The sequence below is a fragment of the Cervus elaphus genome, chromosome 20 (genome assembly GCF_910594005.1).
Source record: "Cervus elaphus chromosome 20, mCerEla1.1, whole genome shotgun sequence".
Classification (NCBI taxonomy): Eukaryota; Metazoa; Chordata; class Mammalia; order Artiodactyla; family Cervidae; genus Cervus; species Cervus elaphus.
In genome coordinates this window covers 111,340,599-111,484,777 of record NC_057834.1, presented here as the reverse complement: position 1 = coordinate 111,484,777, position 144,179 = coordinate 111,340,599, and the positions used below count along the sequence as shown (strand labels likewise).

The following is a 144,179-nucleotide window of genomic DNA, read 5'->3' as shown; positions in this document are numbered from 1 at the left end:
ATACCAATAAAAATATTTTTGTGCAAAATTGTGTCATTTAAAATTTTGAGGAGACAGTTTCACATCAGTTAAAACAAAAATAGATTATGAGTGATGTATAGCTATGGTCGTACGACTGTGCAATTTAAAGATAATAGGTGGCACTAGTGGTAAAGAATCTACTTGCCAATGCAAGAGATGTGGGTTTGATCACTGGATTGAGAAGATTCCCTGGCGAAGGAAATGGCAACCCACTCCAGCATTCTTGCCTGGAAAATCCCATGGGCAGAGGAGCTTGGCAGGCTCCAGTGCATAGGGTTGCAAAGAATAGGAATCATGATTGAGCACATGTTAAGAACAATTAAGAATAAGCATATTTATGAATATTATTTTATGATAAACAACAGGTGATATGGACTGGTAATGTGACACAAGTTTGAGAAATATGGCATGCAACTTTTGCAGTGCTGTCATTGTATTTTTATGGTTGTATCTCAGGCTCAGGGAAAAAGGCTCTCCAGATGTGAATTAATGATCTTATTGTGGCTTTCTAACTGTGTGATGACCTCTCTGGCCTTGTTTTTTGGCCTTGTTTTTCATCAGCGAAATAGACGGCTGAATGTGGGACATCCATATCCATCCCTTTATTTTTCACCAGAGCTATTTTCCCTCATTTGCTGGCTGGGCTAGTGACTCTTTACATTTTCATCTGCAAATATGATGGGTTAGATAGGATGATCTGCAGTGTTCTGCTACGTCAAAGAGCCCATTAGCTCTTTTACAGGAAATGTGTAACTGAATTGAAAAAATGCTAGTCTTATGCTGCTGCTGCTACTACTACTATTACACCTCCATCACCATCACCACAGCCACCACCACAGTAATGCACGCCCAAGTGAAATGAAGCTCTTCAACCCATGAGAGCAGCCTAACCTCTTTGAGGGTGGCACACCTACCCATAAGTTGCCCTCTATGGGCTCGTTTACAACCTCCAAACCAAACTCATAACCTCATGCCAGCTATAATGAAACCATTAGGAAATAGTTTCTCTGGCACTGGCTGCAGAAAGGGTGGAATTTCCTCTCCTGAGAATCATAGGGAGCTGAAAGGTTTTGCTGAAGAGGTACCCACAAAGACTTTGAAAATAAGAGAGGGAGGGTTGTCTTCTGTGAGTTTGACTATAAATCAAAACATTTTAGATGCCAATAGGCCAAAGCTACCTTTGTAAAGTAGGCTGACATGAGGACCAGAAGACCATCAACATAGTTAAAAAAGAATGAACCAGCTGTAAGAAAGTCTGCATGTCAAAGAACTTCAATATGAACAAGTCTCTGAGGCAGTGTGAACTCCAACTCAGTTCAGGAGAGTATCCTAGATCTACCAAGCCAAGTGCCCATGCGCTGACTGATGCTGGGAGGCATCAACTCCTGTTTGTTAAGCATCTATTTTTCTGCCAGCAATGGTGTCATAGGGTATCTCATTTAATATCCAAAACAGCCTGGAGGAAGGTAGCGCTACTATCTTTTTTAAAGATAAAGAAACTGAACTGAGGATCAGAAGGATAGGGTTGCCAAATGAGTAATACTGGAACCCAGATCAGATGCAGGCTGTGGGACTCTCAAGGCTTTGCTCCTAAATGCAGGAAACACTGCTGGAATGGTCAAGGGGCTACTTATGCTCTCCCTTGGGCCAGTTCCAAAGGATATAGAACCAGATGGCTTCTTGATGTGTGTATATAAATACACAATGGAATATTACCCAGCCATAAGAGGGACAAAATTCTACCATTTGCAACAACATGGATGGCCAGAGAAAATATTATTCTTTGTGAAATAAATCAGAAAGAAAAAGACAAGTATTATATTCTGTCACTTATATGTAGAATCTAAAAATAAATGAGTGAACATAGTGAAACAGAAACAGGCTCATAAATGTAGAGAGCAGGCTGCTGGTTATCAGTGGGGAGAGGAAGGCAGAGGAGAGATGGGATAAGGGTAGGGGACTGAGTGTTACAAACTACTATGTATAAATTGGTTGGGAAACAGGGATGTATTGTACAGCACAGGGAAACATAGTCATTATTTTGTAGTGACTTTAAATGGAGTATATATAAAAATGTTGAATTGCTATGTTGTACACCTGAAACTAATATGATGTTATAAATCAACTATGCTTAAGTTAAAAAATTCAACAGTACAAAACACCACCACATAGATCTTGGTGAATAGTAGGTCTTCTGGACTGTGTCCTAATGGAAGCAGAAGATTTTAAGAAAAGGTGGAAAGAACACACAGAAGAACTATAGAAAAAAGATCTAATGACACAGACAACCACAATAGTGTGATCATTCACTTAGAACCAGACATTCTGAAGTCTGAAGTCAAGTGGGCCTTAGGAAACATCACTATGAACAAAGCTAGTGGAGGTGATGGAATTCCAGCTGAGCTATTTCAAGTCCTAAAAGATGATGCTGTTAAAGTGCCACACTCAATATGCCAGCAAATTTGAAAAACTCAGCATTGGCCAAAGGACTGTAAAAGGTCAATTTTCTTCCAATCCCAAAGAAAGGCAATGCCAAAGAATGTTCAAACTACTATACAATTGCTCTCGTCTCACACGTTAGCAAAGTAATGGTCAAAATTCTCCAAGCCAGTCGTCAACAGTACATGAACTATGAAATTCCAGATGTTCAAGCTGGATTTACAGAAGGCAGAGGAACCAGAGATCAAATTGCCAACATCCGTTGGATCATCGAAAAAGCAAGAGAGTTCCAGAAAAGCATCTACTTCTGCTTTATTGACTATGCCAAAGCCTTTGACTGTGTGGATCACAATAAACTGTGGAAAATTCTTCAAGAAATGGGAATACCAGACCACCTTACCTGTCTCCTGGGAAATCTGTATGCAGGTCAAGAAGCAACAGTTAGAATTGGACATGGAACAACAGACTGGCTCCAAACCAGGAAAGGAGTACGTCAAGGCTATATATTGTCACCCTGCTTTATTTAGCTTGTATGCAGAATACATCATAGGAAATGCCAAGCTGGGTGAAGTACAAGCTGGAATCAAGATTGATGGGAGAAATATCAATAACCTCAGATATGCAGATGACACCATCTTTATGGCAGAAAGAGAAGAGGAACTGAAGAGCCTCTTGATGAAAATGAAAGAGGAGAGTGAAAAAGTTGGCTTAAAACTCAACATTCAGAAAACTAAGATCATGGCATCTGGTCCCATCACTTCATGGCAAATAGATGGGGTAACAATGGAAACAGTGACAGACTTTATTATTTTGGGCTCCAAAATCACTGCAGATGGTGACTGCAGCCATGAAAGATGCTTGCTCCTTGGAAGAAAAGCTATGACAAACCTAGAAAGTATTAAAAAGCAGAGACATTACTTTGCCAACAAAGGTCCAACTAATCAAAACTATGGTTTTTCCAGTAGTCATGTATGGATGTGAGAGTTGGACCATAAAGAAGGCTGAACACCAAAGAACTGATGCTTTTGAACTGTGGTGTTGGAGAAGACCCTTGAGAGTCCCTTGGACTGCAAAGAGATCCAACCAGTCAATCCTAAAGGAAATCAGTCCTGAATGTTCGTTGGAAGGACTAATACTGAAGCTGAAGTTTCAATACTTTGGCCATCTGATGCAGAGAACTGACTCATTTGAAAAGACCCTGATGCTGGGAAAGATTGAAGGCAGAGAGGCGAAGGGGATGACAGAGGATGAGATGGTTGGATGGCATCACCAATTCGATGGAGTTGAGTGTGAACAAGCTCCAGGAGTTGGTGATGGACAGGGAAATCTAGCATGCTACAGTTGCAAAGAGTCGGACACGACTGAGCAATTGAACTGAACTGACCCCCAAATTCATATGTTGAAGCCCGAAGCCCCAGTGTGATAGTATTTAGAGGTGGGATCTTTGGGAGAAGTAATTAGGTTTAGATGAGGTCATGAGGGTGGGGCCTTGATAGTAGGATTCATGTCTTTTTGAGAAGAGACACCAGATATCTTTCTCTCTCTCTCTTTGTCAGGTGAGGGCACAGTGAGAAGGTGGCCTTCTGAAATTCAGCAAGAGAGCTTTCATTGGCAGTCAAATCAGTCAGTACTTTGATCTTGGACTTCGCAGCTCCCAGAACTGTGAGAAATAGATCCTTGTTGTTTAAGCCACCCAGTTTATGGTACTTTGTTATGGCAAATTAAGCTGACTAAGACCATAGGAATCAAATTGCTCAAGGACATGGTCAGTCTGATCTTTGAGGAGAGTATATCTTTAGGGGGAAGGCTGATGACAGGGAACATTTGAATGATTACAATGTTGTTCTCTGTGGTCCTGACCTTCTATTCACTGAACATCCTTCTGGAGGCAGGTCAGAGGAGAAAAAATATTCTAGCTCCTTAGCAGTTCCACGCCTTGTCAGTAAGGTCAAGGGTATTAGGTTTTATGGGCTCCCCTCATGACTGAGACAGTTAAGAATCTGCCTGCAATAGAGAAGACTCTGGTTCTATCCCTGGGTTGGGATGATCCCCTGAAGAAGGGAATGACTACCCACTCCAGTATTCTTGCCTGGAGTACTCCATGGACAGAGGAGCCCAGCAGGCTTCAGCCTATGGGGTCACAAAGAGTCAGACACAACTGAGCAACTTTACACTTTTACTTTCTTCATTGCAGTTTATATATCAGTCCTAACGAGGTCCTCCTCACCCCCTGACTACTGGTATATTTACTAAAGGAATAGAAGCCACTGTGTCAGCCTTCTGGACTGGTCAGTCTTACTTCCCTATTAGTGTCCTGACTGCTTTAAAAAAGTAAGGAAACCACCACGCTATGCTCACTCCTTTGGTTGCCATGCCAGCACCCAAAACTTTATTCTAGCTCTACCCAAATGCAGACTACACTCTAGCCAGTGATAATGAGGCTGGCAATGATGATGAAAAGAGGTTTTGTTGAGTCTTTTGTACTTGATGATTCAATTTACTTTAAACAAACAAAACCAAGACTGCCAACCCTGGAAGCTCCGGGGAAAGCTTTCTGCAAGGATAATGTATAGTCACATAAAATGTGAAGAATGAATGGGAAAAACAGAGGAAAATACCAGGTAGAGGGAATAGCAGAAGTAAAGATTTGGAAGTTGGACACTTGGAAAAGTGCATTCTGGGAACTCAGTTTGGAATGGCTGAGGCAAAATGGAACACCAGCTTGGGCAAGAGAAAGGAGCAGGCAGTTGCTTTTGCTGGGGAAGTGATGGACAAGGTGCTCAAAGAGGGGGCCAGCAAGGTTCTGGGAGAGGTGGAAGCATCATCTTCCATATCCATCAGTCTTGCCAGATTCTCTCTGGGCACTGACCTTCCACTGACCTGGGTTGAGTTAAATATAGATGGACGGATGTGCGTGGGAGCTCAGTCATGTCTGACTCTTTGTGACCTCATGGACTGCAGCCCACCAGGCTCCTCTGTCCATGGAATTTTCAAGGCAAGAGTTTTGAAGTGGGTTGCCATTCCCTACGCCAGAAGATCTTCCCAACCCAGGGACTGAACCCAGGTATCCTGCATTGCAGGCAGACTCTTTATCACTGTGCTACCTGGCATTCAGTGAATTCAATAGAATTGCCCTTTTGATTAGAGTAAGAAAATCCCACTATGGACACTGTGTTTGATTGGACCCTGTGCTGTTCACATTGCAGGAAAAGAGATGGCGATATAGTGAGGTAAAAAGAAGAAAGATGAGAGGAATAAGAATTTTTTTTTGAGTGCCAGTAGTGGCTAAACTTTACCATGGCAGACCTATTATCCACATTCTGTCATTTGATTTTGGAACCTCAACATTTGAAGCCCTATTTATGGTTAAGGAGATTCAGAGAACTTCAGGGGCTTCTTGCCCAAGGGAGAAAGTAGTGGAAACTGGATTTGAACCAGGTTTTGTCTTGCTTAGCTTTCTCGGATGTTTGAACCTTTAAGAGGTCTTAGTTGACATTCTTATTTGATAAACAATGTGTTGTGTGACTGCAGTGAGTCACTCACTCTCTCTGAGCCTCCGTTTCTGGATCTATACATCTGTCTCCTTGTAGGTTATGCCCATTCACTCCTATTCTTCCCTTTGGATTCTACAGAAATCTAATTTTCCTGAGTCATGGTAATCCTTTAAAAACACAGTGTACTTTCCCCAAGTACTCTCATTTTCAGGCTAAAAATTCTTTCAATTGCTTTTTTCTCCCCGCTTTTTGATTCTTCACAGTGAATCATGTGGTTGCTCCAAAAGCTAAAGATTTGTTAGGTTGTACTGAAAGAAATATAGCACCTGAATTAAAGGAGGGGAAATTTTAACTTCTGGTCATACCACCTCTGGCATAAAAAGATTCAGTGCTGAGACTATGAGGTGTGAAGAAACCAGAGAAATAAGTGAACATTAGAAAAGGACCTCTCAGAGAACTGGTCTTCCTGATAGAGGAATGTAGAAGTAAAATGGACCTCTCTTTATGCTTTTAAATAGCTTTCTCCAGAGTCCCATTCAAAACTGTAATCTTAGAGGGCACACAAAATCTCACACTGAAATCCTAGGAAACTTCAAGCCTGTGAAGGCATACAGCTAAGGGACTGGGGAATGTGCAGTAGGGAGGGTCTAAATGCTGACCAAAGGTGCAGAGATTTTCATGAGCTTTTATTCAACTTTTGGCAGCTGGTCTTTAAACTGTAAAATGGGTTGATATCAAGTAATATCCAGCACCCACTGGGCATGAACTAGGCTCTGTTATTAGCTGGGCTTGAGAAATGCTTCTCCTTCTCTGGATTTCTGTTTCTTCATTTGCCAAATGAAAGCATTAGATTAGACTCTGGGAAGGCCATTTGATTGTATCACATAAACATGGCAACTCTGTGAGGCATCATGTTGAGAAAAAGTATGAGACTATGTCTGGGCTCAACAATAAAGAGCTTTGTAAGTGGTGAGTGATATTACTCAGGACAGCAAGTGACAGAAATCCACATGGAACTGCTATAAATAAAAAGAGAATGTATTGGCTCACTAACAGGGTTTCTCGCAGGGAGAACTGCCTGAGACCCAAGGAAGGGCACACAAGTTGTTGAAGCTCTTCCCTCTCCGTCTCTTGGCTCTGCCTGATTTTGGTTGGTTGCTTTTCCCACAAAGGCTCTTTTTATTGGGTGGGCAATGTGGTTGCTGGCAGTCCCAGACATGTGGATGCTTCTAACTTAGCAACCTTGAGGGAAAGAGGCATCTTTCTATTTAACCTTGGTAGAAAAGTCCTGAGTGGCTTCTGATTGGATAGGTTTGGTAATTTGTCCATATCCAAACCAAAAGATCTGGCCGGGAGAGAGAGTACTTTAGTCCTGGGTCGTGTGTTTTCAGTCTTGTGCCAGGGGGCGGAGCACTGTGATTAACAGCCCCAACTAGACTTTATCGCATGAGGAGGTACATTCTGTCTTGTCTGTAAAGCTTTTGATTTCTCCATCAAATCAGAATGAGAGCCTTGCTGGGTAGAGTATTCTTGAAGTGAAGTGAAGTGAAGTCGCTCAGTCGTGTCTGACTCTTTGAGACCTCATGGACTGTAGGCTCCTCCGTCCATGGGATTTTCCATGGCAAGAATACTGGAGTGGGTTGCCATTTTCTTCTCCAGGAGATCTTCCCAACCCAGGGATTGAACTTGGGTCTCCCGCATTGTAGGCAGACGCTTTACAGTCTGAGCCACCAGGCAAGTCATTCTTAGATGTTGGTTTTTCCCTTTTATCACTTTAAATACATTGTGCTACTCCCTTCTGGCCTGCAGAGTTTCTGCTGAAAAATCAGCTGATAGACTTATGGGAGTTCCCATGTATGTTATTTGTTGCTTTCCTCTTGGTGCTTTCCCCCTGATAGCTCAGTTGGTAAAGAATCCGCCTGCAATGCAGGAGATGCTGGTTCAATTCCTGGATTGGGAAGATCCCCTGGAGAAGGGATAGGTTACCCACTCCAGTATTCTTGGGCTCCCCTTGTGGTTCAGCTGGTAAAGAATCCGCCTGCGATGAGGGAGACCAAACCCTGGGTTGGGAAGATCCCCTGGAGAAGGGAATGGCTGCCCACTCCAGTATTCTTGCCTGGAGATTTCCATGTATAGTCCATGGGGTCACAAAGAGTTGGTCATGACTGAGCAACTTTCACTTTCACATCATCCTAAATTGTTTTGATTACACTACATCTTAAATTGTCATTTTGATTACACTGTGTCCTGGCGTGCTCCTCCTTGGGTTAATCTTGTATGGGGCTCTCTTTGTTTGCCGCCCGGACTTGGGTGACTATTTCCTTTCTCAGGTTAGGGAAATTTTCAGCTCTTATCTTTTCAAGTATTTCCCCTTTCTCCTCCTTCTGAAGCTCCTACAATGCAAATATTAGTGCACTTGACATTTTGTCCTAGAGTTTTCTTAAACTGTCTTCAGTTCTTATCATTCTTTTTCTTTTCTCTTTTCAGTGGTAGTGATTTCCACTACTCTGTCTTCTAGCTCACTGATCCATTCTTCTGTATCATTTAGCTTAATACTGATTCCATTTGGTGTGTTTTTTAAAGCTAATTTTTATTGGAGTATGATTGCTTTACAATGTTGTACTAGTTTCTACTGTACCCTTCTGGTGTATTTTTAATTTCAGTTATTGTGTACAAGTTTTTAACACAGAGTTAGAAAATATAGAGAGTAATTCTGTTTGACTGTTCTTTATACAGAGAGCAATTCTGCTTGAATTCTGTTTGACTGTTCTTTATATTTTCTAACTTTTTGTTAAAAACTTTAATCTTCGTTCTTTGTACATCTTTCTCTTGCCAAGCTCTTTGATCATCTTTTCAATCATTACACTGAGTTCTTTCTCAGATAGCTTGCTTACCTCTGTCCCACTTAGTTCTTCCTCTGGGGTTTTACCTCATTCCTCTGCCACCTCATGTCATCTAAGTTGCCATTTATGTTTTTATGTATGTGGCATCTTAGTTACATTTCTCAACCTTGGATGAGTGGCCTTCTGTAGGAGACATCCTATGCATCCCAGCAGTGTATTCCCCTCTTGTCACCCAAGCTGTATGCTCTAGGGGTTCCCCCTATAAGCGCTGCATGGGTTCTTCTGTTGTGGTGGGTTGACTATATGTGCGGTCTGGTAGGCTTGGTTGGCTCCTAGCCTGGTTGGTTGCTAGGTCTTGCCTGGTGCAGATGCTGTTGCCTGATGTTTAGCAGAGCTGATCATGAGGTGGCTGATTATGGAGTCCTAGCGGGTCCTGGGCTAGTGCTGGCTCACTTTGGGGCATAGTCAGGGTCCTGAAGACTCTGAGGCTGTTGCCCACACACTGGCAGCTGGTGAAGCCAGGTCCTGTAGATAGTGCCAGTTAGTTAGAACCAACAGGCAGTTGGTTCCTGGAGTCTGGCTGCAGGGCCCAGGATCCCAGAGCTCATTTCAGATTGTTCATAGAGTGGGGGTGGGGGGACAGTTTCTGCCACAGTGGGGTATGGGGTTTGCGGTGTCCCAAAGGTTGTGTTGGCATGTCAGTGGGCAAGGCCATGGTCCAGCTGGTCCCAGGGTAGAGTCTGGCCTTTGTTATGGGGTCATAGCTTTCTTGCTTCTCATGCCTGTCCCTTGGTGGGTGAGGCTGGTCTAGAGTCTTGTGCTGGCTTCCTTGTGTGAGGTGCTGGTGCTTTCCCACTGGTGGAGCTGGGTCTTGACCCTCAGGTGGGCAAGGCCAGGTCTAGGGGCATGTCTAGAGGTAGCTATGGGCTCTTCAGTCTTCAGGCAGCCTGTCTGCTGATGGGTGGGGCTGTGTCCCTGCCTAGTTAGTTGGTTAGTTTGAAGCATTCCAGCACTGGCACTTGTCGGCTGTCGTGTGGGGCCAGGTCTTGGTGTTAGAGCCAGTATGTCATTAACCAGGAGTGTTTACATGGTTGAATGTTCCAAAATATGTCTGCTACCAGTGTCTTAGTCCCCAGGGTAAGCTGTAGCTGTGCACCCCTCCCCACACCTTTCCAAGAGACTCTCTAAGACCGGGTATGTCTGGCCCAGGCGCCTATTGAATTACTTCTTTTGCCCTGGGTCCCAGTATGTGTGAGGTTTTGTGTACACCCTTTAAAAGTGAGGTCTATTTCCCCCAGTCCTGTGTTCAGTTCAGTTCAGTCACTCAGTCATGTCCAACTCTGTGATCCCATGGACTGTAGCACACCAGGCTTCCCTGTCCATCACCAACTCCTGGAGCCTACTCAAACTCATATCCATTGCATTGGTGATGCCATCCAACCATCTCATCCTCTGTCGTCCGCTTCTCCTCCCGCCTTCAATCTTTCCCAGCATCAGGATCTTTTCCAATAAGTCAGTTCTTCACATCAGGTGGCCAAAGTATTGGAGTTTCAGCTTCAGCATCAGTCCTTCCAATGAATACTCAGGACTTATTTTCTTTAGGATTGATTGGTTGGATTTCCTTGCAGTCCAAGGGAGTGCAGTCCAAGAGAGACAACCTATAAACAAATCCTATCACCATAAAACTGGAGACTTCGAGCCACATGGAGAGCAGTCCTGGTTTCCCTTACCCTCCTGCTCTCTGCCCGGGTACCAGTTCCTAATGACGTCTCTTGCTTTGTCAGCACATGCTCAGTTACTTCAGTCATGTCTGACTTTGCGACCCTATGGACTGTAGCCCACCAGGCTCCTCTGTCCATGGGGATTCTCCAGGCAAGAATACTGGAGTGGATTGCCATGCCCTCCTCTAGGGGATCTTCCTGACCCAGGGATCAAACCCACATCTCTTAAGTCTCCTGCATTGGCAGATGTGTTCTTTACCACTAGGGCCACCTGAGAAGCCCATGATGATAGGATTAGTATCCAGGATGTTTCTGGTCAATCATTCTGACTCAGGGTCTATCCTGGTGGTGCTTGCATTGTTCAGCCAAAATGGATTCCAGTGAGGATTCTGGGAAATGGTAGACATGTGGTATTTCCTTTTGACCTTTCCCAAATTCTTCCAGTTGGTGATGGCCTGTTAGTTCTTGCTTTGGTAAGAACTGGTGCTTTGGCAGCACATATCTCCTCAAACAATTCATTTCTGAGTGTTAGATAAGAACCCACTCTTGGGTGGAAGGAGTCCTCCTTCCTGCAACAGTTCTATCTTTATATCTTTAGTGTAGAAGAGCTTTTCTTCTAGGTTCCGGTCTTTGTTTTAAAAGAAAGCCAAGGAGGGAGTCCCAGCAGAAGGGGTTTGGAAAAGCCACGGAAGCAGAAGAAAGCCTGTGAGTGGGAGGCAGTTGGTATCACACAGGCCACATGTTCTCCATCATAGGATTAGATAAGTCCTTACAACTCTTCAATTCTATTCTTATGTGTCAATAGCTCAAGTAAATGGCATAGTAAATTGTCACTCAAGAGGCCTGCATGTACTTTCAGCATGACTTGTTGGTATTGTTTAGTTGCTAAGTTGTGTTTGCCACCTAATGAACTGTAGCCCTCTCCAAGCCAGGCTTCAGCAATACGTGAACTGTGAACTTCCAGATATTTAAGCTGGTTTTAGAAAAGGCAGAGGAACCAGAGATCAAATTGCAAACATCCGCTGGATCATCAAAAAAGCAAGAGAGTTCCAGAAAAACATCTATTTCTGCTTTATTGACTATGCCAAAGCCTTTGACTGTGTGGATCACAACAAACTGTGGAAAATTCTGAAAGAGATGGGAATACCAGACCACCTGACCTGCCTCTTGAGAAACCTGTATATAGGTCAGGAAGCAACAGTTAGAACTGGACATGGAACAACAGACTGGTTCCAAATAGGAAAAGGAGTATGTAAAGGCTGTATATTGTCACCCTGCTTATTTAACTTATATGTGGAGTACATCATGAGAAATGCTGGGCTGGAGGAAGCACAAGCTGGAATCAAGATTGCTGGGAGAAATATCAATAACCTCAGATATGCAGATGACACCACACTTATGGCAGAAAGTGAAGAAGAACTAAAGAGCCTCTTGATGAAAGTGAAAGAGGAGAGTGAAAAAGTTGGCTTAAAACTCAACATTCAGAAAACTAAGATCATGGCATCTGGTCCTATCACTTCATGGTAAATAGATGAGGAGACAGTGGAAACAGTGTCAGACTTTATTTTTGGGGGCTCCAAAATCACTGCAGATGGTGATTACAGCCATGAAATTAAAAGACACTGACTCCTTGGAAGGAAAGTTATGACCAACCTAGATAGCATATTAAAAAGCAGAGACATTACTTTGCCAACAAAGGTCTGTCTAGTCAAGGCTATGGTTTTTCCAGTGGTCATGTATGGATGTGAGAGTTGGACTATAAAGAAAGCTGAGCGCTGAAGAATTGATGCTTTTGAAGTGTGGTGTTGGAGAAGACCCTTGAGAGTCCCTTGGGCTGCAAGGAGATCCAACCAGTCCATCCTAAAGGAGATCAGTCCTGGGTGTTCATTGGAAGGACTGATGTTGAAGCTGAAAATCCAATACTTTGGCCACCTGATGTGAAGAACTGACTCATTTGAAAAGACCCTGATGCTGCAAAAGATTGAAGGGCAGGAGGAGAAGCGGACGACAGAGGATGAGATGGTTGGATGGCATCACCAATTCGATGGACATGGGTTTGGGTGAAATCTGGGAGTTGGTGATGGACAGGGAGGCCTGGTGTGTTGCGATTCATGGGGTCGCAAACAGTCGGACCTGACTGAGCGACTGAACTGAACTGAACTGAACTGAACTGTAGAGCGCCAGGCTCTTCTGTCCATGGGTTTTCCCAGGCAAGAACACTGGCGTGGTTTCCCATTTCCTTCTCTGGGATCTTCCCATCCCAGGGATCAAACCCTGCACTGACAGGCAGATACTTAACCACTGCCGTACTGGGAAGCCCCTCCAGCGTGACTGATAGCCATCAAATGGATGGCGAGATCAGCCAATGACTTTCTTCACTCTTGGCCTCAACTTATTCTTTTTTGGTCATTGTTTTGTTTTGCTGTTTATGTTTTTGAAGTGAAGAGGTTGCTTTTGTCTCAGACATACTCTCAAAATGCCTTTCTTCTCTAATGTCACCATCCCTTCTGAGCCAAGCCTGTGCAGGACCAGCTGGGCTCTGCACCCTCTGTCTAGCAGGAGGGGCGTCTCTGAGTCTGAGTGGCTTGCTGGTATCTGGGGTGAGCTCTATGAGCCCCAGCCCACTCCCACCCTTGCTATGTTGGCTCTGTTAGCTGGATGCCCACCTTGTACTTCTCTGCCTTCACTGAGAAGACAATTTGTCCCACAACTCTGAACCGGTGGCTTACTTTTAGTGACCACCTGGATCTGGAGTTGAGCCAGCCCTGGCCCCCTCCTCATGAAACATTAAAGTAAATCACTCTGAATGTGCACATTTGCAAATGGCACAGAGAGAAGGAATCTTCTGGGTTCCTGCCCTATCCAGGCTGATTTCTTTGCTTCAAGCCCTGCTCTCTCCTCCAGCTCATTATCTGATCAGTTTTTCACCCCACCTTGCAACCATTCCCCAGGTGCTGCTGGGCAATTTACTGAGTGACACCTGTGTCCTGGCTCCTTGTTCCTCTGAAGAATGAGGTTTTGGTGAACAAACAACAATTGTAACTTGTTTCCTTCAGTCCTGTGGGACTCGAGGTTATTTGAGTTTAGAGGTGCACAAAGACTTTATAAACGCCCTGGATTTATAGCCATGATTGGCTGCGCTTGCTCTGTTGCCTCATAGCACATGAGGTGTAATGGCCTGATTCTGGATTGGGCAGAGGAGCCTGGGCTGCCTTGCTCCGGACACCTGTATGAGAAAAGTTCAGCTGGAGAGAGCGGCAGTTACTCATCCCCCTGGCTCAGCATCCAGTGACTTCACCACCTGGAAACAGGCTCCAAAGCTCCGGCCAAAGCATGGGGTAGGAGAGTGATAGATACTTCAGGCACTGCCGAAACTGCCAGCAAAAACATAGAGGGAAGCAAGGGAAGCAAATGTTTTCTATATGCCTACCTTTGAATTGAGTTTCAGTGTCACAATGTCCTAGTAAAGCCACGTGCATCCTGGTTTTATTGAGGAGAAGGAAACTGAGGCCAGGGGAATGAAGACACACAGCTGGGATATGTTCACCTGGCTCAGAGATCACCTCTCAGAGGGTAGGTCTTGAAGCATTGACTGACGTGAGACCACACAGCCTGCCCAGCCAGCCAGTCTGGACTCTGAAGGCCATCAATCTGATTCTTGGATTCTGGTTGCAAGTCTGTGTGTGCTAAGTCACTTCAGTCATGTCCAACTCTTTGCAACCCTATGGACTGTAGCTTTCCAGGCTCCTCTGTCCATAGGATTCTCCAGGCAGGAATACTGGAGTGGGTTGCCATGCCCTCCTCTAGGGATTCTTCCTGATCCAGGAATCCAACCTGTGTCTCTTCTGTCTCCTGCATTGGCAGGAGGGTTCTTTACTATTAGTGCCACCTGTGTAAATTGGAGCAATTAGGCATCCCGAGAATCTGGCCAAGTGGAAAGTTGGGGAGATGAAAGGTCACAGGAGCTGGTTGGGGAGTCTTACCAGGTTGCTTAGCACTAGTGACCCCCCCGCAGGAATGCAGGGCTGGCTTCTTTAGCAAACCCAGAGAGCCTTGCTCTTTCCTCTTCACACCAACAAGGGGCAGTAGAAAGCAGTAACTTCTAGTTTTCTTGCCCTAGAAAAGCCTCTTTTTGTTCTACTTGGTTTTGTGAGGTGAGCATGTTCATTCACTTCTCTGAGCCTTAGTTTCCCCATCTAATTGGGGATGACAAGCCCCACCCCACAAAAATTCCTCCCATAGTTTTTCAGAAGGTATTGAGGTTGTGGATTTAAATCACTTTGTCAATCAAGTATGGACCCACCCATTTGAGTTTTAATATCTTCACAACTTTGTCTTTGTTCTGCCTGTAGTCCGAGTCCCCGGTCGGGAAAGAAGACTCCTCGAAACAATGCAACTTGCAATAGGGGAATTTATTACTGACTCGAGCCAGGGCCTCCCGCCCTCACCAGGTATGTGAGGACAAAAGGCCCCCGAGCCCCAGTTCTCTTGGGTATTTATTAGGTCAAAATAAGCAGCAGGTAGTTGGCACAATCGGATTGGTTACACAGTGGGTAGTTGGCGTAAGCGGATTGGTTACACAGTTGCAAGGTAATTTTTGTTGGCCCTACGTGGGGCTTTCAGCTTTCCCCTGATAGGTTCCCTTTCTTCTGGCTAGGCATATGTTGATTGGCTGGCTCCAGGAGGCCTGATAATTATGTTACCCCGGGAAACCAGGCCTACTCCTAATCTAGGCTGCCTGCTATGGCGTTAGCCGTGACAGCCTCATAGTCTTTTACGCAAATTTCCTTTAAATCCTTTCTAGAAGTAGGTGGGTTATTATGAAAAGACAAATACAAATAAAAGACATGATTGCTATAAAATTTTACCTGGCTGTTGTTCTGAGAAAATACATTTTTTAAAATCTTGAAATTATCAATAATTTTTGGACACATAGATTATGAGCGATACTCATTCACTTGAGAAACACCTAACAGTATCTTCTATGTGCAAGGATATAATCCCTGCCCTCGTGGAGCTTACATTCAAGTGGGAGATATTGGCCTTGACCTCCTGAGTTTAAACACATGGGCTTGAGTGCACCATTAAACTATTCAATTTTAATCATGATAAATGCTAAAAAGAAGGACCGGCTATCCCAAGAATGTAGCGTAGGGAGACCCAGCCCACATTTGGAGGGTTAGGAAGAGTGAAGTTTGAAATGAAATCTGAAAAGTATATTGGGATTGGTAGGTGAAGTGGAAAAGGAAAAATAATTCCAGGCTCTGGCAATAGCAGTTGCAAAGGCCCTGAGGTGTGAGAGTAAAAAGGAAGGTGAGTGTACCCGTACCACCAGGAGCACTTCTGTCTTAACAGAGACTGCAATATTCAGGACTTTTCTATGAGGAAAAATAACCACTGAGATTATTGGGTAGATTGTAGGTATAGAATTTTACTTTTTAGCATTGTTGTAGATCAAAATCAACATGGTCAGTTTTAGGATTATAAAAATGTATTTAGTATAATTTTCTACACTTAAATGATGATAGTATTTGACATAAGAATAATGACACAGAGGAAAAATTTTATTTGGGGGAGAATGTTTTAAGGACTACCACCTCAAAGCTGAGTTTTCCTCTTTAATTTCCCATTCTGCCCCTCCTGACCTTGATATCATCAATGGCTCCACATTGCTTCATGACTGGTTTATTTTTCAAGACTTGTTTCTATCACTCTCTCTCTTTCATTGCTCTCTGTTCTCCAGAGTCAGACTCCTCCCTGTTCTTGCCAAACCCTGTCCCTCACTGTTTCCACACCTCAGCTTTGACCAACTCATTTCCTCGCTTACTTTGTCTTTTTCCTCCCTCCTGAATAAAATCACAGCTATCATCCAGGCCCAGGTGAAGTGCTACCTCCTCCTTGAATCCAAGGCAGAACAGATGCCGGGCCATGATGTTCTGAAGCACACTCCTCGCAGCCATCCTCTACCAGGAGCATGCGCTCTGCCTCCCATCAGGTCATTTCTGTCTCAGGCCTGTCTCTCAGGAGACTGTGAGCTCATTCAGGGTGCAGACTGCCTTCACTTAATCTCTACATCCTCCTTCAGGATAGTTCAGTGTAGAGCATACTGTGGTGCAGGACACGTTAACCAATGCTTCATCCCAGTTGAATTTAATAGTTGACCAAGAGAATTTCCTCTGAAGCTTGAAGGTTGATAAGGAATTTTTGCCAAGGAGTTTTTCACTTAAAAGTAAGGTTTCTCAATTTTATTTTTAATATTGGGTTGGCCGCATCTTTGTGTCCATAATAGGGTTTGTTAACAGAAATTAAGCTAAATGCATATAATAGAATACTATGCCACCATTAAACATGGTGTAGAAGCATGTTGCTAAGTCGCTTCAGTTGTGTCCAACTCTGTGTGACCCCATGGACTGTAGCCCATCAGGCTCCGTGGTCCAGGCAAGAATACTGGAGTGGGTTGCCATGCCTTCCTCCAGGGGATCTTCCTGACCCAGGGATTGAACCTGCATCTCTTATGTCTCCTGCATGGCCAGGCAGGTTCTTTACCACTAGTGCCACCTGGGAAGCCCCATGTAGAAGCATACGTACTGAAATACGTAATATATTAACAAGTGAAAAAAAAGGTTCTAAGAGCATATGTGTGTTGTGTCCCTCTTACTGCTGAAATTCAGCTGGGGGAGCAACTCAGGGCACTGGCCTGTGAGGAGCAGCAACAAGGTGACGTGGGTGCGGGCAGTGGCAGGCACTGACAAAGGTGTGAACTGGCTTGGGAGGCTGTGTGGGACACTCTTGAAGATGTCCAGGGATACTGAGCGGGGAGGAACCTCGGAAAGAAGTCCAGGGGCCTGGTGACAGGCAGGTATAAGCTATCAAGTCAGCAGGGTGACTATTCATCTACCTGAGTTGACCCCCCCACACCTGGTAAGACCTGGAGGATATTTGGGTTACATTTACTTGATAAATTATATATGCACAAAGAAAAGCCTAGAAAAATTGACTTCAAGGTATGTTAACAATGGCTGTATCTGAGTAGATGGATAAGTGTTTTTCTTTTCTTCATTTTGGTATCTGTATATTTCCTGATTTTTTTGAAAGGAACATGTGTTGCCTTTATTAAAAAGGAAAAAAACCCAATAAAAGTTGTTTTGAAGAAAAATCAAATTACAAAACACACGTTGCCTGGGGACATGCTTAGGAGCAGAGCCATTTTAAACTAAGCGGTGGCCAAAGTACAAACTGTTACAGCGATGGACACTGATGATCGCCTCTCTCATTCCCCTTGGTCAGAGAACTTAGCGCGAGTTCAGTCCCCTGCAGTGCTTGCATGATGCCAGGACCACATGTGTGCCAGCCATCAACCGAACACACTCACTTTCTGCACAGTCCTACCAGCATCCACTTCACGGGCTCCTTCCAGAAGAAACCACTGTTGCCATTCTCTCTCTAGTTGACTCCTCCTGTTTCCTGAACCTTGCTGACCAGAAGAGGGAGTAGTGAGGGTGGGAGGGGCCAGTGTAAGTCATGTGGCCAAGGTTCCAGCATTTGATGTGCAGTGGTGAGGCCTGGGTAGCCAAAGGCTTGAGAAGTCACTGTTTTCAGCACCATCCTCGGCAGATCATCACTCATCCTTGGCTCTTGATTTTTAATCCCTTTATTTTCTGTTGGAGTTCAAGGCCCTCTTGGGTGGCAGCTTGTTTGGCAAGGGTCCTGGTAGCCTGCCAAGCTTCTGCAGCCTGGTTCAGCCTGGATCATCTCCCTGGTACCCTCTGACCACTGGGTGATCACATCCCCTGGAAGCTGTGTCCGACTCATGGTCCCTGGGTTCTTATTACTGTGCTTGGGCCACTAGATTGGACCCTGAGCATCCTGACGCCTGCTGGATTTGCATTTGACTTTGCCATGCCAGAAGCAAGGTTGAGTGGAGAGGACACTCTCAGTCTTGAGCCAGAAAGCCTGGCAGGACCTGTTCCCTGCTTCTCTCCATGAGCTTACCTGATACCCCTTCTCCTCTCATTTCCTGTGCCTGAACAACGTTGGCCCTCTGTTTGTTTCTTGAAACTGATAAGCTTATTTCTACCCCAGGGCTTCTGCATTCACTTGCTGTTCTCTCTCCCTGGATCTCTTCATCTGGTGATTCTTTTCCATCACTAGGTCTCAGTTCAAAGTCACTATCACTGGGAGGCCTTCCCTGCTCACTGCCAAGGTAGCCCCTCCAGGCTTTCTCTCTTCCAGGGGTTGGCGATTTTGCATAGGACTATATAGTGAATGTTTTAGGCTTTATGGGGCATGCGCCATCTCTGTTTCCTGTTCTCCTTTGCTTTCTTTATAACCCTTAAAAATCTCAAAACCATTCTTAGCTAGCAGTTTGATGTAAACACAGACCATAGATGAGACTAGGGCCCTGGGCTATATTTTGATAATCCCTGCTACAATTTATCACCAAATGGAATTATCTTGCTCATTTATGAAGTTGGTATTGTTGGTCTCTCCTGAAAAAGGGCAGGGAATATGTCTGACTTGTATCTCTGGTGTCTGGTACAGGACCTGGCATATTGTAGGCCCTCTATACACTTTTGTTGGGAGAATGAATGAATGAATGAATGAATATTTTTCAGAGGATGATGAACTTGGGCCTGAATCTGTGTCTGCCTTTTTGCTGTTGTTCAGTCGTTAAGTTGTGTCTGACTTTTTGAAATGCCATGGACTGCAACATGCCAGACTTTCCTGTCCTTCACTATCTCCTGGAGTTTGCTCAGATTCATGTCCTTTGAGTCAGTGATGCTATCTAATTATCTCATTCTCTGCCACCCTCTTCTTCTTTTGCCTTGAATCTTTCCCAGGATCAGGGACTTTTCCAATGAATCAGCTGTTCGCATCAGATAACCAAAATACTGCAGTTTCAACTTCAGCATCAGTCCTTCCAATGAATATTCAGGATTGATTTCCTTTAGAATTGACTGGTTTGATATCCTTGCTGTCCAAGGGACTCTCAAGCATCTTCTCCAGCACCACAATTCAAAAGCATCAATTCTTCAGCGCTCAGCCTTCTTTATGGTCCAACTCTCACATCTGTCCGTGAGTACTTTAAAAACCATAGCTTTGACTACACAGACCTTTGTCTGACTTTTAGTAGCTGTGTAGATTTTGGGCAAATAATTTGATGTTCTAATTTTAATCTTGTTAAAAGGACAGTAGCGAAAGCTGCCTTGCTGTGTTGTTGGGGTGATGAATTGTGTGTGTACGTGCTCAGTTGTATCTGAGTCTTTTCAACCCCATGGACTGTAACCTGCCACGCTCCTCTGTCCATGGGATTTTACAGGCAAGAATACTGGAGTGGGTTGCTGTTTCCTTCTTTGGGGATCTTTGTGACCCAGGAATTGAAACCACATCTTCTGTGTCTCCTGCATTGGCAGGCAGATTCTTTACCACGGTGCTACCTGGGAAGCCCCAGAGGACACCAGCAGAGCACCCAGCCAGGATCAGCTCTCAGTCAGCAGCAGTTCCCTTCTGCTTAGCCCCTTGGGCAGGCTTCCAGCAGAGAGAGCATCTCCCACCCAGTCTGCAGCCTGCCTTGTCCCCACTCCCTCATCCTCCCCTCGGACCTCCCTTACCCAGGCCCCAGTGGCCCTTGTTGCACGGCTCTCCAAGCATGACAAATCTCTTGGAGCAGCAGAGTGTTTACAGCAGAAAGAGCTGCACGAAGCTGGGATGAAGGCCACTGGGATGATTGATGGAACCTGGGGGTACAGAGCTATCCCTGTGGGTGTGCTGATCCCTTTGGATTTAGAGGATGGCCCTAACCCCTCCGATTCCCTGGCCAGGCCTGACTCTGGTTCTGTCATTCCCTGGATTCTTAGAAGAGAGATGGGAGGAGACCTCATAGCCAATGCAGAGCTTCTGACCACCTCCCTGTGGAGCTTTTTGCCTTTTCAGCTCCAAGCAACTGGCAGGAGATCCCTGAAGTGTATGTACTGCCCAGCTGCAGCCACGTAGAGGTCTTGGAGGAATCCCACAATCCTGGAATGTCAAGCTGGAAGGGAGCTGCAAGAACCTTTGAGAAGCCTTCAAGTGGCCGCATCTATTGTCGTACCATCCAACCTTGTTCATTCTCCTGTGGGCCTGGCCCCTCTGTAGCTGTGATGGTTCCTCTATCCATCTTCTTCTGACTGCCGGAGTCCCCTCGAAGTCTAACCAGGCCAGACCCCGCTTTTAAGCCCCACCTCTTGATGGATCCCCACTGCCACTGGACAAAGTCTAAATCCTTAGCCTGTTCTCAGATGCTGTCCAGAGTCTGGGGCCCATCTACCTTTCCCTCCCACCTGTCACTCACCTCCCCCCACTGTCTGTTCCCCTTGCCTGGGCTCCTCCTGTTATAGCCTTTCTGCTTGGTAATATCAAATGCCACCTCTTCTGGGTTATCCTTTCCTCCCCAGGATCTCCCAGCATCTCACCAGACACCCGCTGCTGCTGCTGCTGCTGCTGCTGCGTCGCTTCAGTCATGTCCAACTCTATGCGACCCCATAGACGGCAGTCCACTAGGCTTCTCTGTCCCTGGGATTCTCCAGGCAAGAATACTGGAGTGGGTTGCCATTTCCTTCTCCAATGCATGAAAGTGAAAAATGAAAGTGAAGTCGCTCAGTCATGTCCGACTCTTCGTGACCCCATGGACTATAGCCTACCAGGCTCCTCCGTCCATGGGATTCTCCAGGCGAGAGTACTGGAGTGGGGTGCCATTGCCTTCTCCCCACCAGGCATCTAGGGTCACTCTATTGTAGCCCTAATTCACAGTATGAATGACTAACAGGCATCAGCTGTTTACATGTGCTGGTCTTCCCACCACCCTCAGTGCTTTAAGGACTAACTTGGCTGCTCACAACCACCCTGCAAGGCGGGCGTTTATCTTACTTCTATATAGGTAAGACAAGTGAGGGACTAGGCCATGAAGTAGTTGCCACAAGTCACACGCTCATGAATGGTAGGGCTTGCACTGGGGCCCAGAGTTTACCTGATGCATGGAGGTCATGAAGCTGGTGGGCAGGACCCCTGCCTAAGAAGGCCCTCTCCCTGAAGGCAGTATCTGGAGAGAGAAGTAACTGTATAGTATACGGTTGGCACTCGGCTGCCACGAAGCAGGGGCTCGAACCCCCAGTAACTCGCCTAAGAGCTACTGAGCACTACAGCTTCCGTCCAGACCACCCAGACCACCCCGGAGTGAAGCAGGTCCCAGAAGGGAGCATGTGGCTCCAGGTCGCTCTGGGTGCTCATGCTAGGTCCCATGTGCCCATTTCCCTTTGTCTTGGAGAAAGGTGTTCATGGCTAGAAGTGGACCTTGCTTCTGAGATGGGCTTGACATTGGCAGTTGCCCCAGTTCGTGCCTGCTTAGTCCTTAGGCTCCATCAGTGGACTCATGGGCTAGATGGTGCCTCTTCACAGACCAGCAAAGGTGACTGACAGTGTCCGCTGATCAGGATGGTCTCTAGGACCTCTCTGTAAACTAGCACCCTTGAGGTATATGTGTATCTTTCATAACGGATTGTATCTACAAGCCTGATAAACTCTCCCTCTTTCCCCAGAACCTTCAGTATCTCCCCAGTGCCTCCTGAATTAAGCTCAATCTCTGCATCCTGGCTTTCAAGAATTTTCCCAATCTGGGTGCTGCTTATCTTTCTGCTACACCCATAAATGTCCTTGACATTATAGTCAACTGGGACTACTTGCTGGAGGAAGTGGTTGGGGGTAAGGTTTAAGGGAGCTTGCAACCCCACACCTGCATCCCATGTCAGTTTTCCTGGCTTCCTCGGGTGGCCTTCGCTTCTTCGTTCCAAAACCTAAGCCGTTTCCAGGATAACATGCTGTCTCTCTGGTCTCCTGTAGACTACTCGCCACCCTACCCCCCCACCTCCCCCCCACCCCACCCCACCGCCCCAGTCCTGCAAATTGGTAGAAAGACATGAAGAGTGTCATGGTCTCTAGAGGGGAGGAGGGGAAGAGAGAGAGAAGTTTGTACAATGCTGGGACATACTAGGGCCTTTGAAAATTTGGTCCTCTTTACTCTTCTTTCTATTGTGTTTCCTTTCACTCTGCTAGAGGAATTCTATTTAGGTGACTTAATGTGTCAACTGAGTGAGATCCAGAGGCAGTTCTGCTGCTGTTGTTTTTAGTCGCTAAGTCATGTCTGACTCTTTTCGACTCTGTGGACTGTAGCCTGCTAGACTCCTCTGTTCATGGGATTTTCCAGGCAAGAATACTGGAGTGGGTAACCATTTCCTTCTCCAAGAGGCAGTTCAGGTGGAGTCAATGTTCTCTTCATGAGAGTCCCGAGTTCCATGTCAGTGGTCCTCAGGGATGCCCCTGTCCAAGGACACCTTCTTTCCTTTCACTCAGCTCAAGAGCCTTTAGGGGTCCATGGTCAATTCCATCAGAGCACAAGCTGTAGCCTCTGCTGACAGGGAGGCTTGGGGGAGGGTTGCGGGTCTCCTGACAGGTATGCCGTGGTCTCCTAGCAAATATAATTTTCACAGGACAGATGTTTTCTGCTGGTGGAAAAAGAAATAATAAGTATGCTGAGACCCCCCACTTCCATGGCTGGAGTGTCGCCAGCACTAAATCAACAGCTCTCTTTCAAGTGTGTACACACATTCTTCCTGCCTGGTCAATGGCTGAAGGCCACCCTGGGTCTATGCAGAAGTGTGTGTGTGTGTGTGTGTGTGTGTGTGTGTGTGTGTGTAGGGGACATATGGCCAAACCCCAACTGGCCTCAGCCTTAATTCAAAAAATGCCTCCTCCTCCAGGAAGCACTCCTATGGTGCCTCAGTTAGAAGTGATGAACCCTTTTGGTACTTACAGCTTCCCACCCAGTTTTCTGGGAGGCCTTGCAAAAAGGGTGAAGCAAGCATACTGGAGATACACAGAGTTGACTTTGGGTTCCAGTGTCCTGTCTTGTTTAAGAACCAGTGCTCTTGGGAAATGCACTTCCTTGTTCTGAGCCCCCGTTACCTCACTCTAGGATAGGAATAACCATGCCTACCTGTTGGGGTTGTCCTGGGGATTTAATGAACTAACGTGGGCACCTGGCAGAGAGAAGGCCCTCAGTGCAGGGGAATCTCCCACCCCCTTCACAGCTGCCAGCTTTGCCAGGGCACCACCCACATCCTCCTCGCCTTCTGGCTGTGTTGGCTTTGGCACCTCCTCAAGGACAGAAATGAGAACATATAAACCTTGGGGAGAGCGGTGTACACTTGACCTGTAGCTGGAATGGAGAAGGATTTGGCATCACAATGAAAACCCAGTGACAAACTTGATTGTTGTCAAGACATGGTTGCTGTCTTCATTCATTGTTCAATTTTTTAAATTAATTTTTATTGGATATAGTTGCTTTATGATGTTGTATTAGTTTCTACTGTATGGCCAAGTGAATCAACTATATGTATACATTATTGTTCATTTATATAGTAAATACGTTTCTAGTTCAAGTGACTTGACTGTGAGCTTTCTGCCTTGGGAGTGATGCCTTTTGGTCCCCTCCTGCACCCTGCCCACAGTGCCCGTGACTGATGTATGGGTGGAAGGTGCTGTGTTTACTCTCTTCCCTCAATTTCCCCTGTGTCGGAAGAATAAAGAATTCTTTGGTGCCTGGCTGCCCATACCCACCCGTCTCCCCCAGCAACATGAAAGAGGGCAGGCAGCTGCTTTCATTCCTAATTTGTCTCCAGTAGAATTATCCAGAAGGTGGATTTTAGGGGTTTCCTGGAGACAGAAAGGCTACCTGCCCTGTGGCCTGGCCTGAAGGGGAACTTTTCATGAAATACGGCCCAGGTACTTGATGTCGCCTGGACAGAATAATGAAACACTTCTTGCAGGCAATTTAGGAGTCTGAGAAACTGGGCAGCTGACTTTCAAAGGCAGACGCCAAAGTGTCAGCAGACTTCTCTTAAAGGTCAAGGCTGAGAGGAAAACCTGCCTGAGGCTAAATGAGGGGAGGTTTGGATTTGGGCTGTGAGTGATGGATTTCATTTCGAGCTGTTGGCACTTTGGCCACACCTCTCTCCTGAATTATTAGGAAAGGACTGGGCTTCAAATCACAGGCCTGGGTATGAATCCTGATTCTACTACTTACTTGCTGTGTGATCTTGGGAAGTTGACCTCTCTGAGCATCAGTGTTCTCAGAACTGAAATGAAAATAACACCTTCACCTCTGATAACTAATAGAAAGATTAAATGTGAAAGTGCCAAGTGCATAACAGGAAGTCAAAGCTTTTTTTCCCCTTAATTATATGCTACAAGTTGGGGCTTTCCCAGGTGGCGCTAGTGGTAAAGAATCCGCCTATCAATGCAGGAGACATAAGGGACGTGGGTTTGATCCCTGGGTCATGAAGATCCCCTGGAGGGCATGGCAATCCACTCCAGTATTCTTGCCAGGAGAATCGCATGAACAGAGGAGTCTGGCAGGCTACAGTCCATAGCGTCACAAAGAGTCGGACACAGCTGAAGTGACTTCGCGTGAATATATGCGTATGCTACAAGTCAGGGGACCTGGAGCTTTGCACTGGCCTCATCAAAAACTTTCCATGGCCCTTGGTCAAGGCTTTTGTTTTTTCTAGGCTTCATTTCCTAGATCCAGTAATAAAAATTATCCTTCACTAGAGGTTTGGTGCTGGTTTAGTTGCTAACTTGTGTCTGACTCTTGTGATCTCATGGATTGTAGTCCATCAGGATCCTCTGTCCATGGGATTTTCTAGGCAAGAATACTGGAGTGGGTTGCCATTTCCTTCTCTGGGGATTTTCCCCAACCCAGGGATTGAAGCCGGGTCTCCTGCACGCAGGCAGATTCTTTACCAACTGAGCTACCAGGGAAGCCTAGAGGCTTCCTATGTGCTTGGCGCTGAGAAAAATACTTCATGTGTCCCTTCCTTCCTGCCTTCTTCCCAACAAATAGTGGCCCTCCACACCCGTGGGTTCTGCATCTGTGGATACCACCAACATTGTGTTGTCTTAGGTACTAGTAATAAGTATAATAATCAGTAATAAGTATAAGTAATCTAGAGATGATTTATTGATTACTATAAGTAATCTAGACAGTGTTCATAGCTTATGCACAAATATGACTCCACTTTATTAATATAAGGGACTTGAGCATCCTCAGATTTTGGTCCTGGAATCAATTCCCCAGACACTGAGGGAGAACTGTATATATTGAGCACCTACTATGTTCTATGCACATATCAGTCACCAGGATATAGCAGTGAACATAATGGACAAAATCTGATGTTCTTACATTTATATTCTTGCAGAGCAGTCAGGAAATAAATAAAATATGTAAGTAATGTTTATATTATGTTGAATGGTGAGTGCTGTAGGGAAAAATAAAGAATGGAAGGGCATAGGGTCTGCACGTGGGATTTTAAATAGAGAAGGGGGGTCAGGTAAGGCCTGATGAGAGGGTGACTTTTCACACAGATATGAAGGAGGTGAAGGAGCAAGCATCTGCTTGGGGGTCGGGGGCGGCTTGGCAGCAGGGAGAAGAGCAAGTGCAAATGCCCTGATGATGCGGGGATGTGCCTGCTGCACTCCAGGACCAACCAGGAGCCATGTGTCTACAGGGGGCGAGCAGAGGGGGTGGGGCTGCCAGAGGAGCACAGGCTCAGTGACTCCATGGTGCCTGGTTGGCCAATTCAAGAGCTTGTGCTTTTTCTCTGAGATGGGAAGCCAGTGATGTGCATTTCTTTCTTTTTCTTTTCTTCCCTCCCTCCCTCACTTCATTCCTTTCTTTTTTAATTTAACCAGATTTTTATTACACAAAATTTTCTTATCTTTACCTTTCTTAAGAAGCTTTCTGTGCCTCTCCCAGGGAGCTCCCAACAATGAAACCTTTTCCTAGATTCACCCCAAACCCCAGCACTCCCTCTTCTCCTCTCATCTCTCCATGTTCATCTTCCCATCTGAGGGTTTTGTGCTGAAAGGCAATGAGATTGTTGCTTACATTTTAAAAGAATCCTCTATTATGTCAGTTAACCTTTCCAACTACTAGAGTGGTTGTGTGTGTGCTATAATCCCTGATTAAGTATTTTTTTTGATAATGTATACTATTAAAATTTATTATATCAAAGAGGCATTATGGGCTGGAACTTGTCTCAAAAGATAAAAACAGTTTATGCATTTAACGTTTACTGAGCATGCTAGCTGCTGGAAATATGACAGAGAGGAAAACACAGGAAGGGGAGTTTCTGCCCTCAGGCTGCTTATATTCCAGAGGTTTGATGTGTGATACAGTGGCTTACACGGAGAAGAGATATGAGGGGAAAGGACTCTCGGGTGGAACAGGTATGAGGAGATCCTGATGAAGACCTCACAGCAGGACAAGCTAAGGCCCTGGGGTGGGAGCACCTGGAATCCACTTAGCTCACTGGAATCGGGGAGTGGAGGAGGCCACCAAAGGATTTTTAGAGCCATGGGAGGTTTAATTTACTGGAGGTTTAATTTAATTTAATGGAATTTAGAGCCATGGTTTAATATACTCAAGTAGACTCAGGAAAATTTTACTAGCGGGGGAGAGGTAGAAGTGAGATGACGGTAAGGAGGGGGAGGCAGGAAACAGGCATCAGATGCCCATCAGGAAGAACAGGTAAGAGCAGGCAAGAATCAGAGAGACCCCAGGGGCCTGGTGCTGAAGGTGTGTGGTTCTCACAGGCCGATCTCCAGATTTCACCCTGTTTGCAACTGTGCTCGATTCCTGGCTTAGGAAATGGTCCTTCTTAAGAGGACAGGGAAGAATCTGAAGTGGAACTTGACTGAAGCTGGGAGTACCATGTTTAAGTCCGGGAGTAGCTCAATCTCTTTCTTCAGCTGCTGCCACCTCTCTTCAGATTCATGAATTTGATTCTCTATTGCTGCTTGAAAACTTGCAAGTGTGTCTTCAAACAATCTCCAGTCAAAAAGTGAAGTCCCGATTTCGTCACAGTTGATTCTGAAGTAGTATCATCCATGAATCTTTCCTGAATCAAATGAAGTTTGTCTAATATTTCTTCAAGTAAATCACCAAGAAGTCCTGCTTCTTTACATTTCTTAATAAAAGCAGCTCTCACAATTGCACCTGTGTGTCTGCCGTCCATTTCCTTCTTCAGTGCCGTTCTTTCAGGTGGCTGTACATGATTGCCTGTTGGGAGAGGTTTTCTCCTTCCTCTTTTTGTTTTCACTCCTGAAAAGTAGGCTTGTCTCAGTTTGGTCCGCTCACTGTAGTGAGAATGGAAGACACCAGACAAAGGCTTTACTAATGGTAGATCATTTTGAGGGTCAGCGTGCTGTTGGCAAAACACTTTATAAACTCCTTTAAGTTCATCAGCTTGTAGAACTGTGTGGTCATTCTTGACACAGAAAAAGTGGTAATTATTGAAACAGGATTTTAAGTCACATCCCACCATGGCTCCTGTTTTCTCACAAAGCATGTATTTCAACTTCCTTCCTCTCTTGATTTCTTTCTTTACTAATTCCACGTCAAAATTTCTATCATTATTATATGGGTCATGGTCCTCACATTCCACAAGTGCCAAGGAATACAGCAAACAGTTTTCAAGAGCAGCTATATTCTCTGATTGTGCAAAGTATAGGACACTACACTTGAGGTCTTTGGGGCAGAGCACACATATCCTTTTTTGCAACCTGGAAGCAACCTTTCTGCAACCTGGAAGCCTGTGTCCTGCATGGCCCGCGCTGCATCTGTACCGCCCCTTGATTAAGTATTGATAGTTCCTTTCCACATAAGAAAAGGATAAAAAAGGTAAAAACAGAGATACCCGTCCTATTGGATTAGGACCTTATTTAGCCTTAATAGCCCCCCCCGCCCCCCCCAAAGTTGCTATCTCCAAAGATAGTCACATTGGGCATTAGGGCTTAAACATGTAAATTTGTGGTGTGTGTGTATGTGTGTTAGTCACTCAGTCGTGTCCGACTCTTTGTGACCCCATGGACAGGTTCCTTTGTTCATGGAATTCTCCAGGCAAGAATATTAGAGTGGGTAGCCATTTCCTTCTCCAAGGGCCTTCCTGACCTAGGGATAGAACTTAGGTCTCCTTCATTGCAGGCATATTCTTTACCATCTGAGCTACCAGGGAAACATATTTGTGGAGGAGGATACAATTCAGCCCATAACTCATAATATGTCTTTTTCATCTATATACTTTCAACATATTTGTGCTTTGAAATTTAAAGTGCATCACTTATAGAGAGAATATTCTTGAATCTTGCTTTTTAATCTAGTCTGTCATTCTGTTTTTTTTTTTTAATTGGGGAGTTTTACATTTAGTAAGATTATAAATATGTTTAGGTTTAAGATTATCATTTTGCTATTTGTTTTCATTTGTTTGTTTTTTGGGGATTGTTTCTCTAATGATCCCTTCCTAGTTATACATATTTTTAGAATTCCATTTTATTTCCTCTATTTGGCTTCTCATCAATACTTCTTATTGCTTCTTAGTGGTTGCTCTAATGCTAACAATATGCCTCTTTAGCTTATCAAAATAAATCTATTTAGACTGGCTCATCACCTTGACTGTAGGTTTTGATATGGAGAATCTGTGGAAAGCCCATCTTTCTCGAGCTACTCTAACTTGATGGGGCCAACCTTCAAATCTTTGTCTATTGTGGATATTGTGAGGTCTTGGATTTAGGGCATTTTATTTTGGTGGGACCAAAGCTGTTTTGTAAAATACAACAGCCACATGTAGCTGTTTAAGTTTATATTAAGTGAAATGAAATAAATTACAAACTCATTTCCTTAGTTGTACTAGTCATATTTTGAGTGCTTGATAACTGCCTGCAGCTCATGGTTATCATTTTGGACCAGTCAAGTAACATTAACATCATTGCAGAAGTTCTAATGGCCAGTGATTATCAAGAGTATGCCGGACTCTGGGGTGTGGTCCTGACTCTTACTGTCATCGTCTTCATGTCTCAGCTGGAGACCTGGGTGTGAACAAGATTTCTCCCCTATGGCTGAACTGTTCTCTAGTACTGCTTAACTTTCAGTATCTGTTTTGTTCTCCGCTCTGTTGTAGCTACTCTGTCTCTGAGTATAGCCTAGCTTTAAGCTCAGGACTTTATAGGCCTCCCTCCACAGCTTCTGGAGACCCCCATCTGTGCCGTTCATTCCTCTCTGTGCCTTTCCTCACAGTCCCCGCCGTTCCAGCTGTTCTGAGCTCTGATTTCTACCTCCTCAGCTCATTAGAATGATCATGTTGTGTGCACACGCAGGCTCTCTGTTCTGCAGTGGGGGAATCCACCCCAGACAGAAAACTGAGGCAGTTTCGGGGCTCACCTTGTGAACTCCCCTCCTTCTGGCATCCGGGCCTTGTGCTGCCTTTTGTCCAGTGCCAGAAAACTGCAGCCTTCTGTGCTTTGTCCGTTTTGTTTGTTTTATTTCACTGATGGCAGGCATACTCATACTAGTACCCTCATTAATTAGCAAGCAACTTAAAACCACAAATTACACGCTCCTGTTTTTAAAACACTCCATTGCTACTGGGTTTTTCTATTGAAAATGTACTTTGTAATATTCCATTGTGTATATGTACCATAGCTTCCTTATCCATTCATCTGCTGATGGGCATCTAGGTTGCTTCCATGTCCTGGCAATTATAAACAGTGCTGCGATGAACATTGGGGTGCATGTGTCTCTTTCAGATCTGGTTTCCTCGGTGTGTATGCCCAGAAATGGGATTGCTGGGTCATACGGCAGTTCTAATTCCAGTTTTTTAAGGAATCTCCACACCGTTCTCCATAGTGGCTGTACTAGTTTGCATTCCCACCAACAGTGTAAGAAGGTTCCCTTTTCTCCACACCCTCTCCAGTGTTTATTGCTTGTAGACTTTTGGATAGCAGCCATCCTGACAGGCGTGTAATGGTACCTCGTTGTGGTTTTGATTTGCATTTCTCTGATAATGAGTGATGCTGAGCATCTTTTCATGTGTTTGTTAGCCATCTGTATGTCTTCTTTGGAGAAATGTCTGTTTAGTTCTTTGGCCCATTTTTTGATTGGGTCATTTGTTTTTCTGGAATTGAGCTGCAGGAGCTGCTTGTATATTTTTGAGATTAATCCTTTGTCTGTTTCTTCATTTGCTATTATTTTCTCCCATTCTGAGGGCTGTCTTTTCACCTTGCTTATAGTTTCCTTTGTTGTGCAAAAGCTTTTAAGTTTAATTAGGTCCCATTTGTTTATTTTTGCTTTTATTTCCAATATTCTGGTAGGCGGGTCATAGAGGATCCTGCTGTGATTTATGTCGGAGAGTGTTTTGTCTATGTTCTCCTCAAGGAGTTTTATAGTTTCTGGTCTTATATTTAGATCTTTAATCCATTTTGAGTTTATTTTTGTGTATGGTGTTAGAAGGTGTTCTAGTTTCATTTTATTCTATACCACCTCCAACACACACACACACACACACACACACACACACATACACACACACACACACACACACACAGAGGTATGGCTTCTGCAAAACTGGAATCTTTGGGGTCTCAAACCATGCCAACCTGCTTCTTTCCTGTATTCCTTTTCTCATATTGTTTCCTCTAACTGAAATACCCTTCCCCTGTCTCCAACTTTCCTATCTTTCTCTGTACCCTAACTCATTCTTTATAGCCGGGTTTAGAAGTATTTTCCTTCTGACAGAATTCTCTCTGACCTTCCACAGCCGGGCCAAGTACCTCCTCAGAAGACCCAAGGAGCTCCCTCTGTCGTCCTCCCCACACAGACTAGGAACGGTGGCCTCTGTCTGTCCCTTTGGTCTCACTACTGCTTCGTGCAGCTGTCTTTCAGACAGTATGTTTTGTTTTGTATCACTTTTCTACCCAATAGATGTTTATTGAGGACATAGTATGAGAAGGGTGCTGCTCCAAAATCTCTGCCCTTTGACAGTTTGTATTCTGATGAGAAGGGCAGAAAACAAACAAATCGATAAACACTATCGTTCAGGAAGTGATGAGTCTACGGAGGAAAGGAAAACAGAGTAAGGACAAAGCAGGCACCTGAATGCTCGTGTGAATTGAGCGTCTCTCTGATGAGATGACATTTGAGCAGCAGCCTGAGTGAAGTGATGGAAGATGCGGATACCTAGGGGACCTCCGATCTCTGGGAAGAATGAAGAATTGGAAGTGGGAGCTTCTAAGAGAGCTCAGTGAATAGCAAGCAGACATTCCCGTGGGGCAGAGGCAGAGTGAATGAGGTGGGCAGTGAGACGTGAGGGGCCTAGATCCTAGGACGTTCTAGGTCAGTCTAAGTACTTAAGCTGTTTTCCCCCTGAATTTAAGGAAGCCATTAAGAGGTTGTGAACAGCAGAGTGACATGATCTTACGGGTGTTTTAAGGGCTCATGCTGGCTGCTCTGTGGAGAACAGACTGTAAAGGAGCAAGGGAGGAAACTCGAGGCTGATTGGGTAACTGCAGGGGTCAAGGAGAGTGAACCTGTGACTTGGACCAGGGTGTTAGCATTGGAAATGGGTTAACATTGGCTTAGTGTGTATTTGTGGAATAATGATTAAATTTCTTTAGCTCCCCTGTGAGCCTTTTGTAAACTTTTGGAAGGCAAGATCTGTATCTGATTTATCTTTCTATTCGAAGTACTTAGAACAAGGCCTGCCAAATCATAGGAGTACAATATTATTTTTAAATGTTTTTCTTTCTTTTTTAAAATTGGTTAAGTTTCTGAGCATGACATAAGTGGAGGGAAGGATGATATATGATATCTTATTGTTACTCCATTTTCTAGATGGGGAAACTGAAGTTCAGAGAGGTTAAATCTCAACTAAGTCCTCACAAGCCACAAGGTGATGAAGCCAGTCTTTAGTCTCAAATCTGTCTGAGCTCATAGCCCTTACCTTTTCCATTCTATCAGCTAGGCTGGTATAGAGAAGGTGCTGGTAAGGCATGAGAGGAAAGACTGGATGTGGGGGCCCAGGCTATGAGCGGCAAATCCCACTCCTGATGACAGACGGCGCCTCCTTCAAGAGCAAAGCTGTGATCTCTGTCCTAGGCAGAAAGACCTGCTTTTGGAAAAGCCTCCTTTTCCAGGCAGAGTCAACATGCACCTGTGTGACTGGTCCTTCTGATTCACACATGGGGGTTGCATTTTATTTTTTTATTTTTTGAAAATAAAAAGAAAACGGAAAAAAAAAGAGTGAAATCCCAGTTGCCAAGTCTGTTAACGACACACATAATGGTGTGTTAACACGGGTGATTATCGAGCTGGACAGCACCCAGCTTTCTGCCAAAACAAACCTTTCTGCTCAGCAGACCTGGGAATGCTTGAGCCAGAATGGGACAGAGCGAGGAGGGTGGACTGCAGTCTTCCATAGTCTGGAAACAATTAAATGCCATGGCTGTTGGCATTGCTGACTTCCCCGTGGGCTCTGGTGGGAAGGATTGGACCCCAGATCTTCCATGAACCTTCCACAGGACCCCAGGCAAATGACCACCACCTGTTTCTGGATCTTGGCCTCTCCTCCAGTGGGTTGGATTAATGATATATAAGTTCCATCGATTCTAAACTTCTGTGTTTCTGGGAGAACTTCAAGGATCCAGAGGTTCTCAGGCTGTGGGCGCCTCGTGCACTCAAGGAGGTTCTAGTCTGTACAGCAGAGCTGGGTTGGCACCACCAGCTCCAGAGCCTGTGCAACACCTTCAGATTGTTCTACCAGCCATGAAATGTTGGGCGTCAGCTCAGTCTCTGCTTTCTCATCTGTAAAATGGTAAATGAACTTTCCTTAGAAGGCTGTTATGAGGATTAAATAGGATACAAGATGTAAGGTACTTAGCCTAGTGCCTGGAACACAGGAAGTCATAAATACCCGTTAGTTTCCTCCCTTCCCCTATTCTACTCTGCCTTCATCATTTCTTCTCTCTTTTTCTTCCTACCTCTCCCTTCCTTCATTCTTCTTTTCTTTTTTTCCTGTCCTCTCCACTTCCTCCCCTTCCCTTCCAGAAGAAAAATCTGTCTTCTATTGTGGTGCTGTGAGCCAGTTTGCTTCATTCAGTTGCAAATTACTAGACTGCAGGGACCACATGGGGGTCATCTTTTTATCCTCTCTCTGTGTGCACAGAGTAGGTGCTCAATACATGTCTGGGGAATCAGTGATTGACTTGAAGGAGTCAGAGGCAAGCCTGCCATCGCTGGTTTCTTGGCTCTCTCATCCCTCTTTCTTCTGATGAAACATAAAAAGCATATACTCACACTCTCACTGGCTTGCTTGCAACTCCCTCCCTTCCCAAGGCTATAAAAAACATTATATTCTAAAATGAAACAAAGGTAATGGAAACCAGAAAGCCATGTTTTGCGTGCGATCGAAAACACATGTTAAGAACGAGGATTTGAAATGATGAATCTGCACGAAGCCATTGGCAATGATCCCCTGTCTGCCTCTCTGCTCTGGTTGGGAGCAGGAGCGTGCAGATTTGCAGTAGCCCCCACGCTGAGGCAGCCTCGGTTGTCAAGGCAGCAGACCGGGCATGGCCACGGGCATCTTTTTCCTTTCAAGCTCTCCTGGAGAGTGCCAGGTTATATGGGGGTGAGGATCACAGCATTCTTCTGACCTTTGGAAACATTGGGAAAGGATCCTTTTGGGTTCTGAAAAAGAGGCCCTAGTTCCCCTTTGCCGTTGTGATGAGAAGAGTCACTGTCAGTTGGTGATCCCCTCCTGTTTAAATATAAACCGAGGCATGTTAAAACTATTTAGTTTATTTGAGCAAAAATCATTTTGAACCAGACAGCATCCAATCTGGCAGATGGAAATGAGCTCTAAGAGTTGTATGAAACGAAGACTTACAGGCAGAAGGGAGCAGGAACAAGGAAGTTATACCTGGCAGGGGTATATCAGGCAGATTACCTACTTAGGGCTGGTCAGGTAATTTCTGATTGACTGAGGTTCTACTTCTGGGAGAACCAAAACTGTAAGTTAAGTCTTGGTTTGGTGCACCAAATCAAGACATGGGGCTTAGCACAAGTGACCCCATTTTGGACATGTTTAACTCCATTTTATGAGATAAACATTTTGTCTACATCAAGTCAATAGCTAGTTTGCAGGGTCATTCTGAATACTCACTCTTCTCATTTTACAGATGTTGCAACAAAGTCGTATAGGTAGTAAGTGGTGGGCTGAGGTTATAGTATCATTAGTAATATCCATCATCACTCATTCTCATTTACTTGTTTACCTATGCATTCATTCAGTAGATGTTTACTGAGTACCTGCTGTGTGCCGGACCCTGTGAGTTAGTTGGAGATACAGCACTGAACAAGAGAGATCGATGTCCTTGATCTTAGAGTTGGCTGGCAAAGCTGTCGTGACCTGCTTGATGCTCAAGGTCATTGAGTCTGGTGTAAAAGAAATTCCAGCTACTATGAGCCTTTGTGATATAAGGTACTTGGGTCTGAGGTGTCAGGGAAAGCTGTCTTGAGGAGTGACCTCAAGAGGGTCCTAGAAGACAGGAGGGGCTAAACAACTAAACTGAGGTAGAACCTTCCCGCCGAGAGAAACAGGCAGAAAAGAGGGCAGAAAAGAGCATGATATGATCAAGGGAGCAAAGAGGCATGGAAGACGAGGTTTCCATCCTGTATCCCCTTTCAGCCCCTCAACAACCATAAGGGAGATATTATTAATTATTACCTTTCTTTAACAGAGCATGAAACTGAGCTAGTTCAGCGGTTTGCCCAAGGTCACACACCCAGCAATGAATTAAACCCAGTGAAAACACATAGCACATCTTACAAGGCCTCTGTCAGATAAAAGGTAAGACCTTTTACAGAGACTCAAATTGAGAACTGTGACCAAGAATTAGAGCGCTTTGAATTCTGAGGCTCTGTGCTGTGGGGCCTGAGGGATGCCAGTGGCAGGGACAGATAAGCCCATGCCACTGTTGAGGAGTTTTATGCCATGGGTCTCCCCTACCTGTAGAAATGGCAGGCTCCAGGGTCTGTAGATGACAGCATCATATTTCCATTCCTAACACTGCCTTGGGGATTCTCTAGACACCCCAAGAGTCTGGATCTAAAATTATTTAAGATCCTGTGTTTGCACGTGGTTAAAATTGCATCTTAGGTGTTGCCTCTGCCAAGAAGCCTTCCTTGAACACTTCAAGTCTGATGCCCTTCCTTTCCTTTGTATCTCCCACATACATCTTCCCATCCCTGCTCCCTGACCTGGTGGTTCTTCTTTTTCACTGTGAACCACACTGTGTTATGTATATTTGTTTACTAGGCTGTCAACCCCTCCTGAAGGAGGGCTCCCCAAGGCTAGAGCTTGAGTCCCATTCATCTCTGTGTCCAGTCCAGCCCAGTGCCCCCTGATGTTGGCTGATGATAAGTGAACACTCCATTTTCCATCTCTATTGGAGGGGTAACAGCCTCAGATATTTGGGAGTTAAATGGCTGTCATGAGCCTAGAGGCAGTTCACGCTGGAAATGAGATCAACAGTGGGAAACATGCAGAAGAGCTCAGAGAACATGCTTCTAGGAGAGAGGCCACAGCATCTGCTTTAAAGTGGGCACTGTCCTTGTTGGGTGTTTCAAGCTCAGGTGAGACCCCGGGGAGGTGGACCCCAGGCTGGAGAGGGTTGGGCTGGAGAGGAAGAGCTGCATTCCCTAAATGGTTTCCATCTGCTCTGCCGGTGTCCATACTCTTGGAGTGAAATCACATTTAACTCCCTCCCGCCTGTTCCTCCATTCCATAAACTTGTACCGAGCACCAACTATGTGCCAGTCACTCTGCTCTCTTCTGGGAAAATAGAAATGGAGGAATGAGTCTATCTGGGGGAGAAAAGAATGGAAACAGATGTGACGCAAGTGCTTTACATAAGAAGGAAGACTTAGAAACCCAGAACCTGGGTGAGTCACTTTGGGAAAGCTAGGCGAGATTTGCAGAGAGATAACATTTCAGCTGGGTCTTAAAGGACCAGTACGAGCTTGAAGGTGAAGCAAGGTGCTCCTGGCAGAAGAAATCACAAAAGCAAAGGCCCGGAGGAATGCTTGGGTGTGTCCTGTCTAGAAAACAAAGCCAAGTTGGCTCATCGCGGCAAGAACATAGGGCACTCTTGGGGGGTGGGGTAGAAGGAAAGGAAGACAGAGACACAGCACCTTCAGGTGACTTTCACGTCACATTCAGGTGACTCGGCACCTGCATTTACCTACTGCAGAGTCACAAGCACATTGTCTGCTGTGAAACAGACAGGAGATACTAACCCCTGATGGGAGCAGGCGATTTTTGCTTCTTCGCATGATTGGTTCTGTCAGCCAAGCACAAAAGGAGCCCAGTAGTCAGTGGAAGAAGCTGGATTGTTTAGATATGGAAGATGTGGCCAGTGCAGTGCAGGAGCCCACAGGGCTCCCACCATAGGAGGGAGTCCCGCCATAGGAGGACCGACCAGGCATGGGCTTCAATTAGAATGAGAACCAAGAGCTTTGGAAGCAATGCCTCTCCTTGGTGCTGCCCCTGCTTCCTCTAAGTGAGAGCTGATAAAAAGCTCTCCAAGAAGCCTAGATAAAGGAAAGAGGGAGGAGGGCAGTGAGGGCAGGGCGAAGGGCACCCACGAGGATGTCAGGCTCTGTGCACTGAGGTCCGTTGTCCTGGCTCTGAGCAAAGATGGTCACCATGAGCAGAGTCAACAGCAGCCTTGGCTTTGTGAGAAAACACTGTCAGAAACACTCAGGCTGAAGGAACTTCATTATCACTTGCATCTGGGCACCTGTCCCAGCCCAGAGCTCCACACTTACCTTGCAAGCCTCTCCCCTTAGCTGTGTACTGGACCGGAGGGGCTCACACTGGACTTTGAGCTCAGGCTGTATGTTTCTTCATTACCTCACATGTTTCTGGCCCTGCTTTTGGAAGCCCGAGGTCGCTGGTTCCCCCTAGATGCTCTGTCTTGTTTGAAAGAGTAACTCCCAGGGACTTTGTCGTCTCCCTGATAAACAACTAGCCACCATACAAGAGTCAACGTAAGAGAGTAACACACTGACTAAGGATAGGGCTTTGGGGTCTGTTGGACCTGTGTTCAAACCATGCTTTTTGTCTTACTGGTTATGTGTTTTGTTTTTTTTTTTTTAACTGGAATGCATTATTGTTTTATTAGTAAGCTGTCACCCTCAAAATACAGATTAAACCTCTGATCTTCATACACAGTGTGTCTCATATACTCTCCCTGCAGTAGGTCAGCTGTGTATGCTGGGGCATGACATATGGTTGGTCGATTGAACAAATTTTTGTTTCACTTAGCATGTTTACTGAATGCCCAGTTCTTTACCTTTGAATGTCTGTTTCCTCATCTATAAAACAGAGCTAATGATAGTACCTGTCTCACAGGTCTGTTGTAAGAATTAAATCATATAATGTATGTAAGGGGCTGCAATGTGGTATAGTATAACTGTGTCTTCCAAAAGCCCTTCAAGCCTTAACCTCCCTGTACTGTGAATTTCAAAATATTTGGAAATAAGACTTTTGAGGTGAAATCATATCGAATTGAGGGTACTTTCTAGATCTGAAGACTGACGTCTTACAGGAACAAGATTCACACAGAACAGAGCAGATAGCTGTGTGATGAAGGAGGCAGTGTTTGGAGTGAAACAGTTAGAAGCTAAGAACACCCAGGTTGCTTGGAGCCACCTAAAGCTAGAAGAAAGGTGTGAAACAGATTCTCCTTAGCCCCTTCAGGAGGAGCCAGCTCAGCTGACACCTTGATATCCGGAATCTTGAACTTGCAAGAATACATTTCTGTTGTTTTAAGCTACCCAGTAGGTGGCAGTCTGTGAAGGCAACCCTGGGAAACTAATATACATGACAAGTACTCAATACAGGGTGAGCATTAGTGTTACTGGGGCTTCCCTGGTGGCTCAGTGGTAAAGAACTGCCTGCAAGAGACGTGGGTTCGATTTCTGGGTCGGGAAGATCCCCTGGAGAAAGAAATGGTTAGCCACTCCAGTAGTCTTGCCTGTAAAATCCCGTGGACGGAGAAGCCTGGTGGGCTACAGAGGAGCCTGGTGGGGTTGCAAAGAGTCGGACATGACATGGCTTAGTGACTAAACAATTTAGCCTTATAGTACTCTCTGAAGCCTTTCTTTAAACTCTGGGAAGAACAGACTGCCTCTTCCTTGAAGTCCCGCTATACCCTGTGCATCTCTGACACTCTTTAAGGGAATTAGCTCCTTATATATTCATCTCTGACATCGAACTTTGAATCCTTGGAAAGCAGGAAATGTGCATGGCTCACCTTGTATCTGCAGTATCCAGCACAGGGCCTGGCATGAGAGGAGGCACTTAGAAAAGACTGGACAAGAACCCAGGTTTTCTGGTTCCCTGTTGGCCCCCGGGGTCCCTGTCAGCCCCCTGCCTTGACGGAATACTCCATGACTGAACCCAGGGCATCTGGCGCCCCTCCCCCACCATTCTCCCACATCTGGCTGAATTAGGTGTGAATGAATGAAAACCATAAGGATCCCATTTGCTCCCTCCCTGCTTCTTTTTAAGCTGCATGCATTTAGAATTAATCAGCCAAGCATGACTGAAAGTTTTGACAAACTCAAAATACTAGAGAAAGAGTTCAAGATGTTTTGATGATCCTCAGTGCAAAAATGGTTAAGCTGTTGGCCCAGGCATTTGCTGTATCTGAAGTCAGTGAAGTTTTGGACCACAGCAGCCTGCCCAGTCTCCTAGGTGAAGTGGGAGATGCATAGAGGGACACTGATGGTTTGTCTCTTCCTTGACCCCAGGATTCACACTGCCTGGGCAGTAGTCAGTACCAGATGGACCAGAAAGTCAGAATGCTGAGCATCTTCCCAGGGCTAGAGCTTCTGCCCTTGGCTCAGGACTGGAATCCCAAATGCTGCAGTTTGGGACAAATCTGACACCGCTCACTGCTCCCAGGGTTTAGATTTCAGTTCTGGAAGTTCACGATGACAGGTGTACGGCCAGGCCCAGCTGGAGGAGAGAGTTAAGAGGTCAAATGATTTAAAAATTGATGCAGAGCCTTCTCTTTAAGAAAACAAATGAATCTCTTTTTGTCTTATAACAAAAAGAGTAACTGCTTTTTTTTTGGGTTTGTGAAAAATAATCATAGAACAATTTATTTGGGAGAGAAACCCACTTATAATTCCACCTACTGAGATACCCACCATTAACACTTTATTACATAGCTTTCTAGACATTTTCTATGCATGTGTACGTATGAAGTGAAGTCAAAGTGTTAGTTGCTCAATTGTGTTTGTCTTTGCAACCCCATGGACTGTAGCCCTCCAGGCTCCTCTGTCCATGAAACTCTCCATGTAAGAATACTGGAGTGGGTAGCCATTCCCTTCTCCAGGGGATCTTCCCAACCCAGGGATCTAATCTGGGTCTCTCACATTGCAGGCAGATTCTTTACCATCTGAGCCCCACTGAAGCCCATGTGTATCTATGTGTTGCATATAAACATTCACATTGTACCTGGTCAGTTTTCAGAATAGAAATGATGTTCCCCCAACTGAGTAGTGGGATACTCCAATCATACATTTAAACATCTAACTTTTAAAGTAAAAGAAAATTGGGACAAAAATTGGGAGTATAATGTCATGCTTTTTGTACTCTGATTCTTTAGCTATTTATCCTTCAGATTTTGGCTCACATGTTATTTCCTTGGCAGCTTTCTTGACTGGAGCAGGGTGCATGCTCTGACAGTACTCCGTGTTCATATCATGCTGTATCACAATGCAATTCGACATTAAACATTTCCATGTATAATTTTTGGCTCTCCTGCTGGACTGTCACTTAGGCAGGTGAACACTTCCCAATGCAGCCCACCCTTCTCTCCAACTCTGCACCTGACCCAGTAGATAGTCCCTGAGTTCCAGGGCTGAACAGGAGGCCTGGAACCTTTGAACCATTGACAATGGACCCTGGCTCCATAGATACCTAATATCCCTGTGAACATCTTCTCAGTCTTTCCCAAAGGAAGCTGCTGCCATTTAAGCCCAGTAACTGTATCCCAAGGAAAAAGATGTAGCCAACCTTCTGGAATTTTATTTGATACTGACTCCAAGCTAAAGCTAGGGGTTCAGAACTGTCCCATGGTTTACCATTTAAACTGGGGGGTGGAGGAGGACTTTTGCAGGCCAAGAGATAAATTGAGATCTCACTTGAGTTCTCTTCATAGGAGGAAAGCTGAGCACTAAATCTCCTTGTTATGATTACCCACGTCTGAATACATAGCTGGAATGGATATCTTCAGCAACTGACAGCAATTACACACTGCTTCCTGAACCATGAGAAGGCCTACTATGGAGCAAGGATCACAGAGAAGACATTAATATTCACCAGTTACACAAAAAGGAGAGATATCAAATTCAGTCATACTGCATCTTTGAGCAGAGCTGAAGACACTACCAGAGCTATCAGAGGCTTGAAAGATACAGTCATGTTGCCTCCTAGCTCATCCCCACTTAATTTTTCCATTTGCCAGGGTTAAAGGATCCTTGAGTTGATAATGGTTTATCACACATGTGATTAGGTGGAGAACCCAATTGAATTGCTGTTTCAGATGTGGTCTCCTCCTGGAACTAAGGAATACAACCCCTGACATTGGATGTGCAGCCAATGAACAGGCAGATACATTTTTCCCCATTCTGAGTCACAGTGAACATCAGAGGCAATTTGCGTGCATCTAGTAGGGAGAGCACTCATTTGTTTACTATCCTAATTCAGGAATGTGTAAATTCTCCCGATCCATGCTACGATTTATTCTACTGGATCTTGATGGCTTCATTATCTTATAGGACATCATGTTTGTCCAGTAGCTTGGTGACAGTATGGCACCTTGGCACATTGAATATCTTAAGCTGAAGGAGTTTGAGAAAATGGAAGAAGCAGAAAGGCCATTCTGACCTCTTCCCCCACCCCTCCCCTTACTTCTCCCTGAAACAGGTCATAAAACTCCTCTGTGAATTGTACCCTCCCTATACCAGAAGGTAGGAAGACATTCATAAGAGATGAGGGATTTGAGGTTAAGAAATTTGTACAGAACTGTGCAGTCAAATGTTGTTAAACTCACTCTTCTCTGCCCAGTTACCTCTTCACTATTTATTATCCAAGCCCCAGCACCACCTCCCCTTTTTTAGATTTAAATGTTAAAACTTTTAAAATTAATTTTTATTGGAATGCAGTTGCTTTACAATATTGTGTTAGTTTCAGCTATACAGCAAAATAAATAATACACACACATATAGCCCCTCACTTTTGGACTTCCTTTGTCTTTTCAATTCTTCACAAATTTATTGTTCCTCTGTTTAAAAGATATAAAAGCTTCCTTCCATGGTTAGTTCTTTGGACCTTGATTTTCTTGTGAAGGCTCCCTTGCACGTGTAAAAAGTTCAATAAAACTTGTATGCTTTTCTCCTGTTATCTGTCTTTGCCAGCTTAATTTTCAGACCCGGTCAGGGACCAAAAAAGGGTCAAGGAAAACTTTTTCCTCTCCTACAGTGGGTAAGACCGAGAACTAGCAGATTGCTTAGATGTTTGGCAAGATACATTTGTGCAGAGGGTGAGTTGTACATTCTGTGAAACCGAGTGCCTGTACAGTTCCAGTGGTCTGTACAAGGTCAGATAGGAAATAATTTTAGCTTTGGGCACACCATGTCTCTTGCAACCACTTATTTCTGCTATTGTAGTGATAAAGCAGCCATAAACAACATGCAAACAATAAGCATGACTGTGTTCCCACAAACTTTATTTACAAAAACAGGCTGTGGGCTTGATTTGGCTTGCGGATCTTAGTTTGCAGATCCCTCCCTGATTTAGCACATGTCAGATAGCTCCTCCAAGGAGAAAATGGTCCTGGTCTCCCTTCCACTATGAAGGAGGCATGAAGGTAACTGGGTCTCTGAAAAATTTGGAATTCAGTTAATGTCACATTTAGGTATATTGTTCTTATCCATTTGCCAAGTGACCTGAAAAACCTAGAAAGCTTAAGAGAAGCCCAGATTGAAAAAATGATATCTGAGCTCTTCCAAAATGCAATCTGGGTGGCTCTCTAATCAACTCTTCTGACCTGGGGATACAACAGGCTTCATGCATATCCTGTGAGTAAAGGTGCTAAATGGTCTCATATGAGAACACCATTCTGATATTCTTGACTTCCTGAGCCTCCAGCCCTTTCAGTATTCTGCAGGGGCAGTTTGGGTACCTCCTTCTCATGTAGTGATACTATAGGCCAAATCTGTGTCCAAGCTTCAAAGAGCCATCCCAGCTGCCTTCGAGGCCTCCTGACTGTTTATAGCAAGTCTTGGATAGATGGTTGGCTCACTGAGCTGTCATTTTCTTTTTGACAGGGCTTCTAAATCTGTTGACCACAAGTAGCCATATCTACAGTCCTTAACAGTTACCACCACTGTCATGTCATTCAATGTTCCCATGCTTTCTTTAACTCCTTCCAACCTACCTCTGTCTTGGTACTTTGTACTTCTGGGGATTATCACCACCCCACCCACCACCAGCAGTGGGTTCTTACCATCTGGCCAGTGAGTATTACGGTTCCAGAATCCCACCTGGAAGTCCTGCTTTCCAGGGCCACACCTTTTCTTTTTTTTGAAGACTTTTTTGGTTGTTGTTGTAGACCATTTAAAAGTATTTATTGAATTTGTTACAATATTTCTTCTGTTTTTATGTTTTCTTTTTTGGACCATGAGACATGTGGAATCTTAGCTCCTTGACCAGGGATCAAACCTGCACCCTCTGCACTGGAAGGTGAAGTCTTAACCACTGGACCACTAGGGAAGGCCCTCAAGACCACTTCTTAATATCAACTTTCATAGATTAAGTTATCCCTGAAAGTAGATCTAGAGACAAAATGTTTATGGGCAGGTTTTTGATATTGGGATGTGACTCCAGAGAAAATAGGTGGTGGTCTGGGAAGAGGAAAACGGGGATGAAAGGAAGGTCAATATCAGGTTGTGCTATTGAGCTGATCATCACGGTGGGTGACTGGGGCTTTTCCACTGGGGCTCTCTGAGAACTTCAGAATTCTCCACCCAAGTGATGAAAAAAAGGAAGCGTTTGTCTATTGCTTCCATGGAGTGCTGCTACCCTCTTATTTCTAGATTTGCCTATGCCTGCCAACTGAAAGGGCCTCTGTAGGCATCTTACACCACAGTGTCAGAGAATGCCAGGGCAAAAGCCTGAGGTGAGTGGCAGGGTTGAGGCCATTATCTGTCAGGCTAAGTCTGCAGGCTTGTTGCTGCAGTAATAGGTGGAAATGAAGATAAATTGAGAGGATGTGAGGCAAGCAAAAGAGGTGATGGATACACTGTGCAAGGGTTCATGGCTTCTCCACTCCATGTCTCTTGCCACTGCTAATACCTAGGTTTTCAGCCCCACAGACCAAATTTAAGTCCCTGATACGTATGGTGAAAGAAATAAGGCAGTAGACTGATTATTATGATAATCACTGGTTTTATCAAAATCTCCTTTTCTGGATGAACTTAAAGTACAGTGAATATCATATTGAAGATTTGGTTATGACAACAGGTGGGAGGTAACCAACTACAAGTTTAGGATGCTTTTTTTTCAGAATGTAATACATATTCTGAATGGGTGACTGTAGATTTAGGAACTGAGAGGTGGAGGTGGGGTGGTACCTTTTATAACTGAAAGGAATGATTCATGCTCATAATGTTGCTTCTTAATTTGGGGTTTTGTGGTTTGCTAAACCTTAGAAAGTACCCAAGGAAGGAATAATCTCATTGGGAAAACAGTCATTCTTCTACCAAATTAGAAGTTATGGGGGGTTCCCTGGCCACCTTGGCTCTAGGAGCCATGCAGAAAACAAAGGAATAGAGTTTGGTTTATGTGGTTGACCTTGATCAATGAAAAGAAACTGTATTTGAATACAAAGTAGAGGGCAGAGAGGAACATGGAGGGACCTGTAATGATTCCTCTGTTCTTGTTGTATTACCATGCCCCCTTGTTAGACTGTTAGACCTTTACAGGAACAGGACCACCAAGGACCGAGATGTTTTGAGAATGAAGAGTTGGGTCACTTTGTTAGAGAAGATCCCTCATAAGTTGTATTGGCAGAAGAGGGGAAATGTGCACTGCATAGTGGATTTGTGTTCACTTACAGAAGAGAAACCTGGAGGGAGCATGGCAATCCACTCTAGTATTCTTTCCTGGAGAATCCCCATGGACAGAGGAGCCTGAGGGGCTACAGTCCATAGGGTCACACAGAGTTGGACATGACTGAAGAGACTTGCATGCACGCACAGAGAGAACTGTATCTTTTACTGCTATTTTCTTGCTTGTTGGAGGAGGGGGCTCTGGGATCAAGCAAGGTAGAGCTAGGGATGAAGGCTTCATTTTCTTCCTTCATCTTCTTTTGATTAAATCTTTGACTGGGGCTCCACCTTCAACAAGCTCTGCTTCCCAGATTAGGGTTTACATATGCCTAGGGCTACATGGCCATGTGGTGGAAGACATGAAACCATCTGCTGGGTATTCATTCTACTTGAAGAATTAGGAAAACATTTAAAAACAATTACAGCCAAAATTATGAAGCAGATTGCAAAATGCACATGCTTTTTTTTTGAAAGGAGAAATGATAATTCCAAATGAATTCTATGTTTATAAAGAGCTGCTTTGGACTTCAGCCCCTCCTTGTTTCCTTCAGTCTGTCTTCTGGAGTATGTATCAGTACTTTCACGGGTAAGGTCGCACGGCATTGATGTACTGATACACACCCTGGCTTCCAGGAAGCTGTTCTTGCTTCCTTCTACAGGCGTGTCTCCCACCACTTTCCACAACATTTCCCAGCTGTGATCACACCCAACACCCAACTGCTCCTGTTCCCCAAGTGTGCGCTGACTTTCACACTACTATGCTTCTTGCCCTCTCGCTTGTAAATTGTTTTCTTTCTGAATTGCCTTCAGAATCCAGGTTTGTGCCCTGTTTTCCAAAGCTTTGTCACCCCTTCCCCAAGTCTAGGTACTAGTTAAGGGAATCATTTTTTCAGATACTTTTTTTGTAGTACTTCACACCCAATCTGTCCTGGTTTCTGGGTGATTGCCTGTGACTGTTGGTCTGCATATTATTGTTTACGTGACTGTTTCCCCTGTGAGGGTATTAGAGATGAAGATGAATCTAAGCCCTTGACTATTTCCCTAATACCAAGCATCCTGCCTGGCAAAAACAAAAAACAAAAAACCTCAAGCATATTTTAAAATATTTTTGCTGAATAACTGAACAAATCAATAAAGGAATGACCCTGGGGACCCTAGACTGCTCTCTCTGCTGACTGGTGCTGGTGGTGGGGTTTCTGGTCACACAAACTGCCGCCCCATTTAAATTATTTGCTCTTTCCTTTTTTTCCTAAGCCCCAAAGACCTCGAGGCACAATAACCTGTTCGCCTGCATGAGTTTTGCAAGTCATCAATTTCTGACCATGGCCCATTTCCTTTGTCAAGGGGAGAAAGTGATTCCCTACAGTCTTCTGAATTTACAGAGCAAAGCTGTCCAGATGTGTCTGGCCTACCTCTCTGCTCCCTCTCCCTCACAGCCCCCCTCATTTTCCTTCCAAATGAAATTCATTCCTGGCTGAGGAGAGAGAGGAAGGATTAAGGGGTCCACATGCAGCTTCTTTCAAGCTTTGGGGGAGGGCAGATGGTTCCTGTCAGTGTTTTCTTTCCACGCAGATTTTGTTCCATAAGGCAAAACTCAGGCTGTGCAACCCAGGCTGGTTTTGCCTCAGTCCCTGGGGGGTGGAGGGGCCCCACCCCAAGCTGGGTCAGTGCAGGGCAGGAAGAGACCTGCCTGTTGCTGGCTTCAGAGTTAAGAAGTGCTCTGGGATCTAGGATGGAAGCATTGTGCTCCCCTCACAGCTGGGCTGTGTTCATGTTTCTTACTGTGAATCATGTTCATAATTCTTAGAACTCAGCGAATTCGAGAAGAGCCAGGTAGGGAATTCTAGAAGAGTTAGGACTTGAAAAATTGGGGTGATTTGTTCAGAAGGAGAGGATAAAGGTGGACATTCTAAGCAAACACCATAGTGGGAATGTGAAATTTATCAACAACTTGGTAAATTTCAATCCAACAAGTATTTGTTGAGTACCTAGTGTTAAATGGGGCTTCCCTGGTACCTCAGCTGGTGAAGAATCTGCCTCTAATATGGGAAACGCAGGTTCAATCCCTGGGTTAGGAAGATCCCCTGGAGAAGGGAATGGCTACTCACTCCAGTACTCTTGGGCTTCTCTGATAGCTCAGACGGTAAAGAATCTGCCAACAGCTACCCACTCCAGTATTCTTGCCTGGAGAATTCCATGGACAGAGGAGCCTGAGGGACTACAGTCCATGGGGTCACCAAGAGTTGGACCTGACTGACTGACTTTTACTTCACTCAATAGTGTTAAAAGTGATTCAGGAAGACAATATAGGTGATAAACAAATTTTATGAAGCAGGACAGTCTCCAACCATAGTACTGCAAAGTAGGGGCAGTAGGCAGGAAGCTTACAGGGTAAAGAATAAAGAACAAGGAAGAGAAAAATAGAAAATATCTCATTGACTGGGGTCACCTGTCAACTTTGTTTGTGGTGAGAAGGAACAAGGAAGTAAGTAGACAGCCTAGAGCTGGCTTGGCATCTGGGGACAGGCTGAACAGGTATACTGTGTTTCTTGGCAAGTGAAGCATTTGTAGGAACATGAAAACTATACATATTTTGGTTGGCACCCTGGGCAGGAGGGGCTCCATCTTGGACCGAGAAAGTTATTTCCGCATCAGTATGTGCCGGAGATGTGAGTTTATGGATCTGTCCTGCCTCAGGCAGAAGGTTACTAGCAGACAAGGACTGTTTGCTTTGCAGTCAGATAAGAAGGATTCAAAGGGTTTGGGGGTTTAATGATGGATCATGTCCTCTGGACCACACCCCAAACTGGATGGCAGGGATCAGAACTAAATATGGTTTCTGAAGTCAGGCTCGCAGCCTGGCAGCTACAATGATGTAGATGTATGCCTACAAAGTTCAGAAAAGCAAAGAGAAGAGAGTAGTCAATTCTGTCTGGTGGGGTCAAGGAGAATATGAGTCTGAACTGAATTTGGAAGGAAGAATAGGACTTCTTTGGCTGGATGGAGAAGGGGGTTTTGGGTTGAGGAACAGCAAAGACACAGATGTATGAAAGAGTCTGTACATTTGAGGGAACAGTGAATAGTTTGTATTTTTCAGAGTGTTCATTCAATGATTATTGTTTTTTTAAAAAAATATTTTCTTTTTTATGATGTGGGCCATTTTTAAAGTCTTCATTGAATCTATTACAATATTGCTTCTGTTTTATGGTTTGGTTTTTTGGCCTCAAGGCATGTGGGATCTTAGTTCCCTGACGAGGGATCGAGCACTAACCACCTGCATTGGAAGGTGAAGTCAGCCACTAGACTACAGGGAAGTCCCCACTGATTATTTCTTAAGCACCTACTATGTGGCAGAAACTGTTCCAGGTGCTCAGGATACAGGAGTAACCAAGACAGGTTTCTTTTTCTTGCTGTACTAGTTTGTGAGGGCTGCCACAATAAGGTGCAGTAGACTGGTGGTTTGAAAAACAAGAATTATTTTCTTGACATCTGGAGGCTAGAAGTCTGAGATGGAAGTGTTGGCAGCATTGGTTTCTTTTCCTGGCTGTGCCGCGTCTTCGTTGCTGTGTGGGCTTTTTTTAGCTGTGGTGAGTGGGGCTACTCTCTAGTTGCGGTGTGCTGGTTCCTCTTGTTGCTGAGCACAGGCTCTAGGGTGTGTGGACTTCAATAGTTGTGGCACATGGGCTCAGCCATTGTGGTTCCCAGAATCTAGAGCACAGGCTCAATGTTCGTGATGCAGGGGCTTAGTTGCTCCTTTGCACGTGGGATCGTCTTAGATCAGGGATTGAACCTGTGTCTCCTGAACTGGCAGATGGATTCTTTACCACTGAGCCATCAGGGAAGTCCCAGGATTGGCTTCTTCTCCAGCCTCTCTCCTTGGCTAGTAGATGGCCATTTTCTCTCTGGGTCCTCCTAGGGTCTTCCCTCTGTATTTATCTCTACCCTAGTTACTCCTCTTAAAAAGACGCCATCATGCTGCATTAGGGCCCACTGAAATGACCTCATTTTAACTTAATTACTTCTTTTAGAATCCTGTCTCCAAATACAGTCACATTCAGAATTACTGGGGGTAGAACTTCAACATATGAATTTTGGGGGCTACACGATTTGGCTCATAGCACTTGCTGGGGATTTACATTTTAGTGTGTGTTAGGTTTGGTGGTGGGTGGTTTAGTTGTGTCCAACTCTTGCAACCCCAACAGGCTCCTCTGTCCATGGGATTTCCCAGGCAAGAATACTGGAGTGGGTTGCCATTTTCTTCTCCAAGTGATCTTCCTGGCCCAGGGATTGCACCTGGGGATTGAACCCAAATCTCCTGCATTACAAGCAATACAGATTCTTTACAGACTGTGTCAGGTTTGAGGGGCAACAAATGACTATACCAATATACAAATAAACAAACTAGGTAATGTTATTTAAAATATTTAAAAGTATTAATTTATTTATTATTTATTTTTGGCTGCATTGGATCTTAGTTGCAGTGTGCAGGATCTTTCATTGTGGTGCAGAGGCTCAGTAGTTGCAGCCCACGGGCTTCCTAGAGGCATGTGGGGTCTTAGTTCCCTAACCAGGGATCAAACCCACATACCCTGCATTGAAAGGCAGCTTCTTAACTACTGGACTGCCAGGAAAGTTCCCAAACTTGGTAATTTTAGATAATGATAAGTATTGTAAAGAAAATAAAAACAAGATAATGGCATAGAAATTAACCATTCAGTATTATGTATTATCTGTATATTATAGCAAATATTTAAATATTTTTTTTTCCAGGAAATATTGCTGGAACACCTTTCTGAACCAAGATTTAGGTATTTTGCTGGGACTCATTTAGATTTGTTGCAAGGTCCCTCAGGCATGATCTTTGCCCTTAAGAAATTCATAATGTGGTAGAGGGAACCTATGTACACACAAGAAAATATATGAGGAGACCCCACCATGGGAGCTAAGTGGCTCATCAGGAACACTGGCGCTGTTTCAACTGGGCAAGACGGGGTGGGCAGTGGTGGGACACTCACTGCATCATGTGGGGATATCAGGGTCTTTGGGTTCTACCCAATGGGGAAAATCCATTTCCATCTTGGGTCCCAGAGATGAAATTCTTTTGCCAGCACAGGCAGTAGAATAAAACATTCTTTGATGATGGCAACTGAAGCTCAAAGTATGCTGATCCTTTTCTGCACCTGAGGCCAGGAAGACACAGAGGCCCAGGGCAGGAAGGACTGGCCAAGCAGCAGCTGGGTTAATTCATCATACGATGTAGGCATTTACTCTGGACACCATGATGGATAAAGGCTTGTGCTTACAGCCAACCTTGAACAAGCTTTGAAGCAGAGATTGAAAACACAGATCCCCTAGGCAGTGGCAGTATCAGCCTGGATCATTGGTCAAGAGCAGTAAGGGGTTTTCACTAAGAGGAACTTCAGAAATCAGGTGGTACAAGTGGAGGAGTCCATGGGAGTCAAACTGAGCCTGGAGAGGAAGTTCTCTGGTCCCAAGAGAAGGAGGAAAAAAGCCTCCGTTAGTTAGTTGTTCAGGCTGGTGAAGCTCCAGGTTTAACGGGCCTCAGTATCTCTTGGAGAATTCGGGGCTGCACCTGGCAGCATTCAACAGGGGGCGTCTGCGTAGGACCTTGGACCATCTTTTGAACAAGCCAGCCAGCCCCATGTTTAGGATGTAGGTAATGGACTGCTGATCACACTGTAGGGAATTCTGCATTATTATATACACAAGGGACTTAAATTAACAGTATGATAAGTTGTATATAGTGTTATAGCCTAGTTTAGTCATTCTCAACTGTATAAAAAGTCCCTAGTTAAAGCAGTTGTGCAACTACAGTGGTATATAAATATGTGCCCAGGCAGGTTAGATCCTGCCTGACAATCTCCATTACCATGCTGCTGTCTAGAGCAGGCAAAACCAGAGCCAAGCTCTCCTTCAGACTATTGACTTGTGGGGTGCCCAAGGAACAGACCAGTGGTGACAAGACTGCATTGCTTGAGTTCCCAAAGCAGCTGGAAGGGAGAAGAAGACAGTGTATGCTGTTTTAATATGATTTCTCATTATATTTATTGAGCACATGCTATGTGCCAGACACTTGGGTTCCACTAGAAGCAGACACCCCTGAGAGGAAGACTGAAAGGCAAACAGTTTAACTGGGTTATGATCCTAGGAAACACACACAGGACAATCAATAGGGAAGGAAAGGAAACCAGTAGGGAGTTACCACGGACAGCTGGAGCCAAGTTACACCGGGATCCACTGGGAGAAGGTGAACAATTGACCCACTTTACCTGGGGTTAAGGGGTTTGCCGAAATGAGGAACTTTCAGTGCAAAATCCAGGGAAAGTATGAAAAAAGTGTTAGTCACTCAGGTGTGTTATGTCCAGCTCTTTGACTCTTTGTGACCCGTGGACTGTGCTACCAGTCCATGGCTGGTGGAGGAGTCCATAGGCTCCTCTATCCATGGAATTCTTCAGGCAAGAATACTGGAGTGTGTTGCCATTCCCTTCTGGAGGGGCTATTCTCAACCCAGAGATCGAACCTGGGTCTCCTGTAATGCAGGCAGGTTCTTTACTGGCTGAGCCACCAGAATCCAGGGAAATCCCAGGCCAATTCAGACACATCGGTCACTCAGTCTGGGAGTCAGTGTAGCACATATGCCTAAGCTATCCCAACTGAGGTTGGGGAAACCGAACTGTTCGTAATCCACCAATTTCCCTCTGACTGGTCAGGGATGATGCAGTTTCTAGATGTCCAACCTAGGGAGGCATTTTCTCCTTACAGCTCCTGAGATGTCCCGAGTGCTGAGTAAACTAGTCTTCTGACTGGTGCAGGCACAAGAGGGCTTCTCACGGCATCACCTTGCACGACTGACCACCTTTAGTCTCATTTACCTTTTTCTTCACTTTCACTGCCTGGACTGTGTCTGCCAGGTAAAGCATCAACCCTGTATGTAGTCCTTGCATTTGGCAGGCTCTGCTTTCTAGAGAAGCTGGTCTAATTTGGCTGAATTATGGGAGACCTGAGTTCAAATCTCAGTTGTTTGGCTGACTTGCTGTGTCACTTTGGATAATTTTTCTCTTCTAGACCTCAATTTTTCTATTTCCAAAATAGGAGTTGGAGTTATATGACGTCTGAAGTCTTTTCCTGTCCCCATATCCTCCAATCTTAAAAGATTCTCCTAAAAGAGGCTTGTGAGTTCCCTGCTAAACCCGAAGCCTCAGACTCCTTTCAATTCAGTCTTTTTTTTTCCCCATCATTCTTAACGAATCTTGGTTTCCTGGGAAATTTTTATTTAAAAGAAAAAAGGAAAGCAGGAGAAAGCAAGTTTGGAAACACATAGCCCTTACACCCCGAGGAGATTTTCCTAAAACAATCTCTCTCTCTTTTTTTTTTTTGGTGAGGGCAGGGGGAGACTTACTTCGCAAGGAAATTTAGTCATTCTAAAATGGCCTTTGAAACTAAAGACTATGGAAAAGTTGAAGGAAAAGCACAAAGTGATTGGGGATAAATAGTTCCATATGAGTTACTGGATATAATATTCCTTCTTGTACTACTCAGTGCTGGGTGAAAGCAGACACTGCATGCTTGGTGTGTGCTAACAGATGTGTGTTTAGGTTTAATGGGATTTTAGAAGGGTCAAGAATTCCCCCAAAATGTACTTGCACCACTCTGTTCTCCGAGGGTCATGAGAAGCCACTCAAAATCTCACCTTTTTGTTGCCAACCCTTAAAATTTTTATTCACTTCTTTCTATGGTAAGCAATGTGGAAAAATCAGAGGGTGGATAATGGTGGTAATAATAAGTAATAATATGAATAGTAATAAATTAATATTAAAAATAAGTAATAATATTAATAAGTAATATTATTCCCATAAGATGTATGGAAAACCTGAATGAACTTCTTGGCCAATACAATAATTGTACAATCATTACCATTTATCAATGTGTTGTGTGTTAACTCATTTGAGTTTCACAAAGTGAGAAGTTCAGTAACTTGTCCAAAGTCACACGGTGGTGGAGGGGAAAATGAACTTGGATTGGATCTGTGCTGATGGAAATGAACAAAGTCTGTGCTGTGGTCATGGGTGAAATGGGAAGGAAGGCTGTGAATTAGGCAGTAGATTGGAGAAGAACCTTTTAGGTAGCTTCCAATTTGATGTTTGCTTCTTTGGGTGGTAGAGAATTAAACAGCTATTATGAACCAAGCCTTGTGGAAGTCACTCAGTCGTGTCTGACTCTTTGCAACCCCATGGACTATACAGTCCATGGAATTCTCCAGGCCAGAATACTGGAGTGGGTAGCCTTTCCCTTCTTCAGGGGATCTTCCCAACCCAGGGATCAAACCCAGGTTTCCCGCATTGCAGGAGGATTCTTTACCAGCTGAGCCACAAGGGAAGTCCAAGAATACCGGAGTGGGTGGCCTATCCCTTCTCCAGGGAATCTTCCCGACCCAGGAATTGAACTGGGGTCTTCTGCATTGTAGGAGGATTCTTTACCAACTGAGCTATCAGGGAAGCCTGTGGTTGCAAAGAGGAATCAAATACAGCTATGTAATTTTGGGAGGTGACATTTGGGAAGATAAGGTTTTTTACAGAAGTCACTGACCCTAACCCTAATCCTAACCCTAATACATGGAAAACTTCACAAATTTGGGGTCATTTTAGACACAGATAATTACCATCCAGCAGACATGAGTGAGTAAAAGGCCAGGGACAGTTACAAGGACTATGCAGAGGCAGCATGCTGCATTGGCAAGAGTCTCAACTCTGGGGTGAAAGCATGGTTCAAAATCTGGTTCTACTATTTCCTAGCTGTGTGACCTCTGGCAAGTTACTTAGTCTCTCTGAGCCTCAGGCTCAAGAAAGATATATCACTGGAACAAGACTTTGAAGTTTACACAAGATTTGGGCAACTAGAAATATTAAGGAAAGAAATACATTAAAATTATTAGAGTTATAAGATTATGAGTAATTTCTTTAAACATTTTTTCAATGTAGGGGGACAAACACACATGAAAAAAATAGCAAGTATTTCTGAGTTCTAGAGTTGGCAGCAGAATTGATTTTTTCCTTTTTTTGGGGGGAGGGAGATTTCTTTATTGTTTAGGAAAAACACTGAACTTGGCTTTTGGTTCTGGAGCAGTGTGGCCAGGAGCCAGTCTGTAAGGAGATCTTGAAGTAGAGTGTGTGCTTAGTCGCTCAGTCGTGTCCAGCTCTTTGAGACCCCATGGACTGTAACCCACCACGTTCCTCTGTCCATGGGGATTCTCCAGGCAAGAATACTGGAGTGGGTTGCCATGCCTCCCTCTAGAGGATCTTCCCAACCCAGGGATTGAACCTAGGTCTCCCACATTGCAGATGGATTCTTTAATGTCTGAGCCACTGGGGAAGCCCTGAAGCAAAGGGAATAGGTGGTCAATTGCTCTGCATCATCATCTAGAAGGTGCTGTTGGCTTCCTGGGAACAGGACGTATGATAATAGTGCCTGTGGCAGAGAGTGACTATTGTTTGAGAAATCTGCTTCCTTCTCCTATTGGGCACAAGTTGTTTTATGTTTCCCAGCCTTTTTTGCAATAAGGCATGGCCATGTGTTCTAGTTAGTGGAATATGGGTGGAAATTTCACATGCCACTTGCAACACTGGCCACATAAATCGTTTACACATGATTCCTTCTCTTGCTCTGTCTTCAGACTGGGTGTTGATGCCCAGAGCAAGCTGTGTAGAAGACAGCAGATCCTCTGAGCCTGGGTCCCTGTACGATTCTATGGAGCACAGCTCCGTGAGCCCCTGCCTCTCATTGGCTGGACTTTGTAAGGGTAGACAGAATTCTTCTTTTAAACCCATGGGATGTCAGAGTTTTACTGTTAAAGTAGCTAGTTTAATCTTAGCTAATATAGTAACACATTTTGGGCTTCTTCAGCAGTATCCAGAGGGAGAGAACTGGGGCCATGGAACCCAGAGGAGAGGAGGTAAGAGGGAATTCTCTATCATGAGGTTAGCCTAGATGGAACAAAATGGCACCCTGCTTTGGTTGAGGATGGTGGTCCCTTATATAGACTAAGGACATTGGTCTTTGGGTTCAGTGCCATCTGGGATTCATTTTTCCATTTTACTTTTCAGTGTTGTAGTGCCCTTGTTATCCCTTCAGGACTTGAATAGACTTGGTCAAACACTCAGGTATAGTGTCACTTGTACTTTGGGAAATTAAGGGAAGATCAATGTTTAGGTGTGGGAAGGCTGGGGAAGATCCAGTGGCAGCTTGGGGAAGCTTGGATGGGCAGAATTGAATGGTAGAGAAGCTTGGAGCAGAGGTCTGAGAGAGAGGGGACTACCAAAAGAATGTAAGTTATCCTGGGATCTTCAGAAATAGCAGGTGGTAATGTGGGTGGAGTGTGCTTTTGCTCCTACAATTATGCAAGTTAATATTTTCACTGTGTTACAGCCCCTGAGATTCTGAAGGGGCTCTTTAGATGTCTCTTTACTGGGGAACTCCAGGATACTTGAGTTGCTTGTATTTTTAAAGTTTCTTCAATGTTTATTAATTTTTATAAAGGGAAAATACATTCTGAAAGAGCATAAAAGAAAGCAATGAAAATGGAAGGATCTGGAACACAGCTTTGGATCTAGTTGCCTCTTCTGTCCTAATGTTCATCATCAATTTATTTTATTATTTAAAAAAATTTTATTTTATTGATTTAGAATGTTGTGTTAGTTTCTGGTATACAGCAAAGCGATTCAGTTATACATCTTTTCCATATTCTTTTCCATTATGGCCTATTGTAGGATATTGAATATAATTCCCTGTGATATATAGTAGGATCTTGTGGTTTATCCTTTCTACACAAAATAGTTTGCACCTGCTAATCCCAGACTCCCAATCCGTTCCTCCCTCACCCCCACCCTCTTGGCAACCATAAGTTTATTCTCTAAAAAAATATGGAATATTTTACAGATTTGTTCACCATCCTTGTGTAATCTTGTGTCAACTTGTCTGTATCATTCCAATTTTAGTATGTGTGCTGCCCAAGAGAGCACCATCATCAATTTAATCATAAATTCTTGGAAGGAGGAACTTGGCACTATTTTAATGATTATTGTTGTCCATTGATTATCAGATGCATTGTGATTTTAGAACATTTACATGGGAAAAAAATGTCCTCGGAGACTTAAGAAAGCACCCCAGGATGGTGATCTGCTTCCTGGTATTATATTCACTAAATCTCCTGGGATGGAGAAGGCTTCCCTGATGGTTGCTCTTAAACAGTTAATGTAACAAAAATCCAACTATTAAGATCAAATCACTGTTTTTGCTCTTGTGTTTAGAGTAAACATCAGTTTATTTATCACTAGTTCTTGAGTCATGATTTATCAGCAGATCTTGTGTGGGTTCCTGGAAGTGGTATGACCCTAGTCCTATTCACATGCTCCGGATCCTTACTTCTCCTCAAGAGGCAGGATCTGGGCTGACATGGCAGATTGTGATGTTCTCTGGAAAACAAAGCCCCCAGAGAATGTCCAGTTCTGATGTCACATGATGGGAATCAGACATCAGCAATCTGGCTTGAATTCAGTTGAAATGGTGGAGGGAGGAGGAACTCAAAGCCAGAAGCAGCAGCATCTCACGAGGACCTACTGTGTGCCATGTGTGAGGTGCTTACACTTGTGATCTTATTTAATCTTCACAACAACTCTATGGGATGGTATTGTGAGTATCCCATGTCATACAGATAGGAAAGCCAACATTCAGAGAGGTTAAGTCACTTGTGCACAAGATGACACGGTTAGGGACAAACCCTGGTTATTCTAAATCTAGAGCCAGTGCCCTTGACCACTGTACCATGAAAGACATTGAAAATAGCTGGTGATGTGCTGCTTGGAGATAAGAAAATTCTCAGAGGGAATGCAGTTGTTGTCTTCAAAGCCCTAGGAGGCACTAAAAAGATTACAGGGCCAGAGAGACTCGAAGTATCCCCAGGGGCACACAGCTGATAAATGGCAGAGCCAGGATAGTAACCAGGGGCTGTTGTAAGATTTATTTCTGCTTCTATAAAAAGAAAAAGAACAACTACTTCAGAGAGTTGTTGGAGGATTAAATGAAGCCACATTTGGAAACCATGTAGTCCTGATACTTAGTAAACGCTCAATAAATGCTTAATTCCCACCTCAACCATTTCCTTTTGCCCAAAAGAGCTGATATGTGGAAGAATTTTGTTAAGTGGACCCTACTGTCTAAAAATTAGAGATTTCAGAGAGTCAGGGTGAATTTTCTCTTTTTTAAAAAAAATTTTTATTAAAAAAATTAAAAACAAATTTTAATTCACTTTTGTCTGTGCTGGGTCTTTCTTGTTGCGTGGGCTTTCTCTAGTTGCAGTGAGTGAGGGCTACTCTCTAATTGTGGTACACAGGCTTCTCATTGCAGTGGCTCCTCTCATTGCAGAGCACAGACTCTGAGAACATGGGCTTCAGTAGTTGTGACTCACGGCCTCAGGGGCTGTGGCGCATAGACTTAGTTGCTCTGCCCCATGTGGAATCTTCCCGGACCAGGGATCGAACCCATGTCCTGTGCATTGGCAGGTGGATTCTTAACCACTGGACCACCAGGGAATTCCCAGGATGAATTTTTAATTCAATTCCACAAATGTTTTCTAGATACCTACTAAATGTCAGACCTAGAACTGGTCACTGAGCATGCAGAGACAAGACGTGGGCCATGCCTTTAAGGAGTTTCCCTGGTGGTCCAGTGGTTAAGACTTCATTCTTCCACTGTAGGGGGCATGGGTTCCATCCCTGGTTGGGGAACTAAGATTCCACATGCCACTTAGTATGGCCAAAAAAAAAAAAAAAATCAAATTGTCACTTTCCACAGGTTAGGGACTGTTGACTGGCCGCTGGGACAAGCTGCTCTGCCTTGTCCCCTACTTCCCAGACAGAGAACCCAGAGAGGTTCTATTCACTCAGAACCAGATGCAGAAATGTAAACCAAGAGACTTAGCATGCTGAAGTGGTTATTGCAGAACTGGGGGTGGGGTGGGGTGTGGGGTGTGTGCAAGTCCTCAGCTGACATTTGACATGGAGGCTGTGGTCAGGGCCATGGGACCACACACAGGCTTCCTGAGTATTGCCTGATATTGGGTGAGTGGGGACAGGGGGAAAGAGCAATGACCCAGAGGACAGGAAAACAGAGGATTACAGTATGGTCTGACCAGGGTTCCAGATGATATGAGCAGCATGGAGCAGGGAATGCCTGTGGGTCATAGTCATTGGCACTGTGGCCGGCTCTGCCTGGCTGAGGAAGTGGGGCCGCTTGTCCTTCCTGAAGGGAGCCTTCAGCCTCAGTCTCAAGGCTGGGCTTCTTGTCTATCTCCTTTGAGTCTGTGAGCTCTCTGGGGAGAGGCGCTGTGTTTTCTCTCTCTGGTCCCTGCAGTATCTTCCATAGGACTGTGCAGGCCTGGGATAAGTCTCTGTTTCCCTAGGTGCATCCCTCACTGCTCTCCATCCTGTGCCTCAAATGTCAACTAACCAGACCACTGTGATCCTGGGCAGCAGTCCACCCACACGTGTCCTCGTCTGGTGCTGCCTCGTGGGACTTGGGCTTTGGAGTCAGAGAGACCTGTTCCTGTGCCTGTCGAGGCCTCACCTGTACACGTGGGAGGCTCTCTTGCAGGGTTATTGTAAACAGTAGTCACGCTGCATCTAGATCAGTTGAACATAGTCTTCCAAATGTCTTAGTAATTATTACTGGTTTAAGTAAAACATCAATTTCTATTTAAAATTAAAGTAAATCCTTCAGTAAAATAAGCATGGCATTCAAATTCAAAAAACACATGGCAATCATGACATGAAAACCAAGGTCTTTTACAAGTCTGAATGTTTAGCATTCCACAAGTAGTGCATCTGGGCACAGCATCTTGTGTCGAGCACAGCCCAAAGACTGTCTCTGGGGCAGGCACACAAGGACTGGCCACAGGGTACTGATGCTGCAGTCTGTCCTCCTTCTGAGTTCCTGTTAAAGGCCTTGGCTGTTGTGCAGGGGCTGTGTCCCAGGCTCCCATTCCCCAGGCCTCAAAGATGAAGCTGTGACCCAGCTCAGCTATTTCATCTCAGTTCCCATGGAAGCAAGTGGTGAAGTGACGAACTTGAAGCATCTTTATTCTGTTGCCACCCTGCACCACAAAGATTTTCCACGGGGAGGCTATTTTTAGCACTGTTTTCTTTAATGTGTCTCCCTGTTCTTGGATGGGACATTAGGGATTCTTGTCTTTCTATTTCATCTTGCCTGCTCCATTCATCCCACTGTTGTTGTTGTTCAGTCACTCATTCGTGTCCGACTCTTTGTGACCCCACGGACTGCAGCACACCAGGCTTCCCTGTCCTTCACCATCTCCCAGAGCTTGCTCAAACTCATGTCCATTGAGTCAGTGATGCCATCCAACCATCTCATCCTCTGTCGTCCCCTTCTCCTCCTGCCTTCAATCTTTCCCAGCTTCAGGGTCTATTCTAATGAGTTGGCTCTTCGCATCAGGTGGCCAAAATATTGCAGCTTCAGTTTCAGCATCAATCCTTCTAATGAATATTTAGGATTGATTTCCTTTAGGATGGACTGGTTTGATCTCTTTGCAGTCCAAGGGACTCTCAAGAGTCTTCTCCAATACCACAGTTCAAAAGCATCAGTTCTTCGGTGCTCAGCCTTCTTTATAGTCCAACTCTCACATCCACACATGACCACTGGAAAAACCATAGCTTTGGCTAGTTGGACCTTTGTTGGCAAAGTAACGTCTCTGCTTTTTAATATGTTATCTATGTTTGTCATAGCTTTTCTTCCAAGGAGCAAGCCTCATGGCTGCAGTCAACATCTGCAGTGATTATGGCACCAGAGAAAATAAAATCTATCATGGTTTCCATTGTTTCCTCATCTGTTTGCATGAAGTGATGGGACCAGATGCCATTATCTTCATTTTTTGAATGTTGAGTTTTAAGCCAACTTTTTCACTCTCTTCTTTCACCTTCATCAAGATGCTCTTTAGTGTCTCTTCACTTTCTGCCAGAAGGGTGGTGTCATCTGCATATCTGAGGTTATTGACATTTCTCCTGGCAGTCTTCATGCCAGCTTATGTTTCATCCAGCCTGGAATTTCTAAAGCTGTACACTGCATATAAGTTAAATAAGCAGAGTGACAATATACAGCCTTGACATACTCCTTTCCCAATTTGGAACCAGTCTGTTGTTCCATGTTTGTTTCTAGCTGTTGCTTCTTGACCTGCATACAGGTTCCTCAGGAGGCAGGTAAGTGAAAAAGTGAAAGTGAAAGTTTGCTCAGTCATGTCTGACTCTTTGCGATCCCATGGACTATACAGTCCATGAAATTCTCCAGGCCAGAATACTGGAGTGGGTAGCTGTTCCCTTCTCTGGGGAATCTTCCCAACCCAGGGATCAAACCCAGGTCTCCCACATTACAGGTGCATTCTTTACCATCTGAGCCACCAGGGAAATCCAGTAATACTGAAGTGGGTAGCCTATCCCTTCTCCAGCAGATCTTCCCAACCCAGGAATTGAACTGGGGCCTTCTGCATTGCAGGCAGATTCTTTACCAGCTGAGCTACCAGATAAGATGGTATTCCCATCTCTTTAAAAATTTTCCACAGTTTGTTGTGATCCACACAGTCAAAGGCTCTAGTGTAGTCAATGAAAGAGAAGTAGATGTTTTTCTGGAATTCTCTTGCTTTTTCTATGATCCAATGTATGCTGGCTATTTGATCTCTAGTTTCTCTACCTTTTCTAAATCCACCTTTAACATCTCGAAGTTCTAGGTTTATGAACTGTTGAAGCCTAGCTTGGAAAATTTTGAGCATTACTTTGCTAGTGTGTGAGATGAGTGTAGTTGTTCGGTAGTTTAGACATTCTTTGGCATTGCCTTTCTTTGGGATTGGAATGAAAACAGACCTTTTCCAATCCTGTGGCAAAACGTGGCCCACTGGAGAAGGGTATGGCAAACCACTTCAGCACTCCTGCCTTGAGAACCCCATGAAAGTATGAAAAGACAGAAGATTTATCCCATAATCAGAGTAAAATTGATTAGCTGAAAGACTGTTCCTTCTGACTACTCCTTGCCCACTTGGGGTCCTCGGGGCTGAGAAACCCTGGGATCCATGGACACCAGCTGCCTGCTGGGCTGCAGGGGCAGTACAGACCCTGCAGTGGCATGGGGAACTGGGTGTGGGCAGTTATGCTGGGTCACCCCCTTCTCTGTGTTGTGCTTAAGCAGCAGCCATTCTAAATCTACAGCTGGGAGGGCTGCTAACAGCCATGGGAGACCAGGACACCCTCTGTGCTTCTCTGAGCCCTACCAACGACCATAAGTCCCGAGGTTTAGTATTTGACAAACATGTATTGATCTCCTACATAAAGGTCAATTCCTGTGCCAGGCACATCCTGTCATAAGTTCTTTTTCAGTGCCTTTTCCCACATAATCCCTTGGTCTTGGACTAGCCATCTGCTTTCTCTGTACCTGCTGAAGTCCTACCAACCCGTCAAGATGCAGATGTCGCCTCCTTTTGGTAGACAGGTCGTCTTTTCTCATGCTCTCTTTGTACCTGGGTACTTGTTCAGTGTGGGGCATCCGTAGGTTATGTGTTTCTTTGAAACAAGGGTCTAGTTCTGTGCCTAGTTTGCATAACTCCCTCCTGCCTGGGGTGCGCTCCTTCCTTCCACCCCAACCCCATTCACCTGATTCACGCCTCCTCAGTGTTTAGATCTCAGCTGTACCATCACTTGGTCCAGGAGACCCTTCTTGACTCCACAGACTGGATGAGACCACCCTCCCCTGTGCCCCCAGAGCTCTCTGTACCCCTCTCCCCACCACCATCATAGCACCCCTCATTCACCACAGTGACATGTTACATTCTCTCTCCTCATGTCTAGAAAGTCAGTTCTGGGGAGACGGAAATCCTGCTGGCTTGGTTTACTGCTGGATTCTTAGCGTTCCCTAATAGCCCTCCAGGCACACTGGAAGCACACAGTTAATATTGGACAAATGAAGGAGAAAGTCTGGGTTTAGGTTCTAGGGCTATCCCTCAGTGGTGTGACCTTGGATGTGTCAGCCTGCTTTGAACCACAGTTCCTCCTTTGCTAAAGGGACAGATAATCTCCCAAACCCCTTTCAGCTTGTACACCCTGCTCTCTCATGCCCTGTTTCACCTGCTGTCTACAGCTCACGTTCTGGCCCATCTAGTGTGAGTCATGCCCAGAGAAGTTCAGGCTCTTACTCGCTTGAAGAATTTCACATTCTTTGGAGAACATTTCACTCTTCAAATATTATCTTTCTGATGTGGTCCTTGGCAGCATCTCAGATTCTGCCAGCTCACACGGGTCAGTCCCTCCACAGGCGCAGATGCCTCACCTACTCCCTCAGTTCCTGGCAGGCTGGGCCTCGAGCATCCCCATCAGAGGCCCCAGAAAAGGGTGGGAGCTGCCAGGCCTGGGATGGAGTGTGCTGGGATTCTCAGGCAGCCAAGAGGAGGGGAAGCTGTGACTCAGTATTTGTGAAATGTTAACTTGTGGGGTGATTAAGACCAGATTGAGGCTGTGTGTCTTGGGAAGTGGTGAGTCTAATTAATTGGAATTGGAGCCAGGAGGCCAAGGTCAGTTCCTGCCATTGCTGCTCCCACTTCCTGTGTTCTCATTAATCTATCCTTTCTGAGCCCCAGCTTTTTAATCTATAAAATGGCTACATGAACACCCAGCCTCCTCATCCCTAGCATGGTTTAGAAGCACGGGGTGACACATTTTCATTTTTATGGAATACCTGCTATGTGACACACCTTACATCTGTTACTTAATATAATCCTCAGAACAATTCCATGCCATTGACAGGTGCAAAACCAACTCTGGATTTCTTTATAGCAGCGTGTCCTCAACTATTTGTTGGAACATTCCTTTCTACCTGGAATATATTTCCACCTGAGGTTAACAGGTAAGGATTTGCTGGTCAAACACATTTGTTTAATTCCAGGTTCCCCCAATAAGTTACCCAGAGCATTTTCTAGAGGCATGTGCACCCTTGAGAACCCAGTAGCATACATTAATTAGATTTAAGGGACCAGCTCCAGCCACCCTGAAACCCTAAATTATATGCATAGCAGTCTGGAATCGAGTTCCCTGATGTTTGAGTTGTTAGAGCTTCTGTCTCCCCAGACAGGACCTGCCAGAGCAGCCATGCCTAATGACCCCTGATTATGGAATTGTACTTTCCACCCCTGAGACTCTGGGTTCTGTGTGTGCAGAGGTCTCTGTGCCAAGGGAGGTGTTGTTTCATCAGGGTTCTCAGCAATGGGTCCTGGGGCTGGAAGCTGAATCGTTACCTGGATATTTTCTGGCTCCTTCTTACTCTCAGTGAACAGGTGGAAAAGGAGGTTACTGTGCTTTTATGGTGGTTAGTCTTGACCAAAAGAAAATAAGGTTGCTGCTAAGGAAATTGGGCATGGAAGGGTATATCTGGAATTAAGTTCCTCTGTGGGGTCTTCTACATTTTTTTCTTTCTTTCTTTCTTTTTTTTAAATTCAGGAGTTTGAAACAAACAACAAACAACAACAACAACAAAGAACTTCTAAGTCTCCATATTGCTAAGACCACCAATGGCTCAGATCCTTCAGGAATGAAGATTTGGTTTGGGTCACCCCACAGAGTCAAGAGTTCTGACCAGCTGAGATGCTAGCTGAGAGTATTTAATTTTCTCTTTCTCCCTCACTCTTCCTAATGATAATTGCATGACGAGTTATTGAAGATATCTCTAGGAATTTTTTTTTTTGCCATGCTGTATTATAACAAATTTCCCCTTTTTCTCTTTGTTCTCTTATGGTTTGACTGGTGCATAGTGGAGGTGGTGAATTTTACAGATTTGTCTACAGGCTCTAGCACATTCAGATAGAATTGTGATGGAACTAGAGGAGGAGAAACATTACCCAGAGATTCCAGACGCATTGCCCATAATGAAAATTGATGAGTGTTTGGTTGACCTCCTGTATGCAGAGGGCGAGGACATTCCTAATGATGGAGAACCTTGTTGTGTTAGATTTTTGTTGTTGGGTAATAACAACTGTTGTCATTGTCAAGCTCCAGAATGGAAGGAAGATCTCTGTGAGATATGGGCAGTTAGCAAGGAGACTGTATAGGACATCATTAAGTTTTCTGCCCGGTTGTCAGCATTTTTTGAACTCCTGGTTGCAAAGGTTTAAGCTTTATGGGTCTGACTCCTCAAGGATTCACTAGTCAGACTTACCCAAAGGAACAGCTAGAGGAAGCAGGGCTCGCTCAGAAACATTTGTGGGCCAATGTCGGGGTAGGTGTCCAGGACTGGGGCAGGACTGGTTCTGTGAGGCTAACTGTCGCCAGGGTAGTTTGCACTTGTGCTCGGCAGGCCTGCAGCAGTCACAGCAAGTTTCTTCTGAGGCCAAGTCTCTAAGCATCTTTCTTAAACTTTCCTTGAACTTGTCCTCTGCAATTCCCAATATCTTTGAAATAAACTTTAGTTTCTGATTCTTGCAGCAAAGGAAGTCTGAGACATAAACATTGAAATAATGGTAGTAGTAATATAATAATAAAATCATAATAATCATAATAATGGGCTTCTCTGGTGGCTGAGATGGTAAAGAGTCTATAATAATAATAATAATAAACCTTTACTGAACACCTCCTGGATCCGGGCACTATATCCTGTACTTTGTTGCTGTTCAGTTGCTAAGTTTTGTCTGACTCTTTGTGACCCCCATGAACTGTAGCCCACCAGGCTTCTCTGTCCATGGGATTTTCCCAGATAGGCAACCTGGAGTGGGAAGCCATTTTTTTCTCCAGAGGATCTTCTTGACCCAGCGATTGAACCCACATCTCCAGCATTGCTAGGTGGATTCTTTACCACTGGTAAAGCCCAATATTATATACTAGGAATGCATTATTTCATTTCCTCCTTTCAACATTTTGGTGTATTTTTACTTATTTGTTTGATTTTGTTTTTTAGTAGCAGAGGTAACCAAAGCTTAGAGAGATTTCAAAATTTGTCTGAAGTGACAAATTGGAAATTTATGTCCATGAAACTTGAAAGACAGCAGAAAATAAGTCAAGACTATGAAAATGATGTTTTATGGTTTGTTATGAGAAGATTTGTTATGAGAAACCTGTATGCAGGTCAAGAAGCAACAGTTATAACCAGGCATGGAATAATGGACTGGTTCCAAATTGGGAAAGGAGCGCAACAAGTCTGTATATTGTCACCCTGCTTATTTAACTTATATGCAGAGTACATCACGTGAAATGCCAGGTTGGATGAAGCACAAGCTGGAATCAAGATTGCTGGGAGAAATATCAATAACCTCATATGACATCACCCTTCTGGCTGAAAGCAAAGAGGAACTAAAGAGACTCTTGATTGAAGGTGAAAGAGAAGAGTGAAAAAGCTGGCTTAACACTCAACATTTAAAAAATGAAGATTGTGGCATCTGGTCCCATCACTTTATGGCAATCAGGTAGGGAAACAATGGAAACAGTGACAGATTTTATTTTTCTTGGCTCCAAAATCACTGCAGATGGTGACTGCAACCATGAAATTAAAAGATGCTTGCTCCTTGGAACAAAAGTTATGACAAACCTAGACAGCATATTAAAAAACAGAGACATCACTTTTCCAACAAAGGTCTGTATAGTCAAAGCTATGGTTTTTCCAGTAGTCATGTATGGATGTGAGAGCTGGACCATAAAGAAGGATGAGTGCTGAAGAACTGATGCTTTTGAACTATGGTGTTGAAGAAGACTCTTGAGACTCCCTTGGACTGCAAGGAGATCCAACCAGTCAATTCTAAAGGAAATCAATCCTGAATATTCATTGGAAGGACTAATGCTGAAGCTGAAGCTGCAATACTTTGGTCAGCTGATGCAAAGAACTGACTCACTGGAAAAGACCCTGATACTGGGAAAGGTTGAGGGCAGGAGGAGAAGGGGACAACAGAGGATGAGATGGTTGGATGTCATCACCGACTCAATGGACATGAGTTTGAGAAAGCTCTGGGAGATAGTGAAGGACAGGGAAGCCTGGCATGCTGCAGTCCATGGGGTCACAAAGAGTTGGACACAACTAGGTGACTGAACAGCAATGAGAAAATTTACAGGTGGCTCAGTGGTGAAGAATCCACCTGCCAATGCAGGAGACTCAGGAGACACAGGTTCAGTCCCTGGGTTGGGAAGTTCCTCTGGAAGAGGAAATGGCAACCCATTCCAATATTCTTGCTTGAACAATCACACAGACAGAGGAGCCTGGCAGCTACAGTCCATGGGGTTGTAAAGAGTTGGATACTACAGAATGACTAAACATGCATGCATGAGAAAATTTAAAACAGTCACAGAAAGAGAGAACAGTGCAATAAATCTCTGTGCACACATCACCCCAGAAAATCAGCAAGAATATAGTATGCTATATATCATTTATGTCTATAATATAAACCATATATCACATATGTTTTATAATTATTATATATTATGTAATATAATATGCTTTATATTATTATAGTATAAAAGATCTAACTATATTGAGTTTTTTGCTCATTGTGAGGTTTAAGGGTTTGTAGTTGACTATATTTATAGGAACAAAATTAAATTTTATAGTAAATTTTCAAACTATATAAAATTAAAAATATATGTCAGAACATCATTAAGAAACAAAAGGCAAAAAATAGACTGTGCAATTTATTTGCCACATATGTGATATTTAAAAAAATCTTTATTATATGAAGAGATCATGCCTAGTGGTAAGAAAAATTATGAAATATAGTAGAAAAGTGGGTCAAAGATGTAAACATACATTTCTTTTTCTTTCATTTTTTTAAGGAAATAATTGAAAGACATGGACAGACAGAGGGTGAGGGAGAGAGATGTGAGCAAAAGTACTGAGCAGAGACAATCCCAGCCAACACCATAAAAACTTTCTAGATACATTTCTTAGAAAAAGAACCAACAACAGCTATCATGTTTACTACTAATCAAAACAATGAAAATAAAGAAAAGGTGTTTTCACTTTTTTTCATGAAATGAAACATTTTAAAATGGATATTCACATTCTGTTGAAAGGGTGGTTTAGCATAATCCTGTTGGAAATTAATTTGACAAAATGTGTTATGGTCTTAAAAAAGTTTATATCCTTTGATCCAAAAATTCCAAGAGAGTCTTCTCCTAAGGAATTATGAGAGGTATAAAAAGATTTCTATGCAAACAATTTCATTGCAGCATGAACTATAAGAATCAAAATTTTGTGGTGGAGGGGGGACCTCAAAAGCCTAACAGTAAGAGAATGAGAGAAAGTGAAAGTGTAAGTCGCTCAATAGTGTCTGACTCTTTGTGACCCCGTGGACTGTAGCCCACAAGGCTCCTCTGTCCATGGGATTCTCCAGGCAAGAATACTGGAGTGCATTGCCATTCCCTTCTCCAGGGGATCTTCCTGACTCAGGGATAGAACCTGGGTCTCCCACATTGTAGGCAGATTCTTCACCATCTGAGCTTGGTTGTGTAAGTTATAGTGCACAGAAGTAATATCACAGAACCATTTTCTGTAGGAAGTAGTCATGTACATAAAGTATGGTTTTATTTATGTCAAACTCCTCTCTTTCTATCACACACACACAAAGAAAAGAAAATTGGAGAGAGATATACCAACATGTTAAGAGTGGTTATCACTAGATTGTGGGATTGTAGATAAAAATAAAACTTTCTTTTTAATCTTTCTGTATTTTCTATTTTTTCTTGAGGAATGTGTATTCCCCTTTAGAATAAAAAAAGAAAGTAAAAATTGACTTAAAAATGTTATCTAGAAAAAACTTTCACAACTTTACCACTGTTAACCATGTGAACTTTGTAAATGGTTGTTTTTAATACCTAATAATTAATAAAACTAATAATTATGGAGTACTCTATGCAGTAATACTGATAATGGCAATTGTTCAGTACTATGTGAAAAGCATTTAAACATTTCTATTTATGGTATCAACTGCTACCTGTAAAACAGACTTATAGAAAGGATTATAACCCTTCCCATTATATAGATGAGAAAACTGAGACTCCTAATGGGTAACTGGCTTGCTCAGAGTCACAGAGCTTTCAGTGATGGAGCCAGTGCTTGAAATCAGTTTGTTTGACACCAGAAACCCTGTTCTTCTTCACTAGAAGTCTGCTGGTGCAGGCACTTCCCCCTTGGACAGTATGAAATGCTCACAAGACAGCCCTTCCAAAGTGAGCCTGCATCACAAGACCACAAAAGTCACAGTCTTGGGTTGGCTCAATGCTGAGTCCAAACTCATTTGATTGTTAGAATCAATTAGCAGTCAGAAGACTGATTTGAGGAGAAAATCCAATTTTCCTTGAAGTTGAGGAAAACAGGCTTTTCCCTATTTTATTCAATGAAAATAGGGAGAAAAACCACAACAGAGCTGAGGCAGTACTTCCTGACATTTTCCTAAACAGAAGCTTCTGTGTATTCATTTTCTAGGCCTCTATGCCTGACCCATACCCTGCAGATGGACAGTATTTTCCTTTAGAAATACCGGTATCTTTAATTAGGTTAAAGCCAAGGCCTCCAGATCTGGAAGCATTTTCTGCCTCCTTCTGTGACTGTCCACATCTCTGTGATGTTCTGTAAAGGGTTAATATTTAACTTACATGTGGTGGCTTTCTTGTCTTTAGTTTTCCACTTCCTTAAGTGTTGGGTTGGGTCCTTTTGGTTTCCCAGACCTTCCCACACCTTGCAGGCTTGTGTGAGGATTAGTGATGGTGGTAGAAAGCTGATTATTCTATAGACTCCACGAAGACAGGGCAATGCTAGCCTCGTCCCCGTATGGACCTGCCTTTTTTGGCCTGGTGCCCTGCACGTAGCAGGTATAGCAGATCTTTGATGTGTAACAATACGAATGAATGAACATGGCACATAGCACAATGTGCCTAAGAGCCGGGGCCCCATCACCCCTAGCCATGTTACGCTGTTAGCCTACCCCTCTCGGGCCCTTAGTCTGCACATCTGTATGACAAAGGGCTTGCATTGTCGGTCTCAAGAGTCCCCCCAGCTCTGACATCTGTTCCTGTGTCTAAATACTCCCGCAGTGAGCTGGGGCTCAGAGAGGAAAGATGATCTTCCCAGTCTGTGCCCAGAATTATTTGATGTGTTCTCCATGTGAGATGAGGGGCCTGTGGACCCTCCTGGGGCTTGCTCAGCCCCCTATGTACCCCATCTGGGCCTCTCTCACATGGCAGTCTGCAACATCTGTCAGAAGCACTTGGTGCCAAGATGACTCTTGCCTCAAATATGTCCTTGGAAAGCCCTGGCGATAGGAAGCCTGCCGGGAGTTTATGTAACTGGATGAGTGGCCAGGAGAACATGAGCAAAGGGCTGTGAGCCCTCATAGTGACTCAACAACAGGCTTCATGCAGCGTGAAAACTCCAGAGGACAGAGCACCTTGGGGACTAGGGCAGGAAATTCTGCTGGTTTGCCATTTCCTTCTCCAGGGGATCTCCCTGACCCAGAGATCAAAGAACCCAGGTCTCCCCCATTGCACAGACTTTTTACCGTCAGAGCCATCAGGGAAGCCTGTCCCAACTTTACATATATATATATATATATATATATATATATATGTGTATGATGGTTATTCCTCTTTTGACTCTAAAAAAGAAAGGGTTTGAAGTAGCTGACCTAAATATAGAGTCTGAGTAATGAAAGAATGAAAAATAAATGAGGAACTCAGGATGAAGGAAAAATAGATTTAATAGTTTTCTGGGGAGGGTGTTGACCCTCCAGATCCACTCTCCACCCTTCTCCATGTTGCTGTCTGCTCTGGGAACTGGCTGGTGTGACCTGTATCTAGATTCTCTGTGGGTTTGGCCATGGGAATGACCAGCAGAAGGTCAAAAGGAGAACAGGGTGAGGTTGCGAGGTCTCTTTGGGCAGGCTGCATCCTTCCATGCGGGACACAAGTCCTCCCAAGGTAACCTTCCCAACAAGACTTTCTGCTTCTAGACAGGTAACTGCTCTGTCCCTCAGGAGGAGGGCTGAGAAACCCCACTGTTACTGGCCCCTGGTCACTGTATTTCCCTTCCCTCCAGCCCACACCTCTGTAAGTAGTCCCACTGTAAATAAAGCCTGCTTGAATTACACTAATTTCAGTGGACCATCTGTTTCCTGTTAGGACTCTGGCTGATATATAAGGATAGGTAGAAAATGAGAGGCAGTCAGGAATAATGGTCATAAATTAAGTACAAATCATGGTGCCCTGTACATGCGCTCCCCTCAAAAGGTGCGTATGTGCACATGTGGCTCATTTGATTCTGACCTTCCCAGTGACCAAAGCCTCTAGTCTTATTTCTCCTTCATGCTGGAGCCTGAAGGCTCTTCCTTCATAACACAGTCACCATCATACCCATTACCTTGTGTTGTGGATTGAATTTTGTCCCCACAAAAGGTAAGTTCAAGTCCTAGCCCCTCATACCTATGAATGGGACCTCACTTGGAAGAGGGTCTTTGCAGAGGTAACCGCATTAAAAGGCGGGCTCATCCTCACCCCGTGACTGATGACCTTATATGAAGAGGGAACTTCTGACACAGAAACTCACACAGGGGCATGTCATGTGAGGATGGGGGCAGAGGTGGGAGTGATGTGCGACCACCAGAAATTAGGATAGGTAGAAACTGGGACAGATTCTCCCTCAGAGGCTCCAGAAAGAACAACCCTGTTGACAGGGCTGATGCCTTGATTTCAGCCCTCTAGTCTAGAACCGTGAGAGAATAAGCGACTGGTTTTAGCCACCATGTTTGTGGTTCATTCATTATGGCAGTCCTAAGAAAACTCCTGCCTCTTGATATGGCACCAAGGCGCTTCATGATCTGGCTGCACCTACCTTTCTGAATTCATCTCCCATCACTCACCAGTTCACACTTTAAGCTCTGGTTCTCACATCTGCCACAGTCTTTCATATTTCCAAGCCTTTGGCTATGTTCTTGTTGTTTTGAATAACTTTCCTGCTTTACTGGACTTGACTAAAGTTTTGTCACTCTGAGACATTCACCTCGGGGATTACTTTCTCCAGGAGACCTCCCCTGTCTCTCCCAGCTGTGTTGGGCCCACCTGCTTTGGACTCCTACATTATCATAACAGATAGCTGAAGCATTTGTTTCCCTCTCTAGATAATAACATTCTTAAGGGAAAGGTTCTACCTCTGCATCTCTAGGGTCTTGAACAATGCCTGGTACATGGTAGATGTCCTATCGATGTTTCTAGAACTGTACAGTTCCTCGGTATGACGTGATCTGGTACTTACTATAAGCTAGGTCCTTTTCTAGCTTTGTATGTTTTTCATTCGTGGATGAAGAAGGTGAGTCTTGGAGAGCGTGATGGTTAATTTTATGTGTCCATTTGGCTAGGCTTTGTGCCTGTTTGCTTGGTCAAAAATCAGTCTGTGTAATAACGGTGCTTTTAAAGATGTGATTAACACAAATCAGTTGACTTTGAGTAAAGCTGCTTAACTCCATAATGTGGGTGGACCTCATTCAATCAGTTGAGGGCCTTAAAAAGAAAAAAGATGGAAGTCCCCTGAGGAAGAGGAATTCTGCCTCCAGATGGCTTTTGGACTCAAATGCAGCAACAACTTCTAACCCTAATTCTTTGCAACTCTACGGACTGTAACCCACCAGGCTTCTCTGTCCATGGGATATTCCATGCAAGAATACTAGAGTGGGTTGTCATTTCCTTCTCCAAGGGTTCTTCCTGACCCAGAGATTGAACCTGTGTCTCCTGTATTTCCTGCATTGCAGGTGGATTCTTAAACCTTTGAGCCATTGGGGAAACCCCTTTAACTGAATTGACACCTATTACTTGCTCTGCAGATTTTGGACTTGCCAGCCTCCATAGTCATGTGGACCAGTTCCTTAGACTAAATCTTTCTCTCTCTTCAAGTGTATCCTATTGGCTCTGTTTCTCTGGAGAACCCTGACTAACAGAGAGAGGATATTTTCTGAGGTTACATGTGTACACGTAGTTGAAATGGGATTGAAATCAGGTCTGACTCTATAGCCTAGGCTCTTCTATTTCAATCTGCTGCCTCTTTACACTGGACAGTTAGAGATGAGGGATGAGCTGTATGCTGTGCTGTTGTCCCCAGCAAATCTATCTTGAGCAATCAGCTCGGAGCCTTGCATGGAGTATGTTGATGAAATGAGTTGTGTATTTACTAAATCTCATTTCACTTTTGCTCAGCAAACAGAAATGTTTATTCCTTTAAAAAACACAACTGCTAAGTGAGGCAATATAACTAGGGACCCAGTTCTTTAAAGTGGCTGAGATGTTCATTGGCAGAACATTAAAAATGAGAGATGTTGATTTTAGCTCTGAACAGTGATACCATTTTTCATTTCTGTGTCATATAGTATTTACACAGCTCAGAAATGATGGCAGCACCCAAATATTCATTCCTGTCTCTATGACAGCCTGCCTTCCAGAGAATGGGCATTCTAGGAGTGGACCTGTGTGAGGACAAGGCAAAGGGCAGCCTGGGGAAATTACCCTTCATTGAGAAGTTAATATTTGTTTCTTTTTTAAAAAAAAATTTATTTGGCTGCCTTGGGTCTTAGCTGTGTCATATGGGATCTTTGGTGTGGCATTCTAACTCTCTAATTGCAGTTCTGGGCTCTGGAGCACATTGGCTTAGTGGTTGAAGTGCATGGGCCCAGTTCCTCTGTGGTGTGTGGTATCTTAGTTCCTTCACCAGGGTTTGAACCTGCATCCCTTGCATTGCAAGGCAGATTCTTAATCACTGGACCACCAGGGAAGTTCCGAGAAGTTAACATTTGTCTTTTACCTTAAACCTTACTACCCTTTAAGTTAGTTCTGACACCATTTTGCAAATGGTGAAGCTGGGTCTCAGATGGGAGCAGTAGCTTGGTATGTTTGAGAAACATATTCAAGAGATATTTTTGAGCAGCTACTATGTGCCAGGCACTGGACTGAGTGCTGAGAATTCAGAGGTAGATAAGCATGATAGATGTTGGTCCTCGCGAAGTTAATACCCTGCTGAGGCAGAAAGGGACGAAACAGATGAAAATAAAACACGTCCAAGTAGTGTGACTCTGTGCTGCTAATGGCAGGGTTGGGATTCAAACGAGAGTGTGGAAACCTTCAAATCCCAGACTTGTTTTGGGTTTCTTTTCCTGCTTTGGCGGTGTCCTTGTTTTATAATGCTCCTTATTCTGGTGACTTCCTAGGGACTGCTACTAAAAAATCCCCCTAAGTTTCATTTTTCTTAACTGTAATAATTGGAAGTTGATGTGAGGCTCAGCTGAGAGCATAAATGAAGAAGGGCTTTATAAATATTAAGAAGCTCTCCAAAGGCTGGTTTTTCATTAACAAACAAACATGTTCTGTGTGCTTAGTCATGTCTGACTTTTTGCAACCCCATGGGTTCTCTATCCATGGGATTCTTCAGGCAAGAATACTGGAGTGGGTTACCATTTCCTATTCCAGGGGATCTTCCTGACGTAGGGATTGATGCATCCTGCATTGGCAGGTGGATTCTTTACCACTGTGCCACCTGGAAAGCCCCAACAATCACCTGTCTAAACCTTTTCAATGGATAGCTGAGCATTATTCAAAATAGTATGAGGGTGATAGCCAGAGTGAGATTTTTCTTTGCATGATATATGCAACAGAGGCTTCTAGCAAATTAATAGCCAAATAAGATTGGAAAAATTAAATATAAGGATTTACAATCTGTATAAAATTTAAGTTAGTTTTCTAGTTTTTCAACCTTCTATTAGTTACAGTGAGCATTTCCTTACAACATATTTATCACAGAAGTATTTTATTTACCAAATAAAAGAAAAAGAAAAAAGCAAGCATTAGGTATTTTATCCACTAGACTGAAAGCAGGGAACTCTGTATTTTAAATTCTCCAAACCAAACTTCTCTCTCCTTTTCTTTTAGGTGAGACTGTTTTTGCTTATAAATTTTGATCCCTGACCACAGCCTGATTCCAAAGAATCTATCCTATGCACTTTGTGACAAGTATAAATATCTAGGACATGGCCAGCCTTCGTTTTTTAGAGGTGTTGCTTTTTATTTAATTTACTTCCTGACCTGTTTCATGGTCATTATCTGATAGCCTACAATGTAATCTCTACCTTCAAAAATTTTAGCAAAACCATGACATTTTTCTCTGTTGCCCTGAGCTCTACAGTTAATAATACCTGGGACAGAGTAACTGTTCAATAAATGATAGTTATTGTTAAAATAATAATAATAATTACTATTGTTATTATTATTGCATATGTATTTTTATTATTGCATATGTATTTTTTCATTGCATGTGTATTTTCAGAATGGATAGGTAGAAACTGGAATGTAGTAGGCCCCCCCCCAAAAAAGAAACCAAATAAAATCTGTGAGTAGAAAGCAACTTAAAAAAATTGTGTATCCTTTTAGACCCTCATTCCTAGCCTGTTTTTTCCTATGTTACACAGGGTTCCAACATGTTAAATGTTTAGGTTATACACAGAGGATTAGAAATAACAGAATCTTCCTATAAGGAAAGAAAGAAGTTTGTGTATTTCTATCTGCCAGATACTGAAAGGTTATCAGTGTTCTCTTCCTGCTCATAATAGAATCAGAGCTGACTTTGACCCTGGCTCTTCCCATCATTGGCAGAGTGTTATTTGGGATTGCATGTCACCAACCTCTTTTATTTTAAAGAATAAAGTGAAATAAAATGTAGTCGCTCAGTCATGTCTGACTCTTTGCGACCCCATTGACTGTAGCCCACCTGACTCCTCTGTCCATGGAATTCTCTAGGCAAGAATACTGGATTGGTTTGCCATTCCCTTCTCCAGGGGATCTTCCCAACCCAGGGATTGAACCTGGGTCTTTCACATTTGCAGGCAGATTCTTTACCATCTGAGCCACCAGGGAAGCCCTTAAAATGAAATAATTGTTATGAAAAAATAATAACACCAATTTTATGGTGATAATAATATCCATGCCATAGAGTTATTAACAAGGAGAACACACATTTGCCCCGCTCTTTATACTGCACGTGACCTTCATCTACATGCTTACTGTAAATCCCCTAAGAGCCCTGAGCAGTCAAGGTGTGAATCCCCACTTGACCAGTGAGCAAAACCAGGCCTGGGAGTGAGTAATGCCTCTCCGGCTACATTGCTAGTTAATAGCCCTGCTGGGACTAGAGCCCCAGCTCTCCTTCCTTCCGTCCACTTTGTTGCTCTTAAATGTAATTATTACAACCATCAAGTACAGTAGAATATGGCTTAAGCAAGGGGATTTCCATCCTCTATTTCCCAAGACTCTTCAATTTGTTTGATGCATTTGAGTTAACAAGCACCTCTTCAGTGCCTAATACATCAGATCCCATGAGAACTTGGGGTGATGAGTGTGGAAGAGAGAGAAACATGCTAGACGCATGCCGGTCTACAAAGGATCCCAGGTTTAGTGGTGCATGAGGACATTAACAGATGAAAGAAAATTAAAAAAAATTCAAATGGCTTTTATAATGTAAAATTACAACAAAGTGAGCATGGATAAGACTCATATATTTCCCTAAATCTGATTATACAAAATTAAGTTATTTTGTTATTTCGTTTTTGAGAAGCAAGGCCATATTCTGGTGAGCAGGGTAGGGTTTTCTTTTGAAGAGAATAATTGATTCCATTGTCAGTCATTCTGGGAATTGTTATTCCTTGGAGAGAAGATGGGTAAAATTTTGAACTCGGTCAAGATTTTGGCTCAGACATTGAACTGGCGATGGAGGATTGAGACAATTGTGATAGTGGTATGAACAAGAATTGGGGTGGGGCATCATATTAAGATGAATAATGGCCCCCAAAGATATCAATTCCTAATCCCTCTGACCTGTAGATCTTATCTTACTTGGAAAAAGAGTCTCTACAGCTGTAATTAAGCTAAATCTCTTGAGATGGGGAGATTATCTGGGATTATCAGGGTGGTTCTGAAATTCAACAACATGTATTCTTTTAAGAGCAGGCAGAGGGAGATTTGAGGACAAACAGAAAAGGAGGAGACAGTGTGATCTGGAAGACTGAGACTGGAGTGATGCAGCCACACATCAAGGAAGAGGCCTTCTTCAAGGAGCCACACACCAACGAGAACACCTTCTCCCCCAAAACCTCTGGTGGGAACATGGCTCTGCCTCCACCTTCATTTTGGTCCTATGACACTGATTTTGGACTTTTGGCTTCCAGAACTGTGAGAAAATACAATTCTGTGGGTCTAAAGCTACAGAGTTTGTTATACCAGCCTTAGGAAACTAATACGGGGCTTAGAGGATAGTCAGCTGCCCTTGGCCAGGCAGAGGACACACATTTGCAGTGTCCCAAAGCTCCAGCTTCACTGGTGCCAATGATGGCAGTTGCAGCACTGGTCCAAGTGGTCCAGAGATGCAAGGGGATTCGGGAGCAGCCAATATCCACGGCAGCCTCAAGGGGGTGGATATGAATTCCAGGGCCATTATCAGGGATGAAAGGAACATAGGACTCCTCTTGGACTGTGAGGAGAGTCAGGCCTTTGCAGGGATGGATAGGGGGCATCAGTGTTCACCGCCGATAGAGAGCAGGGACTTTGGGGGGTGATTCAGCCTGGAGGCAGAAGAATGTGTAAGGGCAAGGACAGGCCCATCCCTCACACTGGCAGGGCCTGTAGCAGGAGTTCACATGGAACCCGTACACCATATGTCTAAATATTTAAAAGTTATAAATCAACTCAATAAACTATTAAGCAATATATTTTGAAAATATATTTTGAAATTAAAGCAACATGTTATGTTTTTGAATGTAGTCTTGAAACTACATTTAAAATGTAGTTTTTAAATGAGTAAAAGTTGGCAAAGTATAAAATATGACTGAATTTCATTGCTATTGAATATATCTGAGTGTTCTGTTGATGAGCCAAAAATGTTTGGATGCGTGACAGACATACACAATTCATAAATTTTGATGTTATTATTCCATAAAATTAATTTTCTTGCCTCCACTTCTGCAAAATTAGCAATTATGCTTTTTAATCTTCATTATGTAATGCCCTTTTTTATCTTTGATAATATTCCTTGCTTGCAAGTCTGCTCTGTTTGAAATTAATATAGCTACTCTTGCTTTCTTTTGATAGCATGGCTTAAAAATGCACAAAATAAATGAAAAAAAGAGAAAGAAAACAAATAAAATGAGGCCAATGATAATTTTGCTTTCTGCCCAGAGGAACTTTTGGTGCTATGATATAAGGGTGAGAATTTTAGTCAGACTATGATAGTCTCATGGAATTCAGGAGTCAGAGATCAGAGTTCAGGGAGGTGGACTTTGCTGGAATTTGCAGAGGAGAAGACCAAAGGGGAAGGAACTACACAGAGAAAAAGCTCCAGAAATCTGCACGGGTTTCTTTTGAGTCTGTTGTTAAATATTAAGCTGCACACACACAGAGGGAAGCTATGCAGCCATGAAAAGAATGACTGGCGAGCTGTAAGCAGAACAATTCCTAAAGCTCTCATAGTATTGAGAGAGATTTGCAACCAGAGCAGAGAGATCCCATTGAACACCTAAGACATTCAGTAAATACCAGAAGGATCATCTCCTATGAGAAGTCCTAGACAAGCCACAAATCAAAGGCTTCTCTATCAAGCTTAAGTATAATCTTAAAAGGATCAGGGTGATCCATAATTTATTTAGCTGCCTGTCAGAACAAAGCTGACACTCTTTATAGGAGGACAACAAAATCCAGCACACAACAATGTACAGGATTCAATTAGAAATTATTAGACATGTTAAGAAGTAAGAAAATGAGATAATAATAAAGGAAAAATCAGCCAATAGAGACAGGTCCAAAAATGACAGATAATAGAATTAGCAGATAAGATCTTTGTAATAGCTATAATTTTAAGTATTTAAAGGAAAACATGGACACAATAAATACTGAAATGGAAGACTTTAAAAGAACAGTGAAATAGAACATATAGGTGAAAAATACAATCTTTTTTTTTACAATGAATTTTAAACAAAAAATCCACATCTAGTGGGATAACACAGATCGGATGTTATGGAAGACACATCTCTGAAACAATAAATTATCTGCCTTAGTTTACTTGGGCTGCCATAATGAAATGTCACTGACCAAGTGGCTTAAACAACAGAAATTCATTTTCTCATAGTCCTGGAGGCTAGAAGCCCAAGATCAAGGTGCCTTCAGTGTTGGTTTAAGGTGGAACTGCTCTTCCTAGCTTGCAGATAGCTGCTTTATTACTGTAACCTTGCATGCCCTCTTCTGCCTGTGTACATACAGAAGAAGAAGAAGAAAGAGAGAGAGAGAAAGAGAGGGAGAGAAAATGTCCTGTGATGTCTCTTCCTTTCTTATAAGAACACGAGTCCTTTGGATTAGTACCAATCCTTATGACCTTATTTAACCTTAATTCCCTCCTCTGAAGGCCTTATCTCCAAATAAGTCACATTGGGGATTAGGGCTTCTACACATACATTTTCAGGGGGCACAATTCTTTCTACAACAGTATCCAAACTAAGGCACAGAGAGGGAAAAAATGCTTGAATGGAAAAGACAGAACCCCTATTAACCTTAGGAGATGCTGGGTAAAGGATATACAGGAACTCACTGTACTATTTTTTGCAATTATTCAGTAAGTCTAAAATTATCTCAAAATAAAAAGTTAAAAATAAATTTCCCCACAGAACAACAACAACAAAAACATCTTAATGCCCAGATGGCTTCACTGATAAGTTCTACCAAATATTTAAGAAAGAAATAGTAGCAATCTTACATAAATTCTTTCTAGAGGAAGAGGGAATACTCTCCAACCCACTTTATGAACCTAACATTACCTACCCTGACACTAAAACCAGCCATAGATATTACAAGAAAGGAAAATTCAATATTAACTTCCCTTATGAATACAGATGCAAAATATTAGCAAAAAATTAGCAAATCATGTCCAGCAATATCCTGTATTTATTCCAGGAATACAAATTTTATATAACATCTGAATTTAGTTAATGTAATACATGATGTTAATAAAATAAAGGAGAAAAGAATATGAACATTTCAATAGACACAGAAAAAGCATTTGACAATATTCAACACCTATTCATGATAAAATTTCTCAGCAAACTAGGAACAGAAAGAAACTTTTCTAACCTGATAAAGGTCATTTACAATAAAACCTCCAACTAAGACCTCATACTTGAGGTTAAGAATGAACACCTTCCCCTACGCTCAAGGATGTCCATTTTCACCAGTTGTATTCATTATTTTACCAGAGACCCCAGAGAGTCAATAATGTAAGGTGAAAAAAGGCACTTAGATTGGAAAGTGAAAGTCACTCAGGGGTGTCTGACTCTTTGTGACCCCATGGACTGTAGCCTGCCAGTCTCTGTCCATGAAATTCTCCAGGTAAGAATACTGGAGTGGGTAGCCATTCCTTTTTCCAGGGGATCTTCCCAACCCAGGGATCGAACCTGGGTCTCCCACATTGCAGGTGGATTCTTCACTGTCTGAGCCACCATGAAAGTGGCTCAGATTGGAAAGAAAGAAGTAAAACTGATTTTATTTGTGGATGACATGATTATTCATGTAGAAAATCCCACGAAAACTACAAAATCTCCTAGAACTAAATGAATTTGGCAAGGTCATTGGATACAAGTACAATATGCCCAAAATCAATTATATTTCTATATAGAGCAAGAGACAATTGAAAATGAAACAAAAAACCACTGTAATTTAAAGTAGCATCAAAAAAAGGAAGTAAAATAGGTTTATTTAGATATGTGAAAACTGTAAAACATTGGTGAGAGAAATTAAGACCTAAACCAGTAGCGTAATATACTATGCTCAAGAATCAGAAACTCATTAGTTTAAAGTCATTAATTCTCTTTCAAATTAATCTACAGATGTAATGAAACCCCAATAAACATTTCAGAAGAATTTTTGTAGAAATGGACAAGATTATTCTAAAATTTACATGGAAATGCGGAAACCTAAAGTAGCCGAGACACTTGAAAAAGAACAAAGTTGGAGAAGTTGCCATAACCTGATACCAAGATTTATTATGAAACCATGGTAATCATGACAGAGTGGTATTGTTGCAAAGATAGACATGTGGGTTAATGAAACATAGTGCAGTCTAGAAGGAGACCCACAAATAGAGATATAGCCAGAGAAGAGTGACCCAAGCAGTGATAGTCATTCAATTGCAGGCAGATACTTTACCGTCTGAACTACCAGGGAGGCAGCCAGTTATTGAATACTACTATTCAAAATATCATTCAAATATCCAATATCACTTTTTTTAATGGATGCTATATAAATGTGGACATTTTTCTAAGCCAGAGTTTTAAAAAATTTCTATTATTTTCATGTGAACACCAAAGTGATTTAATTATACATATATATATATATATGTCCACTCTTTTTCAGATTTTTTTCCCATATAGGTTATTACAGACTATTGAGTAGAATTCTTTGTGCTGTACAGTAGGTTCTTATTATTTTATATACAGTATTGTGTATATGTTAATCCCAAACTCCTAATTTTTCCCCCTGCCCAAACATTTCCTCTTTGGCAGCCATAAGTTTGTTTTCTAGGTCTATGAGTCTGATTCTGTTTTATGAATAAGTTAATTTGTATCATTTTTTGAGAGTCCACATATGAGTGATATCATATATTTATCTTTGTCTGACCTACTTTAGTTAGTATGATAATCTCTAGGTCCATCCTTATTGCTGCAAATGGCATTATTTCATTCTTTTCATGACTGGATAATATTCCATTGTATATACCTACTGAATCTTTATCCATTTCTCTGTTGATGGACACTTAGGTTGCTTCCGTGTCTTGGCTATCGGAAGTAGTGCTACAGTGAACATTGGGGCATGTGTGTCTTTCCAATTATGGTTTTCTCTGGGTATATGCCCAGGAGAAGGATTCTGGATCATATGGTAGCTCTGTTTTTAATTTTTTAAGGAACCTCCATACTGTTCTCCAACGTGGCTGCACTAATTTATATTTGTACCAACAGTGTAGGAGCATTTAGTTTTGTGGACTTTTTAAATGATGGCCATTCTGACTGGTGTTAGGTGATAACCCCGTTGTAGTTTTGATTTGTGCTTTTCTAATAATTAACAATGTTGAGGATCTTTTCATGTGCTTTTTGGGCCATCTGTATGTCTTCTTTGAAGAAATGTCTGTTTAGATCTTCTGCCCATTTTTTGATTAGGTTGTTTGTTTTTCTGATATTGAGTTTAAGTCTTATTTTTAGATCTAGGAATTTCAGTTTTTTCCCACTATTTTCAATAAAAAAACTGAAAGACTTTCTCTTTGATTTTTCTTTTCCTTTGTTCTTTTTAGCTTTTGTATTTTCTGAATTTCACTTTTTGAAATTTCTATCATGATCACAACTTTTATTCATTCTCAATGATATATTCTAAAGGATTGAAAATAAAATTTAATTGTATTTAATGTATATATAATTTGAATATTCTCATTAAAATGTAAAAATAAAAACAATATTCTATGTTTTTCAGAAATTTTATTTTTCTGATATAGTCAAACTGAAAGGCAAACTACAAATTGTATTCAGTGAATATCAAACTATAAAATATTTAAAGGTAAAACTTTTTGAAGTTTTAAATAGGGATATTTACATATTTTAATGAAAGCAAAACTATCAAAAAATAGAACAGTCTATGGCCATTTAGTTACCCATTTATAGGGCTATTGTCATTTCACTAATGTTTCTTCTAGACTTGTATATAAGAAGCATTTTTATTAGCAACTGAATTAACATTACAGAGTTTTCCTTAGCTACTGTGACTATTGGGTTCATTTGTAAATACTTTTGAAATTATGAATTCAAATGTTATAAAAGAAGAGCATTATTAGAAACCAATAGTTTACAATATAGGAATTGATGGCAGTCAGGCTCTCTGAATGACAGTTAATCTGTCTTTTGTCCTCTCTAGGCAATTTGACCCTTCAGTTTTCTCCTTTCTCAGAAGGAGGGTGGTTTCCGATATTGGCAGCACAAATTCTCACAGTTCTTGGACCCAGCTGCTCTTTGATTCAGGGACAGAAGGAAAGAGAGGATGCCTTTTCCTGGACCTAGTAAAGTGTTAGTCCAGGGATTGGCTGTGTTACCGGTGGTGCTGTGCCAGTGCTAAGCCCCAACCTTCTGTGTGTGTGTGTGTGTGTGTGTGTGTGTGAGACACTCTAACCCACAGGCCCATGACTAGGGTCCCTCTTACCCTGGACTAAGGGTGGCTCTGGGCAAGCCAGCCCATTGAGGCCTCTCGAGCAGTACACACAGGCTCTGTAGAGCAGAAGTGTATAGAAACAGAGAACGGTATAGCCCCTTAAAAAAAAACACTCAAGATGATTCCTAAATTCCTTGCTCCCTCTGTGCTTAGCAGAGCTGTCTGTGTGCTATTGAGCTCTCATCTAACTTGAACCAGAGAAATTTCATTTTTAATCAGTTTTCTATATTGGACTTTAGCCCATGATTTTATTGGGAAACAAGTTTCTTTTACTAAAAAAAAAAAAATGCAAAACATGGAAAAAGTGATCTGGTCCAATTACCACTCCACATTCCCTTTCTAATTAGGAAGACTGAGGCCAGAGAAGGACGGTGACTGTCCAAGCTGATTGTCCAACAAGCTGCAAGACCCAGACCAGAAGCCAGGTGCCCAGACTGCCTGCGTGTTCCGCTTCCTCATGCCCCATGGAATAAATCAGGGATGGGATAAACAGTGTATTACTGTGTTGATCTCAATGAAGAATTTCTGTGATCTGTTCAGTCTCTTCCCAGAGCTGGCCTGGCCCTTAGTGGGCTAGAAGACACTGTGTCCTTTCCTTAAGGTTTTGGAGGCTATTGCTGAAATCGGAGATCTCATGCTCATATGTGCTCTTGGCTGACTTGTCATTTTTCTATTGCTTATAGATTATATGGTGGGAAAACAGCAGGCACCAAGTTTGAGCTTGATCCTATTCCCTTCCTGTCCATATCTGGGTCTTTTCCTCTCCATTCCGTCCTATATTCATCTGAAATATTTATTAGTATCTTCTATGGGCCATTTATCACAGTGTAGCATCTTGGAGACATGGTTGGCTTTCATCTTTCTTTAATCTACTTCCTTGTCTTCCTTGTCCATTGCATCTCTCATCTGCATATGTGTTTGTGTCTCTCTGGGTTTTTTGGTCAAAGTGTCTTTCTCTTTTTCTTTCCCTTTTTTCCTTCTCCCTTCCCTTTTCTTCCTCCTTCTCTTGTATTGCTACACCTTTCTTTGTTTTTATTCCCTTATTTTTTGCGGTTTTTGCTCTCTCCTTTTCTGACCATTTTTAAAGTCTTTATTGAATTTGTTATGATACTGCTTCTGTTTTATGTTCCATTTTTGCTTTTTTTGGCCACGAAGCATGTGGGATCTTAGGTCCCTGACCGGGGACTGAACTTTCATGCCCCTGCATTGGAAGGTGAAGTCTTAACCACTGGACCACCAGGGAAGTCCCATCTCTTTCTTTTTCTATTTAGTTTCTCTCACTTTTCCTCTGTCTTTTGCTTCCCACTCTGTTTCACCTTTGTTTCTTCCTGCATCTCTGAGCTGGCGTGTCTGTCTCCTTTGTCTGCTGTCAGATTCTTTCTACAGACTCTGTGTGTGTGTGCTTGTGCACAAAGTGGGAGGCTGCAAAGGTCTCTTGAATTTCTGCTTTTCACGCAAGTCCATGAGAGGACACTGAAGCCACCCCATTTGTTCAGCCAATTTCACAAGATTTTCCTTTTCTGATTATTTGATTATGTAAACACATTTTAATCCCACTGAAAAGGAGCTCTGGATCTCACTGGGCTTGTGCATTGGACTAGCAGGGAAGAGATTTTTTTTTTTTCAGGTTGTAAGGAGACCTGCCTTAGCTTTAAATACTACATGTTATGAAAATAAGTTACTAGGCCAAGAATAATCTATGAGGGTTTCATAGACAAGGTAATATTTGATTTGGGTCTTGAAGCATGAATAGGAGTTTTCCAGGAAGAAAAGGGAGGAGGGTATTATTTATAGAGGAAATGGCACAGAAGGATAAGGTCTGGGAGACTGAGAACATGGTGTATAAGAGAATGAGGCTGGAAAATTATGTTGGGGCCCAAACCTGGGGACTTTGAATGCTAGGATGAGGAACTTGGTCTTTTTCCTGATGGCCATGTGGAATCATAAGAGAGTTTTAGGCAGGCATGTGGCAGAGTTAGTATGGTCAATGACAGGGAGGTACTGAGACTAGAGGCCTAGAGAACAGGGGGAAATTGAGGCAGTCTTCCAGGTAAGAGAGGATGAGCCACAGTGATAATATTCCTTCTGAGTATACCATGATTTTTCTTAAATATGTCTCCATCTACTTGCCTGAGGGTTTGTATTCATTAAAATTTTTAATGAGCCTGTCCTATGTACTCAGGTGTGAGGCATTAGGGGTGTGGAGATAACAAAGACATGATTAAGCTCAAGTCTCAGGGAGATCACAGTTGAGAGGGAATATAGACACATCAACAGGTTTCTTCATAACCCTTCTTTATGAAAGGACAGAGTAAGTAACAAGGGGATGTGGGAGTCCAAGGGGGGAACCTAACAGTAAGGGAGAAGGCTAGTCAGGGTGGGTTTCCTAGGAGAAGTGAAGCTTTAGTTGAGCTAGATTGGCCCGCATAGTTTTCCAAGTGTAGTCCCTAGTCTAGAAGCACCAGCATTCCCTAGGAAATCATGAGAAATGCAAATCTTGAGGCCCATCCCAGGCAGAAAGAATCAGAAACTGGTTATGGGAGCCTGACTATCTGTGTTTTAACCAGTCTTTGAGGTCTGCTGAAGTTTGAGAACCACTGCTCTAGGTAAGAGAGGAGGAAGTTGCCCCAGGCTAAAGAAACAGGTTTGCAAAGGCAGGGAGATGGTGGATGGCGGGCTGGAGGGTAGGGCCACTGTGTGACTGTGCAGCAGAGGAGCCTGCAAGGCTGGCTGGTACAGACAATGGAGCTGTGTGGATTGTAGGGATGGGAAGCCACAGAAGACCTTTGGAGAGGCATAGTCAGGTTTCTCTTTAGAGTCAGTGTGAGCTAGGCATATGTAAAGCAGGCACTCCATCAGCATCCTTCATCTAATGCCTGGGCTCCAGATCAGGGAGGTCAAACAAAGGCTCTTTTCTCTTGCCAGCTCTGGTCCGTCAGTAGCATCTGCCTGAGTACTGTGTTGAGGAACATCCTGAAGTCAAATCTGGGATGTAGAGAAATGAAGTGTGTGACTAGGTAATCCCAAGGTAGGCATGGCCGTGAAGCTGTAGAGGGGAGGATGGGTTGGCTCATGTGGCCTCTATTAAATTTGAGTTGTTTTTTCCAGATAATTAACACAATGAAAATGAAAACACATGTTTTTCAGAACTCATCTGTACTCAGGAAACCCAGCGTTGCTCCAAGTCAATAGCTGCTAGAATCAATTCTAAATTATGAGAAGTAGAGTCCCTGAGGGACACAGGACTCTCTCCTTTTCATAACCCTCCACAATGTAAACTCCTCCTGTTTCTTGACACAACGACTGAATTTCTACCATCATGGTTTTCTTTAGGGCCAGGCAGCTCAGTTCTCTACAGAACAGAAGATGCTACAGAAGAGGAATCAGTTCATCAAGAACACATCATTCAGCCAGCCACATCAGTTAGCCACCTGCCACATGCAGGGCCCACATCTTAGGAGGGGAAGGACATGCACTGTTCAGTAAGAAAATGCAATATATATATGTGTGTGTGTATCTATATCTATATCTATATTTAAGTACCCATGTTTTAACAGTTTGAACTGTTTTAACTGGAATGTTTCCTCAAATGCCTGATGTCATTGTCTTTTGAAACTAGTATACAGAATATAATAAATGATTAGCTGCCCCTCCTTTTTGTTCTTGGATGGCCCACTATTAGAAATATTATTTCTTACTGTGTCCTTCCTTCAGATGCATGGAGGGCTCATGGTCACAGCCCCAGTGCTCCCAGGCCTCAGTACGTCTTTGAATGTCTGTATTTTTAAAGGCTTCTTTCTCCCACCTTCTTCTTCGCTTTCTACCTGGCCTTCATTTGTTGCCAGTGTTTCTGCCTTCAGGAAAGGGTAACATTAAAGAAAGCTTTTCCATCCAAGTAGCCCTCATGTCACAGAAGCCTGAATGGGTGCCAGCTGAGAGGCCTGGAGCACAGCCCCAAGTGCCCTTCTCTGGTGCAGAATGGATCTGAAGACTTGCATTTCATGCTTAAAATTTATGCAGTCTTAAAATTCCAATCCATAATATGCAACATCTGGGTTTGTATTAATGAGCGAGTGAGAGTTGCTCAGTCACGTCTGACTCTTTGTGACCCCATGGACTATATAGTCCATGGGATTCTCTAGGCCAGAATACTGGAGTGGGTAGCCTTTCCTTTCTCCAGGGGATCTTCCCAACCCAGGGATCGAACCCAGGTCTGCCGCATTGCGGGAAGATTCTTTACCAACTGAGCCACAAGGGAAGCCCAAGAATAATGGAGTGGGTAGCCTACCCTTCTCCAGTGGATCTTCCTGACCCAGGAATCGAACCAGGGTTTCCTGAATTGCAGGCGGATTCTTTACCAACTGAACTATCAGGGAAACCCTTGTATTAATGAAGATATTCTTAAATCAAATAGCATTTAAATTACTTACCAGTAAGTGAGAAGGATGCCTCAGGTATAGGTCCAGTATTTATTCTGTAACTTTGCACAGTCCTCTGCCCCCCACTGAAACTCCAGTACTTTGGCCACCTCATGCAAAAAGTTGACTCACTGGAAAAGACCCTGATGCTGGGAGGGATTGGGGGCAGGAGGAGAAGGGGACGACAGAGGATGAGATGGCTGGATGGCATCACCAACTCGATGGGCATGAGTTTGAGTAAACTCTGGGAGTTGGTGATGGACAGGGAGGCCTGGCATGCTGCGGTTCATGGGGTCACAAAGAGTCAAACACGACTGAGTGACTGAACTGAACTGAACTGAACTGCCCCCCACGGTACACCTCTGTGCCCTGGAGTATATCTGTGCTACAGGTGGGAGACATGGCTCTGGGAATGAGCAAGGGAACCCTGTGTGACATTAGCTAAATAACCTCACCACTCTGAGTTTGGTTTCCTCATCTGTATATAGAAGCAGAGAAGACAAGAAGAAATAAATCATGTGGCACAGACCCTGGCACACATTAGGCCCTCAACGGTTGTTGTTCAGTCACTCAGTCATGTCTGACTCTTTGCGACCCCATGGACTGCAGCACACCAGTCTTCCCTATCCTTCAGCATCTCCTGGAGTTTGCTCACTCACATCCACTGAGTCGGTGGTGCCATCCAACGATATCATTCTCTGTCATCCTTGTCTCCTCCCGCCTTCAATCTTTCCCAGCATCAGGGTCTTTTCCAATGCGTTAGCTCTTCACATCAGGCCCTCAATAAATTTTAGTTAAGTCACACATCAAGGAACCTGAGTCATGTTCACCACAATATAAATTAATTAGTCTTAACACACACTTCAGCACGGGAAGGAAGGGACTGTTGAAGGGTTGCCTTGGATTTTTGGATAACCGCCGTGATTTACCCTTACTGTAAGTTGCTGGGATCTTGCTGTGAGGACATAAAGGAAGGAGGGGTTCATTCCTACTGGGGGACCCTGGATGGTTTCAAGGAGATGACACTAGAGCTGGATCTTGCAGGGTGGGTAGATATTCAACAGGCTCATGGTACCGTCAGCCACCTAGGATGACTCTTCTCTTGCTCCCATACATTCCCTGGCTCACCTTCACTGAGTGACCAGCCCCAGCCCCAGCTGGGCATTGTTTTAGTTCTGATCAGAATATCAGAACATCTCATTAGAATATCTCTACCATGAGAGCTTATCAAAGGGACCGTGAAGGCCATTCCGCTCTGCCAGTTCTCCTGGTAACAAATCGGCCCACCTGATGTCATTTCCCCTGTAACTGGCAACCTCCCCCTCTCCCCCTGAAGTGGACATTGCCACCATCTGCCACACATGGTGGGGTGTCGCTCTAGGACCTTGCTTCAGACAGCTCAGCTTCCCCATCCATTAACCCACAGGTGTCTCTATCACCGACTTCAGACTCTTTCTTCTGTTTCTAGGCTCTCTCTTCTGTCCTGAATGTAGGCCTGTGGGGTGCAGCCCAATACTCATGACTGGTGAACAATGAAATTTAGGACTGGGTAAATGGGTTCGGGTATGAGCCTGGAGGGTCCTGCCTGCGTTAAGAAGTTTAATTTTTATTCAGTTGGCCATAGGGAGCCATTGAGGACTTTTGAGATAGAGGTGAGTTAAGAACTACACATGAGAATGATCATTAGAATACAAGCCTCCTAAGGACGGATCTTGCCACCCGCTATGTGATTCTGATAATGCCTGCAGCAGTATCCAGTACAGTTTAGTGTCCAGTAACTGACATTTGAGTGAATGAGTGATAGAACCACTATGGCAGCAGGCATTTTTAGAGGACATGCCAGGAGGCAGGAGAACCTGTTCAGAGGCCACAAGTGCTGGTCCTCAGGGGCTGGCAATGGGATGGGTACAGGCACAGCTGCGGGAAATGCTGGAAACTTCTCCCTCCTGTCCTTACACTTCCTGTGGGGCACTGACCACTCTCTGAATTCAGAGAAAGTTTAAGACAGCAGAATCCCTGCTGACAGTCCCAGCCTCATGTTCTTCCAGAACCTCTGTTCCCCTCTGCTCCCCATTCAGATTGGAACACGGTCCAGGCACGCTCTAGAGAGGAAATGGTTATTTGCATCTGAACATGAAACAGCATTTTCTGAAGCTGCAAGCAGGGCCCAGCTGGTGTGAGCTGAGTTTGCTCACAACTGCAACCAGCTTGTTTTAATTTGGGGCAGGGGGAGGGGGTGAGACTTCATGAGCCAGCTTCCCAGTGGGAAGACACTCATACACACACAAACACACACGCAAATGCAGCAGGCCTGTGGTCCTGGCCAGTTTGGCTGAGGAGAGGACTTCCTAGGGAGAGGCAAGGAAGGACGGGAAAGGGTTGTCCAAATGCATTCTTCTCAAGCCCCAGGGGAACAGCTGCTTTTGGACACTGGATAAAACCACTGGGGCTGGTTGGAAGTGCCCCGCTGGTCCTGGAGCCACCTTACAATGCCAGACACCAGCTGAGCACTAAGTATTTTGTCAGATGCTTTACTTGATGGTTTTCTGCAGAAGGCAGGTGGAGGGAATGCTGGAGAAAGAAGTAGGCTGGTTGCCAAGGCCTTAAATTGATTTGAAAAATGATAAATGAAAGTTGAAAAAGTCACTGAGGTGAGACTTCAAGGACCCTCATTAGAAATTTGTTGTCCCAAGTGAGACTCAGCCTTATCCTGCTATCTAGTATCTGAACATAAAGGCTGGACACAAGCATAGAAACAAACACGCAATCAGAGCAGATTGTTTCCTGTTATCACCCTTTTTCTTCCCCTCTTGCTTTCCTCATGTCTTTAATCCCCTCTTGATGCTAACAGTCCAGATATGGTCTGCAGAGGGTTGTTTGTCCCTGAGTCCTCTGATCACAGTCCCCGTGGTGGGTATTTGTTCACGAGCAGAGGCAGGAGACTCTGGGGCCAATGGTGAAACTTCTCAGGCTGCCAGTGAAGGCAGTGATGAGAAAGCCCTCTCATGGGGAAGTGGGCAGCGTGATATTCTGGAAATATCTCAAGCTTTAAAATTTCACAACTATGAATTTAGTCCTAGTTCTACCATGTAGGCAGACAGCTTAACTTTCCAGGCTAATTTCACCACAAACTTGTGAATTGGGTATAATGACCCCTCATCCAGACTTAGATAATGAATTTACCTGACATATAACTATAATAGCTAATATTTAGCTCACAGTACTAGGTATGCTAATCACTTCAATGAATTAGCTCACTTGACTTTTGCAATAACCTTAAGAAGGACAACAATTATCCTCATTTCATAAGCCCAGGGAGGTTATGGGCTTTGTCCTAGTAAGTGGCAAAGGTGGGATTTGAACCCAGGCAGTCTGACTCCAAAGCCAGTGTTCATCACCATTACTCTATGCTACCTTCTGGCACTATGGTGTGCACAATAAGAGGGGCTCAGTGTTGCTTAGGTTTCCCTCCCCTAACTTCTCTCTTCAAGGAGCCAGGAGTCTTGCAGAAAGTTCTTTGGCAATAGTGGAGCAGTTCTCTCTGTTAATTAGGTGTTTCATTTTACTGCCAGCCTTTTGTTTTCCCCCTGGAGATCTGGAAGTATTTCCAATAAATTGTGTTTCAAGGAAAGAAATAGAAAAAGACAGTGAGTAGCCCCCAGGTTCGAGACTACATGGTTTCTTTGGGCAGGAGAGAACAACTGGGCCATTGTCTGTAGTAATAGGACTTCCTGGGGAGGCAGCTGTGGGCCTTGCTCCCTGATTGTTTTTTTTTTTTTTTTAGCAAAGACCAAATTGACTCCCTTTTCGTCCCTTCCCCTTCGGTCAGTAGTGTATTTTATTTTCATGTGGATGACTCCTTATTCCCACAAAAGAAATTAAAATTTTGATTCTGGACTTAGCATAGGGATGTGGCAAGGGCTTGCTTGCATCTAGAGAGGGACTGAATATTTTGGAAAACCTGCTTTTGTATAACTGAGAGTTTCCTTCCAGTGAGCATGCTGGGATCTTCCCATTCCTGCATCTTGGAGAAAAGCCTTAGCATTCCAACTCTAGATTAATCAGCATGGCTTATTTAGTTTGATGATGATCTTGGCCCAGAATATTCAATCCCTTGCCCTCTGGTTGTGTGTTTAACATCTCATGAGCCAGGAGCAAAGGGGAGAGTTGGGGGGTGGGTACTGGTGGTGGTAGAATTGGGCCTGGCCTCTGAGTGACTGAATTTGAGTTACTGTCCCACTGTATACCAGAATATGTGATGTTGGCCAAGTTGCTTAACTTCTTCACTGTATCTTCCATGCCTACTGTACATCCCAAATCCATGGAATGATTCGATTGGCATGCTTAAGACAGCCTTAATTGTATATGGTTCTCTGTGGAATGCCATTTCCCTTCTGGCCATTCTAACCTAATTGTCAAATCTCAGTTCAAACATTATCTGATTCATGGTAGGTGTTTGATGTGTTTCCTTATAGGAGATATTTATTATTTTTCTTGGTTCTAATCTTCTTCCTTCTCTGTCTTATCAATCTCTAGATGGCAGAGTTGGCTTCCACCAGAGGAGCTGAAAAGATAAGACAAATCACTTTCCCAGTGTTCTTTGCATCTAGTTTTCACCAGCCAGACAAAATCACCCAGACTTTCTTTAGAAGCTAGGGAGGAACTGGGGATACTGAGGATGACTGGTTGCATAGTTACAACTTTCTTCATTTCTGCAATGTATTGCAAGGGCATAGTCATAGTAAGAGCTTGCTTTCAGTTCAGTTCAGTTGCCCAGTTGTGTCCAACTCTTTGCGACCCCATGAACCACAGAACACCAGGCCTACCTGTCCATCACCAACTCCCGGATTCTACCCAAACCCATGTGCATTGAGTCAGTGATGCCATCCAACCATCTCATCCTCTGTTGTCCCCTTCTCCTCCTGCCCTCAATCTTTCCCAGAACCAGTCTTTTCAAATGAGTCAGTTCTTTGCATCAGGTGGCCAAAGTATTGGAGCTTTAGCTTCAGCATCAGTCCTTCCAATGAATATTTAAGGTTTATTTCCTTTAGTATTGACTGGTGTTATCTTGCAGTTAAATGCACTCTCAAGGGTCTTCTCCAGCACCACAATTCAAAGAACCAATTCTTTGGGGCTCAGCATTCTTCATGGTCCAACTCTCACACCCATATATGACTATTGGAAAAACCATAGCTTTGACTATATGGGCCTTTGTCAGCAAAGTGATGTCTCTGCTTTTGAATACACTGTCTATGTTTGTCACAGCTTTCCTTCAAAGGAGAAAGTGTCTTCTAACTTCATGGCTGCAGTCACCATCCACAGTGATTTTGGAGCCCAAGAAAATAAAATGTCACTTTCCACTTTTTCCCCTTCTATTTGCCATGAAGTAATAGGACTGGATGTCAGCACCATAACTCAGTCTTTAATAGGCCATTCCACCATTCTATCTGTTAGACTCTCTGCTTCTGAGTGATTGAGTTCATAATAAAACTCATGGTTCTGAGCTCATTGTCCCCCTTCTCTCTGTAAAATGAGTTCTTTGATAAGAAGCAATGTTGTGATGGATTCCATGATGGAGAAGAAGACATTCTTATGCTTATAGATGGAGATGTTGACAGGCAGGGAAGTCAAATTCATATACATGTTGTTATCTGCTAAAGTGAGGATAAAGTACCTTCATGTGATCAGACCATGTGACCGAATGGTCTCCCCTGAAACAATGTTATATCTGAGGCTCAGCAGTCGTCTCTGCTGGTGCTGTGTTGAACACATGCACAGGTTCAATTACATAGACTTCTGTGACCAGTGTTGATTTGGCCACAGGACTACTCACCTCCATGTCTGCGACTGTGACTGTCTGATTACTGAGTGTTCCTTTGTAGTAGATAACATAGTTTTTTTGTTTTTTTTTTGGGGGGGGGAACATCTTTTTGTATCTTTTTTGTGAACATTTTTTCATGAATATTTTTTGTGAACATTTTTGTAAAGGCAAATTCTTTACCAGTTGAGCTACCAGGGAAGCTGTGAACATCTACACAGACACAGATAGTCTCCTGTTGTGTGCCCATTCTGAGAGGTCCATCCACAGGACTCCTTGATACCATCCTTTAATCTTGTTATTTTCAATACCCCACCTACCTGGGCATCTTGATCACCTTGGGCCTCCTCAGTAAGCTCCAGGTTTTTACCTAGTGTAAACTCTGCAACTTGGTGGGAGGGGTGTCTACTTTGCCTGTTCAGATGCCACTTAGTTTAGAATCTAATTAATGGAGAACCTGGAGGTAAAGAACAGATTCTCATTTTTCCCAGTTGAGTTTCCCATCCTAGCAGCCGGGTTTTCAGAAAGGGAAGAAGGCCAAGCACAAGGAAAGTTCCAGGCAGCCCAGCAGGAGGAGAGGTGAGTCATTTACTTCTTGAGGAATTCGGTTCGGTCATGTCCCATTAATCTGGCTTCATCAGGAAATGAGCTGTGTCACTTAAGTCAATTTTCCAATAACCCTTTCATATGTCAAATTTTTATGTAATCATTTTGGGTAGAAGTCTTTCTAAACCAGTTGCATGCTTCTCTGCCTATTTCAGTGGAGGACCCTGCCCATTTTCTAACCTTTTCTTGAGGATACCGGGACCATTACTTTATCAGTTTATGGTTTAGGAAGAATAAGGGGCTATTTGCCCCAGTGATGATTTACCCCACCCTTGTTGTGGGTTCTGAGTTATTCTGCCTACTGTGGTCATTTTGTTTTCATTCTCACTTCCTTGTGCTCTTTGAGGGCTGTATGACAAGGTAGACAAGAAAGGGCTCTGGAATCATATCTGAGCTTGAATTCTAGCTTTGCCATTTATGTGTCTGGGCTCCAGGATCCTCAAATGCACTACAAGTTTAAGTACCTTGGCTCTGATCATGTATCTAGAAATCTATATCCCTTAGTATCATTGTGAGGGTGGGTTCAGTTCAGTTCAGTTCAGTCACTCAGTTGTATCTGACTCTCTGCGACCCCATGAATTGCAGCATGCCAGGCCTCCCTGTCCATCACCAACTCCCGGAGTTTACTCAAACTCATGCCCATCAAGTCGGTGATGCCATCCAGCCATCTCATCCTCTGTTGTCCCCTTCTCCTCCTGCCCCCAATCCCTCCCAGAATCAGGGTCTTTTCCAATGAGTCAACTCTTTGCATGAGGTGGCCAAAGTACTGGAGTTTCAGCTTCAGCATCAGTCCTTCCAATGAACACCCAGGACTGATCTCCTTTAGGATGGACTGGTTGGATCTCCTTGGGGTCCCAAGGACTCTCAAGAGTTTTCTCCAACACCACAGTTCAAAAGCACCAATTTTTCAACACTCAGCTTTCTTCACAGTCCAACTCTCACATCCATACATGACCAATGGATAAACCACAGCCTTGACCAGATGGACCTTTGTTGGCAAAGTAATGTCTCTGCTTTTTAATATGCTATGTAGGTTGGTCATAACTTTCCTTCCAAGGAGTAAGCATCTTTTAATTTCATGGCTACAATCACCATCTGCAGTGATTTTGGAGCCCCAAAAAATAAAGGGTCAAGTACACAGCAAAAGGGAAGGTTTGATGCTGTCAAAACACCTAACACATTGTGGCTCCTTAATAATGTTTCTTGTTCTGCAATTTTCTTACCATCTCAACTTTCTATGTCTAGACTGCAGAGGGTCACCTATGAGCTTCAAGGATTATGTTGCTATTGTCTTTTCCACTCCATCTCCAGCTGCCTAGGGCCTAGCACTAAAGCTGGACACAGTGTAGGGGTTGGAATGTCTTTCTCTTCATCACATAGAAGCATGCCAGCTCCTCAGGGGAAGTGAAGCTCCTCCTCATGTAAGTTCTACAACCAGTTTCGCATGTGAAGGTCTTGGGACATGTAGCAATTCTGTAGTCTTTGGCTCTCTAAGTATCTGGAATGCAACAGTCAAGTTCTACCTCCAATGCTGTCCCCAAGTTTTTCTGTTTAAAAAGTGAAATGCATCACTGCTCAATACTGAAAGAAAAAGGAGAAATAATTTTCTTATTAAGCTATTGACAAGCTCCCAGAACTATAAATAAAAACCATAGAAATGTTCTGTTCTACATTCTCCCCCATCACACACACACACACACATGCGTCCTTCCCCTCAGAACCACTCTTGCCCTTCATGCAATTGGTAAGTCATGAACAGCAAGTGGGAAATTAGGAGTGAGGGTTATGCCATATAAATTTCTTTTTAAATTTTAAGTTCCTGGAGCCAAGACCAAAGCCACATATTGACAAGGGTAGGGCATGCCTCTGACAGCAACCTCCTGCTAGGCTTCTAGAATGCTGATTCATCTTCTTGTGCAATGAAGACCTCTCCAGAGAGAAAGGAAGGGGAGGGAAAGAAGCAAAGGAGAACTCTCACTTATAAACACTTAGTATGTGTCAGGCTGTATATATGCTGTTTCATTTAATGCTGACAGTTATTTTGTGTGGTAGATATTATCTTCCACTTCTTTCAGACCAGGTGAACAGTTTTAGAAGCTGAGTAACTTTTCCAAGTTATGACAGCTGATATAGGAAGAGTTCTATTTGGTGGATGCTAGAATGTTAGGTCACTCCAGTACTCTTGCCTGGAAAATCCCATGGATGGAGGAGCCTGGTAGGCTGCAGTCCATGGGGTTGCGAAGAGTCGGACATGACTGAGCGACTTCACTTTCACTTTTCACTTTCCTTCATTGGAGAAGGAAATGGCAACCCACTCCAGTGTTCTTGCCTGGAGAATCCCAGGGACGGCGGAGCCTGGTGGGCTGCCGTCTATGGGGTTGCACAGAATTGGACATGACTGAAGCGACTTAGCAGCAGCAGCAGTAGCAGCAGAATGTTAGGTGGGGCATCTGCCTTGAGATACTCTCTCCCAATACCCCACCCCACCCCAGGGCCCAGAAGGTTAGAAAAAGAAAATAAATAGGAAAACTCTGATGTAGGCTACTAAAATTTTTTTTTTTTGATAGAATCTTAAGCATGGCATACCAGAATACAGGAATGATGGTTGTAATTTTTTTCAAATACAGAGCATTTTGAAATTTACAAATGTTTTGCAATCCCTCCTCTCTTTCCTTCTCTAGTCCTTCCTTGGACAGCAGCTCCATGCTATTTCTGTCACATGAGTTCTGTGGCTTCAGTTTTACCATTAAAACGGGCATAATGACTTGTGCATTAGCTCTGGTCCCTCTGCTATATGCTGTTTTGGTACCTGCAGCTTAGTAAAGTTATAACCAAGTAACTATTAATATTTGTGTAACTGTGTGTTTATTATCTGTTTCTTCTGTGGAGATCTCTTAGATCTTGCTTACCATTCTCTCTCTAGCTTTTGTGTTATAGCGACCTAAGCCACAGAACTAGGGCTCAGATCTAAGTATCAGGATTTCTGCCAGGAGGTAGTAGAAAATGGAAATGACACATTTAAAACTATTAGACAAAATTAAAAGCATCCATTGTTTGAATTCAACTGTGTGATGCTAGTGAAGGTCTGTGAACCCAGCTCACACAGCTGATGCAGGGGCAGGCTGCCCATGCCTGCTCTAGTGGGTGAGGTTGGGAGGATTTGGTGCTGACTCAACAGTCCTTAATTTGGTTGGAGTGCAAGGGAGGGTAAAGAGAGTGGTGGCTGGAGTCTGGAAATCACATGAACAAGTTTTGTTTCATTGGCAGGTTTCACTGGAATGCTTTTTTTTTTCCCCTTCTTCTCCATGTGACTGGTAACACTGAGAAATCCTGTTTTGAAGGAAATCACTGGTGGTCAGAGGGCTCTTGACTTTTCCCATCCGAAAAATGGCTTCGTTAAGGCTAATAGAGATGGTGATGTTGCAGCTCTCTATGGAAAAGCAGAGAAAATGTCCACTGGGTGATTCTGGGGAGGCTAGGTTGATGGGCTAGTTAGATTTTGCCAAGGAATCAGCCAAATTCTCTTACGATGTCTTTGTACAACATCTGTGGAATGCTCTTGACTGGTAATTTTGCACCTCAACTCCAGTAGGAAATGAGGATAGTTTGGGGTGATTCCCTGTCGATTGATTATCTTTCTCTTTGTGCCACAGATACTGATATTAGAATCTCACCTTTAAGTATTTGGGGGTTGTTTTCAGGTAACTTAGTCACTAACACGTGCTAAGCATCAATTAGAGCCAGGCACTAGGTTGCTCCCATTGTCTAATGCTCCCAGTGACACTCTCTGGTGGGCACTGGTTTGCTTCCATTTTGAAGATGAGAAAATAGAGAGAGGCTTAGAAAGTTTTTGGGAGATGTCAAGGTCACAGGTGAACCTTCTAGCATTTGACATTTAGGTGGACGACCCAAAGCTGAACGCTGGTGTCCCGGAAGAGTAAGGAAAAGGAAACTAGTGTTTCTTAGCAACCATGTGCTGCGTACCTGCTCAGTGTTCGGCAAACTTCATCATGTTGAAAGTTCACAGCTTACCTAGGAGGGGGCACTGCTCATATCTCCATTTTAGAGAGGGAAATCTGAAGCCGAGCAGTGTAGGAACTTGCCCAAGAAGGAGATAGTGAAGGGGTTAAGTTTGGAGCCCGGACACGTGCCAGAAAGCTCGTCCTTCTAGTCACTATGTATAGCTACTGCACAGCAAGTGTGCAGGAGAAGCTTGGGTATCTGACTGGGGACCAGGGATGCTGGTGAACTTGGGAGGCTGCAGGAGGCAGGAGGGTGTGGCAGCCCCGGAACCCTGGGTGTCATGACCAGGCAGTGTCTGCAAGCTTCCTCCTATTGTCCCCCTGCTGCTTTGGAGCTTTCAGTGTTGTGTTCCTTCTCAGCTAAAAATAAGGTTTTGTTTGCACATAGGGCAAAGGGCCTGGGACCCTCCTGAGAAAATCCGCAGAGGAAACAGGACACAGAGTGGACTGCAAAGGCAGGAACGACACTCCTCAGCTCTCAGGGGCTGGAGGCACGGAGCGGGAAGTGGCACTTCCCCCGTGTTTTTATGTTTAGCTGGGGTTTAATTAATAACCGGCAAACAAGTCTATAATTAACTTGATTTCCCTTTTGGCCAGCCAAGGGAATCATAATAAAGCTCCTTTTTAAGTCCATGGTATTGCTGGAAGGATGGGAGGGAACGCAGGCTTTCTAGCTCTGCTTGCCCAATACTGAGGGCCCTGACTTGCATTCCTGGCTCCCTTCTCCTGCAAATTGTATTATCTGTACCAGATGTTGCATTAAAAGAAGAATTACTATACTTCAGGGCTCAAATTATATGTGTATGATTTACTGCCCTGCCTCAGTTTCAAATGCTGCCTTGCAGAACACTGATAAATGATAGCTGATTATTTTGTGGAGTGCCGAGGCTGATGAAGATACCAAGAGTGGGAAGGGGTTAACTCCTTCCAGGCTGGGACCACTTGGCTGACCATTTGCATTCTCCTTCTGAACGGTTCAAATCTCCCCATACCCACCGCACTGAACATGTACCATTTTGGTTGTTTTTATTTTTCATCTTCAAAATGACACGCTCAAGACTCTTGGCTCCTGAGATACTGAGGCACATTGTACGTCCAAGATAAAGTACCATCATTTAAGTGTGGCTTTTAAGATCTACCTTCAGCTTCCCTTCCCAGTCTCCCATTATTCCTCTGCCCATGTGCTCTACCCCAAAGTCCTGAATAATCTGGTGCCCCTTGGCCTCATCAGCCTCATTTCTTGCCTCCCTGCTCAAGAGGAACTTTGCAATTTCTTCTCCCCTCCATCCTTCATTTGGGCAGTCTGTCTATCTTGTCTCAGCACAAATGTCACTGTATGACCCCAATATTTATTAGATATTCAATTTCAATTCAGTCTCATGGTAACATGTACACTTCCCTTCAACCTCAGATATGCAGACGATACCACTCTAATGGCAGAAAACAAAGAGGAACCAAAGAGTCTCTTGATGAGGGCAAGAGAGGAGAGAGAAAAAGCTGGCTTAAAACTTAATATTAAAAAAAAAACAAGATCATGGAATCTGGCCTCATCACTTCATGGCAAGTAGAGGAGGAAAAGATGGGAGCAGTGACAGATTTTCTCTTCTTGGGCTCTAAAATCACTGTGGATGGTGACTGCAGCCATGAAATTAGTAGATGATTGCTTCTTGGAAGGAAAGCTATGACACCTAGGAAGGAAACCTAGACAGTGCATTAAAAAGCAAAGACATCACTTTGCCAACAAAAGTCTGTATAGTCAAAGCTATGGTATTTCTATTAGTCATGTTCAGACGTGAGAGTTGAGCCATAAAGAAGGCAGGGTGCTGAACAATTGGTACTGTTGATCTGTGGTCCTAGAGAAGACTCTTGAGAGTCCCTTGGACAGCAAGAAGATCAAACCAGTCAATCCTAAAGGAAAGCAACCCTGAATATTCATTGAAAGGACTGATGCTGAAGCTGAAGCTCCTATACTTTGGCCACCTGATGATGAGAGCTGATTCATTGGAAAAGACCCTGATGCTTGGAAAGATTGAAGACAGAAGGAGAAGAGGGCCAGAGAGGATGACATGGTTGGAAGGCATCACTGATTCAATGGACATGAACTTGGGCAAACTCTGGAAGATAGTGAGGGACAGGGAGGCCTGGTGTGCTGCAGTCCATGGGGTCGCAAAGAGTTGGACACAGCTTAGAGATTGAACAACAGCATGACTTTCCATGATGCATTCTCATTTATCTGTTTGTGTGATTATTTGCCTATTTCCTCTACTGTGTTATGAGCACCATAAGGCCAGGAACTGAACCTGTTTACCACTGTAATTCCAGAGTGTAATACAGAGTGAGGCACAAATGCACAACATTTTTTAATTGAATGAATGTCTAGGGGAATAGTCAAGCTGCCTGCCTGCCCCATCCCTCACCTGCTCCTCATCCTCTTTGATTATTTCTCCTTTTGTCTTCACCTATTTCTGAAACAAGCCACCTTGCCCTTCATGAAAGCCCTCTTACTAGTTTTCTGAATTTGGGCAAGTTACTTGACTTCCTGGGCCTCAGTTTCTCCTATATGCAAAATGGGGGTAACAATAGACCTGCCTTAATCTGGTAGTTGTGCAGATTAAATGAGTCAGTGTATGAAGGCACTCTGAAGTGTTCCTGACTCATGGAAGATGTTGTGTAAAATGGTTAAAGCAAACACTTTAAAAAAAGTGTTTTCTTGGTGAATATGCATTTCCTCTAATGTGACTTTAATTTAGGCCTTTGCTCTGGCTCTGCTTCTTCCAGCCACACCCTTTGGCTTTGATTCTGCCATTCTCAGCATTCCTGGCCTCAGAGATGGCACAGGTCAACCAAAAGAGCAGCTGACCGAGACTTGGAAAGGCTTCTCAAAGGAGTGGATGCCTGAACTGGATGTTAGAAAATGGGGAAGACTTTGCCAGATGCTGAACCAGGACAAAATGTTCCAAGCAGAAGGAACAGCATGAAGAAGGCCCAGAGGAGCTGGAGGACAAGATGTTTGGGGACCACGGCTCACAACAGGGCCTAGTGTGGATGGAGCAGAGAATGCAGATTGGTGTAGATGCAGAGGAGCCTGGGCCTTAGAGGACTTCACATGTCATGCTAAGGAGTTTTGATAGTGTCCTGTAGCTTAGGGACAGCAATTGACATCTTTGGCAGAAGAGGATGTCATGGTCATCTCCAGAGGCCATAAAAGGGACACCTGGGCCACAGCAGGGGTCATGGTCCTGTTAGACAGGAAGGGGAACCATGAATGTTTCAGCTGCATTCAGTCCTGCTCAATGCCTGCCGAGATGGCTCCAGGTTCCAGGAGCACTTTCCTGGGAACCACATGGACTCCTTGGAGTCACCAACCTTTTAAAATCAAGGTTTTAAAGATGTGCCAGCTCTCCAAGCATGGATGAAGCTTCTTTTTCCTCATTTCAATTCAACTCTAATAGGTCCCAGGGGGCATCACAGATTTGTGAGCAAGCAAGCAGCTGGAGAGGAAAGAGGTAGCTTTTGTGGAGGTTTATCAAGTTCATCAGGCTCTGTAAGGAACCTTTCATGTGCCTGGAATGAATGATTTCTTTCAATGTTCCCCAAAATCATGAGATGTAGGTATTGTGAACCCAGTGTTTATAGGTGAGAAATTTTAAGCCTAGAGAAGCTTTGAAAATTTGTTCAGCTAGTACTTGAGAGTGTTAGACTGAGAGTGAGTTTACACCCAAACTCTTGTCATTTCTACTTTACCTGGCTGTTTGCTTTACACAGAACCTACCGTAGAGTGATCCTTTGGTACATGTGTTATTGCTCTGCTAGATTCTGAGCCTGTTCAGCATCCAGCACTGGGCATTTCACATATTAGGTTCTCAGTCTGTGTTTACTGATTAGCCCAGTGTCCTCTAAACCTACAATGACTCCATCAGTCACTAGAGGGCATGATGGATATGCAGTGTGGAGTGAAATTAAGAGTTACAGATGATTTAATTACTCAACTCTCCTCCCTTCCATCCATTCTTCATTCTATATATGGATCATTAACTTGTTCACAAAAATTTTGTGAAATGTCTGACATGTACTATGTGCTAGGTTTGGGACTCTGTGGTTAAAACTTTCAGACTTCTCATTGTTTTTGGCAACTACAGAGGAAAGACACCACAGGTTTAAGTCATAAGAACACATAGACAGCTCTTCACTCAATCTTGGAGTAAAAGAGAACTTCTCTAAAAAGGTGATATCTGAGCTAGGTTTAAAAATGAGTTGAAATTTGCTAAGTGTAGAAGGGAGAGAGAAAGGAACTCTAGGTAAGAGTCAGCAGAAGTAAAGGCCCAGAAAAAGAGAAGTAACATGGTCCAGAGACTATAAACAGATTGAGGTGGACAGATGTAACAGAAGTCTGGAGGCAGGACTGGAGATGTGGGCATATCCTTGACTGTAGACTAGCCCTGAAGTCTTCAGCAGAGTCCATGAAGTATTTTAGGTGAGTTGAAGGTGAGAGAGAGAAGAGATTCTTTTTATGGTCTGTTTTGTCTTTTAGAAGGATCACTTTGGTTGCAAAGTAGAAAATAAAAAACTGGGGATCAGAAGAGCTTGAAGACTGTATTCATCCAGACAAGAGATGATGGTGACCTGAATTAAGGCAGCAGATATGAGAATGGAGAGAATTAGATGAAATTTAAGATTTAAACAAACTTTAGGGAACTGGAATTGATAGATCTTGTTGACTAGTTAGAGATGAGGGAGGCAATGAGGATTGCAAGGTTTCTGGTTTGAGTGACTGATGGATGGAGGTGGCATTCACAGGGATGGAGAACATGGAAGCGAGCAGCAGAGTTTGGAGGAAGTTAAGTGCAATTTTAAACACGTTGAGTGTGAACTGCCTTTGGCATATCTGGGTGAAGAAGTTCAGCAGGCATCTCCATGCAGAGCTTTGGTGCTTAGAGAAGGCTCTGGGAAGAAGAGACAGACTTTTGGAGGCACGAGAATATGGATGGTTTTTGAAGACATGGATTTGAATGACTTCAAGTAGGATTAGTGTTTGAAAAAAAAACTGACAGTTGGAGGGGGAGCCTTGAAGAGCCTCAACAGTTAAGGATCAAGATCTGAAAGGGTGTAGGAAAATCTCTTCAAGAATTACATCATTGAATCCCATGGAGGCAGACCTTTAGGAAGGTTTGGTTAACAGTGGTAAGAGCTGCAGAGGTTAGGAAAAGGACTAAGAGGTAACTACCAGTTTAGCAAATAATATGGAAAGAGCAGTTTCTATGAAATAGTGAGTGTCGAAACCAAGATTCAGTGGCTTGAGAAGTGAGGTGAAGAAGTGAAGAGGTGAAGAGGTGAAGACAGTGAGTGAAGATGCTCTTAAGGGAATCTTGGATATGAAGGAAAGGAAAGGAGTTAGAAAGTGACTATCTAAGGTACAGAATCTGGTGGGGGTGGTTAAATGTAATAGAGAATCTGGACCACATTTATAAAATCACAGCGAGTCAAGAGAAAGAGGCTGAAGATAGAAGATGGAGAGTAGATATAGGTAAATTTATGGCTGGCAGGTAGACTGCAGGGGATGGAAGTGACGTTTGCCTAATGGAGGCATTTCTATCCCTGGAGAATACAAAAAGAGACTGTAAATCGGAACAAGAGGAGAAGATTCCCCCAGCCACACCTGTCTGAAGCTGAAAATTAGTCTTGTGATTCTGTTGCAAGTCTTTATACTCATTTTGTCTACCCATCTGTCCATTCATCTAGTTTCCAATCATCCCCACACTGGAAACTACCCATTTACTGGTCTGTCTGAGACACATCCCACTTGGCTGAGCCAATTTCCCCCTATGTGTGAGATCAGTCATTCTGAGTTTATTATTTTTGTTCTGTTTATAAAACCCCCAGATAAAGATCCTTTCCAGGTATTGTTAGGGATTGAATAAATGAATCAATAAATGAATATACACATGAATACTCTCTTTTGTATTCTCTTTTGTCCAACCATTTGACACGTATTTATTAAGCAACTGTTATGTTCAAGGCACTGTGCAGATGATAGGGCCATAATAATGAGCTAAATGGCGCTTATAGAGCTTACTGCCTGGTTAGAGATACAGATCATATAACTGGTGACTGCACTGCATAATACAGTTTTGGGGAAGAGGCATAATCTATACACAGGAGGCTGGAGATGGCTTCCTGGAGTGGGTGACTAATCAGAAACTGAGCTCTCCAGGTTAACCCATATTGACAACTCTAGTCTGTTGTTTTATGAATAGAAACCCAGAGTATTTCAAAATCTGCCATACATGAATATATGAATGAACAAATGAATGAATGAATAAATGTGTCTTCTATCCTACTAACAATATTTATAGTCATCTATCTTTGAACATTTCCTTCCCAGAAAGCATTAGCCTCCAGTAACCAGTGGCCCGGTGTCAGGGGATTTTTGTAAATATGAAATGTTCTAATTCCATCCTGTTTTTTCCTAACATTAGTACTTTTCCGGAGAACTGTATGTGTCTTATCTGACTGTAAGAAGTATTTAAGGCAAGGCACTTGAACTTAGGACATGGGGGACCTATTTTCAGTTGAAGTCAGATTCTCCTGTGGGCTGCAGGTCATTGAATTGACTCGTGTGAGCCCTGTGAACATGACTGTCAGTGGAGGGTGGTTTTGCTCAGAAATTGTGGAAATGACTGGGAGAGATGGACAGTTTCAGCTACTCCACCCCAGTCTTTTGGCCACGCCATCCAGAAACCAATCTCCAGTAGAGAATAGTCTTCTCCTTCTGCAAATCTCCAGAGGAAAAAGAATCTACAGTTTTAACATACCTCCATCATAGTAATTAGAAATGATAAAATCAGAAAATGCTTTGGGTTAGACACAAGGTTGATAGATGTCTTGAGGATCTACAAGTGAAACTTTGCTAATAAAAATAACAGTGACTCCTGTTGAGGAGACAGGCTATCTATGTCCCCATCTAAGGAAGTGAGAAAAAGACAGGGGGCAGTGCTGAATAGGGAATAGAGAAGGGCTCAGCAGGGTCATGTCCCCAGCTTGGCCACCAGAACCCAGGAGCTGCAGGGGACATTTTGAAATGCTCTAGTAAGACCCTATCATTCACCACAGGCTGAAAGGGGAATTCTTTTTTACTTAACACAGAGAAAAATACTCTAAACAACCCAAGGGTTATAAACCAATCAACAAAGTTCTTCTAAAGACTTACTGGGTGCTGTTTGTTAGTGGTTCAGTTCAGTTCAGTTCAGTCACTCAGTCGTGTCCGACTCTTTGTGACCCCATGAATCGCAGCATGCCAGGCCTCCCTGTCCATCACCAACTCCTGGAGTTTACTCAAACTCATGTCCATCAAGTTGGTGATGCCATCCAGCCATCTCATCCTCTGTCGTCCCCTTCTCCTCCTGCCCCCAATCCCTCCCAGAATCAAGGTCTTTGCCAATGAGTCAACTCTTTGCATGAGGTGGCCAAAGTATTGGAGTTTCAGCTTCAGCATCAGTCCTTCCAATGAATACCCAGAACTGTCCTCCTTTAGGATGGACTGGTTGGATCTCCTTGCAGTCCAAGGGACTCTCAAGAGTCTTCTCCAACACCACAGTTCAAAAGCATCAGTTTTTCGGCGCTCAGCTTTCTTCACAGTCTAACTCTCACATCCATACATGACCACTGGAAAAACCATAGCCTTGACGAGATGGACCTTTGTTGGCTAAGTAATGTCTCTGCTTTTTAATATGCTGTCTAGGTTGGCCATAACTTTCCTTCCAAGGAGTAAGCGTCTTTTAATTTCATGGCTGCAATCACCACCTGCAGTGATTTTGGAGCCCCCCAAAATAGTCTGACACTGTTTCCACTGTTTCCCCATCTATTTGCCATGAAGTGATGGGACCAGATGCCATGATCTTAGTTTTCTGAATGTTGAGCTTTAAGTCAACTTTTTCACTCTCCTCTTTCACTTTCATCAAGAGGCTCTTTAGTTCTTCTTTGCTTCCTGCCAATAAGGGTGGTGTCATCTGCATATCTGAGGTTATTGATATTTCTCCTGGTAATCTTTATTCCAGCTTGTGCTTCTTCCAGCCCAGGGGTAATACAAAATAATTAGAAAGCTAGGAAAAAACCTATTACACAGAAGAATCTGAAGAATAATACTATCTTTAAAAAAGTTAAATGCTGAATTGATTGAAAGTTTCAAAATCAGGGACTATCAAAATTCAGAGAAGGTGAGGGTTGCTCTGGGGTCAGATGCTCATGAAAGGCCATAAAAAAATGAAATCTTGCTCTCTGCAGCAACAAGGATGGACTTGCAGGTCATTATACTAAGTGAAATAAATTAATAGACAGAGAAAGACAAATACTATACGATATTACTTATTTGCGGAATCTAAAAGATAACAACAAACTAGTGATTATAACGAAAAAGAAGCAGACTCCCAGATACAGAGAACAAACTAGTGGTTACCAGTGGAAGGAGGAAGAAGGGGAGGTAAAAACTCTTTTAAGATAGGCTCAAGGACATATTGTACAACAGGGGGGAAATAGCCAATATTTCATATCAGAAAAAAAAAAAAAAAGACTGCTCAGGAGTCACCTTTTCTGAGAAGCCTGTCTGACAGCTCCTCCCCCAGCCACTGTTTGGGCTCCCAGCCATATGCTGTCATAGTATGTGACATACTTGACATAATACTTGACTTGCCTCCTGGTGCTTACCAGGTCATCTACCTGCCCATCTCGGTGAGTTGAAAGAAGTATTGATACAATGTGGTGTTTAGAAGACCTTGAGCAAATACCTAACTTTCCACCGGGGATAATAACAGTATCTATTTCTCTGTCTACTTACCTATCCAGCTTTAAAATTATTGATATTATTATGATCTTTTCTATTTGCTCCCAGTTCTATTTTTGACTCTTTGCTTTGCTCTGGAATCCGAAGGTTGACCCTTGTGGACTGTACCACGTGGGTTCACTCCCTTGAGGATCAGCTTGGCTCACGGCAGGCCCTGGCAGGAGGTGGAGCAGTGGGAAGAGAGGCCCTGGGTATTACTTTGCTACCCCAGTGCCATGTTCCTGGCAGCATTTTGTGGTTGATGTCCTGCTGGTTTTCATAGCTTCACTAACACAGTCTCGGCCCCATCCTGTCCCTCCAGCCCTGGGGGTGCTAATAGCTCACTGCTGTTGCCAGTGTTTGGTGCTCCAGGATTCTCATCTGTTCCCTTATCTTTCCAACAATCCTTTTACAAAATCTTTTTGTTTTTGTTTTGGACCATCTGTGGTGAACTTGGTCTCCCTGATGGATACCGTTCTACAGGAAAAGCAGGTGCTTTTCTTCCTATAGTGCCAAAGCTTCTCCTGCAACATCAAGATTTGTCCCTTGGTCTTTTCCAGTGACATTCTCTTTTCCAGCTTCTTTTTCTTCCTTCTCTCCTGTTCTTCCTTCATTTTCTGTTCCTCCATCTTCTTCCTCCTGCTGCTTGTGCTCCTGCTCCATGATGATGTGCTACTGGAAAGCTTGGGGTGCTCCAGGAGCACAGACATGATTCTGCCCAGGGTGTTCAGATGGTGGGTGCTTGGCTCTGTCACTGGTCACCAGACTTTGGATGGGTTCACATTCTTTTTGCTTTCTTTTCAGCCTCCCTGGTACCCCCCACCCCCACTCCCAAAGGTGTGGGAAATTGAACAGAATGAGTGGAGGATAGAACTATGGGAAAGTGAGAAACTTGCCCTTGAGTTGGAAGCAGAAGTGGTGCTTTTAGACTTCCAGAAGGTTAGGAAAGATGTCTTGAGGCTAAATAAAGAGAACTCACAAGGGCTGTGTTGAAGGAGTTGAGTGTGATGAAATGGTTTGATGAAAAGCTACTGATGTGTGTGGGAGTAAAACGCCTACGAGTATGCATGTAAGCAAAGCACAACTTCTGGGGGCCTGGGTAGGATAACCTGGGGGGATGACAAGCTGGTGAGAGTCCACCTGGGATCAGTCTGGACATACTTACCCAGTGGCTCTTGACCTGCTATGCTCATTGCTCCCTTGAGCCATTTTGGAGGCCAAATCTGTTGTAGAGGTTGTTGGCTGCCTTGTTTGTTGTATCTAGAGCCAGGGCCTGGGCTGGGGAGACCTCCTTCCCTCGTGACGTCTGAGCAATCCCCATCACTAAAGATACATATCGCTTTTGTATTTCTAGTTATACAAGCATTAGGCTTCATCCTAGAAAATTGAGAACATATAGAAAAATATACAAAGAAGGGGATTAAAAACACTGTCTTAGTATCAAAGAGATCTGACATCAGAGTTTGCAGAAACGCTGTTAACATTTTGGTACAACTTCTTCCAATACATTTTTTTCTTTGTCTGTGTACATTTACATGTGCGTGCATAGAAACATAAGTGTTCATTTAACTCATATAACCTGCTTTACATCAAGCTGGCATGAAAACAATGGGTTGATATTAGTCGTCATTATGTATATTTTATTGGCTCTCCCTCTTTTGCAAAGGTTTTCTGAATTAGTTCTCAGAAGTTCTAAGGAATTTCTCAGATGAACTCAGGAACAACTCCTTTGTTTTTTGTATTTTCAAAGTTGTGGTCTTTACAGCAATGTTTGCTCAGGAGACCTCCAGGCCTCTGACTGTGCCTTGCTTTTGCTGCCAGGGCCCACCTTCAAAGTTTTTCCTAATGGTCATTCTCATGGATCTTACAGCTGCCATTGACTTTGGCCCCTCCTGGTGCTGTGGGGCCATCTTCCAAGTACAGAGCACAGGTGAGCGCTCCAGAGCCTGGAGGAAACCAAAGCCAAGCTGACATCCCTATGGAGGTGGGAGGCTCTACCCCTTTTGGCTTATACTTTGGGGTACAAAAAAACCTGCTTTAGGTCCTATGTAGCAATTTCTGCCAGAACTTTTTATTGAAAATAGTTGTGGTAAATAGGCTTGAAAGATGGCCAACATCGGCTCTACCTCTGCCTTCAAACACCTGCTGCCCCTCACAGCAAGAAGTGAAATCTAGTCCCAATCCTTTGAATCTGGGCTGGTCCTAGTGACTTACTACCAATAGGATGTGTCCAAAAGTGCATTCTGGGGCTAGGTCATAATAAGGCTTGCCACTGCTACTTGGGTCTCTTGGAATGCTTGTTTTTGGGCTCCTTCCTCTCCGAAACAACCACCATATAATGTGAGGTCTTATAGAGGGTCCATATGTAGGTGTTCCAGATGACAGTCCCATCTGAGAACACAGTCAGCACCAACTGTCAGGCATGTGGGTGCGCCACCTTGGATTTTCAGAGTCCAGCCTTGAAGTGACTCCAGCACAAATAGACACTTGACTGCAACCACATAAGAGACCCTGAGGGAGAACTGCCCAATTAGTGCAAGGAACCATGAAGGAACAAGATAAATTGCTCTTTTAAGTCACAAATTTTGGGGTAGTTTGCTACACTGTCACACAATCTAAACAGCAGAACCTCCTCTCTCTTGGCTCAGATATATTCTGAGTCCCCAAGGAGCTAAGTGACGGACACCCTATCTTTCCCAGAGGAGCCCCTGCCCCGCCTATGCACGGGGCTCTGTGGCTTGGCCCCTCCCTCCTGTTACTAGCTGCTCTCCCAGGACAGTTCTGCTGGAGTCATCCCATCCTTCCACCCGCTATTTCCAGACATGCCTCAATCCCAAGGGTACATATTGCTTAAGCTCTAGCTGGGAACTCTGTGTATACAACACGAGGAGCTTCCTGTACATACAATTGTATTTACTAAATTCTTCTTTCATTTAGTGTTGTATTGGAGTAATTTTCTCATGTCATTAGAAATTCTACAGAATTAATAGTCCATCATTTGAATTTATACCGTCATTCACCTGTTTTTGGAAAATTGCCCCCATCTCTTTTTCTGCTTAGACTATAAAAAAAGCTGAGATGAATATCTTTGTCCATAAATCTTTACTTAGGTTCTCATCTTAAGGAAATAACTGAGTGGTCAGCAAAGAGCATGAGTTTTTAAAGACAATGGATAATGTCAAATCACTTTTCAGAAAGAGCATGCCAAGCTACCCAGTCAATCTGATAGGCAGAAGTGAGATTGAGAATAATATTTTGCTTATTTTAATTTGCATTTCTCTGATACTTTGCCAACAAAGGTCCTTCTAGTCAAGGCTATGGTTTTTCTAGTAGTCATATATGGATATGAGAGCTGAACTATAAAGAAAGCTGAGCACTGAAGAATTGATGCTTTTGAATGGTGGTGTTGGAGAAGACTCTTGAGAGTCCCTTGGACTGCAAGGAGACCCAACCAGTCCATCCTAAAGGAGATCAGTCCTGAGTGTTCATTGGAAGGACTGATGCTGAAGCTGAAACTTCAGTACTTTGGCCACCTGATGCGAAGAGCTGACTCATTGGAAAAGACCCTGATGCTGGGAAAGATTGAAAGCAGGAGAAGGGGATGACAGAGGATGAGATGGTTGGATGGCATCACAAACTCGATGGGAATAAGTCTGAGTAAACTCCAGGAGTTGGTGATGGACAGGGAGTCCTGGCATGCTGTGGTCCATGGGGTGGCAAAGAGTCAGACATGACTGAGAGACTGAACTGAACTGATTCTTGGTAGTATCAAATAAAAGTTTTTTTTTTTAAACTTTTCCATATATCTGCTATGATTTTTCTTCTTCTTTAGCCACTATTAACTATCTACTATGTGCTAAGAAATCAGCTTGACCACAGGAAGTGAAAAATTAGGTATATAACACTGAGCATGTAGCACGTGGCTTGAGAAATAGCATTAGGACTGTGAAATAAGGAAAGGACTTGACGTGAGTCCATTTTGGATTTGTTCTTAGTCATGTTCTTAGTACACTCGATTGGGTGCTCCATGGCTGTCTCACTGTATCTCACTGTTCGCCAAACCGAGGGTAGGCGAGGAACAAGCTGGGAAGCTGGAAGAATATGCGAGGAGCCGTAGGAACTGCAGACATTCTTTATTCGCAGCAGCAAGGCAGACTTGCTTTACTCTCTCATGGCTGACACAGCAGCGACAACAACTACTCAACTCAACACAACTGTCTATCACAACACAACTGTCTATCTATCAATACAACACAACTGTCACACTATCAAGAGCTTTTCAGGTGGTGCTTATACAGGACCATACCATGATGTGCGTGTGCAAGGCTACAGGTGATCCCAGCTGTAGGATATGAGTGGCATGGAGTGAGACAGCCTGACCACTGCCACTTGGCCGATTGCTCTCTTCTGACAATGCCTCTATGGAAAGACAATGACTTCGGCATCTTCAAATGTTGGTTCTGCCACTTACCAGTTATGTTCCCTTGGACAAGTTATTTTAATCTCTTTAGCCTTAAATTCCTTGAGTGTAAAATGATAAAAGTGTAATGACCCCCCCGTGTCCGTTGTTGGGATGAAAAGAGATAGTATTAATAAGAAGATAATAAAAGTAAGTATCTTACACATGGTATCCATTCCATAATCCTCAATGCCTATTCCACCTCATCATCTCTCAGCCCTAAGGGGATGCACTGAGGGAGGAGACAGATTAAGGCAGGAGTGCACATTCTGGGGGTGGAAGCCTTTACTGCTGCTTTATGAACCTATTGTGCCTGGTCCCATGTATACATTTTCATCTGATGTTGGAAAGCTGCAGCTCATGCACTTTATGGCTGGTGGATTATAGAACACCCTGTTCACAGTTCTCAGGTAGGTGTGAGTGCTTATTTTCTGTCATATTTTCAGTCATTTATTGTCCAAAAGGGCCCAATCACAATCCACACAATGTTTTTAAGAGGAATGTAAATATTTGCTGAATAGTACCTGGATTTGTTATTATGCTTCAAAGTTTTTTATCATCAGTCTTGTGCTGAGGCTTGCTATGATTGAAGACTTTGGTTCAATCCCTGGGTCAGGGAAGATCCCCTGGAAATGGGAATGGCAATGCACTCCAGTATTCTTGCCCCAAACATCCCATGGACAGAGGAGACTGGTGGGCTACAGTCCCCGGGGTCGCAAAGAGTCAGACACGACTGAGCAGAGAGAGCACATAAGGAACTCACAGAAGTTTGTCATTTTAATGGGATTTCTCTCTCATCCCCGGCTTGCCTGTATTTTACCATAAACATCTATAGTACTTGCTATTTCCTACGTTCTGGCCCTAATAAAATGATGCTTTTAGTGTAGTGAAGTAACATTTTGCTACCTGGGAAAGATGGTGAAGGTCTTTGTGGCTTAAATTTTGTGGCACAGACTGGGAATTTTGCTATTGTCTTATACAGACCAAGTATACTGCTATTTCTGCCTGGAGAAAATAAACCTCTTCTTGTGTTTTCTGTTTGTTAGAGAAAAAAATCAGCCACTGCATACCAAGTGTCCAGTGTTAATGATTTACTCCAGTAAAGAGCAAATCTAGAACAATAGATATTTTTGGAGATGCCACCTAATTATTTTATTCAAAATCAACATTGCCCTTCAGTTGTCAATCACTGATGATGCCATAAGGCTCTGGAACCCCCTCCTCTGAATTCCCTGGATGAAATAAATGATCATCTACTTCTCTTTTTGAGTTTAAAGCCCGTTCAGAGATAGATACAGTAATTGCATATTAAAACACTACATTTATGATTGATAAAGCTGACTGGGGAACATGGCTTTCAATCAGAGGCCAGGTGGGTGTGCTCACATTTTGCCTCTAAATTTTGACTCTCTCCCCATCACTGGCATAGTGGGATCACCATGGGCCTTATCCTAGGGCTGCAGCTTGCCACACTAACTATAAGACATAGAGAAGCAAAAACTATGCGTTACTTTAAGCAATTTAGAAAAACAGAAGGAGGATGGAGCCTAATTGAGCATGGTGAATTCCTTTTTCTAGACTCACCAATTATATATTGTAGAAGGAGGTGACTTTTTCCTCCTCCTCTGGAGAAACATCAAGTGAGGAATGGAGGAAAAGGCCAGCAGCGCAGCTTGTAGCTACATCATGCCAGTCTCTGCCTCTGTCTTCAGGTGTTCTCTCCCTGTCTGTGTCTCTTCTTCTCTTCTTACAAGGACACCAGTCATATTAGATCAGTGTGTGCATGCTAAGTTGTTTCAGTCATGTCCAACTCTTTGTGACCCTATGGACTGTAGCCCACCAGGCTCCTCTGTCCATAGTATTCTCCAGGCCAGAATACTGGAGTGGGTTGCCATGCCTTCCCTCAGGGGATCTTCCCAACTCAGGGACTGAAACCTTCTCTTGGCAGGCAGGTTCTTTACCACTAATGCCACCTAGGAAGCCCCTTATTAGATTAGGACCTACTCAAATTCAGTATGACCTCATTTGAACATGGATACATTTGCAAAGCTCCTATTTCCAAATAAGGCATACTTATAGATACAGGGGCTTAGGACCTTTGTGTGTGACACAATTCAACCCACAATAGTGCTAAATTCTTTAGAGATTTCTTTCAATGACACTTCCTTAAGACTACTGCAATTTCTTTTTTGTCTCAAATGAAGAATACATTTTAGAAGAAGCTCCTCTTGTAAAGTTTTCTATCCTAATTGTTATCATTCTGCACAGTTTTTAAAATTCAAGATTTACAGGCTACAGTCTATTAAAAAAAAGTCCTCCTGTTATGGATGTGGCCTGCTTCAGGGAAATAAAAGAAACTCTTTGAATTCTCCCCAGGAAGAAAGAAAACATTCCTGAATTGAAATACAAAGAGTCTAGGTAGGATAGGCTTTATCATGTGAAAAAGCTTCTTTTTCTTTTTTTCATTTATTTATATTAGTTGGAGGCTAATTACTTTACAATATTGTAGTGGTTTCTGCCATACACTGACATGAATCAGCCATGGATTTACATGTGTTCCCCATCCTGAACCCCCCTCCCACCTCCCTCCGCATCCCATCCCTCTGGGTCATCCCAGTGCACCAGCCCTGAGCACTTGTCTCATGCATCAAACCTGGACTGGCGATCTGTTTCATAATTGATAATATACATGTTTCAATGTTATTCTCCCAGATCATCCCACCCTTGCCTTCTCCCACAGAGTCCAAAAGTCTGTTCTATACATCTGTGTCTCTTTTGCTGTCTTGCATACAGAAGATACAACTTATCTTTAAGTTATTGTTACCATCTTTGTAAATTCCATATATATGCATTAGTATACTGTATTGGTGTTTTTCTTTCTGGCTTACTTCACTCTGTATAATGGGCTCCAGTTTCATCCACCTCATTAGAACTGATTCAAATGTATTCTTTTTAATGGCTGAGTAATATTCCATTCTGTATATGTACCACAGCTTTCTTATCCATTCATCTACTGATGGGCATCTAGGTTGCTTCCATGTCCTGGCTATTATAAACAGTGCTGCAATGAGCATTGGGGTACACGTATCTCTTTCAGATCTGGTTTCCTCAGTGTGTATGCCCAGAAGTGGGATTGCTGGGTCTTATGGCAGTTCTATTTCCAGTTTTTAGGGAATCTCCACACTGTTCTCTATAGTGGCTATACTAGTTTGCATTCCCACCAACAATGTAGGAGGGTTCCCTTCTCTCCACACCCTCTCCAGCATTTATTGCTTGTAGACTTTTGGATAGTAGCCATTCTGCCTGGCATGAAATGGTACCTCATTGTGGTTTTGATTTGCATTTCTCTAATAATGAGTGATGTTGAGCATCTTTACATGTGTTTGTTAGCCATCTGTATGTCTTCTTTGGAGAAATGTCTGTTTAGTTCTTTGGCCCATTTTTTGATTGGGTCATTTATTTTTCTGGAATTGAGCTGCAGGAGTTGCTTGTATATTTTTGAGATTAATTTTTTGTCTGTTGCTTCATTTGCTATTATTTTCTCCCATTCTGAAGGCTGTCTCTTCACCTTGCTTATAGTTTCCTTTGTTGTGCAAAAGCTTTTAGTTTTAATTAGGTCCCATTTGTGTATTTTTGCTTTTATTTCCAATATTCTGGGAGGTGGGTCACAGAGGATCTTAAACACTCTCCAAAAAGGCTTATTTTTCAAGAGGTGGGGGAACCCTAACAAATAAAATGCCTTTCACAACTAGGCTATGACCAAGCCTCAATATAAGGAAAAAGGAATCCTAGAAAAATATAAAAAATTAAAAAAATATTTTAGTTCAACATTTTTGAGGTTCCCCTGTGACTCAGTGGTAAGAAGCTGCCTGCAGTGCAGGAGAGTGGCTGTCTGAAGGCAGGCATGTGCGTGCTAAGTCACTTCAGTAGTGTCTGACTCTTGGCTACCATGGACTGTAGTCTGCCAGGTTCCTCTGTCCATGGGATTTTCCAGGCAAGAAAACTGGAGTGAGTTGCCTTGCCCTTCTCCAGAGGATCTTACTGACCCAGGGATCGAACCCATGTCCCTTATGTCTCCTGCATTGGCAGGTGGGTACTTTACCACTCGTGCCACTTGGGAAGCCCATGTCTTAAAGGATCTTACTATTAAAAAGAAATAATAACCTTTCATGTTCATACAGTTAATGGCAACTCACTAAGTGCTTTCATGTAGTAACTCAGCTGTGCCTCAAACTATTGTGAGAGACTTTTTTAAAACATAAGGAAATTGAGGCAAACCAGAGGGATTAATTGACTTCTCCAAGATCAGATGACTGGTCAACTGACCACAGAGTTGAGAGCTCTGTCTCTCTGGCCAGAAGTTCCAGATAATTCTGTAGGGCATGCTAGTGGAGCCTATGGACTTTTCTATATTTTTACTGTTTAATCCTTCATTGAACTTGAATATGATAGAGCAATCACTAAATCAACCTCTTCGAGCCAGAATTTTACTAAGTGCTGGGGATGCATAATTATTACCCCTAAGTAATTCAAAGACATAGAAACTGATATTCTATGTGGTGCATTAGAACTGATATTCCCACCAGTCTAAGTGCTGTGGTAGATGGTGCCCTGTGGTGCCAAGGATCTCATGTAGGGACAAATCCACCTGTTCAGGGGGATGGAAGGGTCTGAAAAGGCTTCACAAGTTAAGGGACCCACACTGAACCTTGGGGGACAAGGAGAATAGGGTAGGAGGTGGGAATAATGAATGCCTGCCCGGAGGGGAAGTGTGGGGTGGAGTGCAAGGAGGAATGGTGAGTGATGGGTCTGCATGGGTAAGCAGAGTCCCAGCCCGAGGTTCTTGAATGAAAATCCGTGTCTTTGACTTCATTCAGTGGGCAATAGAAGGGAATGGCGAGGAAATGGGGAGAAGAAGAGGTTATTTGAAACAAGTGGTTTTTCAATTGAAGACAATTTGTCCCCTTCCCTCCTGCTCCCCATGTGCTGTGCTGTGCTGAGTTGCTCAGTCCTGTCTGACTCTTTGTGACCCCATGGACTGTAGCCCACCAGGCTCTTCTGTCCATGGGATTCTCCAGGCAAGAATACTGGAGTGGGTTGCCATTTCCTTCTCCAGGGAATCTTCCCGACCCAGGGATCGAACCCAGGTCTCCTGCATTGCAGACAGGTGCTTTAACCTCTGAGCCACCAGGAAAGGGGGTGATAATTCTGATTTTCTTTTTCTGTGTTAGAAAGACAATGGAAATTGCTATAACAGCCTAGGAATTGCTGTATGATCCAGTTAACTTATTCTAAATGTTCTCTCTTCTATAATTGACTGAGTAATATTCCATTGTGTATATGTACCACATCTTATTTATCCATTTCTTTGTCGATGAACATTTAGGTCACTTCCACATCCTGGCTATTGTAAATAGTGCTGCAATAAACATCAGAGGGCATGTATCTATTTTAATTATGGTTTTCTCTGGGTATATGCCCAGGAATGGGATTGCTGGGTTCATGTGATATTTATATTTTTAGTTTTCTAAGGAAACTCCATACTGTTTTTTACAGTGACTGCACCAGTTTATTTAACATATTTCCACCAACAGTGTAGAAAGATTTCCTTTTCTCCACACCCTCTTCAGAATTTATTTGTAGACTTTTCAGTGATGGCCATTCTGACCAATGTGAGGTGATATCTCATTGATTTGCATTTACCTAACAAATAGTGATGTCCGCATCTTTTCATGTGTTTGTTGGCCATCTATAATAGACTGAATATATGGCATTTGCACGTTCTGTTTTATTTTTACTCTCCCTATGCCACAGTTATCAGACAGTACTCTATGAACTTATAGCCCCTTAGAGTTATGCAGTGCACAAACTGCATAATAAAGGAATAGAGTTTAAATTTTTTTAAAAATTCAAATGTAGCTGAAAAAGGTTTACTATGTTGTGTTAATTTCTGCTGTACAGCCCGGTGATTCAATTATACATATAGACACTCTTTTTCATATTTTTTTCCGCTATGGTTTATCTCAGGATAGTGAATGTAGTGAATTTCCACCACTGTTGCTGGAAATATGTTAAATAAACTGGTGCAGTCACTGTAAAAAACAGTATGGAGTTTCCTTAGAAACTATACAGTAGGACATTCACTATACAGTAGGACCTTTTTGTTTATCCATTCTCTGTATAGTAGTTGCATCTGCTAACCCCAAACTTCCAGTATACCCTTCTCCTCCCTCCATTCTGGCAACTACAAGTCTATTCTCTATGTCTGTGCATCTGTTTCATAGGTAAGTTCATTCGTATCCTATTTTAGAGTCTACATATAAGTGGTATCATATGATATTTCTTTCTGATTTATTTCACTTAATATGATAATCTCCAGGCCCATTCATGTTACTGCAAATGACATGATTTCATTTTTTACGGTTGAGTAGTATTCCACTGTATGTCTATGTACCACAGCTTCTTTATCCATTCATCTGTTGATGAGTATTTAGGTTGTTTCCATGTCTTGGCTATTGTGAGTAGTGCTGCTGTGAACATAAGGTTGCAGGTATCTTTGAATTACAGTTTTGTCTGGATATATGCCCAGGAGTGGGATTGCTGGATCATATGGCAACTCACAAGAGTTTAAATTTGGTGAATGAATGAACAAATGAATAAACGATTCAGCAGTCCACAGAAGGGAAAACTAATTGCATACCAGGTGATGCTGAAGGAGAAACTTGTCATTAAAAATCCCAGCAAGGTATCACACCGAATTTCCAGAGAGCATTGAAGTGGAAACAAACAGCTCTCTGCCAGGGCCCTCTTGGCTGACACTTCAGAGTCTCGGCTGGCGAGGGGCCCTCAGAATGGAAGCTGGGTTTAGATCCTGGAAAATTACTAGGTTTTCTGGTCTCCTGGGTCCTCTGCAGTCTTATCAGTGCAGCTTTGTCAGGGTTTCCATCATAAACCCTGGGTATGGGGCTAAGTGGCCTGTAAAACCTGACTCTAGGCTAAAGCTGGCAGGCACAGATCAGGCTAAGATGCAATTAGTTTGACTCGTGGAGTCTTTGGTTGGCTTCTTTGCTTAATTGGGAGAGCGCAACCAAGAAACACAGGTTTGGTGCTCCTTCTGTCTCTAAGGACAGGCTCAGAAAAGCTTCTGTTTCAGGGAAGGAAAACAGGCCCACTGCCAATGCAGAGCTCTGGGAAGGAGTGGTTTGGAGAGGGCTGCTCACCAGAAGTTGAGAAATACTGCTGGGCAGGTGCCAAAGGCAGTGCCGTGACTGGGGCCAGCCTCTAGCCAGCCTAGTCCTTCAGGTTCCCGTGGTTAAATTATGCGGTCCTTATGACTAGCTTTTGTCCCTGAGTGGCGGTGTTCTGGGATGGATAGTTGCAGCAAAATAAAATGCTTGTTTAAAGCCATGCTTCACATGGAAGCTCCCTGAACTCAGTGGTGACATTTATGCATTATTTTGGTCGTTGCCTATTATTACTTCTTTGTCTGGAGTGAGTAGTCTGGAAGTATAACAGAGTCAGAACTTGCTCCAAGTATAGGCACTGCCCCTTGCCCAAGGATACATGTAGGAAGATTTCTGACCTCATTGGGGTGTTTGTTTCTTCATTTCTTAAAGTTGGGAAAATCATACATAATTTATGGCATTGGGATGAAATGTAAATTACACAACTTATAGAAGGGCTAAAACTGGCAAAAAAAAAAAAAAAGCAGTCAGTTCAGTTCAGTCACTCAGTTGTGTCCGACTCTTTGCGACCCCATAGACTGCAGCACACCAGGATTCTCTGTCCATCACCAGCTCCTGGAGTTTACTCAAACTCATGTCCATTGAGTCAGTGATGCCATCCAACCATCTCATCCTCTGTCGTCCCCTTCTCCTCCTGCCCTCAATCTTTCCCAACATCAAGGTCTTTTTAAATGAGTCAGTTCTTCCCATCACATGGCCAAAGTATTGGAGTTCCAGCTTCAACATCAGTCCTTCCAATGAATACCCAGGACTGATCTCCTTTAGGATGGATCAGTTAGATCTCCTTGCAGTCCAAGGGACTCTCAAGAGTCTTCTCTAACACCACAGTTCAAAAGCATCAATTCTTCGGCACTCAGCTTTCTTTAAGTCCAACTCTCACATCCATACATGACCACTGGAAAAACCATAGCCTTGACTAGATGAACTTTTGTTGGCAAAGTAATGTCTCTGCTTTTTAATATCCTGCCTAGGTTGGTCATAACTTCTAAGGAGTAAGCATCTTTTAATTTAATGGCTGCAGTCACCATCTGCAGTGATTTTGGAGCCCCCCAAAATAAAGTCTGCCACTGTTTCCACTGTTTCTCCACCTATTTCCCATGAAGTGATGGGGCTGAATGCCATGATCTTTGTTTTCTGAATGTTGAGTTTTAAGCCAACTTTTTCACTCTCCTCTTTCACTTTCATCAAGAGGCTCTTTAGTTCTTCTTTGCTTCCTGCCATAAGGGTGGTGTCATCTGCATATCTGAGGTTATTGATATTTCTCCTGGCAATCTTGATTCCAGCTTGTGATTCATCCAGCCCAGCGTTTCTCATGATGTACTTTGCATATAAGTTAAATAAGCAGGGTGGCAATATACAGCCTTGACGTACTCCTTTTCCTATTTGGAACCAGTCTGTTGTTCCATGTCCAGTTCTAACTGTTGCTTCCTGACCTGCATACAGGTTTCTCAAGAGGCAGGTGGTCTGGTATTCCCATCTTTTTCAGAATTTCCCACAATTTATTGTGATCCACACAGTCAAAGTCTTTGGCATAGTCAATAAAGCAGAAGTAGATGTTTTTCTGGAACTCTCTTGCTTTTTCTATGATCCAGTGGATGTTGGCAATTTGATCTCTGTTTTCTCTGCCTTTTTTAAACCAGCTTGAACATCTGGAAGTTCACGGTTCATGTATTGCTGAAGCCTGGCTTGGAGAATTTTGAGCATTACTTTACTAGCATGTGAGATAAGTGCTATTGTGCAGTAGTTTGAGCATTTTTTGGCATTGCCTTTTTTTGGGATTGGAATGAAAACAGACCTTTTCCTGTCCTGTGGCCACTGCTGAGTTTTCCAAATTTGCTGGCATACTGAGTGCAGCACTTTCACAGCATCAAAAATATGGCTTCCCTAAATAGAAGCTTTATATTACCAGTACTAATACTACTATGATAAAAACACAATGGGACAAATGCTGTCATTGGATATATATTGGGTGGGCCAAAATGTTCCTTTGAGTTTTCCATAGATGTCATGAAGAAGCCTGAATAAACTTTTTGGTCAACCCGATACGTGTGTGTGCTCAGTCACTTAGTCATATCTAACTCTTTGTGACCCCAAGGACTGTAGCCTGCCAGGCTTCTCTGTCCATGGAATTTTCCAGAGAAGAATACTGGAGAGGGTTGCCATTTCCTATTTTAGAGGGTCCTGCTGATCCAGGGGTTGAACCCACATCTTCTGAACCTCCTGCATTGGCATGCAGATTCTTTACCACTGAACCGCCTGGAAAGCCCGGCCAAATGAAAGCAAAGATGTAAAAACTCAAAAGTGTGAATGCCTGTGTTTGAGAGTGGGTGGAAATGGGAGGGGAGTTAGGGAAAGCTTCACAGAGGAGGTGACATGCCCTGAAAGCTAAAAACCAGACTATAAATTTTCCAGGTAAAGAATAGAGGAGAGAACATTCAGCTTAGTCTGAGCAGCATATGCACAGTACTGTGTGCATAGTTGGTTTGGAGCATGAGGACACATCTTTGTGTCCTGGTCACAGGGCACGTGACAGAGGGAGGGGTGTGACGGTGCCATGGATGTTCCCATCTGAAGCAATTCTTTCTTCCCATCCGTCTTCTTTTTCTCATTATCATTTTAGAACATTTTTGTACATGCATATTCTTTGGTGCACAGCTGCATAAGGGAAGGAACTGGCCCTCCATCACATGGGGAATTAGTCAGAGCCCTGGTCTTTGGGCCCCAGCCCCAGCTCTGGGCTCACAACTCTCCTCTGGGGGATGTGGCTTTTTCTGGGCTCCTTTTCCTTCATCAGAGCTGACTTCCTACCTCTGGATCTGCTCAGTTCTCCTCCGCCACCCTCTGCCTCACTGCTTGGCCTGCCGGAGGGCTCACTCCCATAAAGTTCTCTTAAAAATTTTTTATGACTCCTTAGTCCAGGCTTCCAGTCTACCCTGCACCACATGTGGGCTTGTTAATTCTTTCAACGGTCCACGTATGGCACATCTTAGGGATGGAGGCTCAGATCTACATGGCAGCAGCTGTGTTCACTCTAGGGAAATGCCAATAGATGTCCATCTTCCAGAGTGAGGGGCAGGGGTCAAGGTGAGAACTGGTAGCAGGCAGGCAAATACATTTTGAACACGTGCTATAATGGAAGATTGTGCCGGCTACTTTTATGTCTGAAATTGAGATTCACAGCCTGATGGTATTATGAAATACTGTGGATAACTTACTCAAATTTTCCAAGTCTCAGCTTTCTTAAACATAAAATGGGATCATAGCACTGATGACTGCAGAGACAGCAGATCAGATTCCTCAGTGGCTTTGAGGGTCTCCGATTTGTATATTCTCGTTGATCTGTTCAGGTTTGTAAGAGACTCTTAGATGAAGCAGATAATTCCTTGGCTCATCAGTTGAATGGTCTCCCTGGAATGGGCTGTGAACACTGGACCTTGAGTTAGGACTAGAAGCCATAGGCGCTGTGTGCCAGCTTGGGAAGGTTTGGGGTCAGAAGAGAAAATTAATTGCAAAGAGCACAGCCCTCATTTTCCCCTTTTGTCCCTGAGAGGGGTGTGCTCAGGACAAAGTGAGGGGACCTACTTAGGTTCACCCAGGTCTGTTAAAGCTGGAGAGACAGGGAGAAAATCTATAAAGCCTCCTCCCTCCTTGAGTCAAGTCCACTAGGGTGTGTTTCTTATGCCCAGGAGGCATGTGCTATTTGGGAAAGAACCTGACTTTGGAGTTAGCTGGGGTCTCCCGTTAGCCGTTGGGTGTCCACAGGCAAGTCACTTAACCGCTCAGCTTTTCTTCTACACGAAACAACATTCATGTGACTTTCCTGAGGGATAAATGACCTGGCACACAGGAAACACTCTGTAAACGGTAGTTCCCTCCTCCATCTTTCCAGAAATACCTTTTCCCTCTAAGGACTCCCACCCAGCCCCAGGGCACAGCTCAATAAATTCCCTGTAAAATTCGGCTTCTCTGGGCCCAGCTTTGGAAATTACAGCAAGTTGATTCATCACATTGTTTGAATTATGGCAATATGAAAATACAGAAAACCCACTGGGAGTCAGCCTTTTCCCATATATAAAACAGGGTTATGATCCCATATAAACTTTTAAAAGAGAATACTTTAGTTTATATCTTCATGCATATGATTGGGGAAAAAAGAAGAAACAAGTGTAGAAAAAAGAATACACTGGCAAAGAACATAATTCAAACCAACACTCCTGCTTATTAGTCCCTCAGGTCCCTTTTCTTTATCTTCATTCTTCATCTTCATAACATCCTGGATCTGGCGTCCACATTGTAATGGGCTGTGGACTTTCAAGGGCCTTCAGGGTCTGGCTGCTTCCCCGAGATCCCTCAGCTCATCCTCTCCTCTCCATCTGCACTGCCACAGCTTGCATCCTGGTCACCAGCATCCCTGCCCTGGACCACTGACTACCTTGCAATGAATTGTCCCATGACCTTGCAGGATGCAACATGGAGGTTGGATGAGAGTGGAGAAGAAATTCAGGGGACACAAATAGGTATGTACTTTTCCCCATGGAAGACCTTCAGAGGCCCCCAGTGCCCTCAGGAGAAAGCCTGAACTCTAAACAGTCCTGCCAGCTCCCCACAACCCAGTGCTGCCTCTCCAGGTTCTCTTCCCATTTCTCTCTCCTTTCTTTGAACATGCCCCACTCTGCTTCCTCTGCCTGAAAGGCTCCCTGCTCTGAAATCTCCTCTTCTCCTTTGCTTATTCCTATTTATCATTTAAGACTCAGTTTATATGTAACTTCCTCTGGGAAAATTTAGGAATGATGGTAAATCCAATGAATCTGTTTTCATATTCATTCTGTGATCTGCGCAGGGCAATGACAAGACTGATTTTTGTCTATCATTCTATCCCAGTGCTTGGCAAGGTAGTTTCTTACTTGATGGACACTTGAAAAAAAAATCTGTGCTGTGTTGTGATGACTGATTTTAGTCCCAATCTGGGTTCTACCATCTTTGATACTCAAAGTCACTTCAATGGTAACTTTATCACCTTTCTCATCTGTAAAATGGGCACAAAGATACCCACTCTGCAGTATCATTGTAAGAATCAGAGACAAGACAATAAAATATACAGCGCATAATTATGGATTTAATTTCCTGAGTGCCTACTCTGATTACAAGGTTTTGGGGAAAGAAGAAAATTCCTAACACTATGCCCATCAGTCATGCTAAATTAATCAATACTGGCTAATGCCTACCAGAGAGGCACAACAGTAAATTCCTGGATCAGGGTTCTGTTTACACTTGGAAGGGAAGGAATATCAGTTCTTAGTTTTCAAATGAGACCTCCTCTTGCATGGCAGCACATGAAAGAATTGCCTGGGCGTGAGTCCAAGGTTCTGTATGCAACATATGTGGATATTCAAATATAATTTCATTTATTCATGACCCCTACCTGTCAAGAGTCCACATCTAATTCAAGAAATACAAGTGATTAGTTTTATGGTAAAGGTGTAAAGGGAATGATAATTGTGTAGCTTACTAATTCTTCTATTATTTTTCATCCCTCTGTCTTTATCTGCTCATCTATTTTTTAGGAAACAGCAAAGATGGCTAAAGATCAAACTCTCCTAAATAAACATGAGAGATTTCTCTAGTTGCCAATCTTCTTACCAAAGCCACTGAGAGTTTTGGATCTGGGCAAAGCACTTGCAATGGTATCTGAAGAAATTCTTGGCAAAGTGGGCTGGCAGAGAACTCCAAGGCTTGGAGATTAGAAACAGGCTATAAGATTATTAAAAGATCTTTTCCCAATAGTCCACCATCTTGTAGTTAAACTGTGTGTCCACTTAGATTATCTCGTGTGATCTTTGTGCAAAACTCTGATATTGTACGAGTTGGCATTATCCAACTCATTTACAGAGTAGGAACAGGCTCAAAGATTCATCCAAGGTTGACCAGTTAATGTTACTGCCAAGACTTCACTTTGATTTTGTGACTCAAAGTCCTCTTTTTGTCCTACATGTACTTCATCCAGGCAGGCTGAGCTCTGGGTCCCTGTTCTTATCCCTGCCTCCTCCTTCAGTCTGGAGGTCTGAGGAGGAAGGGATGCTTTATGCACTGCCCCCCCTTCTCCGCTCTCGGTCTCAGCCCCTGAAGCCTCTCCAGCCCACTTCTCCAGATAGAACTCATCACTCCCCCTCTGCTCTGTTCATCTGGTATGCTAATGAGTAACAAGTAGGTGCGATGCAATGTGGTCTGAGCCACAGGGAAGTATGAACTACACTGTGGGTTTCTGCTTAACTACATGGTATCAAGGGAGAGGGCTGGTAGGGAGGATCTAACAATGGTTGGGTAGATTCTAGGTATTTTACTTCTCATAACTGTGCACAGTATGTATTTCTATCCCTGATATATAGCTTGTTGTTCAATTGCTAAGTCATGTTTGACTCTTTATGACCCCCTGGGTTGCAGCATACCAGGCTCCCACAGGCCAGGCTTCCCTGTCCATCCCTATCTCCCAGAGTTTGCTCAAATTAATGTCCATTGAGTTGGTGATGCTATCTAACGATCTCATCCTCTGATTCCCTCTTCTCCTTTTGCCTTCAATCTTTCCCACCATCAGGGTCTTTTTGATAAGTCAGCTCTTTGCATCAGGTGGCCAAAGTGTTAGTGCTTCAGCTTTAGCATCAGTCCTTCCAGTGGATATTCAGGGTTGATTTTCTTTAGAATTGACTGGTTTGATTTTCTTGCAGTCCAAGGGACTCTCAAGAGTCTTCTCCAGCACCACAGTTCAAAAGCATCAATTCTTCAGCACTCAGCCTTCTTTACGGTCCAGCTCTTACATCCATACCTGACTACTGGAAAAACCATAGCTTTGACCATATGGACCTTTGTTGGCAAAGTGATGTTTCTGCTTTTTAATACATTGTCTAGGTTTGTCATAGCTTTTCTTCCAAGGAGCAAGCATCTTTTAATTTCCTGCCTGCAGTCACTGTCCACAGTGAGTTTGGAGCCCAAGAAAATAAAATCTGTCCCTGCTTCCACTTTTTCCCCATCTATTTGTTGTGAAGGGATGGGACCAGATGCCATGATCTTGAACGTTTTTGAACGTTGAGTTTTAAGCCAGCTTTTTCACTCTTGTCTTTCACCCTCATCAAGAGGCTCTTTAGTTCCTCTTCATTTTCTGCAATTAGAGTAGTATCATGTGCATATCTGAGGTTGATGTTATTTCTCCCAGATAATGGATTGCATTATGATTAAAAGCAGATCTTGTCTGCACAAGGAAAAGGAAAGGTACTAGAGCCTTTATTGAGTGCTTGCTATGTGCTAACACTTCACACATGTACAATAGGTTGACTCCTCACATCATTCTATGGAGGAAGGGATGAGAGATTGTATTTTACAGATAAGGAAAACGAAATTTAGCAAAGTGGAGTAATAGGTTCATCCAGGGAATAAGTGGTAGAAGCCAAATCCCAAGACGTGGTCCCTATTGCAGTTCCAGGAAACTGCCCCAAATGCCCACAGGCCTGTCTGATGAGAGGGTGTCAATCCAGGTTAGTACTGTCCATGCTGGGATGAAGTAGAAACAGACTGCAACTATTAGATGAGGAAGAAGGAGGGGGTTATGAGGTGTGAACAAACAGGAAACGACTGGGATATAATCATAGGAAAATGTAGGAAATATTCCAGAAAGTCAAGCTTTTTTTTTTATCGGAGTACAAGCACTTTATAATGTGTTAGTTTCTGCTCTGCAACAAAGTGAATCAGTTACATGTATGTGTGTGTCTCCTCCCTCTCTAGCCTCCCTCCCACAGTACCTCCATCCCACTCCTCTAGGTCATCACAGAGCAGCAAGCTGATTTCCCTGTACTATATAGCTGTTTCTCACTAGCTATTTTACACTGCAGCCATGAAATTAAAAGACACTTACTCCTTGGAAGGAAGGTTATGACCAACCTGGATAGCATATTTAAAAGCAGAGACATTACTTTGCCAACAAAGATCCATCTAGCCAAGGCTATGGTTTTTCCAGTGGTCATGTATGGATGTGAGAGTTGGACTATAAAGAAAGCTGAGTGCCAAAGAATTGATGCTTTTGAACTGTGACGTCAGAGAAGACTCTTGAGAGTCCCATGGACTGCAGGAAGATCCAACCAGTCCATCCTAAAGGAGATCAGTCCTGGGTGTTCATTGGGAGAACTGATGTTGAAGCTGAAACTCCAATACTTTGGCCACCTCATGTGAAGAGTTGACTCATTGGAAAAGACCCTAGTGCTGGGAAGGATTGGGGGCAGGAGGAGAAGGGGATGACAGAGGATGAGATGGCTGGATGGGATCACTGACTTGATGGACATGAGTTTGGGTAGACTCCAGGAGTTGGTGATGGACAGGGAGGCCTGGCATGCTATTCATGGGGTCACAAAGAGTCGGACACAACTGAGCAACCGAACTGAACTGAACTGAGTGTATATATGTCAATGCTACTCTCTCAATTTATCCCACCCCCTCTTTCCCTCTCTGTGTTCACATGTCTCTTCTCTTATTTCTACGTCTCTATTCTTGCCCCGCAAATAGGTTCATCTGTACCATTTTCTAGATTCCCTATATTGCACCAACACACGATACTTGTTCTTCTAAGAAAGCCAAACTCATAGAGCTGTTTGCAGCAGACGTGGTGGGAAAGTCACCCTCTGGCCCGAAAACCACAAGTTCTAGGGAAAAATATCATATCGAATCACAGAAACTCTTTGAAGAAAAGGGTCTTTCATTCGTTTAATTGGTCAGTTCATGCTCATCAATTCTCTACTACGAGCCAGTCCTATTCTGGGCATAGCAGGTTTGAGGTTGAATAAAACTCAGTTCCTGCCCTTGGGCTGCACATTATTGAAAGGTTATGGAGAGAGAGAGAGAGACGTGTTTCTGGGGTGAGCCGTGTATAAACTGATAAATGCTATGACTTTGAAAAGCGCAAAATCGGGAATGGGGGGTCATAAGGGACAGAGAAACTCTGCCTGGGGAAGCTCAGAGAAGGCTTCAAAGAGAAAGTGATGTGAGCAAGACCTCAAAGGAGGAGTAGGCATTCTCCAAGTGGAGATGTAGGCAGAACACATTCAAGGCAGAAGGAAGAGGGTGGCAAAGGCTCAAAAGCTGCATGAGGCAGATTCAGGGAAGAGTGGGCAGCCATACATTAAGTGCCTGAAAAAAATGTATATTAATATAATGTGTCTTTTCTGACTCTTTAATGTCTGTGTCCCCCAGCTCTGTACTTTTAACACAGAACATAGACCTCACCCAAGGAGACTGGTGAGTGAGTGCAGATGGCCAAATATATAATGAGGAATCAGTACTCAGCTGCCAGCTGATTCCATCCAACACTTCATCTCACCCACATCTCAACAGTGTCACTGCAGGGAAGCTGTCAGTTAGGATGCAGAGAGGTGGTTAAGCCCAGCAGACTCAGGACCTGGGGTGGTTAAACCCCGGTCTGAATTTGACTCAGCTGCTTACTATTTGTGTCACCTAATAGATTCTGTGTGTCTCAATTTCCTTGTCTGTTAAATGGGGTGGCAGTATAACAATCTCCTAGGGTTGCTGAGGATTAAACTTGAACATTTTGTGTTTGTATTAAGTGAATCGGGGGAGAAGGCAATAGCAACCCACTCCAGTACTCTTGCCTGGGAAATCCCATGGATGGAGGAGCCTGGTAGGCTACAGTCCATGGGGTCGCTAAGAGTCGGACACAACTGAGTAACTTCACTTTCACTTTTCACTTTCCTGCACTGGAGAAGGAAATGGCAACCCACTCCAGTATTCTTGCCTGGAGAATCCCAGGGATGGGAGCCTAGTGGGCTGCCGTCTATGGGGTTGCACAGAGTTGGACACGACTGATGTGACTTAGCAGCAGCAGTAAGTGAAGCAGTCTCCCTCCCTAGGTCTTTCTGAACTTGATGGAATCCTAACATGACTGACTTTGGAGACAGTTTATTCTCAACCTTCTGAAGCACATGGAATAGTTGTTTGAATGGGACCTCAGAGATCTTTTAGCTCAACTTCTCTGGTTTGGAAAGTTGGCCTTGTGATCTTGGGCAGGGGGCTGAATTGCAACATCTGGGTGCTGGTGCCTAAGAGGGATAGTATGGCTAAAGCACCCAGTAATACTAAGTGCCAAGTACTGAAAACCCTGAGATTCCACAATGCACCAGCCTCTGCTGTGCTTTCGAGAAGTTGACTTGTTCATCTCTCCCAAGAGTCTCATGAGGCAGCAACTAAAATCACTTCCATTTTACCAATGAAGACACTGCAACATGGAGAAATCAAATGATTTTCTCAAAGTCCCAGCTGGTCCATGGCAGAAGCAGGATTTCAGTTTGGCATTCTGACCCCAGAACAGGTGTTCCTCTGCCGTGTTACCTTACCTCTCTGTGACAAGGGCAAGGATGGCTACCTCTGTTATTACTGTTTCAGAGTTCTTCACTCTGAAGAACTGGGAGATCTGGGAGATGAAAATCTCCAACATAATCCATACAATTAAAACTGTGTGGTGCAGTGGTAGAGTCCACTTGCCAATGTAGGAAACTCAGGAGATGTGGGTCCGATTCTTGGGTCTGCAGGATCCCCTGGAGTAGGAAATGGCAACCCACTCCAGGATTCTCGCCTGGAGAATCCCATGGACAGAGGAGCCTGGCAGGCTACAGTCTGTGGGGTCACACAGAGTCGGACATGACTGAGCATCTGAGTACAGCACACATTGTTATGTCACATTTATTGACCATAAAATGCATTGATGTATAAATATTAATAATGTCAAATTGTCACAGAGCATGTTGTTGTTGCTGTTTAGTCACTAAACGAAAATCATTATAGAGCAATAAAGTGCATAAAATGTGTAATAAGCAACTTGGAAAGCAATGTAAAATATTCTCTCAGCTACCTTGGTCTGTTTCTTTGTCATTTTATGTCCTTGACTTGAGCTGATCCCCGTGTTCCTGAGTTGCTGAGGAGGACTGTCCGCATGGCAGGGGTTTTCTGGTCAGTGTTCCCAGTCAACAAGCAGTGATGACAGCCCTGACTGCAGTGGGTGTGAGTGACGCTGCTGGGAGCACGTCTCCACTTCCTCTCCTGGCTAACCTCACTCCTGACGAGTTCCTGGAAGGAGGGCAGCTCATTGCATAGTCAGAAGGGCCTCAGGGTCTCAGCAGTTCCTGAGAATCCCTAGAATTCATTTTGTTTCTTTCTTCCCTGACGACATCACCCTCTCTAGAGCTCATTTTCTTCTTAGGAAATCTCAAGCTGATTTGGGGAAAGCCCGTTACCTATGGCCCTGTATGAAGTGTTGGGAAAAGTTCTGCCAGGGGACAGGGAGTCAAACTTCTGGGCAGAACTGGGCCACTGGCTCACTGAGCTGTCCTGGGAAAATCACTGCCCCTCTGTGGGCCTTAGTTTCCCTTTTGTAAAATGAAGAAGTTGGTTCTATGATCTGGAAGTTTCCTTCTGGTTTGAATACTTACAGTGTAGCATCCAGGCTTCCCTGATGGCTCAAATGGTAAAGAAACTGCCTGCAATGCAGGAGACCCAGTTTCGATTCTTGGGTTGGGAAGATCTCCAGGAGAAGTGAATGGCTACCTACTCCAGTATTCTTGCCTGGAGAATTCCATGGACAGAGGAGCCTGGTGGGCTACAGTTCTTGGTTGCCAAGATTTGGACGTGACTGAGTGACTAACACTTTCACTTTAGGGTCTTCCCTGGAAGCTCAGACAATAAAGAATCTGCCTGCAGTGTGGGAGACTTGGGTGTGATCCCTGGGTTGGGAAGTTCCCCTGGAGAAGGGAATGGCAACCCATTCCAGTGTTCTTGCCTGGAAGATCCCATGGACAGAGGAGCCTGGCAGGCTACAGTCCATGGGGTCATAAAGAGTTGGACATGACTGAGCAACTTTCAGTTCAGTGTAGGATCCATCTATCAATACTTTAAGTCATAAATGAAGCATATTTATTATTGAGCATGTTAAATCTAGAATGTTGATGCATTAAACGTATAACAGAGAACCTTGAATTGCGGTAGAGCATGTTACCTGAATGACACCCCTATCCCATTCTCACTTTCTACTATGTTTCACAGGCATTTTTGGTGGTAGTTTTAAAATAGATCTACAATTCTTTGACACTTGTCTTTTCAATAAGTGCTATCTTATTCTCCTGCCCTGTGTGACTTCCAAAGTTAGCTCATAAAAGGCATCACAGAGGGACTTCCCTGACAGTACAGTGGTTAGGAGTCTGCCTGCCAATGAAGGGAACCCAAGTTTGATCACTGGTCTGTGAAGACACCACGTGCTGCATGGGGCAACTAAACCCATGTGCCCCAACTCCTGGAGCCCTTGCGCCTAGAGTGTGTGCTCTGCAACGAGAGAAGCCACTGCAATGAGAAGCCCATGGACCACAATGAAAAGTAGCCCCAACTCACTGTAACAAGAGAAAGCCCCTGAGCAACAATGAAGACCCAGCAGAGCAAAAAACAAATAAATTAAAAAAAAAAAAAAAGAAAAGCATCACAGATTCATCTCTGTTCTTGTTGTAGGATTGCTCACCTGGGGAAAGCCAGCAGTCATGTTGTATATGTTCTCAAATGATTAAAAAAATTCCTTGGCGTTTGGAAACATCACAGTTTAGAGGACAGCCAGTTGCACATTTCAGTAAGTCTCAGTGACTGTTGAGTGATCTGGGCAACAGTAAGCATGAGCTCTGCTGTGTGGGAAGGGAAGTTGAAGCTTGGAAAAGGCAGCTATTCAAGGACTATCTCTATCACTATCTTTCATGACTGGATATCTGTCTAAATTATTCTATTGAGATTTGGGCTTGTGGAATATTTTAAGGATTTAGGTTCAGCTCAAAACTAAAAACTTCTTCCTTATTGACACACTGCTCAGAGGGGCTAAGTACATTTGTTGGGATCTAGAAAACTCTGCCCATCCAAAACGGGAGGAAGAGAAAGCAAACATGTGGTTGATTCCTGCAGAGTGTATGAATGATAGGAGGTCTCCCCGGGGTTAAGGCTCTTTGCTTTCTCCTACTTTGGTGTCATCATAAAAAAAAAAAAAAAAAAGGTGACTTCTGGCATTTTTCAAGAATAGTGATTCCCCATATTTAGGTGATTTTTGCAGCTTTCAAAATGACTTTACTATGTCCCATCTCCTTTGTTATTTACCATGAGCTCCAGGGGGAAGTATTGGTATTATTCCCTATGATGGGGTTCATTTTATCCATCAATTGCATTGTATCCAGACCTTTGGTCAAAGGCAAGTCTAGACGTGACTGTCAAGGTACTCAGTAGACTTTCAGTAAAGCAGATTACCCTCTATAATGTGGATGGGTCTCAAAAAGACCTTAGATAAAACAGGATAATCTCCCCTGAAGAAGAGTGAATTCTGTCCCCAGACTGTCTTTGTATTTGAGCTGAAGTATTATCTCTTCCTGAGTTTGACCTGCTGGTCTGCCCTGAAGACTTTGTACTTGTCAGCCTCCAAAATTGCTTGAGCCAATTTCTCAAAATCTTTGTCTCTCTCTCTACAGTTGACTCTTCAACAAGATGGGTTGAAACTGCACAGCTCTACTTACACATGAGTTTCTTTTCTTTTTTCCAGAAAATATAGTACCTATATTTTCACTTTCTAGATCTTTAAATTAACTAAGTTTGGGGAAAGAGATGACAAGGCTATGCTGTGCTTAGCCACTCAGTCGTGTCTGACTCTTTGCAACCCCATGGACTGTAGCCCACCAGGCACTTCTGTCCATGGGGATTCTCCAGGCAAGAATACTGGAGTGGGTTGCCATGCTCTCCTCCAGGGGATCTTCCCAACCCAGGAATCAAATCAGGGTCTCCTGCATTTCAGGCAGATTTTTTACTAGCTGAGGTACCAGGGAAGCCCAGAGTTTACAACATGTGGACTCAAAAGAACTGGGGTTTGAATTCTGATTCTATGTAATGGTTTCAGTTTCCTGAACTTGAGTGGGTCATCTATCAATTCCTATGTTATTGAGGCAGAGATAGCAGTACCTATAACTCCACCTCCCTCAGAGGCCACTAGTTTTAATATTTTGGAGCGTTTCCCCCCCAGTGCCTTATAGTCTCTTTTCTCTTTCCATGTGACCAGTCTCATGATCCATGTTGAATGATAGTAACAATAACAAATAACAGCAATATTACTTACCACATTCCAAGTCATATTTTAAATGTTCTCTAGCAAGTGTTCGCTAATTTAATCCAGACCCAACTTCACAGGTAGATGTTGTTATTATTGACATTTACAGGTGAGGGAAATGAGAAGTAGGAGAGATCAGTAATTTGCCCAAGTTTACACAGCTAGTAAGTAGTGAAGTCAGGATTTGAATTTGGAGAGGGTAGCTCCAAATCCTTTGTTTCTAAGGAGTATGGATTTCAGAGAAAGAGAGAAAAGCAGGAAGCAGGAAGCTGAAAGCTGTTTAGCTATGGCTTCCTCCCTCCGTCCCAACAAGGTGGGAGTGGAAAGAAGACAGGATTTTGGGCTGATGAACCCAGTTCAGGTCATCACTCTCATTTATTAATGTGACCAAGCTCTGCTCCCCTTCACTGTCCTCATTTACAAATGAGGAGTTAGAGACTTAAAATGCCCTTTCAGTGGTGCTATGAGGACCAGAGATAAGATACTCAAAATGTCTAGTATGATCCTTATACATAATCATTGCCCAAGAGACAGAAGTTGTTGGAATTATTGATGATTATCTTTCATGTCCAAGAAATAACAAATTCCCAGATGCAGCCCTGCTGGTGAATGGTAGAGGTGTTGGCTGCATAAGAGTTGGAAGAAATAAATGGGAGGGTGAGGAAAGGGATTCAGGGGCATCTGTCAGTGTGAGTGGCCCCTGATGTTAGAGACTCACAGAAAGGCTGAAATATCCTTCAGGGTAAGGATGTTGCTTTCTCATTCATTCATTCAACAAATATTTCTAAAGCACCTGTGTGCCAGACACTATTCTAGGTGTTTGAGCTTTATTAGTGAGCCTAAAATAAAACAAACAAACAAACTCTGCCCTCTTGCAAGTTACATTGTAGTGGGGAAAGATAGGCAATAAGCAATAAACACAAGAAAAAGGAAGTTATTGAGTACATGGCTAAAATGGTAAGAGCTATGGGAAAAATAGATCAGGTTAGGGGGACTGGGAATGCTGGCGGGGTGGGGTGGGGTAGAACAGTTACAGTTTTAAAGACAAGTTAACTTTGGACCAGAGACTTGAAGGAGGAAGCCGTGTGTATATCTGGAAAAAGTTGTTCTCGGCAGAGAGGCAAATAGGCCAGCGTGGCTGGAGAGGAGGGAGCCGGGTGGAGAGCAGCAGGAGTGAAGGTCAGGGTGATGACAGACACCTGGACCATAGGGACTGAAGTCCAGGCTTAAGCTTCGGCTTATCCTCTGAGTAAAATGAGGAGTCAACTGAGGATTCTGAGTAGAGGAATAACTTTATCCATCTTTTTAATTAAATGGATCATTCTCGCGGCTTGGTTGAGAGTGGACGATAGGGGACAGGGTTGGCAGCAGGCACGCTGGATAGGAGGCTGTTGCATAGATCCAAGTGGGAGGGGTTGATACCTCAGACCAGGATGCTAACAGAGGTGGTAGCAAGTGGTCTATACCTGGAAGGTAAGCCCAGCCTGGTTTTCTGACAGATTGGATGTGGGATTAGAGAGAGAGAAGGATGACTCTGAGCTACTGACTTATCTGACCAGAAGATCTGGGTTTCCCTCAACTTAGGTGAAGATTGGAGATGAAGCAGAGTTTGGGATGAAGACCAGGTGTTCAAATTGGGAGACGCTGAGTCTGAAATACCTATTAGATATCTATGAGATCTAAGGATTAGATGTCTAAGAGGAGATGTTGAATAGGCAGATATATGAGTCAGGGATTTAGGGGAGAAGTCTGGAATTAGGATGCATACTTAGGAGTCATCAGCATATGATCTGTAAAACCATATATCTGGTTGAGATCATCAAGCATCTGTCTATGTATCTATATATCTGTGTATTTAACTCTGTGGGTATGAATGTATGTATGTATCTGTCATCTATCTGTCACTTCTCTCTCAATCCAGAGAAGAGATATGAAGAAACTAAGAATGGTGCTCTGTAGCCCTCTAACTTTAGGAGGCAGGGAGAAGAGAGGAAACCAGAGAAAGAGGCTGAACAGGAGTCATCAATGAGATAGGAGGGGAATCAAGAGAATGTTGAAAGCCAAATAAAGAAGGAGCACCATAGTGGAAAGGGGAATCAACTGTGTCCAAAGCTGCTGTTCGCTCGAGGGAACTGATCATTGGATTCAGCACATGCAAGTCATTTGTAACTTTCACAGACTCATGTTCATAGGATGCAGAGGTGGAAGCATGACTGGAGAGGGTCCAGGTGAAACTTCAGGGCGGGCATTGAGCCAGGAAGAATACCAAAACTCTTTGGAGGAGTTCTTTTGTAAATGGAAACAGAAAAACGGAGCAGTGGCTGGAGGAGCATGAAGAGTCAATTTTGGATTTTGTAAGAGAGATGGGAAGGACATAGGTGTTTGCTGGAGGATGGAAAAGGCAGAGCGAAAATTTGAAAGCATAGAAGAGAATGGAGGCAATTTCTCCACAGGACAGACTGTCTCTAGAGACAGGAGGAATGGAAGAACCCACAGGCATGGGTACAGGGTGGACGATGGACATGAGGGTGTGAACGTGTACAGGTTATCTTCAGAATTCATTTGTTTCTCAGTGACAAGAGACAGCAAAGTCATCAGCTGAGATGGGGGAATAGGGAAGAGGTGCGGGAGATTTGAGGAAAAAGGGAAAATTGTGGAGTACAGTAGGCCCTCTGTATCCATGGGTCCTGCATCTTCAGATTCAACCGACCATGGATCAAAAATAGTAGGGGAAAAAAATCCACAAAGTTCCAAAAAGCAAAACTTGAATTTTCTGAGCTCCAGCAATGATTTACATAGCATTTTCATTGCATTAGTTATTATAAGTAATCTGGAGATGATTTAAAGTATCCTGGAGGATGTGTGTAGGTTATATGCAAATATCACACCATTTTATATAAGGAAGTTGAGCACCAGTGGATGCTGGTATCTTGGTGGGGGCAGCGACTGAGACCAGTCCCCCAGCGGATATCAAGGGCTGACTGTAACCTCTAGTTTTTTCCTGTGTCCTTTGTATAGGAGTCAACACAGGGGAAATGCGAAAAAGACTCAAGGCATAGAAACGAACTGGATTTCTGGAACATTGCCCTCCCTGTGCACTAGTTTTGGCATCTGATGAGGTTTAAATCTTGGCTCCCTAGATATGTGGCCTCAAGGATGTCATTGTCACCTCTTTGATTTAGGTCTCTCATCTGGAAAGAAGGGGTTACATGAGGTTACTAGTGTTGTGTGCCCAGCTGGTGCCTGGCACACAGTGGATCCTGCAACAAGGCCACTACCGTTTTCCAGGCGTTGTTGCTGTGTTAGCCCAGTGGACGGCACGATGACCTTGGAGTCTGAAGAATTTTCCATTTTTGCACCTCAGTAAAGCAGAGTTAATATAATGATAGACTTAAACTAACCATAAAGACCAACTCCCAATTTTTTTTCCCCTCTTAAAAGTGGAAGAAAAGATTGCGTGAATTCAGATTTACCATCTTCCAAACAAATTGCCGAGTTTTTTCTCTTTCCAAATATATAAATGGTAGAGTGGACAATTACAAAAGATAGACAAGCAGGGCCAGCCAGGCCTTTGCTGGCAACTTTCATGTAAATTGCTCTGCTCCTCTGCATCTCAGCTCCTTCATTTGCTACGTGGGGAATCGCAGCTACTCCTGTAGGGCAGCTCCTCCTGAAATTGCTCTGCAGCTTCAGAGCCTGAAGCAAACGGGGCTGAGCAGCAGATATAAAAGCATTTTGCAAACTGGAGGGTGGGGAGGTGCTCAGGTAGTGGCTGGTGTAGCCCTGAGGGTGGGGGGCTCCTGTGTAGCTGAGCTGTCCCAGGGCTCAAGGGTGGCAGCAGCTCATTACGTCCCAGAGCTACTGTTTCCAGAGTGTTCCAGAAGGGCCCCGGGCAGCTTCACATGCTTCTTTTAGTTCTGACTTTTGCAATATTTCTTGGTGAAACCAGGATATGCTGCTTATGCTCTGGACTAGAAATAAAATACAGAAGGGTCAGGTTGCCCAGACCCTAAAAAGGAGCAGATGGGCAAGAACACAGTACTCCTTTCCATCTTTCCCAATTCTCCAGGGGAAACCATGGCAGGCAGTGTCCAGACCATGGGTCCCAGACCCCCAGTTTCCCCAGACTCACAGAAGGAAGGATGCTCAGTGACAGGCTCACAGGGGCATCAACAGGCATTGGCGTCTATGGTCCTGGGCTTGAACTCCAGACTGATTATACATCCTGGCTTGCCTTGGCCAATCCTGTTCAGGCCTGATGACTCTGGGTAATGATGATTAGCAATTCCTTTCTTTGTCAAAGGTGTCCCTGTTTGGGTAAGGAATTGCAAGGTCATCCTGTGGATTTATGATCTTTGCTTCAACTTTTTTGAACCTTCTTTTTCACATCTGAAGAACAGAAATCATCCATTACATACTATAGGGTTATTTTGCATAATTCTACATTATTTAAATAATGGTAATCAAATAAGATATAAAGACTAGTATTTTAATGCTAGTAATTTAAGACTTTTAATACATTGCTATGGTTTATGTTCCCATCTTCTCTTCTCTAAAGTATTTGAATAAAATTCTAACTGATCCTGTGAACTCTGGACCAGGTGTTCTCAAACTTTAGGGGCCATCAGAATCCCTTGTAGCACTTATTTATTTATTCATTCAATTGAAGTATAGTTTATTTACAGTGTTTTGGTATATAGCAAAGTGATTCAGTTACACATATATATATAAGTACATTCTTTTTCATCACTGACTCAATGGACATGAGTTTGAGTAAAATCCGGGGGTTGGTGATGAACAGGGAAGCCTGGTGTGCTGCATTCCATGGAGCCGCAAAGAGTTGGACACGACTGAGCCACTGAACTGAACTGATTTTTTTTCAGATTCTTTTCCATTATAGGTTATTACAAGATAATGAATATAGCTCCCTGTACTATACATTAGGTCCTTGTTGTTTATCTATTTTATATAGTAATACAGTAGTGTGTATCTATTAATTTCAAATCCCAAATTTATCTTGCTCCTCGTCTCTTTAGAAATCGTAAGTTTTGTTTTCTATGTCTGTGAGTCTATTTCTGTTTTGCAAATAAGTTCATTTGTATCACTTTTTTAGATTCCACATATAAGGGATTTCATATAATATATTTCTTTCTCTTTCTGAGTTACTTCACTTGGTATGATAATCTCCAGGTCTATCCATGTTGCTGCAAATTGCTTATTTCATTTTTTTTTAAAATTTTGAATTTTTTTAATTGAAAGATAATTGCTTTACAGAATCTTGTTGGTTTCTGCCAAACATCGACATGAATCAGCCATAGGTATACATAAGTCACTCTTTTTTATGGCTGAATAATGTTTCATTATGTATTCATACAGCACATCTTCTTTATCCATTCATCTGTCGATGGGTCCCCTGTGTGTGTCTGCTCAGTCACTTCAGTCGTATCTGGCTCTTTGCGACCCCATGGACTGTGGCCCACCCTCGCCCCCAGCTCCTCTCTAGGGCTTACTGAAACAGATGGCTGAACCCCTTCCCAGTGCTTCTAATTCAGAGACTCAGGCAAGGTGGGGGGGGGGGTGCTTCAGATCTGGCGTTTCTAACAAGCTCCCAGGTGCAGTGGATGTTGTTGCTCTGGGGACCATGCTCTGAGAACCACTGATCTAATTTCTATTCTTCCCTTCATTTTCCTGCTCCTGCCATAGCGACCTTCCCAAAACACTAGTCAGATGGCGTGGATCCCACTGCTTCAAACCTTTCAGTGGTTGCCTCGTGCCCTCAAGAAAAAGCCCATCTTAGTGAGCCACTCAAAGCTCTGCCCTCTTCCCTGTGGCCTTGACCTCCCGTTGTGGTGCTTGGCATGCTGGCCTGGGTGGTCTTCCCTCTGAGGGGCAGGCTGCCCTGGGGAAGCTCCCAGGTGCCAGGCAGGGTGCTCTCTGTTTGTGACTTTGGGCAAGTCACTTACTTCTCTCATGTGTATGGAAACTGAACATAGTAGTCGTAGGGAAAGAGCAAATCAGCCAAGATGGCAGTGGTCTGTCTGTCTTACTCCACGTCCTCTTGCTCTCACCCCACATTTTGTAAATGATGACTTTGCATGGTTATGTGACAGCTGAGATGGTTTGCAGCACTATGCATGTGCATCAAGACCTATGTAAGCACCACCTGAAAAGCCCTTGTGGCTGAATCCACTGGAGCAGCCACAAGAGAATACAGCATGCCTGTTGCTGCTGCTGGCTTGTTGCCGTGCCAAGCAGTAGAGAACAAACATGTTTGTAGTTCCCACAACTCCTCAAGTCTTCCTCCAACTTCTTCCTATCTGCTGCCTTGCCCACCCTGGCTTCAGTGATCAGCTAGACAATTGGGATAGTTGTCAGGATACAGGAAGACAGCAGAGTTAAGAATTCTCTCCTTGTCCTGAAGCTGGGAAGGCCAAATGAGCTGTATGGAGGGCACTCAGCTCTGTGGCTTCCCCACGACAAGTCTTCAGGGCTTCCCCCGGCCCACCTGACCTGCCTTCCTGCCCCCTGAGCCCTGTCAGCTGTGGCTGACAGAGTCTCTTAAGTACCACTGGAGAGGCACACCCCAGGCCAGGTCTCTTTCAACAGGGTGGTTAGGGAGGGCTTCCTGGAGGAGATAAAACTTGTATGTCCCTTTCAATATGGCCACTAGATTGCTGTTTTCTGTACCCTATTTTATTTTTTCATGGGCTTTTTTTCCAACTCGTTCTTTCTCGTATACAAATATGAATCGAGCAGCTCGTCCATGTCACACGCTGTGCTGAAGACACAGAGAAGAAGGAGGCTGCAAGCCCTGGAAGGCAGGCCTGTGCTGTGAGACAGCAGGGCAGGGGGACCAGGTGTCGGGCTTTGCAGTGGGCGTACCTGGAATCAAAGCTCCACTGGGCCTTGCCCTGGCTATGTGAGCTTGCACATGTTATGGACCATGCCTAGGCTGTGTCTGTGAAATGGGGCTGAAAGGCCCCAGATCTGAGGCCTATTGGGAGGAGGGAATGAGACAGCTGACAAAGTGGGGGCAGAGGAGAGGGACTCTTGAGATGTGAGCCTGTTCTCTCCCTGACTGTAGGGAAAGAGGGGGCTCTAGACCTCTTAGCCTGTAATTTGCTGAAGGCCCTAGCAGCCTCTGAAGGTAAAGCTTTGCTCTGCTAGCCACTACCTGCTTCTCATCTCCAAAGCCCAGGTCTAGAACTGTTCCATGAGCTTTCAAGAAGGGTCATAGCCCTCACTGGGGTGAACTGAGGCCCTCTGGGACTGACTCCTAAGGATGTGGAAGCCTGTCCATGGAGACCACCATCCCCGAGGGCTTTCTCTGCTCTGCGGTGGGTGCCCTGCCATGCACTTGGCACAGACGCCCCTGAGAGAAGCATGAGGAAGCACTGAGGGGTGGTTGTCTATGGGTTCTCTAGAGTTGCCCTACGAAGAGCCACAGGCCGGGTGGCTTCAACAACACATACTTATTTTCTCACACTTTTGGAGGCTGGGAATCTGAGATCAGCAGGGTTGCTTTCTTCTTTCTTTGGCTTGTAGAGGTCTGGCTTCTCCCTGTGTCTTCACATATCTTCCTTCTGTAACCATCAGCGTCCAAATTTCCTCTTCATATCAGGGCATATCAGGGTACGGGTTGAGGGTCCTCCCCAGCTTCATTTTACCTTAATTACCTTAGAGACCTTATCTCCAAACAGTAACATTCTGAAGTACTGGAGGTGGGTGGGGTTAGGACTTGGACACATGAATTCAGCCCATCACAGGTAGCCAGCCCCCAGGGCTGTCCCCAGTGATCCTGCCTCCTCGTTCCATGGCCTGGTGCAGTCCCTTCCCATGCTCTTCGAGAGTTGGCTTGTGTGTGTGGTTGGCCAGCAGTGTGTGCAGATCAGTGGCATCACTTGTGATGTTGTTGCTGTTCCGTTGCCCTGTCGTGTCTGATCCTTTGTGACCCCATGGACTGCAGCACTATCCCTTGTGATAGGCGGTTCTAGAAGACTGGTTTCCATGTTGGTTGCTCCTGATCTCTCTCTCTCTCTGTCTCAGATCACCTGCCCTGGGGGAAGCCAGCTGCCCTGAGGTGAGGCTGATGTTGTGGGGAACTGAGGCCTCTTGCTGACAGCCACGAGTGAGCCATTGTCAAAGCAGATCCTCCAGCTGCAGTCAAACATTTGGAAAAACAACCTCATCAGGAGAGTGAAAAGGCTGGCTTAAAACTCAACATTCAAAAAACTAAGATCATGGCATCTGGTCCCATCGCTTCATAGCAAATAGATGGGGAAACAATGGAAACAGCAACAGATGTTATTTTCTTGGGCTCTAAAGTCACTGCGGACGGTGATTGCAGCCACAAAATTAAAAGACGCTTGCTTCTTGGGAGGAAAGCTATGACAAACTTAAGAGTATTAAAAAACAGAGACATCACTTTGCTGACAAAGGTCTGTATAGTCAAAGCTGTGGTTTTTCCGGTAGTCATGTATGGATGTTAGAGTTGGACCATAAAGAAGGCTGAGTGCCGAGGAATTGATGCTTTCGAATTGTGGTGCTGGAGAAAACTCTTGAGAGTCCCTTGGACTGCAAGGAGATCAAACCAGTAAATCCTAAAGAAAATCAACCCTGGATATTCATTGGAAGGACTGATGCAGAAGCTGAAACTCCAATACTTTGGCCACCTGATGCGAAGAGTCAACTCACTGGAAAAGACACTGATGCTGGGAAAGATCCAGGGCAGGAGGAAAAGGGGTCGACAGAGCATAATATGGTTGGATGACATCACCAACTCAATGGACACGAGTTTGAGCAAACTCCAAGAGATAGTGAAGGACAAGGAAGCCTGGTGTGCTGCAGTCCATAGGGTTTCAAAGAGTCAGACACAACTTAGCAACTGAACACCAGAACAACAACCTCGGGAGAGGTCTTGAGCCAGAACCATGCAACCTCACTGTTCCTGGATTCCACACACTCAGAATCTAGGTGACCTAATACACGCTTATTGTTCAAAGTTGCTAAATTTCAGGGTAATCTGTTACTCAGCCGTCGATAACTAATCCACAAAGCTTGAAAAAATTAAGGGCACGCGGACTGTGAGTGCAGTCAGGAACTGGATTCTTGACTGTCTGGCTCTCCAATCAGATCAGTGCCCTTTTCACCACAACCTGTTACCAGAGCCAAGATTAACTTTGCATAGAGATGGTAGCTGTGAAGAATGCAGGAAGAAGCAAAAAAAGAGGAGGAAGAGAGAGAGAAGATTGTTAATAACCAGTTGGGGAGAGGCTGACAGATACAGCTAAAACCACAAATCAGACAGGCAAAAATAAGGAGGCTAAGGCCACACCAGTCTGTGGCTCCAGGGCAGTAGCTGCTCCCCTGCTGCCTAGGTCTGATGTGTGACCAGAGGAACAGAGATATCTATAGGACCATGACCAGCCCGTGGGCTGTAGGCATCCCCAGAAAGCCTGGGATAATCTACAATCACTCTAGTCTATCAGATCAAAGGCCTGTCCTTTTTTATTCAGAGCTTTGCAGCACCCAAGGCCTGGCTAGGAGGTAAGTCATAATAAACATTTGTTCATTGCCTACTGGGTGCCAGGCATTGAGTTAGATGTTTGATTTAATTTTTTACTAGAAAGACACCTGATCAGAGCATAATTCTATACTCATTTTACAGACAAAGGAGATCAAATTCAGAGAGCTGAGACACTGGGTAATGTTTCTTTCCCAGCTAGTGAGTAAAGACTTGAATTCAATTCTACTTCATTCCGTTTGCTCCACTTCACCAAGCTCTCAGGTATTGTCTCTCCACCAACCTATATTAATGTATAAGGAAGTAGATTGCAAAGAGATTTATTTAAACCTCACACTGATTATATTTACTTCCTACCTTGGGACAGAGGGAAGCACAAAAGGTTTGAGAGCTGAGAACTAGGCTTAGCCTACCCTGGGCACTCAAGAAAGGCCTCCTGGAGATGGGGGTGCTTAAACTGAGTCCTGACAGAGAGGTTGAAGTTAGACAAAGGGAAAGAGTGGAATGTGTCTTAGGCTTATGTGAAAACCAGCCAGGTATTCTTGGGAGCCTGGATCTTCAAAGTGTGGCCCTGGACCAGCCTGGAGGCCCAGCATCACCCAGCAGTTTGTTAGAAATACAGAATCTCAGATTCTAACCCAGACCCATAGAATCAGAATCTGAATTTTAACAATAAACTGGGCCATTTATATGCACTTTTAAGTTTAGGAGATGCTACTGAATAGGGAGTTAACATGTGTAAAAACTACATAAGATAAGGTGAGTAAGGTAAGGCAAGGCAAACTTCCTCAGACACATGAGTAGGTGCAGTGAGGGTGGGACAGAGGTGCAATAGGGGTGTTAGGCATGAGGCTGAGCCACGGGCCCAAGTCAGAAGTGTTTTCAGGCTTGGGGAAGTGTGGTCATATCTGATTATTTAAAAGAAGACAAATATCTGGATACTGATGAAAAATATGCTGATTTTTAAATGTTGTCAACTTAAAAATTAAAAGTATTTTAATGGTTCAAAAAAAAAATGATGCTTTTAGGCTGTTAGTTGGTAGCTTCCTGCTTCTAATTCTGAGCATAGAGTCTGTATCTTCATAAGTGATATTGAATGAATGAATGAGTGAGTGAATGAATGAGGTGGAAAAGATTTGACTATTTCCCCAATGCCTGCAGAGGTAGCTAAGTATTCCTCTTCACAAAGTTTTCCAACCTTGGCCTTAGTTTTCCCACCAAGGTTCCAGTTGATGATTTCTAAGGACCCTTCCAAATCTGACCTTTGGTTCTCCTAGTCGGGAAGATCCCCTGGAGAAGGAAATGGCAACCCAGTCCAGTATTCTTGCCTGGAGAATCCCATGGACAGAGGTGCCTGACAGGCTGCAGTCCATGGGATTGCAAGAGTTGGACACGACTTAGCGACTAAAGCACCACCACCACTTGTAGGAGAATGAATTTCCTGTTCTGAGAGGCAGAATCAGAGGCGCTGACGCAAGGCAGCTGCTGCATGCCAGCTCTTGGGTTTTTGGAGAATTCAGGGTTGTTTATGGGTGGTGTGTTTTCTGCTTTGCAATGGGGACTGAGCGTTCCACCAGATGAGAGGAAATGTCTCCTGATGCAGTTTTTTTTTCTTCTGGGGTAAAGCCTTGTAAAAAGAAGGTCCCCTCTAGACATGGAGGGAGATGAAAAGGGAGGCAGGGCCAAGCCTCGGGCCATTGGCAGGGTCTTCCTGCTCCTCTGCCTTCCATGCTCTTCTGAGTCTGGCTTCCCCTTTCCCTGCCACCGTCCTGGCTCAGACCACCCTTGACACACTTTCTAAGGTTTTCAAAGCCCTCCTCTTCTTGATGCTCTCATCCCTGCCTCTGCTGCACAGAAGAACCCTGTCCCCATCTTACCCTTTCTCTAGAGGACAGTATTTAAATTGGAGCCTGATATTGTGTTAACCAATGAGCTCATATAGGAACTCATGATCCCATCTGAGAAGCTGTCGGCCAAGCTCCCCAACAAGAGATGATGGGGCAGATGGAATAGGAGCAGAATTTGGCACTTCACAGACTTGGGTTCAAAGCTCAACAATGCCATTCACTCGTTTGTTGTTCTTGGTTGAGACTTCAATCTCTGTAGGCCTCAGTTTTCTCATCTGTAAGAACAAGGTAATAATACAGCCCTTATAAATGTGTTGTAAAGATTTTTTAAAAAGTAAATAATATTTCTGAGCAGTTACTATATGTAAAACACTATGAAAAGGACTTCATTGTATTATTGTATTTAATTCTTACAACAATCCTATGAGCGAGGTACTATCATTACGTCCATTGTACAAATGGGAAGACTGAGATACAGTAAAGTTAAGCAAATTGTTTCACATGTAGTAAATGGCAGACTCTGAATCTAGTGCAGGATGTTTTGATCCCAGAGCCTCACACAGGACCACTGACTTGGATAAACCTAAGAAAATGTCTCAGACATGGCGACTACCCTCATTTGGCCTTAGTAGGAGGTTTAATGAACCAGACAGGCATTACGTGGCCAAATTCAAGTTTACTGAAATAATTTTTGTAAAGGGTTTTCAAATGGATTTTCACTGACATTATCTTTCATTTCTTAGCAACTCTGAGGGGTTGGTATTACTCTATTTTTTCAGATGAAGCAACTAAGGCTCAGAGATCTAGCTAAGCCAAAACTCAAATCCATTTTTCCTAACCCAAAATGTAAGCTTGTTCTTATTCATCCTGGTATTTGTCACTGTTAAGAAGTGAAAGGGGACTTCTCTGGTGGTCCAGTGGTTAAGACTTCACCTTCCATTGCAGGAGTTGTGGGTTCAATCCCTCGTCAGGGAACTAAGATCCCACATGCCTTGTGACCAAAAAAAAAAAACCCCCCAAAACATAAAATAGAAACAATATTATAAAAAATTCAATAAAAACCTTAAAAATGGTCCACATTAAAAAAAAACTTAAAAAGAAACTAATAAATTATATTATTCATTAATCATATTAGTAATTCAGTGAACACAGGGACACAACACAAGTTGATCTTGATGACAGGAGGGAAATGTACAATACAAGCTGGGCTTGGACCACTGGTTGCTGTCTCACTGCGAAGACCCAGGCAGAGGGGTGGTAAGGAAGAGGGGTTGAATCACTGATG

General features: G+C 43.7%; 1 long non-coding RNA gene, 1 other non-coding gene and 1 pseudogene across 3 annotated transcripts; 1 reads left to right on the top strand and 2 right to left on the bottom strand.

The window, feature by feature from the left end:
* Positions 1–27,269: 27,269 nt before the first annotated feature.
* On the bottom strand, positions 27,270–29,853 carry LOC122676799 (annotated as a pseudogene).
* A 24,522-nt stretch (positions 29,854–54,375) lies between these two features.
* Positions 54,376–139,817, top strand: LOC122678228. Of its 2 annotated transcripts, XR_006336039.1 has the most exons (6): positions 54,376–54,599; positions 62,500–62,599; positions 63,190–63,346; positions 75,692–75,844; positions 85,309–85,457; positions 139,571–139,817. It is a non-coding gene; the product is annotated as an uncharacterized LOC122678228 (long non-coding RNA). The 2 variants fall into 2 exon arrangements; XR_006336040.1 differs by lacking the exons at positions 54,376–54,599; positions 62,500–62,599; positions 63,190–63,346; positions 139,571–139,817 and adding exons at positions 57,486–57,496; positions 75,132–75,139 and having other exon boundaries at positions 85,309–85,614.
* LOC122678516 lies at positions 55,561–55,665 on the bottom strand. Its single transcript, XR_006336180.1, has one exon. It is a non-coding gene; the product is annotated as a U6 spliceosomal RNA (small nuclear RNA).
* Positions 139,818–144,179: the final 4,362 nt, after the last annotated feature.